Here is a 144,179-nt window from a genome sequence, read left to right as displayed (position 1 = left end):
CGAACCAGCTGAAACCAGGGACTCAATGCCATGAAGATGTCATCTCTGCATCACTTATCTTTGCTTTCCTTTGCACACTGGCTTCATTCTTTTTTCTCTGTAGAAGGGCTTTCTCCACATGGCAAAAGAAGCTCCTGAACTTTACATCCTACAAGCACAGCCACATGCATAGAGACTGACCCAAATCTCTGCATCCCAAGTACAAAAAGTGCTGAGAAGAGATTCATTGGCCCAATTGGACTCAGGTCCACACCCTGGACTGCTCGACTGTGGCAGCAGGGCGAGGTCATATGATCGGCCCACTTGACTTACGAGGAACCCCCTCACCCAGACCCATGGCCAGGTGCTAGGTCATGATCTATTAACATGGCTATCTCCAAAAGTGACCACACAGATGGGGATATGGAGCACTCCTCAGAAAAAGAGTACCAAAGTAAGCAACCCCACAGATGTCCACTATAGATGCTATTTAAAGAGGAGAAACAATGATCTCATCACTTAACCCACTTACCTTAGTTCTAACCTCAGGGAACCCCTGCTAAACCCAGCCAGCCCAGCATTCATCCACATGTCTATGATTATCTCAATTGGCAGCATGCATAAAATTCTTAAAACAGCTTAGCAACCCTGATTTCTGTGTGTTTTGTTATTGTTGTTCTAAAGCATATATGCCATACCAATTTTGGGTAGCAGAGAGAGAAGGCAGTGGTCACAAAATCAGACCAGAAAACATGCCACAGTTGTACAGCGGTGAGAATCACTGTCCTTGAGTAACAGATTCTCCACCCCACCTTTTTGTTTCCTGTTATGTCCCATTAGTTCTATTTTGATTTAGTCTCAGGGTAACAGAGATGGTACCAAATGTGTCATTAAAATAAAAGGGACCTAGGGGCCGGCCCAGTGGCATAGTGGTTAAGTTTGTGTGGGCTGCTTCAGCAGCCTGGGGTTCGCAGTTTCAAATCCTGGGTGTGGACCTATGCACTGCTCATCAAGCCATGCTGAGGCAGCCTCCCACATACAAAATAGAGGAAGATGGGCACAGAAGTTAGCTCAGAGCCAATCTTCCTCAGCAAAAACGAAGGAGATTGGCAACAGATGTTAGCTCAGGGCCAATCTTCCTCACAAAAAATAAATAAATAAATAAATAAATAAATAAATAAATAAATAAAATAAGGCACCTAACGATGCATTGACAGATATATAAGATGTTATCAATGTCATCAATACAAGTAGAAGAATAAAATCAAATAACAAAACTGAAGAATACGTTGCCAGTTCAATCTCGTATTATGAGTGAAAAGGATCTAGTAACCATCTTTCCTTGGGCTGCTGAACTATATACACTTTTAGATATATAATTTAGATAGAAAATGTTCTTGGAAAACTATGTCATCAACTTTCAAACCAATTGATTCATGCTATGATTTCATTAGGATAGAGAAACTACTTCTTAAAAATTAGCTTATTTCCTGGATTAGAGAGATTATACAAAAGGATCCAGAATAAAGTTGGGAGGGGGAGGATGAAACAATGGAAAAGTGTTTTTTTCCCTAAACATTAAAGAAAACATTGGAGGGCCGGCCCTGTGGCTTGGTGGTTAAGTGCGCGCGCTGCGATGCTGGCGGCCCGGGTTTGGATCCCGGGTGCGCATCGAGGCACCACTTCTCCGTTCATCCTGAGGCCGAGTCCCACATGCAGCAACTAGAAGGATGTGCAGCTACGACACACAACTATCCACTGGGGCTTTGGGGGGAAAAAATAAAATAAATAAAATCTTTAAAAAAAAAAAAAAAAAAAAAGAAAACATTGGAAAGACTAGTGAGCTGTTACCTGAAAGTGCTTAGTATTATACCCACTTGCTCCAACAGAAGGAAAACCCAGGCTAGGTGATTTCAAAACAGTGGTGAATCTTATCACTGTCCCTGCCTTTCCTCAGCTCCACTTTTGAGTGCTCATCAAATCCAAGTGTTGAAAGGCTCATGTCTTTAGCAATGCTCTTTTTTCCCTAACAATTCCCTCTTGCTTAAAAATAGCAAACATTTAAAACATGTCATACTATTACTGACATGGGACCAGAGGGCCTCTTTAGGATAGGACATCTTCTTTTCAGGGTGTCATCTTCAATAAAGATGTCTCTTTCAATAAAATAGGGCTTAAACGGTAAAATTTTAATGGGCGTCTCCCCTACCCATGCCTAACCTTCCCATCGTTCTTCGCCCTGTCATGTCCACCCTCCCTCCCACTTAATCCACTTTCTCTCACAAATTCAGTTCTCCTTCCTCCATTCATTCATAACTCTGCATCCTATTTCTCTCCATTCTCTTGCCCACCCACTTTCCATCATTTTTTTTACACAACCCCAACTGCTACCATCCCACATGGGAAACAGAGCCTCCCTTCAGACCCCAGGGCAGCCTGTTCAGCTAGGCCAGTGTACGAGCCAACCCTGCTGTTCCTCAGCCCAAGGAAAACCAAGAAGTACCGACCGATACAATTACAGCTGCACCAGGATGCATAACCAGGGAGGGAATAGAGCTGTAGACATACTTCACCATCTCTGCAAAAGTTCCTGCTTCAGAGTGCACGCAAGCTTTTGAAACCTACTTTACACTGAGGATTTGTGTATTTCATAGACGCCAAAATAAGGCTGGTTGTTTGAATTTATATAACACGCTTTCGGGTTTAAATTTGTTTTTTGTGCTATTTGGAGATGGGGCCACACAAAAACAGGGTGGTGCCATTAGTATTCGTTAACTTTATCCTCAGAAACACTGACGTTATTCTAGCTGGTTCATCTTTAGGTGTGATACTCATGGGATTGTTGACTGCTTCCTTTGGTTTATAGTACAGACAACTCATCAGCACATTGTGCAGGACACCGCATATGGCTTCTGTTTGGCCTTATCTGTGGAGATGCAGAAACCAAACCTGGAGGGAGGAAAGATCTTTGTTTTACTCCTAAAAAGTCTCTTCAAAGTGGCCGTTTCTTCCTTGACTCCAGTTCCTACTATTACTCACAATTCCTCACTCCCTGTGGCTATAGATAGAGATGCAAACAGACATACTGAGAGCAATCTGCTCTAATGTACTGGAATAAATGTCTCAGACCAAGCCCGCTAGAACTTGGGTTTGCTATTAAATTGCACATTCAGGGTCCTTCAAGGAACTGAGGTCTGGTGTTGGGAATCTAGAGAAACAGCGTCACTCGCGGGAAGCCCAAATGGAATACCTGAGTGATTGGAGCTGCTCCCTTTCTAACTGAAGTCTGTGGCTTCCAGTCTGGGACTATAAGGGTTGAGAAACATTCTGGGTGGCAGGTGAGGGAGAGGGTGGGAGGGAATTCGAGAGGGGTTCACTGGTGGTGGGCATAACCAGGAGGCTCAGAATTCTGTTGAATCCTTCCTGGATCAAGAGCCCCACGGAGAGCAGGCTGCTCGTGGCGCTGCCTCCCCATGCCTGCAGCTGACCTGCAGATTCTCGGCATTCCAAACCCGGCCAGCCCACACCGTAGAGAACTAACCTCAGCCGTCAGCCGTCAGCCAGATTCAGTCCCCACCCGTTCTTGGGCTTCCCCTCCCTAATGCTGACGCCACCACCATTGCGTCTCCTCCCCACGTGCCTCCGCACTTCCTCCTTCATCACCATAGACACGCACAGAGATTCAGTGACATTTGAGAGACTAAGAATACAGAGATGAATAAGGCACAGTCCTGGACCAGGAAAAGCAAACGGCCTGAGAGAGGAACGTGGAAACAAATCACTATAATTTAATGACATTAACTCTAATAGAGGAGTATGCAAATTACCCCTGATACAGCAAGAGTGAATTGTTTCTGGACAATGTGATTTGGACAGTTTTTCCCTCACCCACTATATTAATTTCCTATTGCTGCTGTAAAAAATTACTACAAATTTAGTGGCTTAAAACAACACGAATTTATTATCTTACAGGTCTGGAGGTCAGAAGTCTGACATGGGTCTCACTGGGCTAAAACCAAGGTGTTGGGGGGCTTGTCTTCTTACCTCAAGGCTCTAGGAGAGAATCCATTTCCTTGCTCTTTCCAGCTTCCAGAGGCCACCTGCATCCCTTGGCTCATGGTCCCCTTCCATCATCTTCAAAGCCAGCAACGTCACATCTCTCTGTGCCTTTCTTCCCCAGTCACATCTTCCTCGGACTCTCTGACTCTCTCTCTTCCACTTTTAATGACCCTTGTAATTACATTGGGCCCACCAGGATAATCCAGGATAATCTCTCTATCTTAAAGTCAGCTGATTAGCAATCTTATTTCCATCTGCAACCTGAATTCCTCTTTGCCATGTAACCTAAGATATTGACAGGTTCCTGGGGTTAGAATGGGGATATCTTTGAGAGGACTTTATTCTGCCTATCCCACCCACCAAAAAAATTCTATAAATATATAAATACACACACACGCCTCAACCTGAGTTCCACACTTATTCCTCCCTGCCCCACTGTGTAGCAGCAACCTTACCTCCTCCTGCTGATTGAGGGCAGTTACCCCTGCCAAGATGGTGACTCCTTAGCCACAGGAGTCCAAAGCCCTGGCAGCAGCCATACTTATGGTTCAACGGGATCCCTTCTGTGTCCATTGGCAAGAGTGTGACCCTTTGTGGAAGAGAACCTCAAACTCTGCAGAGCACAGAGTTGCAGATTTGGGAAGCATCAAGTCCCCCAGTGGGTCATTGGGTGGGGGGTCAGTAATTGGGTCTACTCCTGCTTCCACCCTTTGGTTCCCAGACCCATCTGTTTTTCCTGTTGAAGGCACAGTGCCATTTAGAGGTCTCTGATACAGTGCTTGTGGTAGGCAGAAAGCTAAGATGGCTCCCTTGATTCCCACTCTCTGGTATCCATGTCCTGTATCCATATCCCTCTTCTTCAGTGTGGGTAGGACCTGTGAATATGATGGATATCACTCCCATAATTGGGTTATGGTATATGGGAAAATGTGAAGGCATTTTTGTAGAGGTAATTAAGGCCCCTAATCAGTTTGACTTTCAGTTCACCAAAAGAGAGAGTATCCTGCGTGGGCCTGACCTAATCAGGTTAGCCCTTAAAAGAGGGACTGGGCCCTCCTTGCAGATAGTCTCCAGCCAGCCTTGAAGAAGCAAGCCAACAGGAGCTCTACAGCTGCAAGAAAATGAATTCTGCCAACAACCACTTGAGCTTAGAAGAGGACCCAGAGCCTCAGGTGAGGTCCCGGCCCTGGCTGACACCTTGATTGCAGCCCCATGAGACCCTGAACAGAGGCTCCAACTAAGCCATGCCCAGACTCTTGACCATGGAAACTGTGAGGTAATAAATGTGTGTTGTTTAAGCTGCTAAATTTGCGGTAATTTGTTACCCAGCAATAGAATATTGTATCTTGGGTTTTTATACCTAAATTTTCCTCAGGCTTATGATTCTATGCCTGATCTTATTGGAAGTCAGTCAAATTTGTCTTTAATTCTCCACTTTCTCTTTGAATTCGGGCCCTATTCCACAAGGAGTTTGCTTGCTCCCGCATCCCTCTTCTCTCAGCCTCTTTTCAGAATCACCTGCAAACCAGTTCCGGGGATGGCTTTTATTTGGCCAAGAGGCTCTTATAATCTGAGCTAGAGAAAGTAAAGATAATGAATCTGAGGAATTTTTCTGATGAACTCTATCTTTGATTCTTTAAAAATAATCAATAGAAAAAGAAAATAAAAATAATCAATAGAGCCAATATATTAATTTAATTTAATTCATTTATTGAGCACCTACTATATGCCAAGTGCTGTGCTGGGTGCTGAGGCTACAAAGAGCAAACAGGGAAAGTTCCTGACCTCCAGGAATTCACCACCCAGAGAGAAAAAACGGAAATGTGATCAAAGGCACTGTGATAACTGCTCCAATGAATAATGTGCCACAAGGTCTCAGAGGAAGTACTAAATAACGCATTCTGCTGGGATGGAGTGTGCAATCTTGGTGAGCAAAAAGGATAGTGGCTTGGAAAGCCACAGAGAGGAGGTGACATTTGAGAGAGTTCTTCCCTTAGAGGAAAAGAGATCAAATTATCCAAAGTGAGTTTTCCAGTTTCATAACTAAACCCTTTATAAAGGGGCTAAGAAAGTTTTCCAAAAAATTAAGGAGGAACATGTTTAGTTGTCCTTCTGTCTCACATTATCATACATACCTGGCTAATTAAAATATGTCATTTTAATTAAAGGCACCCATGGATGCTGGCCAGGTGCCACTCTATCAATGGCCCAGTAGCTCATTTCCCGGCAGGAGAGTTCCCTGAGTGACCTAGCAGTGTCACCATGACTAGCAACCCAGATGACTCTTGTGTTGGAGGCAACCAGGGCTTTGTGTCCTCAGCAGAAGTGAGTTGCTGAAGCAAGACATCCCTTTTTGCTGCATTCTCAGAGGACTTAGTTCCACCCCCTGGGAGAAGTAACATGCCTTCCTCAGAATAGTTCTGAGAGGAGCCCCAGCTCACTAGGGGAGATTCACTGCTTGCTATCATGAACTTTGTCCCTGGGCAGACAAATCTCCAAACCATCTCCTCCGTATGTCATGTTTGTTCAAGTCAAGACACACATATCCAGTGCCTACTCTGTGAGAGAAACTCTGATGCGGGAGCCACAAACTGAAAACAGTTCCTGCCTCAGAGGGGCTCATGTCTGGCTTCCTGACTCATTTCACAGATGAGGAAACTGAGGCTCTGAACTTTCTGGTTTCTTTCTCTGGTCTGTTCACGCTATACTCCCTTCATTGAGTACCATCCTCCCTTCATGGGTTTGCAGGGCCTAACTGAAGTTCTACTTCTTCTAAGAGGATTTCCTGACTCCTGTAATCATTATTAATTTTTACTTTCTCTAAATTTCTATTTCACTAAGTCTACATCTGACAATTTATCACTTAATTATACTTTGCCTTGTATCAATTCTTTAATTATTTGAAGTGTCCATTGTGGTATTCCAATGATATTGTAAGCTGCTTAAAGGCAGGAGTATCTTTTAAATTTCAAGTCTGGGTACATAGTTCATTCTCAATATCTAGTTAAGATTTAATTGACTGGATAATGGAAACCAGCTCTTGAGCAAGCTAGTAATGGAGGGAAAGGAATGGTAAGCAATGCTCCCACCTTGAAAGGCTAGTTTGGCCCTAACCCAGCCTTCAAAAACCAGCTGGGCTGGGTTTAAAGAACCTTCCATAGGCCTTCCCCATAGCTTAGTGGTTAAGTTCAGCATGCTCCGCTTCAGTGGCCTGGGTTCAGTTCCCAGGTGTGAACCTACACCACTTGTCGGCGACCATGCTGTGGTGGCGACCCACATACAAAATAGAGAAAGATTGGCACAGATGTTAGCTCAGGGCGAATCTTTCTCACCAAATAAATGCACATATTCACAATCCATCCCATTAAAGATTGGGTTCATCTCAGTGAAAAAATGATGATTTATTATATGGGAGAACAACATAATCTGTGATAAATGTCAATCTCAAAAGCTACCCTTCACAGCATCCTAAATTTAATTTAATCTATTATCCATGCATTAATTTAAACCCTTTGAGATGTTTTTAAATTTAAAAAAAACTTTTTGTCATAAAGGGTTTTTTTTCCTTCCCCTCCCACTCTTATTCCTGGGGTCTGGCACCTTCTATGAAAGCCTGATTAACAGAAGAGGGCATTTAGTAGGGAAAGAAGCAGCAACTCTTTGTAGCATTATAATGCATGAGAGCATGTGAATGTTGGCAGCGGGAAAGGCCTGAGTTTTTGTAGCTTATCCTCTCTGAGGGAGGACCATAATAAGGGCCTCTTTCTTTTCCTCCCTCTTCTACTTACTTGCAGTATTCAAGCCCAAAGAAATCCTCAATCCTTTTCTACCCCCTAGCCTGTCTCATCCAGAAGGAACTGGATGACTGACATCCCGCTGAATGCTAAAGAGAGGAAGAAGTCCAAAGGGCTGGGCTTTCCCTGCAGACTGGGAAAAGAGAAGTCCCCTACTTTCTTCTGGTCTCTTGTGGGAAGGCTGGAGTGGACATTTTGGTTTGTGTTGCTTTGTGTTCATATTCTTTTCTCCTGTTACAGCAGAATTTTTTCCCCTAGTACTTCAGCAGAACTCTTTCCCTGGTACACTAGGTTCTTCTGGAAAGGAAAGGAAAAGTGAAGCAAAAGCTCCCATTGTGGGAAGCGTATCTCCTACCTGCCTATATGGGGCAAAGGCTTTTCACATTTTTATGCTCCCCTTCCATCCTATAGTCAGCCAGAACTTGGTACATTGTAGGAAGGCATCTGACAGTGATCTCTTTCCTTGAAGAGATGATATCATGGAAGTCCAAAGAACTCATAAGGGAGAAGAGAGTCCCGTTGGTAGAACCAGAAAAGCTTATCCACAGTCGTGAAAGTTCTGTCTTATTTACCGCTGTGGCTCCTATACCTGGCACAGTGCCTGATACACTGTAATTATATAATAATATGGATTAACCAAATGTCTAAACAGCAGTATGATAGCTACCATGTATCGAGTACTTATCTTCGTGCCCAACATGTTGAAAATACATAATAAATATCTGTTGAACAAACAAGGGAATGGTAGTACGGATAGTATTATTCACTGAGCACTTATTGCTCAATTATCTTATTTAATTCTCACAACAACCATAGGAGATGGGTATTCCCATTATTCCCATTTTATACATAAGGAAATCGGGGATTAGGGACATGAACTTTTCCAAAAATCAAAATGGCTAGCAAGCAACGGCTAGCAAGCATTTCCCAAACAGCTATTACCAGACGTCAGTGAGTGGGTCCTTCTCCACCAGAGGGCATAGTCTTATACCCCAGACTTGCCCTGAAAAACTGATGAGGTGGCGAGATCTGGGGAAGTAGGCTCATGCTCCCAGCCATGTACAACAGCAATCACTGCTGGAATCGGGATTCTGAAGAGTCAGGGGAATCAAACTGGGAAATGAGAAATCATCTGGAAACCCAGATGATCACAGGGCCTCAAATCATAATCCTCAAGTTCCCCTCTCATGTGCGTATTCGGCATTTTCTAGGCCTTCAGCCAATATTCCTCTGTTTCTGGTTTGTTTCCCCATGTGGACAAATGTTTTCTTTTTTTGTGTGTGTGAGGAAGATCAGCCCTGAGCTAACATCCAATGCCAATCCTCCTCTTTTTTGCTGAGGAAGATTGGCCCTGGGCTAACATCCGTGCCCATCTTCCTCTACTTTGTATGGGGCGCTGCCACAGCATGGCTTGACAAGCGGTGCGTCACTGCGCACCCGGGAGCCGAACCTGCGAACCCCGGGGCCTCCGCTGCAGAGCACACGCACTTAACCACTGCACCACCAGGCCGGCCCTGACAAATGTTTTCTATAGTTATTTTTACTTTGGTAAATTACAAAGCAATGACATGGTTCTAGCTTAACTGATGGGTTATCATCAAATGGCTCCCCAACATTTTGCAAACAAAATGTCTTGAAATTTGTTGTTTCAGAATTCTGTCTCTGAATGTTAATTTTCCTAATCTAGGACACTTTTCTATCTCAAACCAGTAAATAAGGAAACTCTATTTCTACTTCTTTCTGTTGTGTTTTGGCAAAAATAGATTCAGAACTTATTACTATTTCATTGGATCCTTTCAGGTGGATCTGACTCTGTCTCATTTACTGGCTAGATCCTTACATACAGATCATCCTTATCCACCCCTTGATCCTGTCCACCATGGAAGCAGTAAGTGATGAGGGGACAGAAGGAAGCATGAAATTCAAAACCAGAATGGTAAGCATGTAAGCTGGTACCAGGGCTACAAGGCCCTTAATTTCTGCAACTGGGGTAGACTACTCCTACTGGTCGGTTCTTGGTATGACACTAACATAATGATACAGTAAGGCTGAAAGTCAAGATTATGAGAAGAGACATATCAGGCAAATACTTACAAAAATAAAGCTGTATTAGCTGTATTTATTTCATTAAAAAATGGACTTTAAAAACCACTATAAAGATAAAGAAGCAGAAACATGAGAATACGAAAAATTCACCATGAAAATATAAAAATTCTGAACTTGCTTCTACCCAATAATATAGTCAGTTCAAAATGGATTGATAAATTTGGCTACTTTAAGTTGAAAAACTTCCATATGATCAAAGACACTATTAACAACAAAAAAAATATCCTAGCCACAGATTTGCTACATGTCTAAAATAAAAATAACAACAAAGAGTGGTGGGGGGGCCAGCCCCATGGCGTAGTGGTTAAGTGCGCGCGCTCCGCTGCTGGCGGCCTGGGTTCGGATCCTGGGCGGGCACAGACGCACCGCTTGTGAGGCCATGTTGTGGCGGCGTCCCATATAAAGTGGAGGAAGATATGCACAGATGTTAGCCCAGGGCCAGTCTTCGTCAGCAAAAAGAGGAGGATTGGCATGGATGTTAGCTCAGGGCTGATCTTCCTCACAAAAAAAAAAAAAAGAGTGGTGGGGAATTAGAATAATAAATTATGTAAAAGGGTTACTACAAACGAATAATAAAATAAAGAAGCCAATCAAAAATGGACAAAAGTCATCAATTGGCAATTCAAGTGGAAGAAAACAATAAATGGCCAATAAACGTATGAAAAGATCAACATCACATTAATCAAATTCAAACCACAATAAGATACCATTTCATACCTATCAGATAAGCAAAAACCAAAAAGTCTGAAAACACCACCTGTTGGTGAGGACAGAGAGTACCGAGAATTCTCGTTCACTGCTAGTGGAAGTTGTGACTTGGCATAATCACTTTGGATAGCAATTTGGCTCTATTTCATAAAGTTGAACACACATATACCTTTTGACCCAAGATTCCAGTCCTAGGCAAATACCCTATAAATTATTCCTCCTTTACTCAAGGACATATACAAGAATATTCATAACAGCATTGTTTGAAATGGCAGGGAAAAAAAAGGAAACAACCTAAATGTCCATCAATAGGAAATTTTTTTTAACCTTGAATCCTCTGAGGATGAATTTTAATCCAATTAGTTCATAATACATTGCACAAATCACAGTTTCAAGGTCCTTTTTTCAGATAGATTTAAATGCTTATAATTTAATATTTCCTTCTTGTATCCCTTTCACAGATATGAATCAGTTTAAACACTCCAAATAGGGGAAACATGCACTATTGGGGTATTAACTAGAGAAAGCTGTGTGGCTCTCTGTCTCCCATGATGGCTCACAGGGTTGAAAGGCCTTGCTGAAATTGACCATGGTTCAGGTACTGACCCTCAGATATGCAGGTCAGAAACTTGATTTGTCACTTCACTAAAGGTGAACCTGTGTCCCTAGGAGGACTCCCATCAACCAAGAGACTGACATATGAAATAAGAATATCCATTTCTTACTTCATAATGAGATGTGGGACTGGTTAGGGGCCAAGAGAAACCCAATTATAATCAGAAAATTTACTGATGAGCATGGAATCAGTTGCATTCAGCTAAGATACATTCACTAGAACGTAAGCTCCATTGGGGCAAAGATTTTTGTCTGATTTTTCCACTGCTACAATTCCAGAGACTATAACAACACACGATACAATAAAAGTCTGTTAAATAAATAAATGAATAAGGAGAGACTGATGTATCTGTCTCCACAATAGCAAACACTCATCTCAAGATTCAACTACTGGAGTTCCTGAATCAGGGTATTGTTGTTCCAGTGCAGTGCCAGATTGAGCAGCGCCAGTTTTGGCCTCTGAATTTCTTCTTTTCCCACGCCTCCAGGGCTGATTCTACTAGACACCTTTAGTTGCCTACCCTATATCCATTCCCTTCTAATTCCTGGCTAACAGAATCCCAGTTTTGTTCTGGGCAGCAATATGCCCAACCTCAAATTAAAAATCACAGTTCGTCTTGGCCAAACATAGCACCTCTGTTCCCCTTTGCCAGACACTCACTGTCCCAGCCACCCTTGCGGCCATGGGTAGCCATATTACCCAGTACTGTCTGATAAGACATGAAGGGAAGACTTCTGGAGTATTCTGGGAAAGATGTTGCTTCCCAGATAAAAAGACAGAGCCTCATTAGGCAAAAGATTTTTGCTCCTGACCTTTCCTCCCCCTTGGGATGCTGATGTAAGGACATGACACTGGGAGCTATTGCAGCCCTGTTATGTTCATGAGATGAGTTGAGGATGACTGGCACAGTAGAAGAATTTTAAAAGCCCAGGTCCTTGATAACATAGTTAATTGCTGAACTAGCCCTGGAAGTGGCTAGTTTAAAAAAAACTCTAATTGAGTTTTTTTCAAGTTTTTATGGCTTAACCTAGTTAAGTAGGTTATTCTGTTAGCTGTAGTCAAAAGCATTTCTAGAGTCAGCCCCAATGGCCCAGTGGTTCAAGTTCGGCACTCGCACTGCTTTGGTGGCCCAGGTTTGCTTCCCGGTCACAGAACCACACCACTTGTCTGTCAGTTGCCATGCTGCAGCAGCGGCTCACATAGAAGAAGTAGAATGAATTACAACTAGCATATACAAGCTTGTACTGGGGCTTTGGGGAGCAAAAAAAAAAGAGGAAGATTGGCAACAGATGTTAGCTCAGGGCGAATCTTTCCCTGCAAAAATAAAGCATTTCTAACTGATACAATGATCAAGTTTGTTGTAAGATATACCTTCTCTCTTTAGGTATGTTAATACATTCCATCAGTTTACAGTCAAATATTAACTGGTCTGGGATACAGTTTGAATATCTCTGCTTGACTGTAAGTTTCACTTTCAGAGACTATACTAATTTCACTGATTTCTAATTCCACTGCCCAAATCTACCATTACCACCCGAACTGAGACAGCACTAAGTACCTCAGGTCTCCTTTCCCAACACTCCTTTGTCTGATCTGCTACTTCATTCAAATCTTCCCAAGTGGTGCCAGGTTTCAGGCATTTCTGAACCAAAATAATCTCTTATCGTGATAAACAAAACTGATTTCTATGCTGAATGAATCAGAATGTAGCTGATGTTATCATCAACAAAAGCTATTGAATTCCATGTGGGAGTCTGGATATCATGTTTATTTCCTTATTCTTTATCTCATTCCAATTTTGAGAGGTAAAGACAAGATGTTTTAGGTTCTTCCTTGGGTGATTTTTTTACCTGATAGGTATAAGATATCAGAAACAACAACAGTTCTACACTTCTGTTTGCCCATCTGTCCTTTGTTCCTTTTTTCTGCTTTTCCTGTCTTCCCTTGGATTATTTTTTATGAATCCATTTTATGGCTTCTATTGACATATTAGCTATATCTTTTTAATATTTTTAGTGATTGCTCTAAGCTTTACAATATGCATCTTTAATTTATCACAGTCTGCCTTTAAATGTTATAGCATTTAACATATAATGTAAGAATCCTATAACAATATACTTCCATCCCTCTCCTCCATTCTTTATGGCTGTTATGCTCATATTCTACTTCTAAAAATGTTATAAATCCCATAACATACTGTTATTATTCTCACTTTAAGCAATTGATTATCTTTTAAAGACATTAAAAAGAAGAAAAACGTCTTTTATACTTACCCACATATTTACCATTTCTGGTACTCTTCATTCCTTTGCATAAATTCCTGTGTCCATCTGGTATAATTTCCCTTTCCTTTAGCATTTCTTGTAGTACAAGCTCACTAGTGATGCATTCTCAGCTTTGGCTTATCTCAAATATCTTTATTTTGCCTTCATCTTTGAAGGACATTTTCACTAGAGATAAAATTCTAGGTTGAGGGGCCAGCCCTATGGCCTAGTGGTTAAGTTTGGTGTACTCCACTTCGGCAGCCCGGGTTTGGTTCCCAGGCGCAGACCTATACCACTCATTGGCAGCCATGCTGTGGCAGTGACCCACATACAAAATAGAGGAAGATTGGCACAGATGTTAGCTCTGGGCAAATCTTCCTCAGAAAAAAAAAGTTCTAGCTTGACAGTGCTTTTCTTTCAATGCTTTAAAGATGTTGCTCCACCACCCTCTGATTTGCATTGTTTTTGATGAGAAACCAGTGATCAGTCTCATCTTTAAGATTTTTCTCTTTATCACTGGTTTTCAGAAATTTCATTCTGCAGTGCCTTGGTGTGGTTTTCTTTGTGTTTATGCTCCTTGGGTTTCCCTGGGATTCTTGGATATGTTGATTTACAGTTTTCAATGAATTTGGAACATTCTGAAAGTTGAGTAAGAGAATTACAAAATTGTAAATTGTGTTTCATCGTTATACATTACTGAAGGTAAATGAAGAGTGCTTAACCACTATTCACAGCTCTTTAGCAGCTTTTTGTTTTTTGTTTGTTTTTTTGTTCTGTTTTGTTTTGTTTTTTGGTGAGGAAGATTGGCCCTGAGCTAACATCTGTGCCAATCTCCCTCTATTTTGTATGTGGGATGCTGCCACAGCATGGCTTGATGAGCAGTGTGTAGGTCCACACCTGGGATCTGAACCCACGAACCCCAGGCTGCCGGAGTGGAGTGTGAGCACTTAACCACTACACCACCGGGCTGGCCCCAGCTTTTTGTTTTTAACCATGGCTTCAGAGACTTGGTACTGAAAGAAAGTTTGGGAAATTGTTCTGTGTGCTATCATGCCCAGATTCTAAGCACTGTAACTGCATAATTTTCCTCTATTTGGTATAACTGTAAAATATCTGTAAAAAGGAGAAGAGAAAAAAGTTGTGTGAATTAATATGTTCTGCATAACAGCCTTTTCAACATTTTCTCCTACTTTCCCTAAGCCTGCTTCTTTAAAAAAAAACAAGTCCCAGGTGTGGTTTATAGTTGAATGTTAATCAGGTCACAGATGAGGTCCACTTCTAAACTGAGACAGGGTTGTAAAGAATTTATCCCAGGTAACATGTTCTGGATTGGAACTTACCCACACGAAGTCTAGATAGGCAGAGAAAATGCTCCAGGCAGAGTGCAATAGGGATTACAAAACTGATTACCCAGCCTCTGTGAGGATTCCTGATTCTATGACCATTGGGGCTGGCCTCATTGGTTGGCAAACGTTAACAGAATCATTGCACATCTATTATTCATCAGGAAGGTCAAAGCTTCATGACAAAGGTCAATGAATAAGAGAATGATCCTGTGTAAGGCAGGATAAAAATAGGTTTAGGGACAAATCCTTCTCTCTCCCCATTGGACCATTCACAATTATTCTTCCTAATCCAAAAATTGTTATAATCCTTACATTACTGGGTAGACAGAAAGGAATAAACATTTAGAGGGTACCTTCTTATATTCTAAGCACTCTACAAAGGGCTTTACAACAGCATTTAATATTCACAGCTCTAGGATGAGGAAACTATTATTATTAACTCCACTTTACAGATAAGCATACTGAGATTCAACAACCTTGTCCAAACCCACACAGCTAGTAACTGAGATTTGCATCTAGGTCTGCTTGGCCTCAAAAATTCCTGCTTTTTCTGCCACACAAGTACACTTAGCTCCACCTTCCAAAAAGTATTTACAGAGTCAACTACCCCCTTTGGCTTCATGCCAACAGGTTGGCATTCTCTAAGTCACATGCTTGGATGGGAAAACCCACTCTTCCTGTCAGATGATGAGTGTGTATTCTATCTATGAGGGAAGAACATAAATGAAGAGCTGTGGATCATTTTCAAAGTATTGGGACAGCACTCATCTCAGAAACAATGATAGTATGGTGATGCCCCAGATTCACTGCCTAGATGTTCAGAGAGGAATCCTCCATGAGCAGAAAGTCCTATGGCCTCTGGAATTCTCCTTCTGTGAAGGAGTCTAGATGGGGGCAGCTTTCTGCAGCCTCTTAGGGTGGTGGGGATCTCCTAGCTGGGTTGACTGTTTACTTGTCTCAGGCTGTAGGCATTCCTGATCCATATTGCAGAGTCCTACTTATCAGTCCCATTCTTGGGACAGGGTCAGGGCTGCAAGGCAGAGAAAAGAAGGAAGGTTTAGGAAGAGGAATAAATTGGGGAGACTGGAACTGTCAAGAGCAAGCATTCTTTGTTGTAATTAAAACAAGGCAAGTGCTGGGCCGGCCCCGTGGCTTGGCGGTTGGGTGCGCACGCTCCGCTGCTGGCGGCCCTGGTTCGGGTCCCGGGCGCGCACCGACGCACTGCTTCTCCGGCCGCGTCCCACATGCAGCAACTGGAAGGATGTGCGGCTATGACATACAACTATCTACTGGGGCTTTGGGGGAAAAATAAATAAATAAAAAATTATAAAAAAAATTATAAAACAAGGCAAGTGCTAGTGAAACTTAATTTGTGAGAAGTGGACCAAATGTGTTGAATCTTTACAGTTTTTTGCCCGAGCTCCAGCCTTAGAACAGTATTTGATAAACGCCTGTTCTTAAATTTTCCATTTTTGCCAGAAGATCTATGAGGGCTATAATTACACAGTGGTGTAGTAAAAGATCTCTTGAGAGTCAGGAGACCTCAGTTGTATTTCTGACTCTGCCACTTTCTAGCTGTGTGACCTTGGACAAGCACTTTACCCTCTCTGGGCTTCAGATTTCTTAGCTATTAGATGAGGAATTTGGACTAAAGAATCACTAATATTCTATGCCCCTATGATGACAGAAATCTCACCAATAGAGGTTGGAGGGCTTTGAAGAAAAAAAAAAAACATTCTTCTAGATTATATTCATCCAGTCCAGCTTTATTTAAATGGCTGATTTCATTCTCACTTTTCCCTGAAGCTCTGGAATGGAAATGTAAAATTAACCCTTTTTTTTAATATAACAACAAATATCTTTTTAGTTTAATAGAATCTAGATGACACAGGACATATATAAAAAATAGGTAATAAAACATGGTAATTAAGACTAAATGAAATCACATCTGTAAAATGCCAAGCAAGGCATGCCACTCATAGTAGGCACTAAGAAATGCTAGTGGCATATCTCGTTTCTTACTCTCCCGTAGCACCCTCCTATAATTAACCTTTTAAGGAGACTTTAAAATGTATTACAATTCTCTTAATCCTATGGGCCTGGGTCCCCTTTTCATCTTCTTGCACCCTTCTCCTACTTCCATCATCCCTCCAAAAGGAATGACTCATCCCCATATCCTCTACTTCCAGGATGAGTTCTCAGTTAAAAACCTCTGTTGTCTCCAGCAGAAAATGCCCAACATCTGCACCCCCCACGGCCAGAACATGGGTCTGTTCCTTGTTCCTCAGGTCAAACAGAGGCTGCTTGGATGGCGTTCACTCCCTTGCATTTCCTTCTTTGAAGTATCCTCTATTTTCCTGGATTCACTGTTAACATTTAATTGCCAGTTTATGAATGGTACAAAGATCAGTAAGCTGGATTCTGAACTTTAAAATCTATTGCATGTACCCAGGGGCCATAGGGAAAAGAGGGAGTGGCTTATACTTTGTGCACTAACAGGCAATTATTTCCTATGATCTTCTTATTGAGTAACCTCCATACCCAGATTCAAAGAGCTAATACTTTAGGAGCCCTAAGGATGGCTGATGGCACTTTTTAGATTTCCTAAGTATTTATGAAGAGTTAGAGCCTTAATCTCTGAGTTGAGTGGTGGGCACTAGTCTTCCCTTTGGACATGACTTCAGAAGGGGAGAGAGGGAGGGCTCCCTGGAAGAGGTAGGCACACTGAATGGGTGACAAACTGTGTATCTGCCTCTCAGTTCTGACTGTCCCTGTCCTTTTTCTCCAGGAGGCTGGATCCCTTCCAACCATATCTAGAACCATAGGATCTGTAATGTTGAACCGTTGTCCTCAGAGGGCAGGGAATACACCATATTTATTTCACCATTCCCCAAGTGCAATGCTTGGCAGGAAACAGACCTTAATAAATGTTAAATGTTGAAGAAGAAGTAGGCTTTTACCTCCCTTTAAATGCAGACAGATCCAAGGTGGCCCCCATGATCCTGCCTCCTGGTGTTTATGCCTTTGCGTGACCCTCTCCACTTGAGTATGGGCAGGACCTGTGACTTGCTTCTAACCAATAGACTATGGTAAGGGTGATAGGGTGCCACTCCCATGATTATGTGGCATTATGTAAAACTCTCTCTTGCCAGGCAACAAAAGCAAAAAATAGACAAATGAGACTATATCAAACTTAAAAACCTCTGCACATCAAAGGAAACAATCAACAGAGTGAAAAGGCAAACTACTGAATGGGAGAAAATATTTGCAAACCATATATCGGATATGAGGTTAATGTCCAGAATATAAAAAGAACTCCTACAGCTCAACAACAAAAAAACAAATAACCTGATTTTAAAATGGGCAAAGGATTTGAATAGACATTTCTCCAAAGAAGACATACAAATGGCCAACAAGCCTATGAAAAGATGCTCAACATCACTAATCAGCAGAGAAGTACAAATCAAAATCACAATGAGATATCACCTCACACCTGTTAGGATGATCACCATCCAAAAAAAAAAAAAACAGAAAATAACAAGTGCTGGTGCAGATGTGGAGAAAAGGGAACCCTTGTACACTGTTGGTGGTGTAGGGGAGGAAGACAATTTCTCTACCCTCTAGGTTCTTCTGGCTGGTCTAAGAATTAAATTGACATGTGACAGACTAACAGGAGAAAACCAAAGTTTAATAATATGTATACATGGGAGAAACCCAGGAAAACTGAGTAACTCACCAAAATGGCTGAAGCCACCATCTTAAATATCATCTTTAGCTAAAGACAAAGGAGGATGTTGGGGGTAGTGGTTTGGGACTTCAGAGGGGAGGAAGGCAATTTACATGGAGATGGGAATGCAAATATTTGTTAAACAAGTGTTTGCTGGGCCACCTATAGACAGTGTGACCCAAAAGACAGAACTTTGATAAAAATGGGCTTGTTGGTGCCTTTCTATCACACCTATTTCACATTATACTATAGTTATCTTATGGTATTAGCTCCTTCCTGGAACAGGCCTTCTATCTTAAATTCTTTCAGGCAGTTAGGAGGCAGGTCAAAGTTTCTTTCACAGTCTTTTGTTCTTAAAAATAATCAAGGCAGGGGCTGGCCCAGTAGCATAGCGGTTACGTTCACACTCTCCACTTCAGCAGTCCCGGGTTTGCAGGTTCGGATCCCAGGCATGGACGTACACACCACTTGTCAAGCCATGCTGTGGAGGCATCCCATATAAAGCAGAGGAAGATGGGCACAGATGTTAGCCTAGGGCCAATATTCCTCAGGAAAAAAGAAGAGGATTGGCAACAGATGTTAGCTCAGGGCTAATCTTCCTAAAAAAATTTAAAAAAAATAATAATCAAGGCAAAGAGGTACATTTCGGGTGGCAAATTCTGATCCCCCACAGTAGGAATGTAAAATGGTGCAGCCACTATGGAAAATATGGAAACACTATAGAAAATAGAGATTCCTCAAAAAATTTAAAATAGAACTACTATATGATCCAGCAATCCTACTTCTGGGTATATATCCAAAAGAACTGAAAACAGAATCTTGAAGAGATATTTGCAGACCTATCTTCATTGTACCATTATTCATAATAGCCAAAAAGTGGAAGCAACCTAAATGTCCATTGATGGATGAATGGATAAAGAAACATGGTATATACATACAATGGAGTATTATTCAGCCTTGAGAAAGAAAGGGAATTTTGTCACAGGCTACAACATGGATAAACCTTGAGGACATTATGCTAAGTGAAATAAACCAGTCACAAAAAGACACTGTATGATTCCACTTATATGAGGTATCTAAAGTAGTCAAATTCATAGAGACAGAAAATAGAATGGTGGTTACCAGGGGCTAGGGGGAGGAGGAAATGGGGAGTTGTTCAATGGGTATAGAGTTTCAGTTCTATGAGATGAAAAAGTTCTAGAGATCTGTTACACAACAATATGCATATACAGACAGTCCCCAACTTACGATGGTTCCACTTACAATTTTTCAACTTTACAATGGTGCAAAAGAAACTGTACATTCACTAGAAACTTCGAATTTTGAATTTTGATCCTTTCCCGGGCTAACAATATGCAGTATGATCCTCTTTCGTGATGCTGGGCAGCCGCAGCTCCTAGCCAGCCCCACGATCACCAGGGTAAACAACCGATACGCTCACAACCATTCTGTACCCACACACCCACTCTGTTTTTCACTTTTGGTACAGTATTCAATAAATAATATGAGATATTCAACACTTTGTTATAAAATAGGATTTGTTTTAGATGATTTTGCCCAACTGTAGGCTAAAAGTGTTCTGAGCACATTTGGTAGGCTAGGCTAAGCTATGATGTTTGGTGCGTTAGGTGTACTAAATGCATTTTCGACATAAAATATTTTTAACTTAAGATGGGTTTATCAGGACGTAACCCCATCGTAAGTTGAGGAAGATCTGTAGTTAACACTACTGTACTATACACTTAAAAATGGTTAAGATGCCAAATTTTATGTTATGTGGGGTTTTTTTCACAGTAAAAAAAAGACTCTGTGGGGCCGGCCCAGTGGTGCAAGCAGTTAAGTGCGCGCGTTCCGCTGCGGCGGCCCGGGGTTCACCGGTTCAGATCCCGGGCCCGTACCGACGCACCGCTTGGCAAGCCATGGTGTGGCGGCGTCCCATATAAAGTGAAGGAAGATGGGCATGGATGTTAGCCCAGGGCCAGTCTTCCTCGGCAAAAAGAGGAGGATTGGCAGATGTTAGCTCAGGGCCGATCTTCCTCACACACACACACACACACACACACACAAAGACTCTATCTTGCTAGCAGACTACTCTAAAGACTCTCCTTGCTGGCTTGATGAAGTAAATGGCCATATTGGGTAAGCCCATGTGACAAGGAACTGCAGGCAGCTTCTAGAAACCACAGGCAGCCTCAACCGACAGCCAGTAAGAAGCCAAGACCTCCAGTCAAGGACATGAATTCTGCCAATGAGAACAACTTGAGCTCGCAAGTGGATTCTTACTTGGCCACACTCCCGCATGAGAATGCAGCCTGGCTGACACCTTGAGCAGAGGGCCTAGCTAAGCCATGCCGAGACTCCTGACCTAGAGAAACCACCATAATAAATGTATATAATTTAAGCCACTAAGTTTGTGGTAATTTATGTGGCAATAGATAACTAATACAAAAGGGATGGTATGAGACAACTTGCTTTCAAGTAACTGCCTTGCTGTTGTGGAACGTTGAAATAAAAAATTAGAAAACCTTGTTCATGGTGGAGAGCAATGGCCAGTCTTGAGTCAAAAACATTCATAGCCTTGGAATATGTCCATGTCTTTGCCTAAAAGTCACTCAGCCTCTACATGTGGTTTCCAGGGGGCAATCTCTGCGGATTTAGTACAATGGCCAATGTGCTGGCCTCCTCACAAAGAACACCAGACAGGAAAAAAAAGAGGCATGATCCCATCTCTTAAACTTTAACCAAAGGGTCTCCATGGTCTCTCTCCGCCATATTTTTTTATGATCCTCAGGAAGAACCCCACGGAATGCAAAAGTAACAGCCTGGGATGGATTCAGGCTAGAAAGGCAAATCCATTCATCTTATAAATAGACAGGGACAGTTTGGGATGACTCCTTACAACAGGGGAATGTCTCTGCCCCAGTCTATCAATACAGCTTTTCATTCTTTGGTTTGCTGTAGGCATTCCTTGTGGTGAGGGTCAGAAATGAGCAGAGATGGGCACGTCCATGGGAATTCAAGTATGATCACTCCCAGGTCTGTATGTTCCCAAACGGTATTTACCACCCCAACATCCCTCTCTGGCCAAGGAGCTTCTTATCTCCACTTCTTTCTGTGGTGAGTGGAATGGAGACTTTCTGACCATTTGGCTCCCTTTTTCCTTATAAGTGTGTGTAGTGGGGTGGGTGGGGGGAGGGATGATGTGAGATGGTCAAAAGCAGGCAACAATGGTAGTTGGGAGGATGCAGGCCATCCCAGCTACGGCTGTGCAGAGCCAGAAACAAATGTGGTCAGCCTTCTCTGGCAGGTCAAAGTCATTGTCTGAGACCTCCACAGCTTCCCAGATGTGCTAGCAGAAAGGAAAGTATTTTCTTGAGTGCCAATAAGAAAAGACTCTGAAGGGCATGGCTTGGGTCACAATATTGACCAAGGGGGTGGTATGCTCTGATTGGCAGCCCTCCCATCAAGGGGAACCATCTAATTGGGTGTAGGGGGAAAATAATTTTTCAAAAGCAGAAAACACTGTTCTAGGAAATGAATAGCTGTCTATCCATTACAAGCCCTGATCTTTTCTCTCGCTCAATAAGTATTTCAGACTATACCATAAGGTCCTGGTTCCTGTCATTCCTGTGCTTCTGACATTGAGCAGTGAATTCCCCTTTTGCCTAAGCTAGTTAGAGTTGGTTACCATCACCTGCAAACGAGAGTCCTGATTAATACCTTATTTATTACTGACTAGCCTCTCTCTCTTTTTTTTTTTTTGTGAGGAAGATCAGCCCTGAGCTAACATCCATGCTAATCCTCCTCTTTTTGCTGAGGAAGACCGGCTCTGAGCTAACATCTATTACCAATCCTCCTCCTTTTTTTCCCCCCAAAGCCCCAGTAGATAGTTGTATGTCATAGTTGCACATCCTTCTAGTTGTTGTATGTGAGACGCGGCCTCAGCATGGCCGGACAAGCGGTGCGTCGGTGCGCAACCGGGGTCCGAACCCAGGCCGCCAGCAGCGGAGCGCATGCACTTAACCGCTAAGCCACGGGGCTGGCCCTGACTAGCCTCTTTTAATTGCAGCCTAAAGTAATGTAACACTTTACATTTACAAAGAGAAGTCTTACACTTTTGATGGTCTACCCCTAAAGATGAAACAGCTTTCCCTGTCCTAAAGTATAATTTCTCAAAAAAGAAAAGAAAAGAAAATCTTGGCCCAAAACAGTGTTTTCTTGGGGTTGGTTCTTTTTTTTTTTTTAATAATTTTATTTATTTTCCCCCCCCAAAGCCCCAGTAGATAGTTGTATGTCATAGCTACACATCCTTCTAGTTGCTGTATGTGGGACGCGGCCTCAGCATGGCCAGAGAAGCAGTGTGTCGGTGCACGCCCGGGATGCGAACACAGGCCGCCAGCAGCGGAGCACGCACACTTAACCGCTAAGCCACGGGGCTGGCCCGGGGTTGGTTCTTTCTATTGATCATTCTCACAGGTTGTCACCCACATGTAGCAAGAAAACCACCCTCTGAGAAACAGCCAACTTCCGGTTCATCCCAAGTATTGCAACCTGTGTGACACAGATGTCATCAGAATTTAGATAATTCAAGCTAGAGTGAGCACATCTGGAGAATCATTCATATCTATATTTTCATGTAATGAGGATCTGAATTTAGAGTGTTTCTCTGGCTCCAGATCAACAAAATTTCACCTCTGCTTACCTAGCAATTTCCCTTCTAGGAATCTACCTAAGGAAACAATCAGAAACCCGGGCCAAAACTTGGGTGGAAAGATGTCCATCAAAGAATTATTTATCATTGGAAAAAACCTAAATCTTCAACAACAGAATGGCAAAATAAATTGCACACAATGGAACTCTAAAGAGCCATTACATTTTTTTAATGTAAATATACGTAATGACACGGGAAACTATACTATAATGTTAATAGTAATAATGCTAACAATTATGTCAGGTGCTGTGCTGAGCACTTTACATATATTACCTCATTTAATCCTCAGAACGACTAACCATGTGAAAGATATCATTATTATTTACTTGTTACAGATGAAGAAATGGTGACTTAACAAGGTTAAGTAACTTGACACAATCACATAGATGGGGTGTGTCTAATTCCAAAGCTGTAGCAGCTAAGAAGCCACTACACTATTCTGCAGGATACAATTTATAGATATATATGATACCAATTTGTTGTTACTACACACACACACACACACACACACACACACACAGGTGACTTTAAAAATATTTTAAAACGAGTACAGCAAAGCACAGACCAGTCAGAAGGGACACTACAACCACTCAGAATGGAAGCCAGGTGTAAATAACCAAAATGGCCATCTAGTTTCAGTTAACCTTTGCTGTGTAACAAACCACCCCAAAATTGAGCAACTTAAAACAACCATTTTATTGGCTCATGATTCTGTGGATTGATAACATGGGCTGGGATCAACAAGGTGGTTCTTCTGTTAGTCTTTCCTAGAGTCACTTGTGTGTCTGCAATCATCTGACAGCTCAACTAGGATTGGATGGTCCAAGATGACCTCACTTACACACGTGGCTTTTGGTGCTGGCTGTCAGCTGGACCTTTCTCTTCATGAGGTTTTTCATCCTCAAGGAGACTAGCTCAAGTATCTTCACACGGCAGCAGCAGTGTTCCAAGAGGGCATGAGCAGAAGCTTTACAATCTCTTGACGTCTTGCTTAGAAGTTGTATACCATCACTTCTACTGCATTCTGTTGGTCAAGGCAAGTCACGAAGCCAGTCCAGATTCAAGGAGTGGGGAAATAGACTCTACCTCTTGATGGGAGGAGCTGCAATGAATCTGTGCCATTTTTAATCCACTACACTGTATATACCAACTGAATATCAGCCCTGCATGTATATGTACATAAAAAAAAGACTGGAAGGAAACCAACCTGTTAACAGGGATTATTTTTATCTTTTTATATTCCCGCACTTCTCCAATTTTCTTAATCAGTAAGCATTACTTTCATAAACATAAAAAAAATTTGACATCTTTCATAATAGTTTAATAGGGCAGGTTGGACAGCTTCACTTTGGCACCGAAATCAGCCAAATTCCTTCTCCCCCAGCTCTACCACTTCCCGGCTTTGGCAATTTTGTAACCCCTCTGAGCCTCTGGTTTTCTCAGTCATAAAGACGGAGCTAACATTACCTATTTCACAAGACAGTTGTAAGGATCAAATGCGACAATGAATATAAAGCACCCACACCCACCACGTGCCTTGGCCGAGACATGCCTTGGCGATTTCCCTTCCTCCTCTCCCCCTACTCAGACCTCCTCAGTTATAGGAATTCTCTTTCTCACAAAGATTAAATTCTGTTTAGTAAACTACACACACTCTCTAAAAGTAAACTGTATGCCCTGAGGGCTGGTTTCAAAACTTAGTCCTCCTTTATAACCCCCAAGTACCCAGCACAAGACTCAATAAATATTTGTTGATTTGTTGACTCATTAACCAAATAAAAGTTTTCCAAATGCAAGGCAGTTAATCCCTTTTTATGCAGTTTTAAATCTAAATTCCAGTATCAAGAGGGGGTAATGTTGCTTATCCATTGCATCTATCTATTCATGACAATGGAAAAGCCTAACTTGATTCACTGCCATGAAGAAAACTCAACTTTCTGAGGGTTCTAAGCTTCTACATGTGCACAAACACAATCACAATGAGCTTTCGTCAGCCATATGTTTTTCAGAATAGGCTCTTCCTTGTCATAATGGCAAAGTTGAACATAAGAGCATGAAACTTAAACTGGAAAAACAGGATAAACAGAAAAAAATTACAATGCATTTTAATGAAACAATCATTATTCTAAAAAACTAAGCAACCCAAATTGAAAATGGTCTTGTTTTTGCTTCAATGAGGCAGCTATCATTAGTCACAGAGGTCTAATTTACTGTTATCAGTAAATTTGTAACAAGCTCTCCTTCGGCCTCCCACAAGTAAGACCAAAGCAGAGGAGGGAAGGGCCTATGAATGGTCATCAGTGTGTCATGGTGTCAGGAAAGACACTACCTGGATTAGGTAGACGAGAATCAATGCTATTTTTAAAGATCTTTAAGAAAGACACTGCTTAAACTCCCACCCGACGGTGACTCACTATGCATGACATCCCCAGAGGGTGGGAAGGGTAAGAGAGAACCCACTTTTGCTTTCTTTTTTACATACAGGATATTGCTAACTAAGGCAGAGAATCACTTGTTGAATGTTGGGGGAGGGGGGTGGGAGTGGTCATTTGGTGATAGTCCAATCTCTCATTCCACAGAAAGAGAACGCTGCAGGCCCCTTTTATGCTTTCTCCTTGACTCATCCTGGAAACCAGGCAGGACCCTCAGGAAGGTCTGTCTGGAAAGGTGGGTTGTAAAAGAAAACTGTATCTGTCAGAGGCTTGAATACTTGTTCCAGTGGGTACAATCCAGGAATAGCTTTACCTAATCCAACTGTTCTCAAACATTTTGCTCCCAGGACATTTAAAAACTATTGAAGAATCCAAAATGCATACCTTCAAAAATTCCAGAAAACATTAGAATACATAAGCACACATTCCTTTAGTCACTAAAGCAATGATGTCATCACACATCCCGTAAATTTATAATTATTTCAAAACAGAAAGTTAAAAAAAGGGAATAAAAAGAAGCACAGAGGATGGAGCAAGTAGGGATTACAACAGCAGCAATGGAAGCCAGAAGATAGTCAGATATCATCAATATGCTGAAAGAAAATAACTTCCAATCTCAAATTCTGTCAGCAGTAAAATAAATCCTTCAAGAATTTTAAGATGAATTAAAGATATATTTAGACAAGCAAAACAGAAAATTTTACAAAAGCAGACCTTCACTAAAGGAAATTATGGAGAGTGTAACTCAGGCAGAAGGAAAGTGTTTCCACAAGGAAGGTCAGAGATTTAAGAAAGAACAAGAAGGGACAAAAGTAAGAAATAAAACCTTGTGTTAATTCTAAAAATTATAAGTACAGGAGTCCCCCCTTATCTGCGGTTTCACTTTCTGCAGTTTCAGTTACTCACGGTCAACAGCAGTCTGAAAATATTAAATGGAAAATTCCAGAAATAAACAATTCATAAGTTTTAAATTGTGCGCTGTTGCGAGTAGCGTGACGAAATCTTGAGCCTTCCCACTCTGTCCTGCCCAGGATGTGAATTATCCCTTTGTCCAGTGTATCCACGCTATTTATGCTACCGGTACCCACCCCTTAGTTACTTAGCAGCCGTCTCAGTTATCACATGACTATCCCGGTATCACAGTGCTCGTGTTCAACTCACCCTTATTTTACTTAATAATGGCCCCAAAGCTCAAGAGAGAGCAGTGATGCTGGCACTTTGGATATGCCCAAGAGAAATTGTTGTTAATTTCTTACTGTGTCTAATTTATAAATTAAACTTTATCATAGTTATGTATGTATAGGAAAAAACATAGTATATACAGGGTTCAGTACTATACCCAGTTCCAGGCATCCACTGTGGGTCTTGGACTGTATCCCTTGCAGATAAAGAGGGACTACTCTACAGGCGGAAAACTTATTGAGGAATCCAAATAACTTACCTTAGGAAATTCTGTAAAACACAAGAGTACACAAGCACACATTCCTTTAGACATCAGAGCAATGACTTCATCACACAACAGGTCGCCTCTGGAAAATTCCAGCGAGAGTGAAAAAGGCAAAGGATATCTTACTATTATTATGGAAGTACTTTTGACACAGACTCCCTGAAATGATCTTGGGACCCACAGGGCCCCCGGATCACAATTTGAGAATCGCCTCTCTAATTCCCTTCATCACCCAAGGCCAGGTCTGAGTTTCCTTTCCTGACGGGTCAAGGAAGAAACAGCAAGGTCACTGGTCGGGGGCCACCAGGGGAATTGCTCTCTCGCTTTCGCAAAGGTTACTGGAGGACACGTAGGCTCCGAGGTCGGGCTTCCGGGAAGGCTCCACGAGGCGCCACTAGAGCGCGCCGCTAGAGAACCCAGCCGCGCACCCCTCCCACCCCACCCGCTGGCCGGGTTCACACGGACGCCCGGAAGAGAGGGCGGCGCCAGGAAGAGGGGGCGGGCGCGGCCTCATTGGACGAGGACCGTCCGCCTCACGGCCGGGGGCGGGGCTTCTCCGCGCTAAAAAGCAGAGCTCAGCGGCGGCTCGAACGCGCAGCTCTGGTCGCAGTCAGCTGGAGGTTTTTCGTCGCTCACCGAGGTTCGCCGGGTCATGGTGCCAGCCTGACTGAGAAGAGGACGCTCCCGGGAGACGAATGAGGAACCACCTCCTCCTGCTGTTCAAGTACAGGGGCTTGGTCCGCAAAGGGAAGAAAAGCAAAAGACGAAAATGGCTAAATTCGTGATCCGCCCGGCCACCGCCGCCGACTGCAGTGACATCCTGCGGCTGATCAAGGTAGCCGAGGCCCGGGCTCCTCCCGGGGCGGGGTGGGAGGTGGGCGGCGGCTCCGTTTCCGGGAAAGTCCGCGTCTTGCGCAGGTTCCCCTTTCTCCCCCGCCTCCCCAGCCCCAGCCGGGCTGGGCAGGGCCGCGCCGCTCGGCTCCGGCCAGACTCAGGGAATGAATCGCCACCCCGCCCCGCCCCCTCCTTCCCTCTGAGTTGTCCGTGCCGGGGCCTCACTTAGTTTTCTGCTTCTCTCCCTGTCTCCTGTGTGCATCGCCCCAGGAACTGGCTAAATATGAATACATGGAAGAGCAAGTAATATTAACTGAAAAAGGTAATGTATCAGTGGGGGGCGAGGGACGAGCGTCCAGTACCTGTCACCTTTACCGAGGCCAACACTGTCTGTCCCTGCTGCCCCTTGCAGATCTGCTAGAGGATGGTTTTGGAGAGCACCCCTTCTACCACTGCCTGGTTGCAGAAGTGCCCAAGGAGCACGGGACTCCGGAAGGTAACCGTCCTCCCGTTTCAGAAGCCAAAGAAACCAAGTGTTGTGTAAATCGTAGTGTCTGCTGTGTAGAGAACCACTTACAACACAGGCCGAAGTTACTGAGAAGTTGGCCAGAAATAATAGCCAACCAGTGTTCAGACTACTGAGGAAAAAAAATAGATGTGCGGCACTTAATAATAGGGCGGGTTAAAAGAGCTGTTTAAGTAAGTATCAGAGTGCTGTGGAGACCCGGAAGAGTTTGAGCTGTTTAAGTAAGTATCAGAGTGCTGTGGAGACCCGGAAGAGTTAGGTATAATGTCATTTGTTGTAGTTCAGTTTCATAAATGGTTCTTGTTTGACCCTAACGTAACCTTTTTTGTAATTGTTAAATCACATTTTTTTCTTTAATTTGTCCCAATCTTCAGGTTACAGTCTCTAGCTTCGCCATGTACATGGCCCTTCCGTGTACATGGATGGGCGGGGAGGTAACTAAAAGATCCTTTACACAATAAAGTAGATGATCATGATAAATGAGGTAAGGTCCTATTATCACACACTTAAAACACGGTAGATCAGAAACTCCATTGTACTCGCTTCCTGTCTGTGTTTGCAAAGGACTATAAAATGGCTAGAAAGTTTAATTTGAAACCTTTGCCTCCAGTTGGAATTACAGACACCCATAAGAGGATGTCACATTTTGTTTTGTTTTGCTGGTCCCTGTTGACTGGTCAGAAGATAGCGCTAAAAGGGGAAGTTGTTGGGGTGGGTGCTTAAGTTTTTTTCTGACATCTGTTCCCCAAGCTAGAAGAAATGAGCAGAAAACGTAAGGGGTGAGGTGCTTTTTAGAGGGATGTGGATGTTACATAATACCTGTTTCTGGGTATCTCTGCTTCTTCTGGCTTAAAAACTGGGGAGAGCAAATTGAAAATGTGTGAATTGGAAGGCAAGTTCTGAAATTAAACGTTGCGTTTTTTGGCCTGATGTCCTGACCTTAAGGAAGCAGAGTTTCTAAACTACAAATATTTACTATTCTGAACTGCCGTGTAAACCTGACTTATTCCCAAGTCAACATACCAGTATATCAATAGGATGTGAATAATGTGTGTGTTTAGTTTAAGACCATAGCAGTTTCGCTCTGGCAAATAATGAAAACATTCTCGCTTCCTGAGTATGAGATCCAGCAGATTGCAGAGTGGCCAGTCCACAATTTAAGCCTGGCTTCAGCTAGCTCTAATGTGTGCTTTTTGCAAATACATGTTTTGAGAACAGTGAGATCATCCAGCAGTGGCCTGGACTGCACTAGCATAAAAGTCAAGAGACAGTCCGGTTCAGTGGCTACTTATTTTTATAATACATGCATGTGTATTTTTTAAGACCTATGATAGGCCTCTGATTTTGCAGCTACAACTTTTATGGATTGCTTTTCATTCACATCTCATGTGATACTCTTATTACAGGACACAGCATTGTCGGTTTCGCCATGTACTATTTTACCTATGACCCATGGATTGGCAAACTATTGTATCTTGAGGACTTCTTCGTGATGAGTGATTATAGAGGTATGGTTGAGTTCAGGGGGAAGCTCTAAAGAGAATCAGGTCTTGAAGTCTTTAAGATGATTTTTTAAATGGTACTTCTCTTTCTTTTAGGCTTTGGCATAGGATCAGAAATTCTGAAGAACCTAAGCCAGGTACATTTTGATTTTTGGTTTCTGAATTTGTAAGAGTTATTGGATTATTTTAATGACTGAATCAAAATTGGGTCTTGGAAATGTCACTGAGTTTGTTTTACTCTCCCATATAATAGGTTGCGATGAAATGTCGCTGCAGCAGCATGCACTTCTTGGTAGCAGAATGGAATGAACCATCTATCAACTTCTACAAAAGAAGAGGTGCTTCTGACCTGTCCAGCGAAGAGGGATGGAGACTCTTCAAGATCGACAAGGAGTACTTGCTAAAAATGGCAGCAGAGGAGTGAGGAGTGCTGGTGTAGACGATGACAGCTTCCATTCTATTTTAGAATAAATTCTCAACTTATCTTGCTTTCTATCCTGTTTGTAGTGAAATAATAGAATGAGCACCCATTCCAAAGCTTTATTACCAGTGGCGTTGTTGCATGTTTGAAATGTGGTCAGTCTGAGATGGCAATCTTGTATGCAGTTCGGAGTCAGATTTCTCCTTGAACATCTTTTTGATAAACAACTAGGTGGTGTGATCTTAATGTATATGAAAAAAACTTCATTCTTGTGAGTCATTTAAATGTGTACAATGTACACACTGGTATTTAGAGTTTCTGTTTTGATTCTTTTTTAATAAACTGCCCTTTGATTTAATTGCTTGGTGTAAGCATTTTTACTAATTCTTTATTTCTTAGACATTTTTCTTGCTATTGAGTGCAAAATAAAAATGGCCAAGAAACATAACTTTATAATGGTTTAAAAACAGTATTTAACCCAATTTAAAGTTTCTTATGGTAACGAGAAGCCAGTTGAATTCCAAGGTGTTATATGTAGCAACATGTAAAATATGACTTTACACTGATGACACAGTACACTTGATCTGACAGAATTTTCAAGAGCTTAGAAACTGAGGCCCACAATGAATAAGCCCCTTTGTCACACAAGTAAAAGAGGCAGAGGTCAGATTTTGAAACGGGGGGGGGGGGGGGGGGAAATCTTGGTCACAACAACCTCATCCCACACAAAATACTGTTCTGAAGGGAAAGTGGATCACTTTGCTAATCAGGCAAGAGCAAAAATCCCACATTTTTACAGGAAATTTACAAACAAAAATATAGGCTGAGTTGGACACACGTACCAATCAGAAATTAGCATCATATTTGGAGGGTGAGTTTGTGGTACTGTGTTAACACAATGGGCTTCTGGGAAATAATAGGAGTGCTTAAACCATGGTGGGGGTCGGGGGGGGTGTGTGTAAGTAACAAAACCTTTCTCCAGGACAAAATGAAACTCAGTAGAGGCATGAGGAAGAGATAGTTTTAGATACATGAACTCGCTTGTTTTTTGCTGGGAAAGAGTCACCCTGAGCTAACATCTGTTGCCCATCTTTCTCTTTTTTTTCTTTTACTTTCCTCCCTGAAACCCCAGTACATACTTGTATATTCTAGTTGTAAGTCCTTCTCATTCTTCTATGGGAGCTGCCGCCACAGCATGGCAACTGACAGACGAGTGATGTGGTTCTGTGCCTGGGAACCGAACCCAGGCCGCCGAAGCAGAGTGCGAAACTTGAACCACTAGGCCATTGAGGCTGGCCTCGTGAACTCCTTTTATTACTCATTAACATTGACCTAAATTCCTAAACCCATTAATTCCCACAATGATGAAAATGGTAGTTGATAAGAACCACTTTACTGATTTCCAGGATTAATGTTTTCCAAAAGCTGTCATCGGATACCTGAAAAACAATACTCTGGATCTTCTTTCTGTGTTCTCCAGTTAATAAATACTGGGTTCCTCAGTTGAAGGGGGATTTTGCCCTGTATCCCTTTGTTTCAGTGTCTTTTATGGCTTCCTAAATTAGAAGGCAGCCATATAAACAAGTGTGATCCTGTATTGTATTTAATACAGGAGAACTTTGGGATTTATTGGTGGCTGAGAGCATGCCGTGAAAACAGGCTTACAGAGTCCATTCTCAACCAGAGTCCCACTCAGATGGCAAGTAACTACAGCATGGGAGAGAAATACTCACCAACATAAAAAGGGTTAACTGAACACCAAGAGCCTTGTGGGGAAAAAAGACATTTTGAAAATTGTGTTTTGGAAAGTGGGCCTCTGAGCAAAACAATTACATGCTGACTGTGGTTAAATGTGTGAATAAATTAGATTTACCAAGCAAGTTACAATATAACTCTTTGTTTTCTCATTCTTCTTAGAGCTTAGCCCTAAAGCCCCAGTGTAGTCATCACAAATGCTTTTATGAAGTTTTTGTGTCCACATTAAAGAAATCCCTTAAGTTGAAAATTTAGAAGCTGAAACACTACAACATCAGCCCACTGAATGTTCAAAACAATTACAAACACACTTCTTTAAAAACTACAGTATAAAACAAATCTGTAAAGCTTGAAATCTCCAGACAAGTAAGAAAACATGTTCTGGGGAAATTATATGAAAGGAAATAATAAACAATGATAAACCTGGAAAAGGTCGGGGGGGAGTAAGTAACACCTCTGTAAAGATAACTTTAAAATCACTATTTTACTAAAGTATTATGCCTGACATAATCATTTAGGAAGAATAGTATTTCAGACCTAAGGACTTGCTAATTGTTATATTAGGATATTTTGGGGTTTTCTCTGTGTGTTTTTTTTTAATAAGTGTTATTTGCTAAGTTTATTATGTCCCTTAAAGGACTTACAAAATCAAAATTTCTGACACTATTAAAACAGGAAGTAGCTGGGTTTGTCTACACATATAGGCTTATGACATCCTGCTACCAATCTGACTGCAGAGTCGATAGTAGAGCCGTGGTCTGTCATTGTCCAAACCAGAGCCCAAGATCATCAACTGCTTAGATCTCATGGGGTAGCCTTTCTAGGGAAAGAAAGTAGAGTCTTTTTCACAGAAATGCAGAAACAACAATTCAGAAGAAGCCTAATGGTTTATGAATGCCTTATACCCACTCTACCCCATCCTGTGAGTCTCCTCTCCACTGGGTGCCCAGCAGGGCCTATAATGGATGGCACTTATCGCTGCTCCTTGAGGCAAGGGGCTGCTCAGCAGCAACTGATGGAGCTGGCCATGCCCTGGGAAACTGGCCACCATCTCCCGCTCTGAGAAGCAGCTTCCTCCCTGACTGTGGCAGGCTTGGCCTCCCGTTCAGGGTCTGCAGGTGGCCATGTCTGCTTCTAGAATTCTGTTTGCTTGACTGGCCACATCTTTGTTTTCTTACTTCATCATCTCTTACCGTGGATTGTCACCTCAGGGTGACCCTGTGCTTCATTCTCACCCCTTTTCTTTGTGCTGCCAGTCTGGGCTTCAAGCCAGTCAGCCGTTACCCACAGCTCAGACTGACACCCTTATTGAACTCAGCCCACCGTCACTGCCTTTGTTGCCCCACCTAGCAAAGGTCACCAAATGCCCTTCCTCATAATGTTCTCCCAGCACCTATTCCTCCATCACCTCCTTCTTTCTTGTGGCTCGCATCTGCCCAGCAAATGTTTTAGTAGCTTCCAGATGGTTATCAACATAATAGTTGAGCTAACATTTAGTAAGTACTCACCAGGAACAAGGCATTACGTTTAGCACTTTGTATATATTATCTCATCTAATTCTCACAAACACCGTATGAAGTAGGTACTATTATTAGTTTCCTTTTATAAGGAGAAACTAAACCTCTGAGGGGTTAAGTTGCCTAAGGCCATACAACTAGGCCTGGGACTCAAACTCCAAAACCAAATTTCTCAAACCCCTGGGGTTCACTGCCATATTCTCAGAGGACCTCATATTCTCTATAAGAATGGTTGAATTTAGTGTTTCTTTTGGTTTATATGGTAAAGAATAATCAGTATAAGCATTTTCTGGATCATCAAAATCAGTAGTTCTCAGTATGGGCTGCACATAAGAATTGCCTAGAAAGCTTTTAAGAAATACTAATGCCTCACCCTGAGAGATTCCTAATTTAGGTGTATTTCAATACACATTCCAAAATGAAGCCATGGCTGAGAGCCACTGATCTAGATAACCACCTCGTAACTGAATCTTAGTCACAATTGTGAGCACAACCATTTCAGTTTGTGCTTACACTGCTCACCCTGGCACCATATTATTAACAGTGAGCTCTTGCCAAGCAAAGACCAAGTGAAGTCACATCACACAGCACGAAGGAGAACCTTGTGGAGAGTTTATTTAGAGAAAAAACGGTGAGCGAGTTATGTCATCCGACTGCATACAGTGCTGAAACCAAAAACATCCACCCCAGCCATCAGTACCATGTTCCTTTGCAAACAGCAACTTCACTGCAGCAAAATATCTTCCCTCACACGAAATCAGTGTTGTTCATTTGAATTTTATTAGTTTGGACATTTTGTGTGTATTTGATTTGTAAATGTATATTTGTTTTACAGTTGTGTAGGAGCTATGACATAAAATGTTCACATCTAGTTATATGTCTATAGTAAGTAATATAATAAAAATAATTTCAGTCACCAGTGGGGGTCTGTGAGAATTCTTTCCTTAAAAGGGGTCCATGTTACTCAAGTTTGAGAAACACTGCCATAATCACAATTCAATACTGCCTGCTTCTGTTTGGTTAAAAAAGAAGGCCAGGGCCGGCCCTGTGGCTTAGCGGTTAAGTGCGCGCGCTCCGCTGCTGGCGGCCCGGGTTCGGATCCCGGGCGCGCACCAACGCACTGCTTCTCCGGCCATGCTGAGGCCGCGTCCCACATACAGCAACTAGAAGGATGTGCAGCTATGACATACAACTATCTACTGGGGCTTTGGGGGAAAAAATAAATAAATGAAAAATTAAAAAAAAAAAAAGAAGGCCAAAGGTGTCAGAGGTAAGACTTTTCCAACTGGGCCCCAACTTGATCAGACTCAGGTTTGAATTTTCAGCAAGAATATTTCATAGATGATGTTTCTTTTTTCCATCAAGAGGCATATATGGGGCCGATCCCGTGGCATAGTGGTTAAGTCTGGCACCCTCCGCTTCAGTGGCCTGGGTTCACGAGTTTGGATCCCAGGTGTGGAACTACACCACTTGTCAAGCCATGTTGTGGCAGCAACTCACATACAAAATAGAGGAAGATTGGCACAGATGTTAGCTCAGAGCTAATCTTCCTCAAGCAAAAAACGATGAAGGTTGGCAACAGATGTTAGCTCAGAGTGAATCTTCCTCACCAGAAAAAAAAAAAGAGGCATATAATGCCTGGTCATCTTTTTGTGATGCTGGCAGCCATTAATATCAATACCTAGGTCTACTGATTCATTAGGAGCTGCAAAACGGTGATACTCTATTTCTGTCATTCCTTCATTTTTTAGCTAAAATACTCCTATAAAGAGAACTTTCCCCCATTGTATATTTCCTTACCATGAAGTACAGTTCACCCAGGAATGACAGGATAAATGCTTGATTCTTTCCTTTTATTTACTAGTTTTCAAAAGAATGAATTAGCTTCCTCAGTGTCAAGGAGAGGGAAATTCCCCCTTCTACCCTTCTTGTGTTCCTATGGCTGGACTAATAATAAAATTGACACGAGACCAGATTAACAGGGTAAAACTCAAATTAATATGTGCACACAAGAGATCATAGAGAAATAATGCTCTCTGAGTGAACAAAGCAGGTGGTTTACATAGTTTTTTATACAAAGAAACAATAAATTTGTGAGAAAGCGACAGGACAAAGAAACTTAGGTTTGGGTACATAATTAGTGAGGAATTTAAACAGAGTTTAAGCTTGAGGTAGTGAACTAGTAAAAATAACAAAGTTTGTTTATGCAGGCTTCTTGGCCCTGAATTCCCTAGCTCTGGTGATAAGGATGCAGGGAGAGCACCTTTCACATGGGAGATTTATTTCCTGCTTTCAGGGGGAACAGAGACAGGAGGGTCAGAATGCTCTCCTTGTACTGGCTGCTTCTCAAGTGACTTTAATTTGAAATAATCATATGCCATTGTGGAATATTTTGAGGCAGCCTGTCCTGGGCCCCAACACTAGCATCTTCCAATTAGGGATTTTTTTCCCCCAAGTATCATTATTAACTCATGGACTTTAAACATTTCCTGTGCCTTAATTCATTGCTGTTATTTTTCTTATTGAAGCTCAGATTGCCCTAACTGTCCAGTGAGAGCTTCTTCAAGTTGGCTTCAGAGTCCTTTGTTAGCTTCCCAGAAGCCTTCATTAGCTATCTCACTTTTAAGATGTCCCAGGCTCATCTTGTACATTTCCTACCCCAGTCTTGACATCAATGGCTAGGTAATTCTGAGCTTCAAAGGTTCCCAGGGAAGTAACATTTATAGGGAGCAATAAATGTTCACAGCTCTCTGTTTTGATAAGGATATAGGGAGAGCAGTGGCATTCACTTCTGGTTTAGCTCAAGGAGGCTGCCACCAACTATGGGCCAGGGCTGTCTTCTTCCACCTTGTTGCTTATATTGCCTTCTTTCAGCCAGTGAATCAGTAACAACAAAAGTGGTTTCAAAACAGCTAAATCCACAATGACAACAATCCTTGTTTGCAGAGAGACATGGTCCAGAGGCAGTTTGGGTCTGATGGAAAGAACACTCCACTTGGAGTCAAAGAAAACTAAATTAGATCCTGGCTCTTCTTCATTTATGGGAATAAAAATAAACTTCATTTATGGGATTAAAAATAAACTACCTCAGAGCCAGCCCTGATGGCCTAGTAGTGGTTCAAGTTCGGTACGCTCCGCTTCAGCAGCCCGGTTTGTTTCCCAGTCGAGGAACCACACCACCCATCGGTCAGTTGCCATGCTGTGGCGGCAGCTCACATAGAAGAACTAGAACGACTTACAACTAGGATATACAGCCATGCACTGGGGCTTTGGGGAGGGGAAAAAAAAAGAGGAAGATGGGCAACAGATGTTAGCTCAGGGCAAATCTTTCCCTGCAAAAAAATAAATAAATAAACAAAATACCTCAGAGTTGCTGTGAGGACTAAATGAGATTATGAATATGGACACAGAGGATGTACATTATTAATGTATTCTATGTGATCTACTTATAGTAAACCTATGTTGACTATCTACTATGTGCCAGATGCTGTGATTTTGTTATTTCATTAATCTTCATCACAACAGTGTAGGGTATTTGAGAGGTCACAGAATAGGCCACCCCAAAATATGCCACTTTGGCATAAGGACTATTTTGAGCTAAAGGCACTTGAAAAACAGCAGATGGAAGAAGGGCATTGTAATCTCCCCTTTTCTTCCTAAAAACAGGAGATAAAACTCCAATGTGAAAAGATACCCTCCCTGTACCAGGAGAAATTCTTCATAGACAGTCAAAGCCAAGAGAATTCTGTACAAATACAGCTTGTTAAAATAATCCTCTCTTCTTTCAGCCTCCCAGTATATTTCAGTTACTTTTACACAATTGTCTCTCTTTATTCAATCTAGTATAAAAGCATTCAGGTTTTGCCACTTCTTTGGGTTTCCATTTCCTTATGAGGACTTCCATGTCACTTAAAACTTATATTAAATACTTTTGTATGCTTGTCCCCTGTTAATCTGTTTTATGTTAATTAAATTCTCAGGCCCAGCCAAAGACTCCTTTCTTGTGTTCTTATGGCTGGACTAATAATAAAATTGAGGGTAGGGGGTCAAGTTTTGCATCCCCCACATATTCCAATGGTGCGCTGGTAAACCAGCTGGGGATGTGGAGGAGCCTTGATTTTGTAGAATTTGCTGATTAATATGGTGTACATTTGTCCCTCCATATCTGAGGGGGATTGGTTCCATGACCCCCTAGAATGTCAAAATCCATGGATGCTCAAGTCCCTTATAAAAATGGTGTAGTATTTGCATATAACCTACACACATCCTCCTCTATACTTTAAATCATCTCTAGGTTACTTATAATACCTAATACAATGTAAATAGTTGTTAGACTGTATTGTTTATGGAACAATGACAAGAAAAAAAAAGTCTGTACATGTTCAGTCCAGATGCAAACATCATAGGCCTTTTGGTCCATGGTTGGTTGAATCAACGGATGCCCAACCTGCGGATATGGAGGGCCAACTGTAAATACTTCCACCAACGCTGATTTCAAGCTACCAATGGTTTTAACAACTGGCTTGCAAAATTCCTAAATATTTAACAATAGGCTCTCCCAAGCCAGTAGAAGCTTCAGCACACCGCTGAATCAGGCCCATTTTAAAGATGAGGAAACAGAGGCTTAGAGAGGTTGAGCGACTTGGATTCACTGCAGCGGGTGCAGATCTGGGCTGTCAACCGGGTCTGTGCCTCCACAAACGTGTTCTTTCTTTACCACACACCTGCCCTTTCTCTAAGCAGTTGATCCACACTATTTGACCACGGATTTACTTATTTATTTATGCTTTTGGCATAACAATGTGAACAAAAATGTTTACCTCCTTGACTGTCAACATCCTGGGAGCAGGGACCGTGTCCTATAACCTTTGTATTCTCAGGGCCTCATTCCATGCATGGCACACAGTGGGCAATGAATAAACAGTCATAAAATAAATGGAATAAACCCGCCCCAGTTTTAGGGGGAAACTGATAGAATTAACTCTAATGTCATTCTTATAACAGGCACCCATTTTGAGAGTCACAATTTAATTGGAAAAAAAAGAAAGCTAATAATTATAGAGCACTTTCTACATCCCACATGTTATACATGGATGATGTCATTTAATCCTTAAAACAAAGCCATCCTGTTGTGTATGAGGAAGGTAGGATGTAGGGGGTGAAGCAACTTATTCTATGTTATACAACCAGAAGGCAATGGGGTTGAATTTGAACTGGACAGCTGAGCCCCAGATACACTTCACAAACCACAACTCATTGTCTAGTTTCACCATACATGGTGGCTTTTAGTTATTGATTCTGGTGGTGCTTTGGGGCTGACAATTTTTATGTCACCTGCAAAAGGTCTTGCCTATGCTTAGATTAGGTGTGGAGGAACCAGGGGGAATGTCAGCTTCCTATCAACTGCTCCTTGCCTCAACACTTTGCAGCCAGTCCTGCAAGAAAATTCGACTTCTCCACAGACGACCAGCTTCAAGGCAAGGAAAGTGGTTCAGGAACCATCCCACTTCACTTTCTCTTCCTCAAATTATATATGAGTTCTGTTACTAGAAACAAAAATTCGCTCTCCTAAACTTTCCACACGGGCCTCCAAGGAGTTGAAAAACAAAAATCATTTTCCAGTTTCTCTGGCTTCAAGCCTGATTCCAGGACGTGATCCAACACTAATCACCATCCAAATGCCTGTCAGCAAGACGGTCGCTATGTACTCTGGCATATAGTACTGAGGCAGTCTTATGCAATGTTTTTAAGGCATTATGTTATAATTATACCTGGCCTTGTTTCCTGCACATCTCGCAGATGCTTATCCACCAACGGGGTGTTAGCTGACAATCACTCGAAACAAGCCTGAACAAAAGAAATAATAGCGGTAACCCTGAGGAACTTCTGAAAGAATATACAGCTAATGTTCCAGAATGTTGGGCCAGTAAAATATTCTCTTACTGGCAAGTCAAATGTCAAGCAGCACATCTACCTTTTCCTGTTCAGCCTTTGACCTCTCTTTGTGCTCTCTTCTTGTGTCCAGAACAATGTTACTTAACACCTCTGTATCTTAAAACATGAAACACCAAGGGGAATTCTTACAAACCCTCATCCCCACACCTCACCACCACCCCACCTCCCAGAAGAGCTAAAATGCTTAAAGAATGGTATATGCATGCTGTTTGTTAGAACTGCTAAGGAGGGGCTACCTACCCACTGTCCCTATTGCCCCTCCCCTGGGATGGGAGGGAAAGGGTTGTGGCATGGTCAAGCACACCATGGTCTCAGGCCAGACCGGACCAGACGGAACTCTGGGGAAATGTTCCCACGGAAATCCAGGGAAGTGGTGAGGAGAAAGCTCCAGAGGGAAGAATCTAGGTGGTGGTGTGTGTGGTTACATTCCAGTCTGTGTTTGAAGAGGTTTCCAAGCAGGTTTTAATTAACCTCCAGCTGAAACTTGCTAAACAAGTTTTACAACCCAGGTTATTGTGTTAGTATTTTTCTGGGTGTATTGTCCTGGGTTTGAATTTCTTGAAGTTTATTATTCTTTCTAACTACAACTCAGTGGGAAAAAGCAAAGTGTACATTTAACAACCTAGGTATTTCCTGGTAATGACTTGTAGGAAAGTATGATATCTGTGTGAGATTTAGACCGAGAAAAGAAGCAAAAATTTAAAGTTGATATTTGCAAGTGATGAGACAAAACCAAAAGTTTTTTTTTAAAGAATATGCCTTTTTTCCAGTGAAATATACACAACCTTTTGGTTCAAATGCTAATTATTTGAGACTTAGCTTTTACAACAAAACTTCAGGTCTCATATGCTCCAAATCCTAGGGGACAAATTCAGAATAGTTTTTCTTTCTAGTCTACTTCATCAAGGCGTGCATTTCAGAGACTAAAGCACCACATTATCTTTCTGCAACAATAACCACTGAATAATAATCACTCTGTCCTCAAAGGAGCTACTGAGAAGAGTGGGCTTTGAGGAAACTCAAAAAGATGTAGGATGCTGCCCCAGAGGCCTCCGTCCCTGGGTGTTTAGAATAATCCCTGACATGATCTCTGATAGGTCACTCTCTACAGGCATTTATATAAGCCTCTGCCCCAAGTGTGGAGGAGTCATCTAGTTCAAGGCCTTCAAACTGGGAAACATTTGCCACTTGAGGTATATGAGAACTTTCCAGGGGACTGAGTTTTAGGAATGTGGGGGATCAGAATTGGCCACCTCAAAATATGTCTCTTTACCTTATTATTTTCTGAAAGACACTTTGACCTCCCCCCTCACTAACTGCCTAAAAGAATTTAAGATAAGATAGATAACTCTGGGTATCGATAGACTGGGACGGTCCTTGCTGAGCCCATTCTTATCAAAGTTCTGTTTACCAAACATTTACATTTGTAAGGTAAATCTCCATTTGTAAAGGTATCTCCTTCTCTGTACTGGGAAGAAGGGTAGATGACCTCATCTCTAGAAACTTATCAATGTGGAAGGTGAGGCCTTAAATCTGCATACTCTTGTTTACTGTGCTTTTCTGGTAATCTCCCATAACTGACTCCCTCACCGCCAACATCCTCCTTTATCTTTAGCTGAAGAGGGTATTTAAGATGAGAACCTCCGCCATTTTGTCGAGTTACCTAGTTTTTCCAGGTCTCTCTCATGTATACATGTTATAAAGCTTTGTTTGATTTTCTCCTGTTATTTGGTCTTGTCAATTTAATTTGTAGCCCAGCCAGAAAGGATCCAGAGTGGGTAGAGGATAGTCTGCTTTCCCTTCGGGAACTTAGTGTTCAAACCTCACATTCCATATATACTCTTTCTAGAAATAATCTGCCTGACAATGCCTCTGAGGCAAAGAGATGAGACTCAGTTCCCTTTGTCCATCTCCCCTTTCATAATTGCCCTTCTCTCACTTGACTAAAACAAGGTATATCCCTCACCCACCCTGAGTCTTATCAGAGTGTGCTGCCTCAAAGTGTAAAAACCTCTGAGCATCAAACCAAACCTCTGGGCACCATCAGGAATGATAGCTCCTAAAGGAAGAGTTCTCTGCAAGTTAAGCCAGTGTTGGGAAGGAGAAATCATTTTCTCCCTACCCTTCTAGATTCTTGGCTGATGTCCCCCTGTAATAAAAGACAGATTAACGGGAGAAAGCAAACAAAAATTTAATAACATGTGTACCTCCTGTATACATGGGAGACCCAGGAAAACTGAGTAACTCCCTGAAATGGCCCAAGCCACCACCTTAAATACCATCTCCAGCTAAACACAAAAGATGTTGGGGGAGGGGCCAGTTATGGGAGGTGACCAGGAAAAGCACAGTAAACAAGGGTAAGGTTGTCATGCAGATTTAAGCCCTGCCTTCTCCATTGATAAGAGTTTCTAGAGATTTAGAGTCATCCTCCTCTTCCTGGTACAGCGAAGGAGACACCCTTACAAACAGAAATTTCTGTTACAAATGTAAATGTCTCTTACAAAAGGGTAATTTCCACTCGGTTTTGAGAGCTTCTCCTGTGTCTGCTATTTCTTAAAAATAATCAGCTCAAGATAATCCTCTTGCCAAAAACGCATATTTGGGGGTGACACATTCTGCTCCCCTTCACCAGCTTCTCAGATTGCTTAGGAGCACAAACCAAGGTTTTATTTCAAACTCCACAAAGAAAGATGCTCCTGAACAAGCCAATTCAAAGATCCTCTCTTGGTAGAGATGTAAGTGGTACAATAAAGGAACTGCTGGTTCAAGAGTGTCAGCAGTCAGTCAGCTGTGGGGTAACCATAACTTTCCACAGAGAGATGGCGCAAGCATTTTATCAGGGTTGTTGATTACCTCCCAGAAGAGACTGAAAATTACATCAGACATAAAAGTTCTATCCCAGACTGGATTTGGGATAATTTTCTCTCACGAGAGAAAAAAAGACAGCTTTGGTAAGAAAAAATACGGATAGGAATGGCAACTCATTTTATCCAGGTGACAAACTGCTTTATCTAAGCATTAGAAGTAGAAGTGAGATAATATTTCATGTTTATTTGAATTGAAAAATGAAATCAGGGGCTGGCCCAGTGGCATAGCAGTTCAGTTCGCATGTGTTCTGCTTCGGAGGCCCGGGGTTCATGGGTTCAGATCCTGGATGCCGTCCTACGCACCACTCACCAAGCCATGCTAAGGCAGTGTCCCACATACAAAATAGAGGAAGATTGGCACAGGTGTTAGCTCAGGGCCAATCTTCCTCACCAAAAAAAAAGAAAAATGAAATCAGATTTTCTTTGAAGATGTCCATTCCCCTTCATTCAGCTGTGGGCTTAAACATCACTTCCTCAGGGAAGCCCTCCCAGACCACCTATCTACCTCTTATTATACATTCCACTAACATCTCCTTCATTGCACTCTTCCCAATTGTGATTTTCTGTTTATTTGTGAAATTCTTTAAGATCTGTCTCTCCTCTTAGGGCCCAAGCTCCACGAGAGCAAGAATCATGTTAGTTTTAGGCCCATCATTGTTTGGTGAGCAGGCAGAGGGCTAACATTTTGCACAATTCTTTAAAAGTTAGCTTGATTTGGCTGATTGGCTTGACAGTGAAGACTGGCTCTGCCATTAGGTTATAGGGTAGGCACTTCCCACTAATTGAATAAGCTAAATGAGCTGTGCCAAGATTTTGAAGCAAGAAAAACAGATTTAAAGTATGTGCATAATGTACAGTACACTAGAAATCACAGTCTTTATAGCTATTTAACCTCTGATTTTACAAATAAGACATCAATTTGAAATCAAGGGAAAATTTTAAAAGGCAAAATAAAATGTGTGAGGGGGTGCATAGTTGTTCGAAATTCTTTTAGGGCATATTCGACCAAAAATGTTTGAATGAAACTGAAATAGTACAATCCCTGCATTAACGCAGGGCTCCACTTCTACTGCTCCTGGGTGGGCGTCAGTCAGCATCTGCTGGAGTACATTCAGTGATGGGGAAATTACTACCTACAGGGTAGCTCAAAGTATTGCTGGAAAGTTCCATTTGTGAAAAAGTTCCACTAGCTTGGAGTTGAAAGTTATCTCCTTGTTGTTTCCATTCACCCAACAGTGTGGCCTTAAATCTGCCACTGGGGCTGGAATAGCCAGGCCCTCATCCACGGAGCAGGCTTTTGATGATTCCAAGATAGACACGTCAGATATCCAGTCCTTCAATTACTCTTCATTGAATATACTTTTGTGGCACGGTAACATCCTTTTTTGAAGATCTCCATTCCCCTTCACCTAATGAACTCTTATTTTCCTCAGTAATCAGCTTAAATGTCACTTCTGGCACCTCCAAGCAATGTGTCCATTTTCAGGGAAAGGGGGAAAACAAAGGGAAAAATACACAGCCTGTCCTCATATAGCTTAGCCTTGTTTTTAACTCTGAAGAAAGCCATCTCCAAAAACTTCCACTTACACTTCATTGGCCAGGATGTGTCACATGGCAATCCTTAGTGGTAGGGGAGACTGAGAATTCTAGTATTTTGCTTTCCAGTAACTCTCATAGAGAAAGTCATGGGTGTAATGGGTGCAAAGTGACAAAGATTTATTGCAAGAACTACAAGCTATAATTTTAAAAGTAATTTGGAAGACTATGAGGTAAACCAACCAAATAATCAGCTAACAAAGTAGTTATTGAAACAAAACAAAACAAACTTTGACACTGTGTTAAAGCTATGCAACTTTCTAATTGAGTTAAAGCAAAAATATAAATAGTTCACCAAAAAATGCAGACTCTCAAAAAGGAAAATGTAGTATCTATGGCTGGACGTTGCTTTGTTCTTAAAATTTTCCAATGACTTCTCTTTCCACTTCCAACTCCAATCACCCTATCCAAAAATGTTAAATGGCTGTGACTTTTGGGTTTTCTAACCAGCATGTAAGTCAGAAATTCTTAAAATACATTTTAAATTGTGGATCACACCATTACATGACTTTGTCTATAAAGCAATTTGATTTTTTAAGGCAACTTAATTTTAAAAACACTTACACAAATGTTTAGTTGATTGCACTTAAGACCATTCTCTTCTGGTGAATCAGCATGATTTCTTCATCAAATTAGGTACTTTGCTTTGTGGAACATTGGCAGTTTCATTTCCTATTAAGGAAACAGTATCTTCAGAATTCATATAAACCTTTGCCTTTACTATTTGAGTACTGAAAATAAACAAAGAAAAATATAAAACACATTTATGCATATTTGGGGAATAGTATATCATTTTCAGGATTATTTAAAGGTTTAGAAGAGGAATATTTGTTCTGATTGAAAAAAATCAGTGTTTAATCTGAGTATTTATATGAAAGATCTGTTTTTGAAGCTGTTCTGGCAGATGCTGTTGGATTCGTGCCTAACTTTTCTTTCGTAAAATTGTTAGAATCACATCATCACCACCATTTACACAGCCCCACCTGGACTCTCAGAGTAGTCTCGGGTGGCCCCAGGGGTAACAGCCCCAGTTCTACCACTATACATTGCATACAACATCCTAACAACTTTTGGAAAGTTTTTCATTAGTAGTATTTTGTTTTAGAAAAAGTCCAAAACAGGACATGCTGAAAAGTCTAAAGGATAAGGAAGATGAGGAGAAAGAGAAAGCATTTAAAAATAGAGTCACATGATTTGCAAGCAGGAAAGAGCAAAGAAAAAAAAGGGGTTGTGAGAAATCACGGAGAAAACGTGCTGAGTGGCAGGGAAGAGAGGAGAGCAACATGTTGAACATTTTTTGAAGCGTCTGTATAGGGTTGGTACGACAACGACCTTAATGTAGCATCCTGTAGACGGTGCAGGGGGACTACCTAAAAGGTTGTTTGGGAACCATGTAGGGATTTTTTTATGGAACAGTCTAGATTTTTAGTTTTCCGTCTGTAAAGCAAAAAATCAGAATTCCAAATATCGTGGCCTGTAGCGGCTACAGTCTTGGCCCAGCCCACTCCCCATTTCCCTTCTTTTGTTTGTTTGCAGAACTCCCCTTCCACTTACATGGTCCTCGTGTCCTGGTAAGATTATCCGTCAATGTGCCCTGCTCCTCTCTAACCTGGCCCCCCAACCCCGAGTTGGCTCAGGACTGGGTGTACCCTGGTTTCACAGCTCCCACTGTTTCCAGATAGTTCACAAGCTGGAGGCTGTAGCCCAGGGCTGCTGGCTGCCATCTTCCTTGCTGTGAGGGAGCACCTGATGCAAAATGCAGCTGAGGCCTGCGGGAATCAGAGCCAAGCACTGAGCACGGGGATCAGGCTCTGCTGGAACCACAGCCCCCGCTTAGAGACGGCCTCATATTATTGAAAATATCACACGGGGCTAGCTCTTCTTCCCATCTAGGTCCTAAATGGCTCGGTAGTGGGTCATGTTGGGTTTTTTTCTGCCTCCCATTGTGTACAGCACGAGCCTGGCATGTAATAGGGTAACAGTAGGACTTATTAAATTCAATTCTTCTCTTGTGACACAAAGCATACTAAAACCAGAATGTTTTTCTAATAAGTGATCACACTAGGTGGCCACTTAAGAAACCACACTTACTGTGCATAACTTACATTAACTCGTTTAATCTGCACAACCAATTTGTGATGTGGATGTTCTAGTTTATGACCTTGGAATTTTGAACTGAGTTATAAATTGCAATGAATGCAAATAACTCTGACTCCAAATTCTGCATAAGAAAACGAACTGCCCATAACGCCGCCTCTTCACCCCCTCCCGCCAACCAACAAGCAAACTTGCACCATATTATTATTCTTGGTATCTTAGGGGTAAAAGATGTTCAAGGACAAGGCCTTACATGCTGAATAAACTGGGACAAATTATCCACTTGAGTTTCGTCAAATACATTTCTCAAGCAACAAAATATGTGATCAGCATAGAAAAAACTAACCACTCATGCAGATAACACATTTTCTGAGAGAGACTTTGGCCAACCTTAATAACACTGCCTCCGCAGGAGAGGCCTCCATTAGGGCAATGGAGGGAGGGAGGACAAGCCAGTTGTTGGACTGGGACCTTCGAGAACCACAGCTGTGACCCTTAACAAGGTACCTGACCTGGGCCTTTCATTTGCTTTGACTTCATTTATGTGTTCAATTCCAAAGTTGCAAATAACAGGAAATGAACCACAGCATTAGCCAGTTAACATCAAAGGTAGAAAGAGACCAGGAGGTCGACTGTGGAACAGAATTAAAAGGGTAAACATTCCAGTGAGTCACAAGCATTCAATACCCACTAGAACCACAAGAAGCAAACTGTGTGGGAACACACAAGTGGACACTCCAAGTAAAAGCAGACCTGGAACCCTTTGAAAAGTGTAAAGTTCCACAGAAATGTGAAAAACAATACATAAGCCATAGGGCAAACATTCATAAGATGGAGAAATCATTTTTTAATGGAAATTAATTTGGGGACATACCAATTTGCAGTACCTACATTTTATCCATTTTTTCTTTCTTGTAGAGAGAATAATCCTTGAGGGAGACTTGCTCTTATATTTATCAGACCATAAGTGTCACACATTATGTGGTACTTCAACTTTGAAATGAAGGTTTGTGTGTTGTTTTTTTAGTAAAAATGGTCAATTTACAAATCATGCTGCTGGGGGGACAGCAGTAGCAATCTGCTCTTTCTCTTCAGCACAGTGGTTCCCAGCCTCAGGCAGCTTTACAAAAATACTGATGCCTTACCCCTACCCTATCCCAGATTCTGATGTCATTGGTCTGACAGTAGCCTGCACATCGGAACTTTTGAATTGCTCCAGGTGACTCAAATGTGTGGTTAAGGGCAAGAACCACTGTCTTCAGGATTGCTTAGAAAACAAGGCAGCTGCTCAGAGAAGGAAGGCAATTTCTTGAGGTGGGTGGAATCCATAGTCCTGATTCCATCCCCTTTAGTTTAGCACCCTCCACCCCACGATGTGTCCTCAGAGAGTTTCTACTCCAAGAAATCTGGGCATCGAAGAACACCTTTTAATTTGCCCATTCTTTCAGATGTTTGGGAGAAAACGGTATAAAGGAAAACTTCCATGGCTGGCATCTGTCATGCTGGTTTTGCTTACTTCCACCTCTTAGGCTAAGAGTCTGGACAAAAAAAAGATGTTCAATTTGTTTCTGTATGCCTGGGGCTTTGGGCCACACTGTGATCTTTGACCTCTGGGGTGGGGGTGGGGCCACTGGAGACTGAGTACCTAAGTTCAGTCACGTGGGTGCTCCGTGTCTATGTAACTGATCTCAATAAAAACCGTGGACACCAAGGCTTGGGTGAGCTCCCTGGGTGGCAGTACTGTGTACATGTTCTCACACCTCGTGGCTGGGAGAATTAAGGGCTGTCTATGTGGCTCCACTGGGAGAACACGACTGCAAGCTCATGCCTAGTTGCCGCTGGGCTCTGTCCTATGTACCTTTTTCCTTTGTTGATTCTAATCTTATCCTTTCACTGTAATAAACAGTAACTGGGAGTATAACAGCCAAAAAAAATGTTCCAAATTACAGTTTAAGAGATGGGACCCTCTGGGGGTGTGTGTGTGTGTGTGTGTGTGTGTGTCTGTGTGTGTTTTAACAACAATCAGAGTCATCTGGTGTAAAGGGGCAGCACAGCAGTGCTTGACATCAAAATTATTGCTAGCACCGTCTGACCAAAAACACATGTAACTTTAGCCATAAAAATATTTATGTAATGGTGCACACACAGGGGCTTTGGTTTCTGTCTAGTTTTATTCACCCGTCTAACAATTAAAGAGAACTAGAAGAGAAAAAAAAGTGATCTTTAACTCATTTTTATCTGTGAGAACTCATTCTAGTAAAGGAAAATGAGGTTTAATGGGAAGAGGCCAAAAATATTATATAAAGAAGTGAAAATCAGATAGAAAATGAAGATAAATTTTCAAGAGTCTGGTCTCGAAAGGTTCACTGCTGTGACTTTGCTATAACTTCATTTTGATAATTTCAATTTTATATAAATTCTGTTCCACCCTTTTTTTCTCAGTGTCTGCCAAAAACATTGGTTTCCTTGAGGTACACTTCTGAATCTGCAGAGAGATTCAGATTTACATCTCTCTGAGTTAAAACTGAAAGAGGAAAACAGTATAGAGGTTCCTCAAAAAGTTAAAAACAGAATTACCACATTATCCAGCAATCTCATTTCTGGGTATTTATCCAAAAGAATTGAAAGCAGGATCTCGAAGAGATATCTGCATCCTGTGTTCATAGCAGCATCATTCACAATAGCCAAGAGGTGGAAGCAACCCAAATGTCCATCAATGGATGAATGGATAAACAAAATGTGGTATATGTGTAAAATGAAATATTATTCAGCCTTAAAAAGGAAGGAAATCCTGTCACATGCTACAATGTAGATGAACCTTGAGGATATTATGCTAAGTGAAATAGGCCAGTAACAAAAGACAAATACTGTATGATTTCATTTATATGAGATATCTAAAGTAGTCAAATTCATAGAAACAGAAAGTAGAATGGTGGTTACCAGGGGCTGGGAAATAGGGAGTTGTTTAATGGTATAGAGTTTTAGTTTTGCAAGATGAAAAAGCTCTGGATATCTTTTTCACGTCAATGTGAATATATTTAATACTACTGAACTTGAACTGTACACTTAAAAATGATTAAGATGGTAAATTTTATGGTATGCATTTTTTTACCACATTTTTTAAAAATCTTGGTTTCAAACATCAGAAACAGAAGAACTTAAGGAAGACCTTAAAGGAAGGGAACTTAAAGGAGGAAAATTTTGGAAGACTATTTGATCGCTCATGGAATCTCTGGGAAGGCTGAAGATCCAAACTTCACCCATAAGAACAAGACAGACTGGGAATCAGGAAATTGGTGTTCCTTGAAGTTTTGAGAGTTTTGCGTATTCCTTTGGGAAGCATCCAGTAATAAATGTCAGGTTTGTAAATATCATGAAAAAAAAGAAAAAGAACTAAAAGAGGAAGGCTGAGCTAAAGGAAGTCAAAGGGTTTAGGCAGCAGGTGCACTCGGTTCTAAATTAGGACAGGAACAGTCATGCAACTGCAGACTCGGAAACAATGAAAGGCAGAGGACTCAACAGTATGCTGAAAAGATATTCCATTGTGATGTAAGTATTCTGATCTACGTCTGAGTCTGTTCTCACTGTATTAAAAAAAAGTCTCTCTTTGGTGGGAACTAAAAACAAAATCTGATTCATACTGAATTTTTTTCCCAAAAGTTACACAAAGGAAAGTAATGATGCCGACTGTGAGAATTGAAGTGGAAATCAGATCTCAGCCCATCCAGAACAACCAATGGGGACAATAGACAATAACTGTGACTCTAACGAAATTCATTTCTCAGCTGAAGGCACTGGGCCCATGTTTCTCTTGCTCTATTTTTAGTACTAAGTCTAACTTTTTCCCTTTCAGGGAAATAGCTCCCTTCAGTTTGAAACAATAGATATTCACACTGCATTCCATAATTCTGCTTTCCATATTTTCTAATTGCCTAATATGTTGCCTAATATGTCATGACCTCCTCTCTTCCCCCACAAACATGACCGAGATTTCCCCTTCTGCAGGGGGTCACAGCTGTTTTCAGAACATGAGTGTGTAGAGTCGCCGTGAGTGGCACAAATCTATGCGGCAGGAGCAGTAGTGATAAAGTGAGGGAAGGCTCAAAAGCTGTGTCTTACTCATCTTTTCATCTCCTGTGCTATGCTTGCCATTTACTGGCATTTAGTAAATGTTTGTTGAATGAACAAAACAAACAAATTCAGTATCTTTATACACATCAAAAGGAGCTAAAAGTTTTAAAGTAAAAGCAGTTGTTCCATTAGGACTGCTCAGTAAATGCTAAGGGAATGCGTGGTTGAATGAACTAGATTTCCTAATGACCATGCCTGCTATTGTCTTTTACGCTGTTGTGGTGCAAGGTCTAGCTGCCTAGCAAATATCGACTCTCCAATTCTCTCTCAAATGAAAGAATTCCACTTTTTCACTTGGCATATTGCTTCCCAGCTAAAAGACTACATTTGTCAGACTCCACTGCAGCTAGATTAAGTTATAGTCAACACATAAGCCAAAGTAATGGGTGGAAGTCTTGGGAAGTCTAAGAAGGGAGATGGCATGTGCTGCTTCCTCTCTTCTTCCATTCTGCTGCTTGGAACTATGATGTGATGGCTGAAGCTCAAGCAGCCATCTCAGACCACAAGGATGGGGACCAGATCCTAGGGATGGCAGAGAGGAAAGCTGGAGAGAGCCTGGGTCCCTTATGACCATGGAGCTGTCATACCAGCCCTGGACTGCTTACTTCTAAGCTTCTTTTATTTGATAAATAAACTCCTTTATCCACTAGTTTTAGGGTCTCTATTACTCACAGCTGAACCCAATCCTGATACAGCTGTGGTCTCAGAAAATACAGAACTAGGGGAGAGGTCTCAGATTCTATGCCCCATCTCCCACTCCTCTCAAGACATCAAACTCAGTCTAGTGACTGAGTCCTCTACCTCACAAAGGCATTCCAGCTTAGAGTGTTTTCAGGATATATTCCTGTATAACTGCAAAGGTAGTTTAACTTGACTGGAAGTCTCCAGCTCCTGACTCCTCTCCCCTGCTCCTAGAAGCCAGTGCAGTGCCATGGTGCTTACCAAAGACTCCCTTTTACCTATCTGCCTCCCTCACTCCTGACCTCTTCTAGGCTTGCCTTCTTCTTAAGGCAAAATTGTCCAACATCCCCTCGCAATCTGATTAAACTGATTCACAATAAGAGAATGAACGACTAATAGTCTTAATCTGGGGAGAAGGGTAGGAGAGCACACCTTTTACATGTATAATTGAGAATGCATTTGTAACAGGTAGGGGAAAGTGAGAGTGGAACATGGCTGTAAAACGACTTGCCCAGGCCACACAGGTGGGGAGGTGCAGACCTGAGACAGGAATCCAGGCTTTCTAGCTCCTGGTTCAGCATTCTTTCCTTGAAGCCAAGGGGTTAGGCACCTTGGGCACCCCACTTCAGAACAGGTGTTACCAAGTCCAGGGTCACCACAAAGACCACGTGGAGGGTGAGACGTGCGCCTTATGAGCTCTGCCAAGTTGGAATCTGTTGGCAGAGCCGAAGCCACAGGAAGCCATCGGAGCGGGAAGTACGTGCAGAGGATCGCTGGCTGCATGTCAAACCAAAGGCTCTGAGCAACAAATGATGGGAAAGGGAAGTGGCTCACGCTGTGTGCATGTGACTTCTCTCATGTGGCTCCTTCACAGAAGTCTTCCAAGGAAGACATGAAACTGTCCAGAAGGCATCTCTATCGCTTCTTCCAGGGCTGAGTTTCTGGTATGGGTCCTATATCTTCTTGGTGAGATTCAGAAATAACAGGTTATATAGAAATATTTTTTTTAATGTGGTAAAATTTACATAAAACTTACCATTTTAACTATTTTTAAGTGTTGTGTCATTAAGTACATTCACACTGTTGTGCAACCATCACCACCATCCATCCACAGAACTCTTTTCATCTTCCAAAACTGAAACTCTCTTCCCATTAAATAGGAACTCCCCACTCCCCTCCCCTCAGCCCCTGGCAACCACCCTTCTACATTCTGTCTCTATGAGTCTGACTACTCTAGGTGCCTCATATAAGTGGAATCACAGTATTTGTCCTTTTGTGACTGGCTTCTTTCACTTAGCATAATGTCTTCAAGATTCATCCATGTTGTAGCATGTGTCAGAACTTCACTCCTTTTTAAGGCTGAATAGTGTTTCATTGTATGGATAGATACAGGAATTGTTTTTAAAGAAAAAATACATACATACACACCCATGTACGTATACATATAAACAAAGCTACTGAAGATATCTGATACTGTACAGGGGATTTGAGTTTTGAGTCTATGGTTCATGCAGTGAGTACATAAGGAGCTGTTAGCCTTGCCACATATCAGGTGCCTGTGAAGAGAGAGAATACAACATGCACCTATCCTCCAAGACAGCTCACAGTCGACCTGGAAGGCAAACATAAGTAGCTTTAATACAATATGACAAACATTATTGTCAAAACAAAGGTGAAACAGATGAACTCTCCCTAGGAGGTGTCAGAATGATTACACAAAGGTTGACCTTTGACTAGGCCTTTAAAAACAATGAAGAGAGGGGTATCTGGACTAGCGAACTCAACGGCAGGGCTGAAACTCTCACAGGTGGGGGTGGGTGTTCCAGTTGTGATGGCTGCAAAGCAAATTATCCAAAACTTGGAGGCGTAAAAACAACCATTTCTTATGCTCCTGGATTCTGAGTCACCAATTCCATCATGGCACAGAAGGGACAGGCAGCCGCTGCTCTGCTACATCACAGCTGGAAGACTTGCAGGCTGCCTCAGTCACATGTCTGACAGTTGATGCTGGCTGTTGGCCAAGAGCTTAGCTGGAACTGTCAGTTGAATACTCACTGTGGCCTCTTCCTGTGAACTGGGCTTCCTCACAGCACCATGACTGGGTTCTAAGGGCGAGCATAGCGAGGCAACCAGGTGGAAGCCACATTGCATTTTATGACCTAACCTCAGAAGTCATGCAGTGTCGCTTCTGCTGCATCCAATTCGATAGGAGGAAGTCACTAAGGTCGGCCCATATTCAAAGGGAGGAGAATTAGACTCCACCTTTTGGTGGGAGGGATGGCCAGATTCTTCAAGAACATGTGGAACCAGAAATATTGCTGTGGCCATATTTGATCATAATAGGTTTGGCGGTACATGACTGAGGCTGGAACCACTTTGGCGTGGGGACTCCCTTTGGGACAATGGCTGAGTCCATGAGTGTAAATCAGCTAAAGGAGTATTAAGAATGGTAACCTTGAGCCACCACTCCAGCCCCAGCAATGACTAACTTCAGTAGTGACCAGGTCACGTCTGTCTTTAATTTAGGACTGACCAATTCAGACCTAGTAAACCCCTGAGGTCCTTGAATACAACTTGGTGAGGGGCTGAGAACGAGCGAGAGCAAGCGTGAGAGGGCAAGAGCAAGCAATACTGGATTGCCTATTAATTTGGGTATGTGGGTGTTTGAGCAATTAATTTTTTTTTAATTTTATTTATTTTTTCCCCCAAAGCCCCAGTAGATAGTTGTATGTCATAGTTGCACATCCTTCTAGTTGCTGTATGTGGGACGCGGCCTCAGCATGGCCAGAGAAGCGGTGCCTCGGTGCACGCCCGGGATCTGAACCCCGGGCCGCCAGCAGCGGAGCGCTCGCACTTAACCGCTAAGCCACGGGGCCGGCCCTGAGCAATTAATTTGATTACAGGGAAGTGACACTTGTACCTCCAAGCTGGTGAAGAGGTCATACCTGTACAACTTTCATATGCTAATTTGTGGGCCTACCTGCCCCCCCACCATATTAGAAGCTCTTTTATCTCATCTGGTCTCCCCAAAGGATTTAACAACAAGCTTGGCCTTTGGAATCACACAACCCTTGATTTAAATCTCAACTCTGTCACTTCCTAGTTGTGTGGCCTTAGATATGTTATTTGATTGTGCTGGACTTGAGTGTCCTCATCTCAGAATTATTAAAAGAATTAAATGAGATTATTTTGCCCTGCACCTAAAAGGCACTCAATAAATGTTAGTTCCTTTCCCACTCAGAAATGTGGAACAGCCAGGCACACTCGGACTCCCCCATCCCACCCTTCCTCATTTAGCTTTTTTATTTCCCACAAGTTCTTCCTCTCCCCCACTCCTCTGATAGTGAATGCTCCAGAGACTTCCCTTGAGCCCTCCAGGTCTGCTTCTCCAGAATTTCATTCCTCCTCCATTCCCACCATGGTAGAAGGAGGAGTTGGAGAGGCAGGATGGGGCCAGGGGCTTCAGGACTAAGAGAGAAACAGGAGCTGGCATGCCCTGGGGGGAGGGGGGAGGCCGAGTTACTAGAACATGTTAAATCCTTTTCATTCATTGATGAAACAAATATTGATTGTATCTCACTAAGTCCCAAACACTATGCAAAAAGCTGAGGACACAGCAGTGAGGAGAAACAAGGTCTCTCATCTTTGCAGACTTTTGGAATTTACGTTAGTCACTAGTATATTGTACGTGGGAGAAAGATGGGGAGAAGATGGTGTAGATAAAAGATAGATAAACAAAATATAATATAGTGATTGTGCAACAAGGAAAATAAAACTACCTTACACTGGCTGATCAGAACCGACCCAACCAAGGATTGCTTTGGGTCAAGACCTGGATGATAAGGAGCTAGCCTTGCAAAGGTCTATGGCAGGGTTGGACCACCCCTAGCACTACTGACATTTGGGGCCAGATCATTCTTTGTTGTGAGGATGTCCCGTGCACTAGAGGATGTTTAGCAGCACCCCCGGCCTCTGCCCACAAGATGCCAGTAGCACCCATCCTCCCAAGTTGAAACAACCAAAAATGTCTCCAGACATTGTCAAGTGTTGCCTTGGGGGCAGAATCGCCTGATTGAGAACCACTGGGCTAAGGCAAGGGCATTCCCAGCAGAAGGAACAAGGCCACCAGCCTGCTTGGCCTCACCAGTTCCAGCGGCCCCTCCCTCTGGGTGAATCTGTCAACGGTGACAACTGGCAATAGATCTTAGAGAGGAAAGCGGTACACTAGGAAGTGGGAATACTTCTCGGTTCAATGCTTCAGCCATGGGCCGCTCTTCTTTTCCACTTGCAGCCTGAAACTGAGGCCAGGCAGTCTCAGAATACAGCAGGGCACACAAGTGGATACCACAGGTCTGGGCTCTGTGTCACTTCCCTGATGAGGACCCCTCTGCTGTCCACCAAACTCAGAGAGGGGCCAGACAGCAACATGCCTATCATTCAAGACCAGATTTTAGTTGCTTTTAGCAGTTGTCTTAGTTAATTGGAAAAAATAAATGTAAACAACTCTACCTCAAATTTTTATCCTGTAAACTTACCATCTCTAAATATCATCAGCATCCTAGGAATAGGTTAATGAAATTAAAAGAGGCACAAGGAGAAACAACTGAGCCAATATCACTTGAACTCCCTAAGTATATTTTGATTACATGTTGAGAAATTCCCTCATTCTCATTTCAGAGACGATATACAACACTGTATGAGACAGAACAGGGGGTTGGGGCAGAGTTCAGATAACAGGGGTGCTGCTCGGGCAATGCAGGACACAAGTCTTTTTTTTTCCATTTTTTTTTAATTGTGATAAAAAACACATATAAAATTTACCATCTTAACCATTTCTGAGTGTACAGTTCAGTAGTGTTAAGTATATTTACATTGTTACGCAACAGAATCCCAAAACTTTTTCATTTTGCAAATCTGAAACAGTACCCATTAAACAAGAATTCCCCATTTCCGCCTCCTCCCAGCTCCTGGCAACCACCTTTCTTTCTGTTTCTATGAATTTGACTACTTTAGATACCTCATTATCAGTGGAATCACATAGTATTTGTCCTTGTGTGACTGGCTTATTTCACTTAGCATAATGTCCTCAAGGTTCATCCACGTTGTAGCACGTGGCAGAATTTTCTTCCTTTTTAAAAAAAAATTTTGTTCCAGATTTCCTTCCTTTTTAAGGCGGTAATATTCCATTGTATGGATATATCACATTTTGTTTATCTCCTCATCTGTCAACGGACATTTGGGTTGCTTCCACCTCCTGGCTATTGTGAATAGTACTGCTATGAACACGGGTGTGCAAATACACACACAGTCTTTTTTAAAACATTTTAGTGAGATACAATTCACAAACCATATAATTCACCCATTGAAAGTGTACAATTCAATAATTTTCCATGTGTTCAGAGAGTTGTGCAACCATCACAACAATTTGAAAACATTTTCACCACCCCAAAAAAAAACCCATTAGCAGTTACTCCTCCTCGACGCTCTGCCCCGTGATGCTCAGTTTTATGTGTCAACTTGGCTCGACTACAGTCCCCAGGTGTTTGATCAAACACCAGTCTAGGTGCTGCTGTGAAAGGTATTTTGCAGATGTGATTCAAACCCACAATCAGTTGACTTTAATCTAAGTGGGCCTGATCCAATCAGTAGAAAGGCCTAAGAGCAGAACTGCAGTTTCCCCAAAGAAGAAATTCCACCTGTGGACTGTGGCTTCAGCTCAAGCCTGAAAGTTCCAGCCTGCCCTTTCTGACGGCCTGGCCTATGGATTTTGGACTTGTCTAGCTAACCCCCACAATCACCTCAGCCAATTCCCTACAATAAACCTCTCAATATATATCTCCTCATTGTTCTGTTTCTCTAGTTGAACCCTGATTGATAGATTCCACTCCCACCCTCTAGAGTCCTAAACAACCAGTAATCGACTTTCTCTATGAAATTGCCTATTCTGGACATTTCAAATAAATGAAATCATACAATATGTGGTCTTACAATACGTGACTGGCTTCTTTCACTTAGCATAATGTTTTCAAGTGTCATCGATGTAGCATGTATCAGTACTTCATTCCTTTTTATGGCTGAATAATATTCCATTGTATGAAAATACATTTTGTTTATCCATTCATCTACTGATAGACATTTAGTTGTTTCTACTGTTTACCTGTTATGAATAAATGATGCTATGGACATTTGCATATAGCTTTTATGTGGCCCATGTTTTCATTTCTCTTGGGTATACACCTAGGAGTGGAATTTCTGGGTCATTATACTTAACATTTTGAGGAACTGCTGGACTGTCTTCTCCACATCCTCAACAACACTCATTATTATCTCTCTTTTTTATTACAGCCATCCTAGGAGATATGAAGTGGCATCTCATTGTGGTTTTCATTTGCATTGCCCTAATGACTAATATGTTGAACATCTTTTGATGAGTTTATTGGCCATGTGTATCTCTTCTTTGGAAAAATGTCTGTTCAAATCTTTTACCCAGTTTTCATTATTTGTCTTTTTATTGTTGAGCTGTAGAAGTTCTTTATATATCTGGATACAGTCTCTTATCAGATATATGACTTACAAATATTTCCTGCACTCAATGGGTTGTCTTTTAATTTTCTTGATAGTATTGTTTATAGCACAAAAGTTTTTAAATTTTGACATAGTCCAATTTATATATTCTGTCACTGGTGCTTTTGGTGTTTTATCTAAGAAACCATTGCCCAACCCAAGGTCACAATTTATTCCTTTACCAAGACTTAGTCCTATGTTGTCTTCTGAGAGTTCTAGTTTTAGCTCTTACAATTAGGTCTTCTAAAAGTCTTACCCATTCGGTAGTGCTTTCCCAGGGAAATATTTATGGCACCATCAAAAAACAAACAATTAAACTATTGTGTTTGAAACAAAATGTGCAATGTGTGCTCTTTAGCATTCTGATCTAGGCTGAGAACAATATTTGAAATGAGCCAGTGCTCTCTCTGTAGGACAAATAAATGCTTTCATAAGTACGTCACTTTTGAATGGAGTGCAGTTTATGACCTATTTACTTATGAACCAGCCCAAACAGCTTGCCTCCATAGCGTTAGGGAAGGAAGAAAGACTCTATTGTGAGAATCAGAAAAAAACCCAATCACTAATTTGGTCTAAACAAGGGAGCTTAGAGTTTTCTGTGGCTTTCAAAAACTACTTTCTCTTTGCTTGAGGAAGATGAATAAAAACTGTTTTTTAATGTCTTGTGACCTGGAAATATTTAATGTAAATATAATAGTCCTTTTATTTATGTTTTTCTTCTAAAGCTGAGCAGAAGATGGCGTAACATAAATAAAACAAATACCATCTCAACAATCAGGGGGTCCCCAAGATTACCCACACATTTGGCGAGTCACTAAAATGACTTACAAGACTCAGCATATAGTTGTACTCATGGCTTAGATTTATTACAGCAAAGGGAACACAGTAAGACCAGCAAGGGAAAAAGACACAGGCAGAGTCTGGAGAAATTCACGCACAGGCTTCAAAGGCTTTCTCCCTCGCAGCCTGGGAGGGGGCACATGGAGTGTGTTCCTTTCCCCAGCAGAAAAAATGCAGCCACATGCGTGCAATGCTTCTGCCTAAAGAAGCCCATTAGAGACTCAGCACCCAAGGTTTTTATTGGGGGCTGGTCACATAGGCAGCCTCTGCCTCACAACTACCAAAATTCCCAATTCCCAGGAGGAAATGAGGTGTTTGCCGTAAATCACATCGTTTGTACAATCTATGTGACCTGATAGAGCAAGGTCTAGTGCCCCAGCCTTTATCAGCTTGGGGAACTTTTGAGAGGCTGAGTTTCCTAAGGGCCAACCTTGCAAAAAGGCCTTTCTATAGACGGCAATCTTGGGCCTGCTGTGTAAATTCTCTTCTGCAGAGAGACCATAGCACTCACTCATGCTCTAATTTGAAGTTTACATAGGAAACATTCAAATTTGGTGTCTAGTAATATTCTGCATTTGTCACCACTTCAGTGAGTTGAAATTTATCCTATCTATGAATAAAAATTAAGTATATTACAACCGTAAATATTGTATGGTGGCATGTTTAAGCTCCTAAGAGATTTTTAAAGGACCTTATTATGCAAATGGATATTAATTTTAAATTAAACATATCTGTTCATTAAAGCAGGACCTGCAGAATCTCAACCGGTACTACTCTTAGCCAGACATTTAAATTTCTATTCATACTTAAAAGCAGTAAGACATTAAATCTTGTCTATATGGAGTAACATTAAGGAATAAGCTAGAGGAATACACTGAGGCTGCCCAAAACCCTGGGCTAACTCTTGCTGGATTTGCTGGGGACAGAATGTGTTCCAAGGGGAAAACAGTGATTACACAGAGAGAGCATGAGTTCGGTCCCAACACAGTAAAAGTAAAATTATCCACCCAAAGCCAATGTCTTCTGTTTTACCAGGCTTGTTTTCTCTGATTACTCTCTCTCCTTCTCTAAAAAAGATAGTGTACACAAAAAATGTAAAACCACTACCGAGGTACATTATGTTCGTGTTTTAGGTAAATATCCTTGGGTGATTCTTTGCATGAGACCAATGTATGGAATCACTATCTATCAGATAATTAATTTGTACGTTATGATGAGGCTACCCTGTAATTATTCTGATTGTTTTGTGTACTTGCTTTGTTTTCACATCTGAATTGTAAACGTATTTTTCCACCCTGCCCACCATGACAGAATATCTAAACCATGCACTCAATGGGTGCTTAATAAATCTAAGGGGGAAAAGTCACAGAGATTGAAGGCCTTTAGAGAGTACCTAGCCCAAGCTCCTCTATTTTTAGATTTGGAAGTCAGAAACACGAGAACACATGTTGTAAGGTTGGTGGCAATCAAACAAATCCAATGCCTATGGGCACCCTCAAAGGCTCAATTGAAACCAAAGCGTAATGTAATTTTGAACTTTAAAGAATTCACTCAGCACACACTTTGTAATGTATATGTCAGTGCATTAGGTCAGCATTGTGGGAATACTAAGAAGAAAGATACTTGTCCTGGCCTCAGTGAGATTATAGTCTACTAGAGATCAGCTGTGAACTAACAAGGGTAGAACGTGCATGAGGCCATAAGAAATCTAGAAAGTGATCTAGCAGTTCAGAGAGAAAAGGTTTTCATATCCGGAAATTCAGTTCTTCAGAAATGTAAAAGTAACGGTGAATTCAATAGGAGTACAAACAAGTTAAAAAGGTTTTGCAAGAGTGCAAATTTCACATCCTGCCTAGAAATGAGCAACAAGAACAGAAGGTGTCCCAAGGGGAAAACAGCAATCACATAAAGAAATCTTTTAGTAATAAGTTAAGCATATTTAGGTCAGCAGGACCACAAAGAGCCAGTAACACAAAGTGAGGAGTCTGCTTGATAGGATAGAGAGGAGGTGTGGAAAGGAGACACATTCTCCTCTCCACCCTCCCCAACAGGAGGCAAGTGGGGTGCATGAAGCAGGGAAGGCCCTGGGAGCACTACGGCCACTTCCCGTTCTGAAGAGCCTTGGCAAGGCTAACAATACACTAAGTAGTCTCTGCTTTTCTAAATGGAAACAACACAACTTCCAATCCTGGGGAACATGCCCCCAAAGGGATCGCAACCTCCCTCTTGAGCAATTCAATCCCATATTGGCATTCCTGATGAAGGATTCAGAAAATGAAATCAGAGATGACCCACAAAATGCCATAGATACAAAGACACACCATAATCTTCTAAAACTTTAAAAAATGGGGAGAAATGTATCATATTGCATTCATTACAGGAAGGGTCCCATTGGACACACGGAACCAACGTTTACAAAGTAAATATGGGACTTTTCGATACTCACTTGGCCTTGCTTTTCTTAGAATTCCTTTTTAAATGTTTCTGTTATTTTTATTTGTGTCAATGTTATAGGGCACAGGGTTTCAAGAGTCAAACAGTTCCACTAAGTCTGTTGCAAAAACAGGAGTCCCATTGTCTCCCTCTCCCCATCCTTTCCCTGTGTGCTAAAGCCAACTTAAAAATCCCTTTCCTCTTGTCTTCCTGGGGTTTCAGGAAAAAGTAATGTATGTATTCAGACACTATCATTACCTGAAGGCCATTTTCTTATAATTTAGAAGAGACATGGAAGATAAACTAGATGGCTGATATTTAAAAGCTGATATTTTCCTTATAGTGAACGAAGCATTTAAAATCATTCCTCCAACTACACTTAAATTTGGGGTCACTAACAAAATCCAAGTATTGCATCATGTAAGCATTTGAAGGACTCTCTATGACTTCACTTTTGAGCGAGGGGAGCAGTCTTGGAATCCTATATTTTTCTCATCTTTGCCTTTGACTCTTTCTTCCACCTGTCCTCTACATGCTCAAGACAGGCCAGCGCTGAAGGGAGAGGCTTCCAAGGTGTACCCGAGAGGACAGAGTTTATGGACTCATTGTGTGAATACTGAGTCTGAAGATATTTCACAAGGTGGAGGTGGGCAGGGAGAAGAGTCACTTCCTTTTCTATTCTTTTGCCTTCCAGAGTCACAGCTCAAGTCCAACAACAAAGCTCTAGAGTTGATTAAGAAGATAAAGGCCCTTAAATGTGAAATACAGGTGACTCATTCAGCACTAAGTGAACAAGATGTAGAATTGTGAAATGCTTGCTTATGAAAATAAACTTTTTCTCCATCCAGAAATTTCTTTGGCTATCATTTCATAAACATAAATAAGGCTGAACTTCGGTCATGTCTGGAGTTTGACCTAATTGTACCTTCAGAACTATGTGCTGGCTAATTATTGACTTGAAATTTGAACCTACCAGAAGGGAAACAAAACATCAGACGGGGGGTGTACAGGGTGGAAACCAAAACCTCAAGCAAGCTTCTTTCAACCAGTGGTAAACGAAACCATTATTTCAAATATTTACCTTTAATTGAAATTAAGCCTTGGATGAGAGTTTAGTCCCCCAAATACATTGCTGGTCCCTCTGACAGTGGTTTTTGCATTAGACTGGGTGGATGCGTTGAATTAAAAAGTGAAAATTTTTACACTCACAGTAAATCATTCAGCTTATATAATAAGAATGAAAACTGCTGGTCACAAAGAAAAGTGTTTCTCTAAATATCAAGTCTTTCTCAAAGGATAAGTGCAAAGTGTATTCATTAAGACAGAACAATGAGGAGAACATAACCTCTGTCTTTTTGCTGAATTCAAGGATTCTGAATTTTATCTTTAAACTAATAAAAATCAGTAATACTCACTACATGGCCTAATTTTAATGGTCATTGTTTTGCTATTTAACCATAAGCAAGCCATATTTTTCCATCTGTATATGTGAACACAGGTATTTTACCTATATTTGAATTTTCTTTAGGTCATTTGGGTATAATGCCATTGATGCATCAGGGAAGTGCTCTGCATTACACAGGCCACTCCTGGGCCAAGATCCAGCACTGCACGTAGGACAAAAGCTGCTAACCCAGTGGCCCAGGTACCTGGTACTCTACTGCCCAGGTGGGTGGTCCATCAGCTGGCCCCAGTTCTTCTATCTACTACCATTGTTTTGATTTTGGCCCAAGGAGGGACACAGGTGATAAGATTGACGAAGGCATTCTTTAGTGCCCCCAGTCCCTTTCTTTTCCACTGAAGCAAAATTGCTTTTAAATCTTGGTTTTTGACAAAGCAATCTTTGTTAGGACTCCAACTACATTATCACAGAACAGACCACACCACATTTGTCTCTTCTGAGGAGCTTAAATCACTCTGTATGGTAGAGAACATTGCCTCCAAAATCCCTAAAGTTATTAAATAGAACTATGCTAATTACGTTACAGATAAACTGGATTGAGATTCATAGCTTTACTATAAGGAGAAATGGTCGTAAAAAACAGAATAAAAAGTGTAAAAGTGAGTAGAGAGTATTACCTCGGGACAGAGAAAAACTGAGTACAAACGTACTGAGGTCAGGAATAAGCCAAGGAAGGAAAAATATAAAATAGCACTTTGAAAAGTATGAAGAGTTAGGGAAATGCAGGATATTATAATATGCAAATTTTATATTCCCTACAGTTCAGGTTTCACAGGAGGCATACAAAGCGTTAAATATAAAAAAGAACGCAGCAAGGGATACGAAATGAAAAGATCATAGTACAGTCATGCGCCACATAATGATGTTTCAGTCAACGAGAGACCACATATACGACAGTGCTCCCATAAGATTAGTACCATATAGCCTCGGTGTATAGTAGGCTATACCATCTAGGTTTGCGTAAGTATACTCCATGATGTTCACACAATGACAAAATCGCTGAAGATTTCGCCACATTTCTCAGATCATATCCCTGTTGTTAAGCCACGCATGACTGTGTATAAAGGGCAACTGAGTTACCCTGGTTGGGAGGTGATTCCCCTGCAGTCCTGAATATGGGCCAGATACTACTAGGAACCGGCTCTGTGACCCCCACCTCCACGTCCCCCTTGGAGGAGTTAAGAGGTTTTAAGACAATATTTCAATATTGACTAAAGGGTTAAAAATGAGACTACCTGGGGCCAGCCCGGCGGCACAGTGGTTAAGTTCGCGCGTGCTCCACTTCAGCGGCCCAGGGTTTGCAGGTTTGGATCCCAGGCACGGACCCACACACCACTTATCAAGCCGTGCTGTGGCAGGCGTCCCACATATAAAGTAGAGGAACATGGGCATGGATGTTAGCCCAGGGCCAATCTTCCTCAGCAAAAAGAGAAGGATTGGCAACAAATGTCAGCTCAGGGCTAATCTTCCTCACCAAAAAAAAAAAAAAAACACAGAATACCTTACAGTTAGGAGGCACTCAAATACCTTTTGATGAATGATCTCCAGAGCATGCTGTGGTGTGGGCCGTTTCTTCATCTTCTCTAGATTAAGCAATCTCAAGAATAAGGAAACTTGTGGAATCTCTACTTTCTGGAGGTGATACAGGAAGCCAAGCCAATGGGAAAAGCTGAAACAATAATAGAATATTTATAATGAGATTATTATAATGTAGGCACAGCTTTAATATATTTGGATGGTTGATACAGTAACACAAAAGTATTTCAGCATAAAAGGAAATAAAAGGCTTCTGGGTCACTAGGGGGATTATTCTAGGGATAAATTTGCTTCAGCTCATTAATCCAGTAACAATGCTGGCACCATTCCTGCCATTTTGGCTCTATCAAGTGTATTTAACATGTGCATGTTCCATGTGTATACTGCTATCTCACCAACTGCTATCAATTCTGGAAGGTCGACAATGAGGAATTGACACTCCAAGAATACCGACAACTTTTAATTTCCAAATCTGATCGAAATTTGGAAATTCTTAATTCTCTTTCACACACTGCTCCCCTGCCATCCTTCCTGGCTGGCAGACAAGTCAAAAGAGGCTCCTACTGGTCCCACCAGCACTGGGAATACGGAGTTCAATGAGCTATGCGTTCAGGGGCCACAAAGGCAAATATAAGGCATATATACAGAGAACCAACACACACAACCACATGCCATTCTTCCACTGGCAGAGGACAGAGACTTCTTCATTATGCATCTCCCAGAGGCATTCAAGAAGCAGATCTATACAAGCTGGGAGGCAACGGCACACAACAAGGGGTCACGGTCACTGTTTTCTTTTGTATGTCTTCTAATCAGTGTCAGGCAAACTGTTACTTACAAGTTTCGTTCCTTGTGCTAGCTAACGAAGCATGATCTCTCAGCTCCAGAGCCACTCTTTTCAACTCGACTCTGTTGTGGGGCTTGGACTTCTTTCACACACACACACACACACACACACACACACACACACACACACACACATACTCAGAGACACACACCACACATACACATCACACATACATGCACACAGGCACTAGATACACTTAAACTGTCACTCAATAATATCAGAAAAACAAGGACAACTTTTTTTTAACTTGGAATTTTAATTATGTACATAAATAGCAACATGAGAACGAGGAGTTCTAAGGCTTGTACATGATCTCTAGGTGAAAGCATTTCAGATTAGTCCACTTGTGGTATGGCATCACCCAAGATAACAAAGAGGCCTAGTGTAGTTTTTCCCGGAGAAGAAAGCCAATTGACTACATTCAGTACTGACTTCTCTGCCATTTTTCTGTAGAAATACTGGTTTACTGTATGGAGTTTCCAATGTTTACCTATAACTGAAAGAAAAAGAAAAACATAAGTAAACTGTGCCAGAAAAAAATAAAAACAACTCTAAATTTTGGCATTTTGAAAAGTCTTTAGGTTTAAATAGAGAAACCATATCAAACATTATCATTATATGACCATGAGAATCATAATGAGACAGAGAAAACTGTAATTATTACCATTTTATAGAAGGGTAAACTGAAAACCAGAAAAGTTTTGTGTTTCATCAATACTACATTCCTATTTTCAACTGGCTGTGTATCTGAGCATAATTAAACAGATGGATGGATGAATACACAAAAAATAAATGCCTAAATGGCACAGCACACACCACATCTCTCCCCTTCTGCAAACCAAACAACTACATTTCCAACCATCTGCTGGAGGAGAGCGTGACTATATCATTGTCAGTCTGACATATACCTTTCCTCACATCATCCCCTCATTCTTTTCTGGAATGAAACACACGTCAATCCAAAAATACTTCAAAGACACACCAAAGACAAACTGACTCTTCTCCAGATTGTTTTTTTCCTAATATGTAATGACTCTACCTGGCAATTAGAGGTTTATAAATATTTTAAAGGCCAGTGACTACTCACTTGATCTTTTAATATAAAAACGAAAATTCTTAAATTAAACAAGTAAACCACCAGCTCACCTTTTCTGTCTCAGTTTATTAATCTGTTTTGGACTTCTCTAAGAAGTCAACAGATTTACTGCATTGTTAAAAACTACAAACTGAAAACAACCCATATTAATAAGGATTCCATAGATCATGGTAGTCCATACTAGGAAATTATTAAGCAGCTAGAGAAGGAATGAGACAGATCTTTAAGCATCGACAGGGAAAGATGTACACAATATATTAAGTGAAAAAAGGCAAGTTCATTCATTCATTCAACACAGGTAAACCTAGCACTGTCTATGAAGTATTCTTACCAAAAAAATTGAACTTAAATCTAACTAAGACTTCAGATCCAACTATCAGTTTATGGGAAAAGCAGAGACGAGAGGAACCAAGACATAAACAGAATGACACTAAATGTGGCACTCAGCCACAGCCAGAACATGGGAGATTCTAAAGGACAAATAAGCCTGGTTTTTCAACAAATAAATGGGAAGGGAAAAATGAGGGAGAAGGAAGTATTACAGTTTAAAAGGGACTTAAGAGACCTATCATTCAAATGCAATGGGCACATCTTGTTTGGATCCTGATTCAAACAAACCAACTCTAAAAAGTTATTCATGAGACAATCAGGGAAATCTGCACATTGTCTGGATATTAGATGATATGAAGGAATTAGTGTTAATTTCTTTAGGTGTGACAATAAAATCACAAGATGTGCCCTCATGGAGCTTTCAGTGTACTTGCAAAACAATATATGAAATATGATCTCATTCTTGTAAAAAAACCAAAAGCATGTATAGATGCATGTGTGTCGGGGGGGTGGGTGTACCCCTCCCCAGGCCACCCCTACATTTACACACAGAGAAAAAAGTCTGGAATGATATACCAAACTATTAACAGAAATTAACTCTGGGAAAGTAGTAGAGGACAAAACAAGCTTTAAAAATATTTATCTAAAAAAATTTCTTCACAACAAATATGCGTCACTTTTATAATTAAAAACTACATCTCCAATAGAGATCTAAAAAAAATAAAAGATGAACCTAAGGTTGTGTATACAGTAAGACGAACTCTGGCCCAGAATATTTTTGAAAAATCAAATGGATATTTATATAGTTTCCCTTTATTCCATGTCTCATTGTCCCTGTAGAGGAATATAACCATATTAAATGTAAAGTCTCTGGAAAACACATGTGGCTTCCTGGCTGCTCACCCTATAGACTCTCCTCCAATAGTACATCCATTGCACATCTGGCCCTACTCTCCAGAGATGCCAATTCTGGGTGGGGCCTAGGCCTCTGCCTTTTAACAAGCTTCCCAGGTAATTTGTTTGTATAATAAAATTTGAGAACTACTGACTTGGGGTTTCCACATGAAGGGCTGCAATGTGCAAGAGGATCTGGATTTGTTTTCTGTGACCCTTAAGGCAGGATCAGGACCATTGATTGTGTAGGAGTTACAAGGAAACATATTTTTGCTTAGTATAAGAAACAGCTTCCTAAAAATCAGAACTGCCCAAAGATGGCTGCCCTGTGGGGTGCATTTCCCATCAGCGGAGGTGAAAAGTGGGAACACACAGGGCTACAGGGGATTTATGTTTGAGGCTGGGGGTTGGGCCAGATGAACCCTCTCAAATTCTAAGACTTGCTGGGTCTCCAAAAATATGGAGACAGCTTGAGAAAGAAAATCCCAAACCCAGGGCTTTCATGAATTTTAAATAGCAGCGATGATTTACAATGAATGTACCAATGATTTTTTTAAAAAAATTTTATTATAGGGGCTGGCTCCATGGCGTAGCAGATAAGTGTATGCGCTCTGATGCTGACGGCCCGGGTTCGGATCCCGGGGGGCGCATCGAGGCACCGCTTGTCAGGCCATGCTGTGGCGGTGTCCCACATAAAGTGGAGGAAGATGGGCACAGATGTTAGCCCAGGGCCAGTCTTCCTCAGCAAAAAGAGGAGGATTGGCATGGATGTTAGCTCAGGGCTGATCTTCCTCACACACACAAAAAAAATTTTATTAAAAGAAAATTCACGTTCATTGCAGAAAAAATTTAAATATAGAAAGTTATACATAAGAAAAAATATAAAAATCATCCCAAATCCTACTATCCCAAGATATATACTTAAATTTTTTGTTTTATTTCCTGGTCAGTATCCTCTCCAAAACTCTATCATACTACCCTTTTTTTCCCATTTAACAATAATCGTGGGGCTGGCCCCGTGGCTTAGCGGTTAAGTGTGCGCGCTCCGCTGCTGGTGGCCCGGGTTTGGATCCCGGGCGCGCACCAACGCACCATGCTGAGGCTGTGTCCCACATACAGCAAATAGAAGGATGTGCAACTATGACATACAACTATCTACTGGGGCTTTGGGGGAAAAATAAATAAATAAAATTAAAAAAAACCCAATAATTGTGCACATGTTCCCAAGCAATTTAAATATTATTGAAAGATAATACCGTTCCTCTTTAAGGATATACCATAATTAAGCTATGTTCCTGTAGCTGAATATTTAGATTGTTTCCAAATTCAATATAATCTAATTACCAGGAAATCACAAGTGCTATTATACAATTTTTAATATACACACAAAATAATATTAATATAACTAGTGTTTTGTACTAAGCAGGTACTCAATGAGTAAATATTGAACAAATGAATGAAAATAAACGGTGAACTGCGTATAAGACCAGAAGAAATCACACTGATTTTCTTTTTTTTTTTTTTTTTTTAAAGATTTTATTTATTTATTTTTTCCCCCCAAAGCCCCAGTAGATAGCTGTGTGTCATAGCTGCACATCCTTCTAGTTGCTGTATGTGGGACACGGCCTCAGCATGGCCAGAGAAGCAGCGCGTCGGTGCGAGCCCGGGATCCAAACCCGGGTCGCCAGTAGTGGAGCGCGCTCACTTAACCACTAAGCCACGGGGCCGGCCCCACACTGATTTTCTGACTTCATCTGATATCATCCTAAATTTCTCTAGCCTCAGGTTACTCAATCTTTTTTTTTTTTTTTTTTTTGGTGAGGAAGATGAGCCCTGAGTTAACATCTGGGCCAATCCTCCTCTTTTTGCTGAGGAAGACTGGCCCTGAGCTAACATCTGTGCCCATCTTCCTCTACTTTATATGTGGGATGCCGCCACAGCATGGCTTGATAAGCAGTGCGTAGGTCCGCACCTGGGATCCAAACCTGTGAACCCCAGGCCTATGAAGCAGAGGTGTGAACTTAACCACTATGCCATCAGGCTGGCCTCAGGTTACTCAATCTTTAAAGAAAGAATAATTACATCTATGAATCCTCTATGACACTTATGATAATATCTCTATATAATCTTGAGCTTCTCTACAACGGTCATTCAACAAATGTTTATTGAATGACTATTAGATGAATACAAGTGTGCTTACTATAGTGAAGTGTTGTTTGAAAAAAAAAAACCTAAGGAATAATGGCATTTTTCAACTGTTTGAAATAGTTTTGTAGACAAATACCAAGTGTTGAGTTCTAGCTTACGTAAAAAACTCAGGTACTGCTCAGGAACAAACACAATTAAATAAGTCATGGCACTTAAGCCCAGAAATTAAAGATGGAATGAAATATCATCCACATAGAGTTGAAACTACAGTAATTAATTAAATTAAATTAATTAAAGACAAGTCATTTCAGCTGGTGTTAACAATGTTAAAAATAACCACAGAGTTTTCTTGTTCTTTACCTGATTAAAATGGGCAGAGCATGGAGTATTCTACTTATTTCCAGGGGAATTCTTCACATTTCCTGGCTTATAAAACAAAAAGTAAGAATATTAATGCAGTTTGAAAAGAAATAGTGGAACAACTCAAAGTGCTCATCTTTAGTATTTGGCTGAATACAAACATTAAATATTATTATAATGCAAAGTGACCCATTTCTCAGTAAACTGAAGGAATTACTAGGCTCCTTGAGGGCTCTGCTGTACAGAGTGATTTAGGCACAGAGGAGAGCAGGAAATAAGGCCCCATTAATCTTCACTACACAGATTTGGCCAAACAGTTGATCCTATAAAAAATCAAATCAATAGTGAAAAGATTTCATTACTACTTCATGCCACTGTCATTGTTAAGGAGGGTTTTACACCTACGAGAATGCTTTGTGTAGGTAACTCCACCCTGTGCATCATCTACCATAGGGGCCAAATCACAAAACATGCTTACTCTGAAAGAGGTTATAATCAAACCACACTCATTCTGCCTGGCTCCATCTGGAAACATATAATTAGGTCATGCCATCCATGAGAAGTGATGTAGGCAAGTTTCTAGTGGGAAAAGTTCACGTGCTAAAATGTTTAAGGCCTTACTTTCTTTCCTATATCTTTTTAAGACTTTAATTCTGAAAACACGTTAATAAGACCTGATGTACATCAAGGATCTGAGCTTTCATGAGATGGTGATCTGCAAAACGCTAGGCTGCAGTTGAGTGGGCAATGGGGCTGTGATTCTGTGGTCTAGGCTTGGTGCGGGTTCTCCTGGTAGCCTTCTCTCAGAGTTATCCATGGGTGAAGGAGGGGAAAGCGAGAAAGCAGAACACGTGACTAACCCTGTAATTTCAGAGCATGGTTTCTAGGCAACTTCAGGCTTACTGGAGTGGTTGAGAACTGGTCTCTAAGCACGGTGATCTCACATCCTGGCTTGTCTGAGATATGCTGGTTTATACCCATTGTCCCAGCATAAATACTAGTGCCTCCTTTCACTCTCAAAAATATCCTGGTTTGGATGATAAATCATATGGTCACCCTATCTACAGACCACATCCACTTGATGATGGAGTTCTGGGGAACAAGGCCATATATATTGCTTGGTGGATCATCAAACAACACTGCTCTGAACAGAGCTCTGCAGAGATCAGTGCCTGTGTGCCTTACTCTCTTCTTCCAGAGCCACTTTCACACACACATATACACACACATAAACACAGCTCCAGAGGGCTTCTTGCTGCTGCTCTTCCAACTCGCCAAGTTCTTTCCTGGGATGAGACCCTTGCAAAACGTATCTCTTGACCTAGACTGGTCAATCCCAATTTTTGCCTGGCTAAAGGCTATTCACCCTGTAGATCAAGGCTTTCCCCTGTCCCCTGTCTGCTGCCCTTCGGTTTAGATGAGAACCTTTTATTCACATTCATAGCACCCACGTGCTTTCTGATTTGTGTAATTCTTTCATTCATGTTTGAATCCTTCACTAATATATAAGCTTCAGGAGGGCACAATATCCCCAGGACCTTCTAGCACACAGTATTCAAACACTTGTTGAATAGAGAAATAGAATGGGGTAGAATCCAGAGATCTGATAAGCGTAAAAACAAAAAAGTTTGGGTATGTAATTAATGAAGAACAAGAAGAGATAAAAAGAGGCTTATGAAGGTAAGTGAGATAACCATGTCCAACAACTGGGTCTGTCATAAAAACCATGTGGTTCTCTACCTAGTTAAATATATTTTAGGTCTGAATTACCTTAACATAATGCTTGTCATGTACTTCTAGTGATATGCTTATATATTCTGCTATCTATACTCACCAGCATCTCAATATCAAAAATTTAGCATCTTATATGCTAAATTCATAAGTTTTTTTATCTTTTGGACATTAAGAAAATGAGCACATAAAAACATTCTTCTGGTTGAGGAAAACAACTCTGTTGCTAGGAAATTTTTCTTGTTTGGTTACATATTACTTATAGTATAACAAAACACGACAGTCAAATATCTCACTAAAGAAATATTGAGCCCATCCACCCTGTTACATATCAGATCTCTCTTGGCAGAGATCACCATGATCTCAGAAAAAACAACATTCTGACTTCAAAAGGCAGTTCGTGATTTAGCACATGCCAGAAATTAATTTTTTTTGCATTTTCAGACAAATAGTTTTATTTAAAATATTTTCTAACTCAACCATTCTCCTTATAATCTAATTTTAATACATATTCGTTTTTGTTAGTTTTTTTAGTAATTAATAAATTTTATTTAACCCAACATATCTAAGATACTATTATTTCAACATACAATTAATATAAAAATCAATCAATATAAAAATAATGACATAGTTTAGATTCTTTTTATTTGTAATCATGTCTTCTAAATTTGGCATGAGTTTATGCTTACAGCACACCTCAATTCAGATTAACTACATTTCAAGTACTCAATAGCTAGTGGTTGCCATATTGGACTGCACAGGGCTAGAGAAATAAGCTAAACAGCACTATAATGGTTAGTTTTATGTGTCAACTTGGCTAGGCTATAGTAGAAAATTTATTTTCTCACCATGTCCACAAACATGAATGATAATTTCTATTGGCAAAATTGAAACATTTGTTTTAATCAAAATATTTATGTCTAATAAGAATGCACTGCCATGTGAAGGGGGATTTCCAGGCAAACCTTTGAGGTATAGCAGTCCACTGAAACATCTGAGCCCCTCACCAGTGGAATTATTTTGATCGATTACTTAACTTCTTCAAAATGCAGTTTCCTCACTTGTAAAATGGAGCTAATAATAGAACCTGCCTAACAGACTCTTCGTGAGCAGAGTTTAGTGCCCAGGGCCAAGCTCACAGCAAGCACTCAATAAACATTACCTACCCATCCTATATGGTAGATCACTTAACTTTTTTTGTGTGTGTGAGGAAGATTAGCCCTGAGCTAACATCCATGCTAATGCTCCTCTTTTTGCTGAGGAAGACCGGCTCTGAGCTAACATCTATTGCCAATCCTCCTCCTTTTTCTCCCCAAAGCCCCAGTAGATAGTTGTATGTTGCACATCCTTCTAGTTGCTGTATGTGGGACGCGGCCTCAGCATGGCCGGAGGAGCGGTGCCTCGGTGCGCGCCCGGGATCCGAACCCCAGTTGCCAGTAGCGGAGCGCGTGCACTTACCCGCTAAGCCACGGGGCCGGCCCTCACTTAACTTTTTTGATGAGGAAATAAAAGGTAAGGATAAATGACCTGTTAAAGACACCAATGAAATACCAGTTCACTGGATGTGGTAAGCAGAATAACGGCCCCCTAAAGGTGCCTGCATCCTAATCCTGGAACCTGTGACTGTGTTATCTTACATGGCAAAGGAGAATTAAGGTGACATTGGAATTAAGATTGTTATTCAGCTGATCTTACAATAGGGAGATTATTTTGGATTATCTGAGTGAGCCCAATAGAATCACATGGGTTCCTACAGTCTAAGAGGGAGGCAGAAGATGGCGTCAGAGAAATGGAATATGAAAAGGACTTGACTTGCAGTGCCTGGCTTTGAAGATGGAGGAAGAAGGCTGTGAGCCAAGGAATGCTGCAGCCTCTAGAAGCTGGGAACAGCCCTCAGCTAACAGCCAGCAAAACAGACTTTGGTCCTACAATCGTAAGGAACTGAATTCTGTCAACAACCTGAATGAGCAGGGAACCGATTCTCCAGGAGCCTCCAGAAAGGAATGCTGCCCTGCTGACACTTTGATTTAGTAGCCGACTTCTGACCTACAGAGTCTAAGCTAATAAATCTGTATGACTTTCAGCCAGTAAATGTATGGCCGTTTGTTATGGTAGCAATAGGAAACTAAAACACTGACAGGAGGGCTCTTAACTACTGGTTATAAGCCTTATGGCTCCATTTTCCATCCGAAAATGTTATCTTCTCAGGCAGAAACGAAAATGTGCAGTGTCACATGACATCTATCATGACTATCACCTGCTGGGGTCTGTCCATTTTATGCGTTTCTCACACATATAAACTCATTTAATCCTCAAAACACCCCCATTTCCCAGGGCACTGGAGCAATTTCCCAAGGTTTCAAGGCTTACAAGGGGGTGGGGGAGAGTCTGGCACGCCCACCGTGGAGTCCACTCTCTTGGCCACCAGGCCATGCTGCATCCTGCCTGGTCCACCTTTTCTCATACCAGAAGTGTATGCCTCTCGAAAAAGGAGATGATCTTTTGTTTTTGGTTTTTTTTTCCAGGATTTCTAAGTTTTTATTTTGCTAAGTAACGATGCTTAAAAAAAAGAAAAATCATTGCCTAGTACCTTTATTTCTTAAAATTTTAAATAGCAAGAACTAGAAAGGGCACAAATTCAGAACAAATTTAGCTTTACCGAAAACCCACCACATTGTCCTTATTTTTATTTTATTATGGTAAGAACACTTAACATGAGATCTACCTTCCTGACAAATTTTTAAGTGTATGATATAGTAATGTTGACTATAGGAACGATGTTGCACAGCACATCTCTAGAACTTACTCATCTTGTCTAACTGGCACATTACACTCATTGAATAACAACTCCCCATTTCCCCCTCCCCCCAGCCCCTGGCAACCACCATTCTACTCTCTGCTTTGGTGAGTTTGACTATTTTAGATACTTCATATAAGTGGACTCATGCAGTATTTCTCCTTCTGTGACTGGCTTATTTCAAAGACGATCATTTTTAAATCAAATAACTTATGGCTAAACTTGAGTGTGTTTAGAAAGCTGAGGAATTTTGAATGGAGGAAGAGAAAGCAGGGCATATTTACTCAGGGTGGTGGCTGCTGCTTCCCTTTCATTTTCCTGCTGAGCCAGCAAGGGCCTGAACACAACTATTAAAAGCTCAGCTTCAGAAGTTCTGCTCAGTTTTCATGTTAGTAACAGGTTTATATTTCTTTATGTATTTTATTGCCCTTTAAAGAATTATTAAGATTTTCTTTTTAGTTATTGTTGGCCTTTAGCAGTCATTCTACAGTTCTTTGATAGTAACTTGCTACATTTTTTAAAAACCTAGTGAAAACTAAACATGACGTTTATTGAGACACATTGCTATGTTTGGCTAATTACAGGACAACTCCAAATGAGCCATCTGTGACTCTGGGGCCTGACACCCACAACTGGTCTCCATCTCTGATACTCAGACCTTGGGCTGGGACTATTCTGAAAGGGCTTCAGACTAGCAGTGGATAATCAATAAATAGTTTCATGCTTTTATTAAGGTCCTAGAGTCAAAAAGTGAAAACCATAATGGAAAAGATCAATAAATCTACTACATTAAGAACTTCTGATCATCAAAAGACACCAAAACTGAAAAGATAAGCCTCAAACTGGGAGAAGACACCTGCAAACATGCGACCAAAAATATTAGTATCTAGAAAAAAAATAAAGAACCCTTATAAATCATTAAGAAAGGGACAAATGATCCATACACAAAATGGCCAAAAGACATGAGTAGGCATTTCAAGAAGAAGAAACCAACAGACATGTGAAAAGATGCTCAACCTCATTAGTTATCAAGGAAATGTACATTAAAAAACAATGAGAAAAATCTTTAAAAAAAAAAAAAAAAAAGGGCCGGCCCTGTGGCTTGGTGGTTAAGTGCGCGCGCTGCTATGCTGGCGGCCCGGGTTCGGATCCCGGGTGCGCATCGAGGCACCACTTCTCCGTTCATCCTGAGGCCGAGTCCCACATACAGCAACTAGAAGGATGTGCAGCTACGACACACAACTATCCACTGGGGCTTTGGGGGGAAAAAATAAAATCTTTAAAAAAAAAAAAAAAAAAAAGAAAAAAAAAAAAACAATGAGAAATTCTGGGACCATTTTGACATGCCAGACAGTGAAGAAACTATCACAGACTACTTGGGTCATGTCAAAAGGACTCAGAGCCAACTTCTACTAGCCAAAATGGGATAATTTGAACTTTAATAAAGATAAGAATTACAAAGCATTCAAATCCAAATATGTTTAAATCTACAAATTCATAACGATATTTTAAAAATTGGTGACCTTCTGAGGATGAGAGAGAACCAATTCACTATTTTGAAAACCAGAAAAATAAGAGAAAAAAATCAAGCATTTATCCTGTCTTTCCTATAACTGGGTAACTAAATAGCAGATATGGGGAAATGGTTCTTTATTAAAGTATTCCAGCTAACATGTGAAAATGAAATGACAGAAGTAGAATATCACCATTTTCCAACCCCCAGTGAATCAATGGGTCTGGACATTGAGCATCAACAGCCACAAACACCAAAATAGCAAAGCAAAAATCCAGACTTATGAGCCTACAAAGACCTACAGCCTTGCCAATGAGATCAAACATGAACCCGACTAAGCAGCTTCTGGATCTAGCTACCAATCTGCAGGAAATGCAAAGAGAGGAACATGTTCAACCACACAGTAAGTGAGCAATCAGCAAAACTCAAACTGTTGGAAACGCAAGAGGTCCAACATGGCAGGTTCTTTTAACAGATACATTGTAAGGAAAATAAAAGCATGGAAGGGGAACCTGTGACTTAAAAGGCAAAAAAAAAAAAAAAAAAAAAAAGACTTAAAAGGCATATGAAGTCAGAAATAATAATGGGCAAGACTAGTGACAGGGATAAACACTTAGGTGATAAAGCCATAAAAAAAGCAAGGAAGTTATTACTATAAAAGTCAGGATGGCAGGCATTTTGGGACAGAGGGAGAGGACTGTGATTGGGCTAGGCTACATGGAGGGGCTTCTGGAGTTACTGGCAAAGTTCTAGTTTTTTGTCCTAGCTGATGGTTACAAGAGTGTTGCCTTATAATAATTCACTCAGCTACAAAAAAAAAATAAAATAAATTAAAAAGTTGTCAAAGGAAAGCACATTATTGGGGCAACTGGAGAAATCTAAATATGGACTGTATATTAGGTAATGTTTATGTAAATAATGAAATGTTAATATTCCTGAGCATGATAAGGGTCTTGTGATCATATTAGTGAATGTCCATGTTCTTTGGAAATACATGAAGAATTACATACGGGTAGAAAGTGCAATGATGTCTACAACTAACTCTCAAATGGTTCAGAAAAATAAAATACACGTGTGTGAGCACCCACGCGTGTGTAAAAAGATAGACAAGGCAAATGTAGCAAAATGTTAATTGGTGAATCTAAGTGAAGGGTATATTCATTGTACTATTCCTGCAACTGTTCTGTAGTTTTGAAATTTTTTCAAAATAAAAATTGGGGAATAAAGTAAAACCACATACACATATACACACACACACACTACAATGAAAGACTATTTTAAAGCCAAAAGACTGGCCAAAATGGAAACAACCACTTTGGAAAACTACTTGGCGTCCTCTAGTAAAACTGATACTGCAGACCCTATGAACCAGGAATCTCGGCCTAAAAAAACTCTTAATTAACCAAGACACATGTACAAAAATGCTCACAGCTTTGTGTGCAACAACAATATACTGAAAATCACCCAACTAGCCATCAACACAAGTATTTTCCCACAAAGAAATATTCTACAGCAGTGAAAATGACTTAAACTACAGCCATACATAGCCCATAAATATAATGTTAAGGGAACAAAACAATAAATATAGTAAGACTCCATCTAGATAAACTCTATATATTTATTTATATATATTTGATATATTTATACTATAAAGGCAAAAAACAGGCAAGCTCAACTACAATGGTCTAGAATACATATGTATGTGGTTAAACTACAAGAAAAGTTAGGGAATGAAAAACACAAAATTCTGGATAGTGGTTCTCTCTGGGTCTCAAGATGGAGGGGCCCATGGAGACCTTGGAAGGCATTGGTAATTTCCTATTTTTAAAGGTGAATGGTTGGTTGGTCCTTATATTGTTGGATTTTTTTTTGTGTGTGAGGAAGATCAGCCCTGAGCTAACATCCATGCTAATCCTCCTCTTTCTTTGCTGAGGAAGATCGGCTCTAAGCTAACATCTATTGCCAATCCTCCTCCTTTTTTTCCCCAAAGTCCCAGTAGATAGTTGTATGCCATAGTTGCACATCCTTCTAGTTGCTGTATGTTGGACACAGCCTCAGCATGGCCGGAGAAGCTGTGCGTCGGTGCGCGCCCGGGATCCGAACCTGGGCCGCCAGTAGCAGAGCGCATGCACTTAACCGCTAAGCCACGGGGCCGGCCCATATTGTTGGATTTTAAACTGTGTGTGTATAATCTGTTCTTTTATCTCAAAAAAACCCAAACCCTAGACCATACTATGATGACAATATTTCTGGACACATCTATCTTTGCTTCACAGTTCTGACAAAGAGTTCATTTTAGCTGAAGCAGATAACTTCCTCTTAACTGACCAATGACAATGACAGACTGAAAGATCACTTCATCCAAATTTTATTGGTAGAAGACTCAGTGCAAACATGTAGAATTAATTCCGAAAAGGGATGTAGCAGAGCAGAAAAATGCCCCAGGCTTATTTAGGGTCTTTGAGAGTAATACAGCTCCATAGGACATAATATAATTGAGAACTGAGCCATCATTCACACCACTTAAAATTTCAGGGCCCAGTTTTAAACACAAAGTCCACAAATTTCTTTGACTATTTACAACCAACCAAAACCATGTACATCTGTTACATCATTATCATACAAACAATCATGAACTAGATTGCACTTAATTGAGACTGGTAATTGAAGCTTGACTTGAAAACCAATTTCCAAACAAGCTAAGAAACAAACAAAAATCTCCTCCATGAAGTGGCCTCCAATTCCCTTTAAACAGACAGCTCTTGGGCTGCAAAAGATTCCTGTTCCAGGGCAGCTTAAATCTTTGTTCTCATTAACAAAACAAAAGCAAAAAAACCTGCTGAAACTCAAAAAATCCAACAAGAAGGGGGTAGGGGAATCAACAAAAAATGATGGCATTTCACTATCAAATAATTCCTGAAATCTAAGTATATCATATCTTGAATTAATAGGGCCTTCTGCTATTTTTCATTTAAAACTTGTGCTAAATGTTTATGTAGTCAACATCAATTTTATTACCTTCTATTGAGAACAGACAGCTGTCAGGAAAATTATGCCTTGAGAGTAAACAAATGGAAGAACACTAAGTTCTCAATGACTCTGAAGAGAGCAAGGACATAGAAGACTGGAGAAAGAAATGCAGACCAACCATGAGCTAGACATCTTTACTATCTCACTCCCTAAAGACTCGCATATAAATTTGAGCAGATTTAATATCTAATGTTCTCAAATTACCATAAAACGCTGGCCTGTTTAACTTGCATTCTAACCACAGCCCCGTTGCTTCTGTACTGGGCTGAATTCTCAGAGCAGAGAAAGCTATTTCCAAGTGAGAGGCTCCGGGGGACCCCCTTGGCTTTGGTGTGCAGGCGTCTGCCCAACACCACAGTGAGCACTCAGAGGCTCCCAGGGGACCCCCCATGGCTTTCGTGTGCATTGGTCTGCACTGACACCACAGTGAGCACTCAGAACTGAGGCTGAGTTTCACTTTCCACATTTCTTTCTAGAGCTGTGTATAGCTTTCCTGACATTCTATTTCCTTTCCCATATAAAATTCAGTGTGGACTTAAGGGATTTTTTAAAACAGGAAAGAAAGCTTCCAAAGAAAATGTCAGAGAAATGAAAATAAAACTATGAGTGTTTATTCTTTAAAAGGGATTGCCAAAGGGCACTTGATATTAATACAGAACTTCCTACTCAAGAGCTAGTTTAAGCAGGCTCGATAGAAACTAATTGCTTTAGAAACCACCAGTACAAAAATTAGTCGAGATTTCACTGAAAGATTATTTATGTAAATAATGAGGAGGGCTTATAATTTATTCTACAATGTTACTTCCAAATTATAGTTCAAAATTCTTGATTTTAATTTTGAGATATTTATATTTTTTAAGAGTATTTTGATTTGAGACGACAGGAGTCAAAACGAACTTCCTTCAATCTATGATGTAGAAGGTGTTAATATAAGAACCCTAATTCTTCCTTAGCAAGCTGTGCCTGTGAGTGCTTGGAGGAGACCTGATGCCTTGTTCTGTACTCATTCTTCCTTATCAGAGGAAAGAGAGAATGTTCCAGCAAACATGGGCAACATCCAGTCAGCTATGTGGCTATGAGAAGATATGAAAGATGACATCTCCTTACAATTACACAATCTCCTCTCTCTGTCGCTTGTCCACTAGTCAGCACAGAGAATGTGGCCTATAGCTGGTGGCTGCTCCCTAACATGCCATGGTTCACGTCTTTAACTGGGCCAAGAAGGCTAGGGGATGAACAGATGCAGTACTGATAAAGGAAAGAATGGAGCTTATGATAAGTGTACTAGCAAGAGGAGTCTTGGTTGTCTTTTGCCTGGGAGCATTGTATGTTCCCTTTGAATCCAGTTTTGATAAAACTTTCAGATTATATGCTATACTTTGAGCAAATTATAATACAGTGGAAATTATGGTCTAAGACTGCAGTGGAATGCATTTTATGGTCACCACATATTCAGCCCTCCTGATAACAACCAAATGCACAGAAGTTCTATTCCTCCTCCAGTAAAGGCCACCAGAGAATCTGAGCTAGAGGTGAAACAAAAAACAAACAGAAAAAGCAAGATCAAGCAACAGGGTTATCAACAATTTTATAAAACCCTAGAGAAACTACATATTTAAAGCAAAAGGAAAATAATGAAAAAGATTTTTCTTACCTTTTGAAAGTTCTCCTTCCACAAATCTTCTACGACTATGTATCCTCGTAAACCCCAGTCATATAATTTCTCCCCACTGACCTTGAAACAAAATATAAAAGATCCATTGCTATTCTATACATGACTGGTAAGGAGGAGAATTTTCCATTTTCCTTTTTCCTGTTTCCAAAAGAACTGAATTAAAGCATATGACAACTACTATAGCAGAACATACACATTAAAACCATAAAACGTAAGCAAATAAAAATATAGTAAGAATTATAAGAAGAAAAAATAGTTTGATTGTGTATAGTTATTGTTTAAAATAATTTGCCATAAATTACAGGTGTATATTTCAAACTTTCATAATTTCAAGGGAAAAAAAGGTAGGAGATTATTGCTGATATGGGAAATTCCTGAAAATCATATACAGAAAGAAGGCTTCCACCTATCACATTTAGCACATAACAGCCAATCAAGTCACATCTGCCAAGCTGAAAATCAGTCATTCATTTTAGGGGCCTAGGTAAAATATAGGTGAACCAATGAAAATGTTCTCATTTTTCCCAGGTCCCCCAAAACATAAAGTCTTTGAGCGTCTATAGGGATTTTGCCTCCTGATCCAAAATCCTTCCTACAACATCCTGAGAGGGAGGCCACAGGGTGAGAGAATATTTTGGGGTCAGGGAGCTCACTATCTTAAAATGCACTTGTCCACCTTTAGCTAGCTGGCTTTAATTGTTGGAAACATTTTTTTTAAGTATTGAGCTTTCTTTAAAAAAATGCTTCCAGTAATTTGCATTCATTGGTTCTACTTATGACAAAGAATGTTAATTACTCTTCCACATGACAGTACTTCAGAATTTCTGAAAGCAGTTATTATTCTCTTCTTAATTTTTATAATAATTTATCTACTATAGCATTTTAGTTTACAAAGTACTTTCATATGAATCACCTCTATTTTATATAACAACCCTGTGCGGTAAGTAGGCAAAGATTATAAGGGAATAGTCAGAAGCCAAGTGACTTGTCTAAGGTCACAGTGCTAGTAAATCCAGTGGTCACTGCAACATGTTGGTTTCTTACAAGTTATATTCTTCCGGTTGCTCCAACTGTTCTTAAAATATGATATGATTCCTTGGACCCATCAGTAGACATATCGAGTATTTACCATATGGCACTGTTCTCGGTGTTTTAAATTTCTGAGAGGAAAATAACATTCACCATCACTTTAAGGGTTTTCTTACAGTGCTTTTATCCAAACACTACTGAACAGAAAACAGAACGTAAGTGGTTAAGTGGCTTGTCCAAGGTCAGGGTATTCATTAAAAAAAAAAACTGAAACTGGGAAATAGGAACTAAACGACACAAACAATATCAGAAAATCTCTTTCACTCACTAATGTTTGCTTTGTTTTATTGTGGGAAAATATAATTTACCATTTTAACCAGTTTTAGGTATATAATTCAGTGGCATTAAGTACATTCACAATCTTATGCAAGCATCACCACCATCCATCCATTTCCAGAACTTTTTCATCACCCCAAACAGATCACTAATGTTTTATATTTAGTGAAAATAAAGTTAATTGTTTTTCTCTGGCTTACTCTAAGTACAAAACAAAAGACAAAACTCCTCCCTCCTGACTTTAAACATAAATTAGAATACAACTCAGATTTGCATCCTATTATCTTGGTTGTGAAAACAAAAGATCTTTTGCAACATATGCTGTGGCATATAAGATAAAAAAGACCTCTACTCAGGGGGCAGCCACATATGCTTCTCAACCAGCAGCCAAGCCCACCCTCCCCACACTATCCATTTACTATCTAAACCATAACAGACTGAGATGATGTTTATTTTTATGATCTCAGGGCAGGCAGACGTGATTCACAGTTCCTGAGCTGGGGTTGAAGCAGGCAAAGGAATGTTAACTGTATGCCTCCAGGACTGCTATAAACAATGTCAGGCCCATGCTAGAAAGATCTTACTGGCTTTTGCCACCAAATCCATTAATTTTCCACAGCTGGAGCCACTGGACTCCCACCTACCACTGCAGCGCAATCCAGGAGTCTAGACTCAATCCTGTCACGAAGACTCCAGAGAGCAGAGCCCAACTGGTGACAGCACTACTGCTCCTTCTACGACTGAGTTTCTGGGTGATATGGCAGTTCTGGCAACTGGGTTCCTGTCTTCATAAGCTTTCCAGGACCTCAAAACCTAGAGTCTGCCTTGCTCTTGACAGTTTTCCAAGGGACTCTATGTCTAGTGTCCCACTAAGTCCAGACACCACTACCCTGAGGGAGTCTAGTCTTCATCAGTGGGTCTCAAACACCATGGGCATTAAAATCCCCTGGACGGCTTGCTAAAACACAGATTGCTGGCCCTTAACCCTCAGAGTGTCTGAGTCAGAGGACTCAGGTCTGGGTCTGGGTTGGGGCCTGTGATTTGCATTTCTAACAAGCTCCCAGGTGATCCTGATGCTGCTGGTCCAAGGACCACACTGTGAGAACTGCTGGTCCAGCTGTTATGGACTGAACTGGGTCCTCCAAAATTCATATGTTGAAGCCCTAACCCACAATGTCACTGTATTTGGAGACAAGGCCTTTAAAGAGGTAATTAAGATTAAATGAGGTCATAAGGGTGGGGCTCTAATCCAATATGACTGGTGTCATTAGGAGGATGTGCTCGCACAGTGAAAAGGCCATGTGAGGACACAGTGAGAAGGTGGCCATCTGCAAGCCAAGGAGAGAGGCCTCAGGAGAAACCAAACCTGGCACCTTGATCTTGGATTTCCAGCCTCCAGAACTGTCAGAAAATAAATTTCTGTTGTTTAACAGAAACACTCCGTGTACATAGTCTGTGGTACTTTGTTACAGCAGCTGGAGCAGACTAATACAAAAGCTTTACCCATGTTGTCTGCAAGTGTGTTCTCCTACTTGCCAGGATGCCATCAAGCTGAGGCCTGAAGAGTAATAAAGGGGCAGCCAACTGAGAGCCCCGAGAAGGGTGTTCCCAGCAGAGGGGACTGCACTTCTCGAAGTCCCAGCAAGGAAAGCAAGGCTGACACCAGGATGAGGGAGAAGGCACAGAGGGCAAGAGCACAGCCTATGCCTGCAACTCCAGGGAGGGGAGATTGTGAGCAGATACGCCCAAACTGAGAATGATCCATAACTATCAGCTTTGGAATCTGAGTCTCTAGATTTTCATGTAAATATGCAAAAAAAAAAGGTATTTTAAATTTTCTTTGACTAACATTCAAATTAGAGTGAATCCTCTGAATACTGACATGATTGGAAGGAGGGCCAGAACTGAAGTCCATGGCGGAGAAAAATATTTAAATTTACTGTAGTTCATCTATACACGCAAACAAATTTTAGTCTGGTGTTATAAAAGCTGCAAAATAAAATTAAGCAGTAAACTCATACATACATAAGCAAGAATGAGGGACATCCTAGCTTATCGGGTCTAACTTACCTGGACAAATACGATAGCTTGTTGTGGATAATAAAGAGAGGCAGCTAATCCCATGAAACCAGGTGGATATACCAGCTTCTTTATTTTTGAACCTATTAAATAAAAGGTTGTGGACACTATCAGATGATTCATTATCTTCACCATCACAACTTCCCTTGTATATCTAACACTGAATAAGACTTCTTTGGTCCTACATTGACAGAGAATGTGCCTAATAATATCACATGCACCAAAAAGGACCACCACATTTTCATAGCTTTAGTGAGATACAATTCACACAAATCACCCATTTAAAGTATACAATTCAATGACTTTTAGTGTATTCACAGAGGTGCGGGAACACCACCACAATCAATTTTAGAATATTTTCATCACCCCAAAAAGAAACCCCACATCCATTAGCAGTTGCCTCTCAATTCCCTCATCACCCCCAGCCCTAGGGAACCAACCACAGATCTACCTTCTATCTCTATGGATTTGCCTACTCGGGACATTCCATATAAATGGAATTATATAATATGTGGTCCTTTGTGACTGGCTTCTTTCATCAGCACAATGTTTTCAAGAGAACCACCATTTCTAAGGGAGCAGAAAAAAAGATTGTTTTGAAAATAAAACCACACATTATTTTGGCTTCTAAGGTTGTTGTTGTTTTTTTTTGTGTGTGAGGAAGATCAGCCCTGAGCTAACATCCATGCCAATCCTCCTCTTTTTGCTGAGGAAGATTGGCCTTGGGCTAACATCCGTGCCCATCTTCCTCCACTTTATATGGGTTGCCACCACAGCATGGCCTGACAAGCAGTGCGTCAGTGGGCGCTCGGGATCCGAACCCTGGGCCGCCAGCAGCGGAGCACGCGCACTTAACCGCTACGCCACGCGGCTGGCCCCAGGTTTCTAAGGTTTATGTAAGGTTATGTTAAGTAAACCAGTTTCCTATTTAAATACTAAACACAAGCATTCTTCTCTTCTCCTTTCTAATACCCCATAAAAATAACAGTAAAAGAATAAAATACAGAAAATAAACCTACAATGAAGAGAAAATGTGTAGAGGTGCTATTAGCAAATAAGAAGTGTCAATCAATTTTCAGAAAATGGAGAGTGGATGGAAGCAAGAGGACACACAGCCTTTAAGTCCTGGGGAGGGGCTGCAGCAGAGGAGGGAGCAGAACGGGCCCAGCAGCCCAGAGACGGCAGGGACTGTGGAGGAGGATTAGGCAACCAGGGATTAAGACAGGGGGACAAATGCAAGTCCTATGCACGGACCAGGTGATCCTCTCTTTCCTCCATGCCATCTCAGGGCAAAACTGCTTGTGGCCAGGCAGTCTCTCCAGGCCAAATTTTAAAAAGGGGGCAGGGTATCTCTAAAGAAATGCCATGGTTTTCTGCTGAGAATCAAGATAGCTTGTGTGTGTATGTGTGTGTGTGCACACGTGTATTAGTGCCCAAGAGTACAGCCTTCCTCACACGGGCACCAGGTGTAGGCACCTCCTATATAAGGTCAATTCCTGTCCAGCTCACTGAGGTAGAACCTGCCTGCCAGCAAGCCTCATCTATGCACAAAATGTTCTTATTAGTATTTTAATCGCTTTGTTCTTAAACATGACTGGACAGCCAAGGATCACTAGTCCTTTGAAGAACACCTGTAACATAAAAGAGAAAGATCAAGACAAGTAAGAAGGGAAAAAATGACCCCATAATAAACAGAAGAACTTAAAAAGAAAACTAAACCTGTTATTAAGTATCACTGAATAAATTCAAGAAGCTACTACAGTAAAAGAAAAAAGCGTTCTATGAAAAAGGAACATTCAGAGAACAAAAAAACGAGTTCTTGGAAAGGACCAAAGTCAAAAAAATCAAGAAGGATAAAATAATCAAGAAAATACAAGAGACATATAGGGTCAGTTTAAATGACTCAATCGCTAATTAATATGAGTTCAGGAAGGAAAAAGTATTGAGAGTAAATTTTCAAAGAAATACAAGATAGATTATCTTCCTACAGCTGAAGGTTGCAAGCCACCAAAATGCCCAACCAAGGAATGAAAACATCTATATGTAGTCACAGCACCATGGAAGTTCAGAACACTGAAGATTAAGAGACAATCCTCCAAGCTTCCAGGAAAAAAAACATGATTCACTTCAGAAGGAACGAGCATTCAGACTGGCTACTGACTCTCATATCTTTAATGCCAGATGCTAGAAGACATGACCTTCAAAGTTTTGATGGAAAACAAATTCTACACCCAACCAAACTATCACTTGGTATGACGGCAGAAAGCAATTTTCCGATTTGCAAGGACTTGGAAAGTCCTGTGGAACTGTGGAAAGGTCAACACAGACCTTTTTGAAAGTGACTTAAGCATGTGGTTCAACAACATGGCAGAGCAAAGCTAGAAGACGACATGGAACCCAGGAAAAGGGGGTCAAGCCCAGGAGAGCATGGAGCCACATCCCAAGACAACAGCAGTGCTAAGTTCAGTTCAGACTGTGAGAGGATGTGGAGCCCTGGGAAAAGGGGAATCAATAGAAAAGAGAGCAGGATGGAGAACTGGGAGAAACCCGAGAATGAGGTTGCGAGAATTGGTAGAGGGTAAAATAGGAGAATACACATGGACTTGACACTAGAAACAGTCTCCCCTGAGAGGCAGGGGGTTTTTGACAGGGGATGTGTATAGATGCTAGTGCAACGTATGTTACTAACACTTACACAGAACAACGTAAGTGCTGTTTATTGGCTTTAAACTTTAAACAGATAAATCCCCAAAGATGGAACTGGGGTTACAGAAGAGAATACAAATGTTATTAACCTAGACTATTAATAAATTAGTGTTTCTCTCCCTGTCCTATTGCCTTGATTGAAAGGATATAATTACTCTAGAAGAGAAAAGCCTGTTACACCCCTGGAATTCCACCTGCACACTTGAAGGTCTAAGCAACGGAGCAGCTGACACAGGTGAGGACCAGGTGAAGGGCAGCAAACCTGCCAACTAGCCATTTTTCACTCCTCTAGGGAAAGCTGATAAACAGCATCTCTCGGGCCTCCAGCTCCTACTGGTTCACACAATGAGCTAGGGGCCCCAGAACTTCAGGAAGGAAGTGCAATCCCCTGCCTCCTCCCCCATCTTCATGCCCACAACTCCTAAGAAGCCAGTGGTGTGGGCTGTAAGTTATCAGCATTGCCAGAGGGAAACCACTGCCTGCCAGTGCTGGGGGAGCCACCAGAAGGCAATAATAGTGGGCAACAACCACCTGCCACTTTTGAGTGGCCAGGCCGGGCCCACTTCCTCTGAATGATCATCCACTCATTTCTCTTCTCAGAGAGGAGCCTCTTGTCACTACCACAGTCGTGGCCATCCTCATCAACTCAGGTGGCCTACCTTAGCAGATAGGCTGAAGAAACCCTACCATATGATTCGTCAATCCCTCTTATGCGTATACACCCAAAGGAAATGAAATCAGTATCTCAAAGAGATACCCACACTCCCATGTTCATTGCAGCATTCATCACAATAGCCAAAACACAGAAACAATCTATGTGTCTGTCAACGGATGAATGGATAAAGAAACTGTGGTATCTATATACAATGGAATATTATTCAGCCTTAAAAAAGGAGACCCTGCCATTTGCAACAATATGGATGAACCTGGAAGATATTTTACTAAGTGAAATAAGCCAAACACAGAAAGAAAAAAAAACTGCATGATCTCACCGACATTGACTAAAAAAGTCAAATACATAGAAGCAGAAAGTAGAATGGTGATTACCAGGGGTGGGAGAAATGAGGAGATGTCGGTCAAAGGGTACAAACTTGCAGTTATGTAGGATAAATAAGTCTAGAGATCTAATGTACAGCATGATGACTATAGTTAATACCACTGTATTGAATACTGTAAATTTACTAAGAGAGTAGATTTCAGGTACTCTCATCACACACAAAAAAAGCTAACTATGTGAGAAGATATGTTAATTAGCTTGACTGTCGTAATCATCAATTAGCTTGACTGTAGTAATCACTTCACTATATGTATATCAAAACATCATGTACACTTTAAATACATACAATTTTTATTAAAATAATTTTTTTAAATGTTAGACTGAAAAGAAAAACAAAAAAAGAAATCCTACTAGAAGGGACCTTCAGAGCCCATCCTGCTGCTGCCAGCATAGGGGACCATCTATCTGAAGGGGCCCGCAAACCATTCCAGCCACCCATAAACATACCTACTATCCCACTCATCTTGTTTAGTGACCTGACATTGTTCACCTCAGGCCCTTCTACCCCATTACCCATGGGAAAAGACCTGTTGTTATGTGTGCATGTGTATACTTTTTGAAAAAGAATTAAGGTTTTAAATTATTTTAATATTACCAAGTCCTCCCAGAAAAAGGAAAAAGAGAGAGGAATAAACAAGCAAACAAAAACAAAGGAATAGGACCCGCAGTAGTGGGTGTCCTCATGCTGCTGTTCTGCCCAGGAGAGCACAGTCCCCAATCTTCCTCAGGATGGTCACCCCAGTGGATACCCGGGGGATAAACACTCAACAGTGTAGGAATATACACAGACACACACAGGGAGTTTTCTGTAGGGCTGTAAGACTCCCCCACGTGCTCCAACCATGGTGGCGGGGGGAGCTCATCTCACTCGATTCTACATTCCCAGCTCCCTAAGAGTAGCCAAGATTCCAACCCCCAGGCCTTGGGATCTTCATAAATTCCAAACACTATCTCAGTAAGACAGGAATGCTCTTCTGGACAGCTTTGCAGAAAGGAGGGGAAAGAAGTTTAGAAAAAAAAGTTGGTTCGACTATTTTGCAAGTTGATTAGTAAAAATGAACTCTAAATTTAATTCTCATATATTCTGCACAAGACAGGAGGAGGGCACAGGAACTATGACAGGAGTTCATTCCACAGGTTAGGGGGTGGCACCAGTGCTGGGTTTTGCCAGATTCCAAAATAATGGTTAAGGCATGTATAGAAAAAAATTTTCAAATTGGAGGAACAGGACCAAATTAGTCTCTATAGCTACCCTTTACGGGGGTCTCATTACAGGGTTCAGGAACTTTCTATTTTAGGAATTTTTGTAAAGTCTGAATTTTACAACATAAACATTTATTTTACAATCAGTGAAACTTCAAGTAGTTCATAACAAATTAATCTTATTATAGTGACGTATTTTATTCTTTATTTCCTATAAATGTTTTGTAATCCAGCAGTGTAATGTAGTAATATTTTTAAGGTGACATTCGTTAGCTTTTAAGTATTTTAAAAGTTTTTATATCATCACTGACTGAAGCTATGACACATCAAGAAATTAATAAAATCTCTATGAAGTCACTGTTCTATTTAGTGTGATTAATATCCTGATCTTAATAATTAAACATCTAGACACAGTTTCTCAGGTGTGACAGACTTTGGTTAACAAAAGTTCACTCTGTACCAAAGAGCAACAGTAATTTGATCAAGTAAATGTGCCTATGAGAGATAACTAATTTCTTTTTTTAACCGAGTATACAATTTCTTTCATTTTACTTTTTAAAAATTTCTATATATGCTTAAAATCAAATCTACTGGAGAAAACAAGCATATCAATTATATATTAAGAAGGCAATATTCAGGAACCAACTCATTATTTGGAAAATGTAAACGAAAGGCAAGAACCAAATATATATCTTACCTCTCCCTTATGAGCTGTTTAAAAAAAAAAAACCCACAAAATTACACCTACCTCTAGCCAAAAGGAGGCCAACAACACCAGCAAAACCAATAACACCAAGTCTTGGAAAAAATCCAGGAGGTGCATTTTGGAGATACTCATAGCTGTCTACAATAGAATCAGACCAGGAAACAGTTCCATAAATTGCTCATTAAAAAACAGAACAAAAAAATCTCATATATAACATGGATATATAGTATCAAATGCTTTTCAAATAATGTATTCTTTGCTTTCTGCTAATACCCTTCTTTTCAACACATTCTTCTTATCTGACGTATAAACATGATTTACTATTCACATAGCAAGAATCCAATTTTCAAACACTTTTGGTCTGACGACCTACTGGCAATAATGTTAGATTACTTTCATATTCCTGAAGGCAACAGATCTAAATCAACTATTTGCAAGGGGAGAAAAACAAATACAGGGATCCTTTTCTATCCAAATTTGTTATCCAAACATAGAAAGAGAACAGATTTGGATAAATCTTTGGATAGATCTGTTGCTATCCGAAGCTTTGCTGCTTGCTCTGTGAAACTCAGGAACCAGACACATTAGACTCAGGGAAAAAAGTATCCTTTGCCATTCAAATTCATTATTCGAGCTCAAGAACAATAATTTTGGATAATAAAGGAAACTTGTAGTGCAAGTATATGTGGGAAATAGTCACTGTTGATAGTGATAAAATAAATAAAAATAAATGCAACATGTGAGCCTATTTACCATGCCTGAACATGCCTTATGACCTCATTCACATGATGTCTCCTCTCCACTGAGCCAATCCCACCAAACAAGAGCCAGCTTAAGTCCTATCTCCTCAGAGGAGCCTTTCCTATACTCATCAGCCCACACCCCTCTTCTTTCTCTAAAGTACTTATTCTCTGTACCATCATTTGGCACCTAATCCTATAGCATCTTGTGTTTAATTATTCAGGGGTGTATTTTATGTCTCCTCAAGGACAACATACACTCCTTAATGGTGGATTGCTTAGACTTCTATGTTATTTTCCCTCAGGGGTAATAGTGGATGCTCATTCAATAGGTAATTTATTAAAAACACTGTTAGGACTTGACTGATACTGAATGAATTAACACATGGATTTCAGCTAGGTCATGACTTAAAAAGCCTTCATGTCTCTCTCTCAACCTCACCTTCGGCAGTCCCTATCTGCTTCCTGTTCCTGGCACACGCAACACTGAATCACCCCCCCAAGGCTTGATCAGGCTGCGCCCTCTGTGTGGAATGTCAGCCAAGTCCCACTCCCACATTTTGGTGTGGCTAACTCTGTTCCTTCAAGATTCATCTCAGAATTCCTTCCCCAACTGCTCCCATCTCCCCAGTCTCTACTAAACTAGTCTCCTTCCTCTATACCTTTGATAGCGGTCTGTGACTGTCTCCGTATTTGTGCTACTATTGAGCAATTTATTATACGCACTTCAGTGGTTGTGACCACTGTCTTAATCAGCCTTGACCATCAATGCCTGTCACAATGGTGACTTAACAAATGTACGCTGAACTGAACTAATTGGAATACTCAGTAATTCTCTCCCCCAGATAATACCAGACACTTGCCAGTTTTCCTTTTCCTGGGCAATTTGGGAAATGTGGTGATCATTTTAAATACTACTATAGGGCTTGTGTTGTTGGCACTAGTTCCTGTCTGGTCTTTTACTTATTTTACCTTTAACCTAGTTTATACTTTCCATCTTCTTGTCTGAGTCATTTGAGGCAATTTTCTACTTCCCTTTATTTTTGCCTACAGCACAGTGTTCTCAATTCTAGACACGCACACAGAGCAGTTGATAGAAGGACACTCAAATGGCCTTGGTGAGCTGAGTCAAAGTGAGTAAATCACAAAGAAATGGGAAAGAAATTATGCTATAAGACTGCACTGAAGCCAAAGCCCAGCTTCTGGTAACACGTCTTGGCTGTGACTACTGGGAAATGGGACTGACTGCCTTGGCAGACAACACCACAACTCATAATGGAATGTATCTTCTTAAGAGTGTTTGCAGTAACTACAAGTCCAAGAGAAGAAAAAACCTTATATTGTAAATAATGCCTACTGCTATGAATCAATGGGAAATGAGAGGTGAGAATGAAGACCCCTTCAGTCACACATGTACAGATAAAAGACATGTACAGATAAAAGATCAGGAGTTCTTTAGTTTCCTCAGGTGAAAAATGAAGGTAATAAAGTATCCGTCAGAGTTGTTAAGAGGAAAATATAAATTAATATTTCTAAAGCACTTAGACTAATACCTGGCACATAATAAGCACTAAATAAGTGTTTATGAAATTAATAAAATTAAGATGTTACTTATTAACATACATGAATAATTTAAAGAACTTATAGGTTATTAATATGTCTGTCTTCAAATGAAAAATTTATTTATTTATCTGCTAGTCTCAAGGGTATCAGCACATCAACATACTATGATGATCTTCACAAAGAAATAAATTGTACTCACTTTTATTTTACTGCATCATAGAAACAAACACTTGTAAAACCAAGAGTTTGATTTGCCGAGATGCCCAACAAGGGGAATGAAATATGACCAATGTTTATTAATTTACTAGTTCCTGACTGAGGTTAGTCAGAACATAGACTGTGAACCCAGTTTATGAGTGCAGGTGATAAGAGGATGAGAAAAAACACACCAAGGACAATAAAAACCAAATGAAAAAAATGTAAGAACACTACTAATTATGTAATAAGGTCTTTCATAGTTATACCAGCCCAGTTCCCTCCTGCTTCTAAACTTCTATAACATGTATTAATAGCCGTGCAAATGAGCTATCCTGATTATTAAAACCTACTGATGAGTTAGTGTGGGTTAGTGTGAGTTAGGGATGGACATTGCACCTGGAAATAGATTTAAAGAAAAAAAATCCCATGTATCTACACTTGCTATCCCAACAATCCTAATAATCTTGAAGAGACTCACCTGAGCGTTTGGGGACACTAGTCCTCTGAAATCTGATGAAAACAACAGATTCTCTTTCCAGAAAAATCCACATAGCTCTAAAATTCTGCATACAATTTTAAGGAATTCACAGATCTCCTGGAGCCCATCCATGGAATCCCGGTTAAAGAGTCCAATGTTAATGAAGAAACTGATTATGCCTAATTAAAAATCAACTTACCTAACCCCCACTGAACCAAACTTTGCATCTTGGGCTTAGTTTGGGAGTACATTTCCTAAAAAAGTGAAAAGAAAATGAATAAGTAGGATTTGCTGATTAGAAAGTTAACAATAAATATATTTGTTGTTACTGAATAATTACCTGTCGTTACTGAATAACTATCATGTTATTAACACCTTTTGAACAAAGGGATATAGTGTCTATCTGGGTTTTTTTGTGTTCTTTTTTTCTTTTGTAATTTCCCCTTCGCCACAAATTGCTCAGCAGAATGGCTTATTATTGCTGCAGGAAGCAAAGATTTCAAGTAGAGTGGTTTCAACAACCCAGCCTTTTCATTCTATTAAAATTGAAGGGAACGGACAAAAATCAATCCCCTTGATAATTAAAGTGGCCATCCTTTCCCTGTGAGATTAAATCTGTCTTTCATAGTAAGTCTACTTCCTGATTTGCCATGATTTTAGAGCCTACATCTGAAAACTGCCCATTTAAAGCAGGAACGACCAGCTTTAATGGGACAAAGGAGTCTATATCCACTTATCCAATCCTGAAGCAAATAAAGTGTTAACATTCTCTTAACAACAACAATGATAAAAAGGTTTTGTACATGAATATCAGATGATCCTAAAGAAAACAAGGGACCAGCTAGAAGGTACCCACCTTCAAAAAGTCTACAGTGAAGATGCCAAAGGAGATATGTGGGAATCAGAAGGTATCAGAACCAGCTGCCACTTGGAAAAGGATTTGTTTTATTTAATTCAGTTCAAGTCAGAACAAGTTATCCTAATACTGTTAAACGGCCTTAAATAATAAATGCTGAATTTGGGGGAGGACATAAAGAACACAAAAAAACTGAATATCACTTCATTAAAATCCATTATTGGCTTTTTCTGCCCATAAAAAAAAAGACAAACTACAGATCAACATCTAGAGTGATGCCCCACTTCTTTTGCTAGCATAATCTTTTTACTATGAAGAAAAATTAAATTAGTTCTTGAAGAAAGGGGCTAGAATTGTTGGCCTGAGAAAGGAGCCAGGAATTAGAAACATTTCTATTCATGAAGACTTCATTCTATAGGAAAATAAAACCATTATAATCACAAAAAAGCTTTTTTATTTACAAGTAGTGCAAATAAACATGTTGATAACTATTTTATCATCTAGAGAGGTATTTTGCTGCACTAAGTATCATGCACAAACGAAAAAGTAAAAAACAAAAAGCAACCTTAGGTTAAAAGGTAAAGAGACAAAGCACTTTTATGATCAAAAAAAAAGAGCCAGTCCTGATGGCCTAGTGGTTAAAGTTCAGCGCACTCCGCTTCAGCAGCCCAGGTTTGGTTCCTGGGCACGGAACCACACCACCCTTCTGTCAGGAGGTGCGCTGTGGCGGCGGCTCACATAGAAGAACTGGAAGGACTTACAACTAGAATATATAACTATGCACTGGGGCTTTGGAGAGGGGGAAATAAAGGAGGCAAGATTGGCAACAGATGCTGGCTCAGGGTGAATCTTTCCCAGCAAAAAAAAAAAAAAGAGAACTAACAGTAGTCATGCCTACGTGATACAAAAACATTTGCACAAATTTGCTGCCCTTATCTTCACCATCAGCAGATGGTCTGAAAATCTTCTAAAAGAAGAGAATAAAGTCTAAGCATTTTACAACATATTATGCATAAAGTCTTTACGTATGTCATAACCCAATAATATGGTTATGATACTTAAGTATAATGGCCTAATTTATATTGTTGATAGAGTCTATGCTTACTATTTTCTTTCTAAATTGGTGAACAAAAGTTCAGCACTGGCATAGACAGTGGAAATTAAAAATTTTAAAACGAGTTCTAGATGAAAATTGAGCTTGTAAATCTCAAGTAAATCTAGATCATATCACACATATCTACATACTTTTTACTAATTTGTCATCAATTTACAAAATCAAGTACAGCAAATATATGTATACATATGAAAGCATTCTGTAGATTGTAAACTTCAGTTTCAGATGTTAAAAATCACAGAAATGTTTTCATAAACATAATGACAAATGCCTGATCTAAAACCTGAGCAGTGCCAGAAGCCAATCTGTATACATAGTTCTCTGATCACTGGGGCAAATAGTTCAGTACTCAAATATGTAATTCCACCCTTTTCTAGATATCTATCCTCCTATTATAGCATTCAAAATGCTCTGTAGCCATTCCTGTTTAAAGTGATACTGATTTGTAGATTCTCTGGGGGGAGAAAAACTTCCCAATTTTGATATAAATGTTTACATTGTAACCTTTTTCTTCTACTAGAGTTCCAGCCCCATATCCTCCCCTCTTAGACGATAATGTTTTCATAGCTGTGACCAACAAGATAGGGACCACCAGCCCTCCGCTCTCCAGTCAAGGTGCCACACGCTGCCCAGTGGGAGGGAAATTCTCTCTGCAGGTTTGGCAACAGCTGCCACCAGGAAGCTAAGGCTCTCTGCTCCCCCTCAGAGATGGCACTGATGCACATTTGTAAGTGGGGCACTCTTAAGTTGGGGCCCTTTTATCGTGCCTTTTTCTGAAAACATGCAGCCAATACAAACTTTTTACTATTGACTCTAAACAGAAACGTGTTTACTCCATTTCCAGAACAGCTGTACCTGACACCAACTTGTATATGGCTTGCAATAATGTCGGAGATGTGAGATGCTTTCTTCAAGTTGGGTCCTTGGCTCTTCCACATATTTAGATTGACCCTCAGGAACAGAGTAGAGTGAAAGCTGCATACATTAACAACAAAACAAAAAGAAATTAAAAAGTGTATACAGTAATGAGATAACCTAATCAATTATTAAATTTGTAAGCATATTTCTAAATAATTCATGAGCTGCAGTGACTCGAAGAGTTATGTGCACCCTGAATCTTGCTTCAGAGGATCTTTGCACCTTACTTGAATAAGGACAAGGCAAAGAGGGCGGGGCTAAGGTGTCTAATCCTCCTCCCCTACTGATAGCAGACAAAGCAGCACCCTTTATCCATTTTATACACTGTTATTTGGTATTCTACCTTAGATTGACTTCGGAAAAAGGTTCTATTACTCTAAAGAGTGGGTGGGAGTGGGGGTAAAAAAAAAAAAAAAAGCTTGAGAGTAACTGAAGAACACGTTACTTAGTTCAAACGATCAGTCTGGTGCTAATCAAAGCAAGATAGCAAGTTTGTTCCCCACCCAGAGAAGCAACTTTTCACAGCCACTACTGGCTCCCTCTTCACACTCAAAAATGCCACTGTCTCAAGGCCTGAGAAGAAGAGAGTAAAGGGCAAAAGATAAGCTAATTAGCTTTTATGTAAACACCATTCAGGTAATCCCACTCATGACTGAAGGTAGATCTTTATGTCACTTTACTCAAAGTCAACAGAAACCAAATATCCAAAATAACCAGTGGGCAGTCCGGACAAAAAAGAATGTTAACAATGGAGAGATTTCTTGTTTTATTTATTTAGTATTTATTAGGCATCTACTTATGAGCCTCTAATCTAGCCAAGAAGCCGAATGAGCTCAGGTCTTTAATTTCTTAGACAAGGAAAAATATGAATGTTTTCCTGGCTTGCTAAGCAGTCTAGAATCAGGCAGATCACTTAGAAGCGAGTTGTGCTTACAATCTACTGGGACATAGCAGATTCCTCACTAAAAACGTAGAAAATATTCCTTAATTATGCCCTTAGCTAAGGACCATTAATTAAAGTTTATATGTTGAAAAAGCCATCATTTAGTAGCTTCCTACAAAGAAAAACAAACCATAAGGAAATATATTTCCTTCTTTTCAATATCTTCTAAACTGTCATATCTTCCTAATATACGATTTGTATACTTCCTATAGTAACTAAATCAGAAGTTCAAAATATATCACAACATGAACAGCATGTTACCTCATTAACCTTCACGGAAGTTTCGTGAGGTGAGTCTTTTTTTGGTGATGCATAGACTTTGAAGGTGAGCAGACTCAGGCTGGCCGGCCCCACAGACCTCTGAATTACCTGAAACACAGAGGCAATCTTAAGCCTTCTCCCAATGCCACAAACTGAATGTGCATAACATGAGCACATTCATCACCTCAGCCGCTCCTGCCCTGAAAGGCTTATTGTGCTTTACGAGAAATAAATGTATTCCTCAAGTTTTATGGAAGTCAGAACCTAAAAGACATGTTCTCACAGATTTACAATTTCAGGTCACCTTTATCTTAATTTCCAAGACAGTAGTTCCTAAGTTTTCCTACTTAGCTTTTCACGTAAGTAAAAGATAATGCAAAAACACACGTATATACGTGCTTTTAGAAAGAATAGAGAAAATGTTATGAAATGAATTTAAAACTATAAAAGTCTCAATCTCTCTCTCTCTCACACACCCACATACAAACACGTACACACACACCAACAACAAGGGAAGGAGTTTTTAATGCTCTCACCTAGTGATTCACCAAACAGAGTGAAGATTATTTCTGTTATTCTAATAATCAAAACTTTCAGAACCTCTCCCTTTCCATTCCCATCCAGAGTTGGTCTCCCCCGATCTCAGATCCCAAACTCAATCTCTTTCTGAGCCTTGCTCTCCTTGACTGGGTCTCTCAGGCCCATGGCTTCAACACGAAGCCAGTGACTCTCAGATATGCAGCTCCAGCACAGAGCTCTCTCCTGAGCTCCACTCACTTATCTTGTAGCTTCTGGACATTTCCACTTAGATGGGACACAAGCTCCCCAGACCAAGCACATCCAAAACCAACTCATCAGGATCTTGTCTGTGCCTCCAAGTCCACACTAAGCCTGATGGGTGGATACGTGCTGTGGAATCAAGTCAGAAAGCTTTTTTTCAGTAATAATCCCCTACATTTACACAGCACTTGACCATCTAGCATCTCTCCCCCAGACCTGCCCCTCTTCCTCTACTTCCTCTCTCTGGAACGCTGCCACCACCCAATTAGACAACCCGATCAGAAACTGAGGTCATCTTCACCAACCCCTCCCATTCTATTGCTCATTTAGTCCTGTTAATTCTGCCTAGGGAATGATCTCAATTCACTTTCTCCTCTTCATCCCCTCCTGTACAATCTTCCCCTGGGCCCTCATTTCTTCCCTGGATTGTTTTAGCAGCATTCTAACTGCTCACTTGGCCCTCTGATGACTCAACCACACTGCGAAAGAATGATCTTTCTAAACTGCAAACCTGATTATCTTCTATCCTTGTTTGAGATCTTTTGTATTTATTACCTAGGATTTTTATGTGGGCCAAAACAAGGCCCATTATGATCTGACCGCATAACCTTCTCTAACCTCATTTCTCTGTCACTCTGCCTTCTCCCACAAAACTTGAACTCCATATATTTCTCCCATGCTGTTTCCCAGCTTCGTGGGTTCACACATGCTGATTCCTCTGCCCAGAATGTCCTATACTGGTTTTGTCCTTTTTTTTTCCCCCCCCAAAGCCCCAGTAGATAGTTGTATGTCATAGCTGCACATCCTTGCTGTATATGGGATGCGGCCTCAGCATGGCCAGAGAAGCGGTGCGTCGGTGTGCGCCCGGGATCCGAACCACGGCCGCCAGCAGTAGAGCGCGCACACTTAACCACTAAGCCACAGCGCCTGGCTTTGTCTTTCTGTACAACTAACAGCAGGGAGATTCGTTACGTTTCTTCTTTTTTTCTTATTTATCCATTTATTTATGTCTATCAAGTTCTCCCTAACAGACTGGAAGCCCTTTCAGCATGGGGCTGTGTCTTACTCTGTATTCCTTCCTAGTGCCCTTCTTATGTGCCTAGCACATAAGAAATGCTCAATAACTATTTACTACCTGCATGAATGGAAGGAAGAGAGGGGAAAAATAAATGAGAGGTTGACTTGCTCTAACTACTTAGGATGATTTAGCATCACGGAAATCATATTACTGAGATTTGCAGTGCCTGTAATGTGAAACAATAGCCTATTCTGTAATACTCACAAAACAGATAATGCTAGATAAAACATAACAAAAATGTCTGTTGGAACGGATGCCTGGAGTCATACAAAAAAAAGAAATTCTCATATTTCAGAAGCAAAATAAGAGCTAGAAGCTATATAAAAAAAAGTGGTTATTACTTTAACTGGTTTAAAAATAATTAACAAGGGCCAGCCCCGTGGTGCAGTGGTTAAGGTTTGGCATGCTCCACTTCGGTGGCCCAGGTTCGCGGGTTCGGATCCCAGGCCTGGACATACACCACTCATCAGCCATGCTGCGGCAGTGACCCACATACAAAATAGGGGAAGATTGGCACAGATGTTAGCTCAGGGATAATCTTCCTCAAGCAAAAAAAGAGGAAGACTGGCAACAGATATTAGCTCAGAGCGAATCTTCCTCAGCAAAAACAAAAATTAACACACCCTGAAGTATTAAGTGTTCATCCTGAAAGGGCTTAATTTCAATTCAAATTTGTAGCAATGTTGCTACAAATTTCTTTTGCTTCCAGGGTAAAAGTTAGCCAGCTACTGCTGACATCAGTTAATGTGGTTTCTGCCTCCCACAACCATTACGCAGGCCCAGCAGCACTCTGATACAACCTACAGAGATCAACATTCCCTCCCAGAAAACTGCTACAACCTACGCAGAAGGGCTTTTAATTTTTAAAAATTCACTGTTTAAATTAATAAATCCATAGCTCTTTTTTCCCCCCATAGCTCTTTGAAAGAGGCCAGGGTGGCTGAGGCTTGTACCACCCAAGAGTTCTGACAGTTCTCAGGAGGAAGTCCCCTCCCGGAACCTGAGGAGGGCCTATTGGGCTGCTGGTATCCGGAGGTGTGAACTCAGTGCTCTCTGTCCGTCCACGACCTACAGACAACACTGCTTGAACTGGGGACTTTCCACTGACCCAGCTGGCCCACCAGACTTTGTTCAACTCCCTTCCTTATCGGCAACAGCTGATGCCCCACCTCTTTCTCACACCCCCATCCAGCACTGGAGACTCCAGGCATTTGGGGTTCATATTGTCCCCTATCTTCACCCTCGTTTGAAATACTGCCTTATGTTGACCTTTTTAATTCTTGATTCCTGCTTTCAACCCTTAATCCTATCTGCTTTTCACATATTTCATTTTTCGTCTTATGGCCTTCTATCGTTTTAATTCAGATTTCCACTTTTATGTTCTTAATGATCATTCTCACTTTCATCTTTTATTTTCAATCTCAACTCATTCACTTTTTAAATTTAATATTTTATTGGATTCTTGATTATTAATTTCTACTTTATTTTTCCCTCTTATCTTATCCATTTTTCCAGTTTTAATATTAGCTTCAGCCTGCCCCTTTATTGCCCAAGTTGTTTTCTTCTTCTTACTCTTCTGTTAATTTTCCCCCCAAGCCCACCCTCACTCCCATTCCACAGCAAGACCTGCAGCCACAAGGGCGGCAGCACCCAGGAAAGCCTGCTCCTGCAGTTGCCCTTTCAGCTTCCTGCAGGCTCTCAACAAACTAAACAAAGAAAAAACAAACCTCCTCCCAGGAGACTTGGGAAATCCACAGATTAACACCCCCCAGAGCCACAATTCTTTCTGCAGAGAGCATGTGATTTACTTCAGGGTTTCTCAGTCTCCACACTATTGACATTTGGGCTGGATCATTCTTTGTTGTGAGGCTGTCCTGTGCACTGCAGGAGGCTTAGCAGCATCCCTGGCCTCTACCCACTAGATGCCAGTAGCACCCCCTCCCAGTTATGAGTCAAAAATGTCTCTAGACACTGCCAAAAGTCTCCTGGTGGGCATTCCCTCCCATTGAGAGGCAGTGATTTACTTGAATAAATATTATTTTCTGACATCTCTCACATCAAGACTTTAAGAAAATCTGTATGTTTTAAAATCCATGGCCTCAAACCTAATACACAGTGTTAGAAATCAGAACAGTTGATGCCTGGGGGTCAAGTGTGTGTGGGGGGGTGGACTTCCTGAGAAGGGGCACAAGGGAACTTTCTTGAGTGACAGAAATGATCTATATTTCACGGGGGTGTGGGTTACAGAAGGTGTATACATTTGTCAAAATTCAAATTGTTGTAAGATCTGTGCAACTTAAAATCTGTACATCTCACTGTATGTAAACTATATCTCAAAAAAAATTCATGCACACCTAAACCGTGCCAAGTTCATGCCAAAATATGGGTGGGAACTACAGATCAAGGGTCATTCCTAGGAAAGAGTCAGTCACACACTGACCATGGTAAAGAACTAGGTGGTATGGACCTGCGCGATGGAAACCTTTGCAAAGAGCCTAGTAAAAACGGTTCACAGGCAGACAAGCCTAATGCTGATGCACTGCCCAACATCTTGGGGGGGGGTCACCTTCCTTTCCAGCATCAAAGGTGGCTCCTCTTGGAATTATGCTAAGTAAAATAAGTCAGACAGATGGGGCCAGCCCCGTGGCTTGGCGGTTAAGTGCGCGCACTCTGCTACTGGCGGCCTGGGTTCGGGTCCCAGGTCCCAGGCGTGCACCGATGCACCACTTGTCCGGCCATGCTGAGGCGGCATCCCACGTACAGCAACTAGAAGCATGTGCAACTATGACATACAACTATCTACTGGGGCTTTGGGGAGAAAAAGGGAAAAAAAGGAGGAGGATTGGCAATAGATGTTAGCTCAGGGCTGGTCTTCCTCAGCAAAAAGAGGAGGATTGGCATGGATGTTAGCTCAGGGCTGATCTTCCTCACAAAAAAAAAAGTCAGACAGAGAAAGACAAATACCATACGATCTCACTTATATGTGGAATCTGAAGGAAAAAAAAAACCGAGCTCATAGATACAGAGAACAGGTTGCCAGAGGCAGGGGGTGAGTGAAATGGGTGAAGGGGGTCAAAAGGTACAAACTTTTATTGTATTGCTCATATTGAGTATTCAGGCCAACCCATTCAGTATCAGAATTTCAGAAGGGAAAGGCTATTAAAATGGGCAGAGATCACCCCAGGAAAGTGTGAGGGGAAAAGAAGGAGCAAAGAACCTTCTTTAATCCTTTGTCTCCCTGAGGAAGAAAATGAACACTAAAATGCAAGTTAGATGCCTTGAAGAAAGATTTAACCAACTTCCAGGGTCTGAGTCATTATCTCTAAAGCTCTGGCTTTGTCACCTTTTCTCCCATGGGCACTCCTGTTGGGTGGCCTTGTGACACACAAACACAAAGGCGTTCTCTCTCCATGAGGGATCCTGACCCATTATGGTACAACCAGACTGAAAATACCTCCTGGGAAATGAGATGTCCTCTGGACCTTTTCTGATGAGGGGCAGCAACCTCTAGACTGCGCATACCCGTGGCCTGAGCATTCACTGTCCCAGGTGACAGTCCTTGAGAATCCTTGTTTGCCAGGCTCACTTCCCACCCAGGGCAGATGGCTTGGCTCAGAAAGTAGGTACATATGCACCTTCCAAGAGCAGGTTAGACATGAGTTTGGCTTGCTAGATCAAAGTCAAGCCCACTGTGTTAAGAGCTGCATCTTCAATGAGGGCTAAGCTACAGCTACTGACTAAGTAGATCCAAAGGCTGTGTTGCTTTAGATCCAGTCTATCCTCTGGAGAGGACCCTTCAGTTACTAGATGCCTCTCCTGGAATTCAGCTAGTTGGAGGTCTCAAAGTAAGAACCCCAACGCACTGGCTTGTCTGAGGTTTTGAAAACAGCTGTAAGAGACCCATAGTCATAGGGAAAACTAAAATTTGGCTCAGACAAAGGAGAATTGGTGACCCTTAGCTTTGCAAACCTCAGGGAGAGTATCATTGAGTTCTCTGGCTCATGTGGCTAATCCTTCTTTCTTTCTTTCTGATTCTATTCCCCAGCAAGATATCTTATACTCTCCCTACCAAGGTATATTTTCCATCTTAGACCTTTGGACTCTCTTTGTCTTTCAACTTTTTTTGTTTTACACAGTCCACAGGGGGCTTAATCATCAATGGAAACTGAGCACCAGGATTGGCGTTTGGTTGGATGGGGCCCTAACAAGAAGTGTTGTAAAGGGGTAGCCACCATTGTCTTGAAGACTTTCTCGCTTCCTACTCCCTCCACTGAAGCTCACCAAGGACTGATGAGAGCAAAACAAATCTGGCTAGGTAAGCAGGATTGTAGATGATATAACAATTAGAAAAGGTCAACTAGAATTTTATTTCAAAAACAAGTATTTATTGCATACCCGCTCTGTGTCAGGCACAGTGCTAAACAGGACACAGCACTTAAGCAGACATGGTGCCTGCCCTTACAGAGTTTCCAGGAAGCTTATGAGTTTACTCAAAGACTCAGGTCACAACTTAAAAAATAAATTTTTTTAAAAAGACTCAGGCATAAGATTGAGTTTAGCCTTCAGTCCCAGCAGCAAGGGCAGATTCTTGCACACAGTTAAGCAAGATATGAATCTGGTGAGGTCACAAACACTTACACCATAATGGGTACCCAGAAGGCTAAACTGTCCTTGTTTTGTAAATAAAAGTACTGTCCAGAACTCTGTAGCTCCAGGACCACTTTCTGATGTGCCCCAGTAAAACTGCTTTAAAGACAAATAAAAATCTCAAGCTAAATAAGCCACCCTTAGAATCAGTTAAGGACTCGCATGAATGATGGGGCTCAAAACCCTGGCTACTTGCTTTCTTTTTCAATGCAATGGAGAATCCAGTATACAGTCTCTCCCACTTTTAAAAGGCTGACCCTTTATTCTCCCACAATTACAAACCTATTATCTTATTAGACCTTCCATTTAAAATATACACCAGTTTCCTTTTCGATAAAATGTAAGCCTTGCTTTGCATGCCTGTGTACACAAAAGGTTTCAGAATCACCTGGGGAGTTTTTTAGCAGGGTAGATTCCAATGCCTTCCCCCAGAATGTCTGATTCAGTAAACATAAGAGAGGCCCAAGAATCTATTCCCACAATCAGCCAAGTTTAGAAAATCACTATTCCACAAGCAAATGCGTGGGGAACAGTTATTCAACTTAAGTTTGTGTAAACACTCAAACATACTGTCAACTTAGAAAAAGCAGGCAACTGCAAAACAAATGGAGAACGATAATTTGGGATCTTAGAAATGCAATTCAGGGGCCGGCTTGGTGGCATGGTGGTTAGGTTCGGTGCCCCAAGGTTCGCAGGTTTGGATCCTGGGCGCGGACCTACACCACTCATCAAGCCATGCTGCAGCGGCGTCCTACATATAAAATCAAGGAAGATGGGCACAGATGTTAGCCCAGGGCTAATCTTCCTCAAGCAAAAAGAGGAAGATCGGCAACAGGTGTTAGCTCAGGGCCAATCTGCCTCACCAAAAAAAAAAAAGAAAAGAAAAAAAAGAAATGCAATTCGGGGAACACAGGTTCCAGCAGCAGCCAGAAAGGTGTCCCTCTGAGGAGTAAAAGTCAGGAGTTTTTCTTAGCAACAAGGAGAGCCCAGAACAATCACCTCGGTTGTTTGTTAGGGAGGGTCAATTTATGTTACAGTTCATTAGCTCACTCAAGGACATCTTGTTGTTACCAGAAAAAGTATATTTTTGCACAGTCTTTCAGAAAGTCCTTTCTCAGCAAATAACTCCCTTTTGGTAAGTCAGCAAGGTCAGCATAGTTTCATATTTTTAACAAGATGGAGTCCAGGGGACAAAATGGAGTCACTGTTGTCAACTCATTTCACAGTACTTAGTTTTAAAAACATGAAAGAATGAAATGAAAATCATCCTAAACATAAAAAGAAACAGTGACAGGCCACCCACAAGAGAAGTTATGAGATTTATTTACATTCAAGAAAATCTTCCCCATCTTAAACAAAACACAACCAATACCCTCTACCCCTAATTCCCTTTCTACCACCCTATCCTTTCTATCTCCCTCCAGTGACAAATTTATTTTAAAATAGACCATGGTTAGCAGGCAGAATAGTGGATACCCTTAGCAAGCTGGGGAGTGACCAGAAAGGCCATGAGGGGTTCTAGAGTGCTAAATATACTAGTATGCTCAGTTTATAAAAATTCACTTATGATCCATGTACTTTTCTGTATGTATATTTCAACACAAAGTTACAAAGACAGACTCTGTGTGCTTTCTCTACTTTATTCCCTCCTTCCTTCACTACTCAAAGGTACCTAAAACCGTTTTTCCCAAGGCCATCAATGGCCTCCCAGTTACTAAACTTCAATGGACACCTGGCATCTCGGTTACATCCTGAAAATGCTGACCACTCCACCATCTTCAAACTCTCTCTTCCTTTGGTTTCCAAGATTCCACTCTAGTTCCATTCTACAAGCTTTGAAGGGCGCTTCTGCTCTCCTTTTGGGCCTCTCTTCCTCTACCCATCTCTTCAAGGTTGATGAGTCAGAGTAGTCCTTAACGCTCTCCTCTTCTCACTCCAGAGCAATTTCATTTAAATCTAAGTCCTTAACTCCCACCCTATGCTATTGATTCCCCAATCAGTATTCTCTGCCCTGGCCTTCCCAAGCCTCAAGCTTGTATGTCTAACTCCCCACGGACATCTTCACCAGATTTTTCAAATGCTACCTCTTAATGAATTATCTTTCTCCAAAAATCTGTTTTTCTGAGTTTCCCTACCTCAATTAATGGCCCCATAAGCCACACAGTTAAAGGACAACATCAAAGCAACTCTTTAATGAAAATAGACTTCAAAGACAATAAGATGTGGTCACTGCCTCCACAATCTAATAACGTGGATAAACAAATAATTATACCACCTGTGATAAGGGCACTAACAGACAAGGGACAGGAGTAACACAGAAAAAGGAATAATGTACCAGAACTGGGAAATTCTGGGAAACTGCAGAGAGAAGGCAGAATTAACGACCAGAAAGTTTATGTGTTTTTTTTTTTTTTGGTAAGGAATACCAGCCCTGAGCCAACATCCGATGCCAATCCTCCTGTCTCTGCTGAGGAAGATTGGCCCTGGGCCAACATCCATACCCATCTTCCTCTACTTTATACGTGGGACACCTGCCACAGCATGGCTTGATGAGTGGTGTGTAGATCTTCACCTGGAATCTGAACCTGCTAACCCCGGCCGCTAAAGCGGAGCGCAGGAACCCAAACACCATGACGCTGGGACGGCCCTTGCTTTTTTTTTTTTTTTTTTTTTTAGCAGTCATCCAACAGATTGATGTTATTAAGATTCAGTGTCACTAGGAACAGCCTCTGTAAAGAGCAGTAACAAAAGAAAACAAAAGTTTGGGACGTGAGGATGATTTCTGACACAATACAATCTTTTCAGCTATACCCATGAGTAGATGCAATCTCAATAGAGAGCAAATACAGGCAACCATAAACCATGGCGGCTACTTTAATACTATTAAAAACGTTTTCAGTCAAGAAGTTCCCTTGTAAGGTCAGATGGGGATTTGATGATAATCTACTCAAAATAATTTGGTATCAAAAACTGCATAAATAAATCTAATGCCTTAATTATTGCATTTTAGCTATTATATAACTTAGCTGCCATATAATCTGTACATTAAAATGTACAGCTGTTTCCAAAGTTATTGCATAAGATCCCTTTATATCACTATGGAAAATAAATGCATTTGGGGACATTTTAAAAGTAAATGTCATTTAAAATTAGATATTCCTCTATTTACAGGAAATGAGGCACAATGATGTATTTTTTCCCCCAAATGTTACACTGGTTCTTTGATCTTTTTTTTTTTTTTTTTTCTAGTGTTTTTTTTTTTTGCCCCCAAAGCCCCAGTAGATAGTTGTATGTCATAGCTGCACACCCCTCTAGTTGCTGTATGTGGGACTCGGCCTCAGGATGGACAGAGAAGCGGTGTCTCAATGCGCACCCGGGATCCGAACCCAGGCCGCCAGCATCGCAGCGCACGCACTCAACCACCAAGCCACAGGGCCGGCCCTGGTTCTTTGATCTTCAATCAACCTTTTCTGGAATAATTTCCATCTGAAAAAATTTTTCATTTAAAAACAAGATGTTTTTAATCAGTTTTTTTTCAATTGTTTAAGAGGTAAAAATCTGAAATGGATTTTTTTTTTAAAAAAAGGTCTACGAAAACTGACAACGCTTTTGAGGTTATTCTTATTCTAAGAAACTAACATAAAACAAAAAATAAACTACGTGAAAGAATTTAGGATAAAACAAACTGATGAAAACAATCAACAATTTTGCCCGTATCAGGCTACATTGCGGTCCTTCATAACGTGTCGTAAATTGAATTAAAAATAAAGAGAAACTAGGAAATGCAAATCAAACCTACACTAAGATAGGAGCCGGCCCCGTGGCATAGTGGTTAAGTTCGCATGCTCCACTTCAGCGGCCAAGCGTTCGCAGGTTCGGATCCCAGGTGCAGACCTATGCATCGCTTATCAAGCCATGCTGTGGAGGTATCCCACTTATAAAATAGAGGAAGATGAGTACAGATGTTAGCTCAGAGCTAATCTTCCTCAGCAAAAAGAGGAGGATTGACAATGGATATTAGCTCAGGGCCAATCTTCCTCACACACACACACACACACACACACACACACACACACAAAAACCTACACTAAGATATCACTTTACACCCATTAGAATGGCTATAATCACCAAGACAAAAAATAACAAATGTTGGAGAGGATGTGGAGAAAAGGGAACCCTCATACACTGCTGGTGGAAATGAAAACTGGTGCAGCCACTATGGAAAAACAGTATGGATATTTCTCAAAAAATTAAAAATAGAAATACCATATGACCCAGCTATCCCACTACTGCGTATTTATCCAAAGAACTTGAAATCAACAATTCAAAGAGACCTATGCACCCCTATGTTCATCACAGCATTATTCACTATAGCCAAGAAGTGGAAGCAACCCAAGGGCCCACTGAGTGATGACTGGATAAAGAAGATGTGGTATATATAGATATATATACAATAGAATACTACTCAGCCATAAAAGAAGACAAAATCGTCCCATTCGCAACAAAATGGATGGACTCTGAGGGTACTATGTTAAGCAAAATAAGCCAGACAGAGAAAGACAAACATCATATGATTTCACTCATATGTGGAAGATAAACTAACACAAGGACAGAGAATAGTTTAGTGGTTACCAGGGGGAAGGGGGTTGGCGGATGGGCACAAGGAGTGAAAGGGAGCATTTATATGGTGACTGACAATAATGTACAAGTGAAATTTCACAATGTTATAAACTATTACGACCTCAATTAAAAATAAATAAATAAAGAGAAACTAAATGAGTCCATATTCTTAAAACATCAAAAGAATATGCCCTCCCCCCATAATAAGCATTCAGTACAGTACCTCTATTTTATACAGTAATCCTTTCTAATCTGGAGGGCAATATACCAAACTGGTAACAGAGGTTTTCTCTGAGAAAGCGATTAGAGGGAGGCAGACAACAGGAACCTGATAATTACCTTAACTGTACTGTTTTGACCTTTTACAAGGAAAAGGTATTTCAGTATTATCTATACATTTTTTTAAATAGGTATTTTCTTACCTCACACCCCTTAGGATGGCCACTATCAAAAAAACAGAAAATAACAAGTGTTGGCGAGGATATAAAGAAACTGTGTAAGGAACTCTTACACACTGCTAATGGGATTGTAAAATGGTGCAACTACTAAGGAAAACAGTATAGAGGTTCCTCAAAAAATTAAACTAGAACTACCATATGATCCAGCAATTCCACTCCTGGGTATATATCCAAAAGAATTGAAAGCAGGGTCTCGAGGATATATTTGCACACCCACGTTCATAGCAGCACTATTCACAACAGCTAAAACGTGGAAGCAACCCAAGTCTCCATGGACAGATGAATGGATAAACAAAATGTGGCATATATACACAATGTTATATTAGCACCTCGAGGACATTAGGCTAAGTGAAATAAGCCAATCACAAAAGAGAAATACTGTATGATTTCATAGATATGAGGTATCTAAAGCAGTCAAATTCATAGAAACAGGAAGTAGAATGGTGGTTACCAGGGGCTGGGGGAGGAGGAAATGGAGAGTTGTTATTTAATGGGTATAGAGTTTTAGTCTTGCAAGACGAAAAAGTTCTGGAGATCTTTTCCTCATCAACGTGAACATATTTAACACTTCTGAACTGTACACTTAAAAATGGGTTAAGAAGGTAAATTTTATGTTATGTGTTTTGTTACCACAATAAAAAAATATGGAACTAAAACAAATGGTTAAGATGGTGGGGAAAAAAAAAATCAATGCCTCCACAAAAAAAGTATTTTCTCTTCAAAGTAGTAACATTGATAGATTATGCAGTCAGAATTTACTGCAACTATTTATATAACAAATTAATAAAGGAAATTTACTTTTAATATATAATCATATGGCTTCCATTTCTAAATGCCTTCAGATCAAATTGTAAGCCTATAAGAAAATCAGTCTCAATATATTTGAAATAAAAGTGAGAAAAGCAGATTAGAAAATGGTGTTTGTTTAAAAAAAGGGGGGAAGGGATTTGTCAGTTTCCGGAAAATATCAAACTGAAGGTATATAAAAGTATGCCCAGAAACGAGTCTGAAAAGACATTAACAGTGTTTATCTATTGGTGGTGGGATTAAGGGTGATTCCTTAGTATTATCTGTATTTCCTGAAGATTTTACAACGAATATTATTTGTTTTGTAATATGCAAAGAACAAAAATGGCTGGCTCCTGAGGATATGCTAAAGAATTTGCCACAAAGTATGACGATAACTCCAAATGAAGAGGGGCAAAAACATTTTGATCAGTGACAATATTTTTGGAATAAATATATTGATCAGTGACAGCGTGTCTGGAAGAAATATACTGAGAGGATAATTAAATCTATCCTCTCAAAATGACTGTTTTACAGGCACTCATTTGGATGTAGAAATTTTGGAGCACTTACACTTGAACAACAACAATACAAACCACAATCATATCAATCTGTTTCATAGTGAAGGGATTATAAAGCCAATATTTTAAGAGTTTAGACTTTAACCAACAAAAAGAAAAACTGTCTTCCAACTGTGACAAATACCGAACTATTTTATGAGAAACTTTCAGTTCTGTAATTCTGTAATTCAATTACTGAAGTAATTGATATTTCCTAGTTCTTCCTCATGCACTATAAACAGACCGTGATCTAAAGAGATAAGCAAAGAAAAAAAATGAGGCTGTTTTCAAGATTAACATTATCTTTTTCTCACAGAAAACCAAGTTCTATTTTATCTTTGGAGGGCAGAATTCACCACAAAATTAGGTCAGCAAAGCAAAGAAAATGTTTCATCTGCAATTGTTTCATTTCCTACTCTTTAAAAAATAGTTACTGGATTTTGTTAAATTCATGCAAAAAATTAATAAAGTTGTCTGATAAACAGGAAGGAAACCTCAGAGCCAACAAGTGAGAAATTGTCCCTTCAGGCAGGTTTTGAGTCATCTGGTTGGGCTGTACTGGTTTCACAGACTTAGAACACAGATGACATATAATTTAACATGTTTCAAATTTATTTTCAACTTCCTCATTCAGACAGAAATTTACCGCTGCTTGCCTTAAACTCCAAAATCTATACATATTTTTCTCTCTTGGAACGGCATCCTAAGAGCAAATTCACTCTTTTCTGAGTTAAGGGAATGTAAGTAGGAAAAAATCACAGGGGAACATTTACTTCAAGACTTGCTTTTCAGATGCTTCTATATTTTCAAGCCACTAAAAAAAATCTGCATTTTCTAAAGCCACTAAAAAAAATCTACATTTTCTAAGAGGAAGAACTATTCTGTCAAAGTACCCTCTATCTAGAGCCAGTTTCGTTTCCTGATAGACCAGTGTGCGCACAGAGAATGCTGAACTCACTGACGACAACGGCCTGCAACGTCATCTCAGTTATTCACATGCTTGGTCTTCTTTAAGGAAAAGAAAACTGAAAAACTCTTTTGGAAAAAAAAAATCATGTGCAAAGCTTAAGTCAGCTGATGATAATCTGGATTCATAATGAAAATCTCTGTGAAAATAAGAAACAAAAACAAGAAAAGTCAATATTTGGAGGATGCACAGCAACTTTTAACAGCGATCCCAAACGATGTGACTCCATAAACAGGCTCAGAGTCAGTATTTGCCTAGTGAGGTAAGCCGTCAACAGATGATTTCGGAAACTTGTTGGAGTCCTCGTATCACTTTCTGCTTATTTACTCAGTCACCAGTGTAACCCATGTCACAACAGGGCACGTGAATCAGCACCTCTAATGGGAGGGGAGATTCGTTTCAGCAAGCACAAAGCAAAACAGGCTATTTCACAAGGACTGATGTTTGTGGCATGAGCAACAAAAGAAAAATGAGTCTTTATTATTTTCATATATCCTATCTAAAAAGGACGTTCAAAGGAATGAATAGACGTATCTGAAAAAAGAAACCACTGGGTAGCCCTCCCAACTAAGCAACGAACCTACGTTCTCGATCCATCTCTAGCTCCCACAGAGGGCTCCTCATCCTCACCCAACCAACCAAAGACGGACTTAAGCTGGAGCCAGTGTGGGCTTTGAATAAAACACACTGCATTACTTCCAAGAGTCAGAATGAAGCAGGAAGATAAAGGGTGACTGTATTTAAAGTGCCTCTAGAACAATATTCATTCAAAATACAACTGTACTATCTACCATCCATACAGCTATTATCATGAAAATGCAGCTTAATCTTCAAAGTTATAAGCTCTCAGCATATTGAAAACTCTACAACCCTCGCTCTAAATTCTTGCTTCTACAAGTTTTAGAGTACAATGAACACAAGTTTAAAAACCCATTACATTAAGGAACTGGCACTGTTGAAGTTTTCTAATAAAACTGGCATGAGGCCATGCAAAAATGAGGAAAAACTCAGCAAAAGTAAAAACTAAGTAAGTGCCAAATTCTAAAATATATCTTTAGACTGAGATTTTTTTTCCCTGAAAATATCTACATAAAGTTTCACGTTGTATGAACTAACTGCAAAATTCCACTTTAGCATTATTGGGGAAAATCAACTGATACAAACTTTTAATTCCTTTATTTTAAAATTTTTTTGGAACTTTCTTGTCATATTATAAGTCAACTCTCAAGTTTTTGAAACAGCTATTTTTGCTATAGAGATTTCTTATGCATCTAATTACTTTCAGTCATTTTAAACGTATCATACAAACAAATATCGAAGTTCATTTCTTATTCTCTAAGAAGTTCCAGTCTAGCCTAGAAAGAACATGGGTGTGGGGCACATATACATACTGATTATAAATTAAACCTTTATATCATAAAATTCTATAAATATGCACAGGCCTCATGGGGTAATAAATTCACTTATCATAAACGTCTAGTGCATTATCTACTTTTCTCTTCCATTTTGTCTCTGCTCCCCATTCTTTTAAGATGTAATTCATCTACTTCCTTCTCTTCCAGTGTTAGCTGCACAGGAGAAGCTATTTGCAAGTTAGAAGTAGATGGAAGAGTGTTACAGGGCGCTAAGCAGAATTCAGTTTCAAATGAGAAGTGAATTTCTGCAAGTCTGATCTACTTTTTACAGTCCTAAGTCCACAGTGCTAACCTGCAACTTGAGATCACTTCGGTGGACAGACTGGTGAACAGAGGGCTTGAAAATACCTGATACTGATAGGGTGCTTTGTAGTTTACTGTTCTTTTCACATTTGTTATCACATTTGAACCTCCCAACAATCCCGTGCAATACGGAGGGGCATTTTAGTGTCCCCTCAGTACGGTGATGACGGGACTCCAAGAGACAGGAAACTTCCTTAAGGTCGCTCAGCCAGACACCAGAAACACTACAATGAGAACCCGAGCTTGTGCTTTCTGACTACGTCCAGCAGTGCAGGGCAGGTTTTTCTTCTTCTTTGTGATCTACTCCTCAACCTCTTTGAAGGGTAAAAAAGGAAAAAAATCCAAATAATTCTGCACATAAATATGTATTTATGCAAGCAAAAATGTATTCACTATAATTCCTCAAAGAGAAGTCCCTCAGAGATGTTTCAATTCTAAGAGGAAAAATCTTCATCTTTCAAAATATGTGGCATTTAGGGCCGGCCCAGTGGGGTAGTGGTTAAGTTCGCACGCTCTGCTTCGGCGGTCTGGGGTTCACGGGTTCAGATCCCGGGCGCAGACCTACACACCACTTATTGGGCCATGCTGTCTGTGGCAGGCGGCCCATGTGTAAAGTGGAGGAAAATGGGCACAGATGTTAGCCCAGGGCCAGTCTTCCTCAGCAAAAAGAGGAGAATTGGCAACAGATGTTAGCTCAGGGCTAATCTTCCTCACCAAAAAATTAAAAAGTGGCATTTAAAATAATATTCAAGTAAAATAAAGTTACAGTATTTCTTTGCCAATTTACAGATGATTTTCCTTTTCCATTTAGCATTGTAATTCCCCCTTCAGTTTGTACTAGTAACATACTATTCATGGTAAGAAAATGAATTTCAGAAAGTAGAGGCGGGCCGGCTCCGCGGCTTAGCGGTTGAGTGCGCGCGCTCTGCTGCTGGCGGCCCGGGTTCGGATCCCGGGCGTGCACCGACGCACCGCTTCTCTGGCCATGCTGAGGCTGCGTCCCACACACAACAACTAGAAGGATGTGCAGCTATAACATACAACTATCTACTGGGGCTTTGGGGGGAAAATAAATAAATAAATAAATAATTTTAAAAAAAGAAAGTAGAGGCAATGAAGGTATTACATCAAGACCAAACAGCCACCAAAATATGTGAGGTAATAACATAATAATAATAATATAGCCAAGGATACGGTCACCTTAGGCTCCTCTGACTGGTGAGTACAGGTCACATCTCTGCCCTTCAGGAAGGAACTGACGCAGACCAGCCTTCACTAGGCCACCTTCTCGCCCTTGAGGCGTCTGACGATTCCCCCATCTCCAGCCCACAACTCTCTCATGAAAACTCCATACTCTTGGGTTCCACATCAACTGATTACCACCACTTAATGCCCACAGATATTTCAACAAGCCCAACTTGTTCAAAATCAAATTACCACCTCCCCCCAAACTAAACTCAGCCTTCTTCCACTTTTCCATCTCAATGAATAGTTCTAAGAGCCACTCAATTTTCCAAGCCAAAAGCCTGGGCATTATCCTTCAATTCTCCTTCTCCCTCCTCTGCCAAATCCAATCAACTACCAAGTTTTGAATGTAAAAATACTTTTGGAAAGCCCCCAGAGTGTGCACCACTACAACACTACCATAGCAGCCTCCTACAGGATGCGAGGTAAAAGTTGTGATAACAGCTCATATTTACTGAACACTTACTTTGCACCAAGCACCGTGCTAAGCTATGGGTCTGAGTTAATTTAATCCACACAACAATTTGAGGCTGGTGCTAGTCTTATCCTTGTTTATAGATAACGAGACAGCAACAGAGAACTTTAGTATGTATCTTGCCCACAGTAACACAGTGAAGCCCAAGGTCATAACACCGTGCTGAACTCGCTTACTCCTGTGTCCTTGCATTCACTTTTCTTCTCTGCTTGGAAGGTCCTTTCAACCTTGTCGCCCAGCTTCAAAGGTCAGCGCAAGCATGTTCTCCTCTACAAAGTCTTCTGATGCCCCCTGCTGGTGCTCATTCCTCTAGGAATTCCTCTCGAGGTTGGCTACATGCTCTACAAACCAGAGGCCTAGATTCCAACCCTAGAGATTCTGATGGCATTGGTCTGGGTGCAGCCTGGGCATCAGGACTTATAAAAGCTCCTCAGGTGATTCTAATGTGCAGTTAAGGCTGAGACCCACTGCTCTGTATTTCCCCAATCCTTTTACATCAGAGCACTTATCCCACTGCAGTGGAATGGACTGCATGTCTGTGCCGATAACTGCACTGTGAGCTCCTGAAACAGAAGTTTCACGGTCACCTGGGGGGCTTTTTCAAGACTAGAGGTTCCGGGACCTCACTTAAAAACTAAATCATGGGGCCGGCCCGGTGGCGCAGGCGGTTAAGCGCGCACGCTCCGCTGCGGCGGCCTGGGGTTCGCCAGTTCAGATCCCGGGCGCACACCGACGCACCACTTGTCCAGCCATGCTGTGGCAGCGTCCCATATAAAGTGGAGGAAGATGCGCATGGATGTTAGCCCAGGGCCAGTCTTCCTCAGCAAAAAGAGGAGGATTGGCAGATGTTAGCTCCGGGCCGATCTTCCTCACAAAAAAAAAAAAAACTAAATCAGAACCGTGGGCAGGGCCCTGGAAATTGTTTCTCAAATAATTCTGATGTGCAGCCAAATTTAGGGACTCTCTCCTAGGTAAGAACTGGGTCTTTTCATTTGTACCCATGAGGGTCCAGCAGGGTGCCCAGCCCATAGATGGACTGTGATAAACATTTGTGTAACGAATGAAATCTAGTAACATGAATCTGGGGACTGGCTGTACATATTCAATATTCAAGCTTCCTGCAGCTGCACTGGGAGAAGCTGCTTCAAGCTACAACAGAATGCAAACACTGGGCAGCTTTTCAAATGTTTTTTAATTCACCAGTGCCCCCTACTGACCTGAAGATAGATAGCTAAATTAAAACAATGGTTACAGTTTAAATATTTTAATGGTATATGCACGTAACTGGTCACACACACTGTACTTTTCCCATCAACATCTATACTCATCAACAACTTTGCCCTCCAGTCCAAGCTGACAACTCTCAAACCCAGATCAGTCCTACCATTTGCTCTTCCCCACTCCCAGACTGCAATCATGACGGACCTCCCATAGCTGCTCTCAGCAGAGCCCTCAAAGCCTCTCACTTATCTTTTTTGTTCCTTGCTCAGTGCCTCTTCCAAATCCCACCATGCTCATAAAATCACTCATCTCGAAAACACCATTCACCTCTCAATTTGCCTCAGTTCTTGCTATTCAACGTATGATGGGGGACTAGCAGCATCTCTATCACCCAGGAGCTTGTTAAAAAATGGAGAATCTGAGGCCCCACCCCAGACTTACTGAATCAGAACCTGCATTTTAACAAGTCACAAGCACATTAAAGTTGGAGAAGCACTGGTTCTCAGCTACTAGACCTAACACCGCCATTTTATGACAAATATTTTTCTAAGTAACTCTTTTGCTATCTTGAAATAAAATTCATCACCCACCTACACACATAAGTCCAAAAGAAAGAGACGAGCATGCTGACTTGATGGTAACATAATGGAAAACAAAAAGGAAAGATTTATAATAAGAATTATATTTCAGTATATAAATGTTCAACACAACTAAAGACATGAAGAACCACTGGAGTTTCCAAAACGCACCACAAATGGGTAGTACCATCCAGTTGAGAACCACTGGTCTACAATCACTCCCACCCTTCTTTTCCTTCCATCTCACAGGAGGAAGGGAATATCTCGCTCCTTTTCAAAGCTGAGAGAGTCTCTCTTATAAAAGCTCCCTCTCTGGCCATACACATTGCCAAATCTTGAATACTGGAACAACCACAAAACAACTCCAGAATCTTGACTCAACATGTCCCTCTAGTTACCATATTCTCTCTCCTTCCCTTGACAGTCAAGTTTATCAACCCCACCACTGTGTTCACTTACTCATCTCTCAGTCACCAACCTGTATTAATCTAGCTTTCACTTCCACCAGTAAACCTACATGTATAAAGATCATGAAAGCTTTCCAAATTGCCCAAATAAACAAACACTTCTCCAAATTCATCTGATAACTCATCTTTCTGTCATGGACATTGTTGGTTGCACATCCAGTCTCCATTCCCCCATCGTGTTCATGCATTCATTTCTCTCCCATGTGATTAAGATAAAGTGACTCCATCCTGAGCTGATCCTGTTTAGTCTAAGCCAATCAGAGCATGGCATTCCCCTGGCACTGGCTATCGGATCAGGGGCAGACACCTGACCGAAGATGGTCCATTCAGACTGAAGGAAGAGCGTAATCCAAGTGTGGGAGTTTTGTCCTCTTTCTCTTGCTCTAGTGAATGGGAAAGCATGTGTACTGGCAGTCATCTTGCAACCATAAGGGGAACCAATCTTACTATGAAAAGCCAAGAAAAGAGACCAGGTCCTTGATGACATCGTTGACCCACTGGAGTCTACACTTCCCCTGGACTTGGTGAGATAACTTTCCTTACTATTTAAGCAACTGTTTTCCCAGTTGAAAGCGTCTTAACATAGGCTGTCCTCCGTGCAACTTTCCTCTCTTGATTTTCTCAACATCACTCTTTTGTGCTCCTACTGCTACTTATCAAAATTTGCTTCTCAAACATCTCTGGCCTTCCCTCTTCCTCTGCCTACTCCTTACATTTTGTTGTCCACCAAGGTTTGTTGTGATTTTTTTCTACTCAAACTACGTTTGGATAATTTCAGTTCACCGTATCTTCCCGTGACACAGGAGAACTGAGCTACTGGCACTTCCTCCAATGGAGTACCACTGCTAATGTTTCCCAACTCCTCCACCTGAGGAACTCCAACTTATCTTTCAAAACTAAATTTAAATGTCTCCTCTGTGAAGCCTCCCGTGAAGTCCCCAGGGGTTCCTTGCCTTTCTTGTGCCATAGACCTCTTTGGTAGCCTGGTGAGCCCTATGGACCCCTTCTCAAAATAATGCTTCTAATTCCATAAAACACCTATTGCAATAGTTATAAAGATATTTTTTAAACCCCAAATCTGATATAGTAATATGTGCTTATTAGCTCATTAAATAAAAAGATCTAAGAGTGAGTCTTATAACTACTGTAATTTTGAAGTAGTGATGAGCATAAATGATATTCTGAGATCTGCAACACCTGTAATGCAATATGAAAATGTCTGTGACATGCATTGGTCCTGTGACTTCTACTGGTGACAGGTACTGCTACTACTACTGTGGTTTGTTGCTGTAGTAGCTTATTAAATTAATCACTCCCAGTGAACCACACCGCCTCATATCCATGCTCTGATGTGGTCCTCCACCATACTGACTCTACAGTCAGTAGAGTCTGCGACTTGTTTTCACATCAGCAAATGTGATGCAGGCAGGTGTTTAGGCATTGGGACTAGCCCTCTTGGAACCCAGTAATCATGTAAGGAAGCCCAAGTTAGGCACAGTGAGGGGCACCAAGCTCCCAGACATGGGAGTTAGGCCACCTTGTAGCCTAGCCACCACCTAAATGCAGCCACGGGGGGATGGCAGCAGAACTGCCCAGACAATCTACAGATGGTGAGAAATAATAAATCATTGTTGTTTCAAGGCACTGAGTTGCAGTGGTTCACTATGCAGCAAGATAACTGAAACAGTTACCTACATTTATAACTGAAAAAAATGCTAAATTTCAGTTGGAGATTGGTGAAAATAAAGATTTTTTCCCATCAGAGTTCAGGAACCCCCCGAATTCTATTCAGACTCTCTGAAGGGCTGAGGACCACAGGATAAGAACCCCTAGTTAGGCAGAGGAGATCCTGCTCTCCCTTTTACCAACATGGTATATTGTTGATACCCATGTCAACTGATCACAGCATATTCTTTGTTGTTGCAACCCTAAAACTGAGCTGAGCTCCTAGCACATTATAGGCGTTCAACACAAATTTATCAAATGAACATAAATTGCTTTTGGGTTCTGTCATCCTGACTAAACTGGGACCTTCCTGAGAACAAAACAAAAGCAAATATGTAGATGGCACTTCTATGTGCCAGGGCTTCTTCCAAGTGCCTTACACATACTAACTTTTTTATTCCTTATAACAACCCTATGAGGAAGATGCTAGTCCCCCCAATTTCACCTATTTGAAAACAGGCAAAGAGAGGTTAAGTGACTTGCCCAAGGTCACACAGCTAGAAAGCTGTGATGCCAAGATTGGAAGACAATCCATGTTCCGATTTTACAACCTGTACTAATGTGCCCAAAGTACACTACAGGAGCTCAATAAAACTTTTAAATGAGTAGTACAATTTTGAAATTCCATTAGCATTATTTTATGGTTTCTATGCTTCTTGAAGACTCAATTTTGTAGACTAATTTCTGGTAGCTTGTGATTTGTTCTTCGTGATAGAAAATATCATTTTTTTTAAAGTGGTATGATAATGGCTTCACGTTAAAATGCAGATTTTCGAACAAAGTCTTCACTGTAAAAATCAATTTCTTTCAAAGACGACGAGTTCATAAAATTAAAGAGGGTCGACTTGTCCATACTAAATAATGCTTCCTGGGGAGGGGAGCAAAGCTCCAGCTTCTCCCCTCACCCAGCCATTCCCATGCCAGCCTCCCCTACACCCTGCAGCAGCTTCTCCAAAGTTGACCCTCCCCCATTCACACACCAGGTTCTGAAACCTGACTCTGCCAGGCAACCAAAGCCGAACCCTGCAGTGCCTTGAGCTGGCCTCACCCTACCCACGAACCCAAGAGAGCACAAGCCGGTGGGGGGCAGGGTGGAGACTCTGGGGGGCACTTTAACTTTTTAAAGTATTTTATTAAGGAGAGCACGACCAAAAGAGCTCCCCCACCCACCCCGGGGTCTCACGCCTCCGCCCGGCAGCTGCTCGCTCCAAGCGGACAGGTGAATGAACCGGGGGCTGGGACGCAGCCGGTCCGGAGGCGGGAAAAGCCTCGGGACGAGCCGGGCCTGGTCCCCGGAGAGGCCCACAAGAGCTCGAGGAGGGCTCCGGGAAGCCGAGAGGGGGCGGTGACAGCTGCGACCCGGTTCCACGCTCTCACCTTGAACATGCTGCTGGCAGCGGCGGTTCCGGCGGGGTCACCCCGGCCCCGGCCCCGCCCACTACAGAGAGGCGGATACGGCGGCCGGGTAGGGCCCTGATTCCTCCCACTGCAGGCGGGCCGCGGTGCGGATGACGGCCGGCCGTACGGCCAATTCGATCCTGCGAAAGCTTAGTTCAGAAGCCTGGGCTGGAAGCGGCGTCGCGGAGCTGCAGAGCGTCGCGCCCCGGCCCAAAAAAACACAAGCCCCGCCCTCCAGGAAGCTCCGCCCCTGAGCCGGCGGTTGCTAGGCGGCAGGAAAGCGCCAGCTCAGTGTGGGCGGCACGCGGGGGCGCGAGGAGCGAGGCGCCGGGCGCGGCACAGCACTGGGAATCGGCCTTCGCCGCCGCTATTGGGCGCCCAGAGGCGTGGGCTGGGAATCCTGTGCGCCGAGGCCGCCGGGCGAGGGCGCTCGGAGGGCCTCGGGCGGCTGCGAAAGCCTCGCAGCCGGAAGCCGCTGACCTCGGGGCCTGGATTCACCTCGCAAAAGGTTTTCCGATTTTTTTTTTTTTTTACTGTGGGCTGGACGTTTCTGAGGTTTTAAATTTAAACTAATTTGTCACGTCCTTTAGTCTCGAAGGGCCCTGATCTCTTTTTTTCTCTTTAAAATACTTAAGCGTATGCCCCTCACTGAGAATGAAATGTCGGTCCCTTAAAACTAGTAGAAATAAGTAATAATGACAGTAATCAGCTTATGAACAAGAATAGCGAGCACTAACCCGGCAGTTTACTATGTGCCCAGCTCTTATCTAAGCTCTTTGCACGTATTCATCTAATCTTTCCGACAACCCAAGTAGATGGGCACGATTATTATTCCCAATCTAATAGATGAGGAAACTGAGGCACAGAGAAGTAATTTACAGGGACACACAGAAGGAAAATGGGAAGCCAAGATCCAAACTAGGTAGTCTACCTTTAAAGCCTGTGATCTTGCCTAAATAATTATTATAGTGTCTCATAATGGGGGTGTGTTTCATATTTCATTCTTGTTTCACATCCTAACCCCATAAAAAGTGTAAATCCATCCAGGGGGGCATCCAGAAGAATTTGGGGATTTGTGTGATGGCGTGTCACTGCCATCCAGCCAAAGACCACTGGGAACACATCTGTAGTTGAACAAGTTGGGTTTATTTCTCATTGCTGCGAGGAAAACCCACACCTTGGAAAACAGTGGGGCATCTCAGTAATTGGGTGTTACAAAGATTTATTACAGGATTTGGGCTTTGGTTGGGTGATTTTGGGGTGAGTTCAAGGAAGAGGGGCTTTGCTCTGGATTGGGTGTTGTTAGGAAGCCAGGGTAACACTGAAGCCCAGCTGTGAGTGCCAGGCCAGCTCCCGGGTGTTAAGGGCTGCTTTTCTCTTTCTCGAGAGAATTGTATGTTCCAAGCCATCCCCATACCTATCCCCAAGGAGAAATATTGAGTAGACTCTGAAGGCTCTGCATAAGTAAGGGAATGTCCTATTTATATAAAAGTGTGAAGTATAGCGATAAATTAAGGCAAGAGTTCTTAATTCAAGGGGTACGTGAACTTGGATGGGGAAAAATTGACAACTTTATTTTCACTAACCTCTAACTGAACTTTAGCATATCTTTCAACTATAGTGTAGGCAAAAACCACAGTAGTATCAGCAGTCTCTGTGGCTTTGTCATCAATAGAAAGCACAGATATTTTCATATCACATTACAGTCATGGCAGATTTCTTGAAATATTTCTGCTCATTACCACTTCGCAAGTACAGTAGTTATTAGAGCTCTCATTTTACTTAGTGCATAAAGAAGACACATTTCTATGATTTTATTTTTGAAAATATTTTGAGAATGATTTCAATATAATTGGAGTCCTTTGTAATCCTATGTATTTTATGTTATGCATTTAAAAATATATAGTTCTTGGGCCAGCCCCGTGGCTTAGTGGTTAAGTGCACGGCTCCGCTGCTGGTGGCCCGGGTTCGGATCCCGGGCGCTCACTGACGCACCACTTCTCCGACCATGCTGAGGCCGTGTCCCACATATAGCAACTAGAAGGATGTGCAGCTATGACATATAACTATCTACTGGGGCTTTGGGGGAAAAATAAATAAAATAAAATTATAAAAAAAAAATATGTATATAGTTCTTAGAGTCTGTCTGTAGGGTCCATGGCACCAAAAGAAAAGATCAAGAGCCCCTGGTTTAGTAGAAGAGACTAAGCAGAGACTAAGAATTTGGGAGCTGCATCCAAATTGGAGTAATGTGTCAAAGGATAGAAAGAGGTAGAATCAGATCATTAAGTACACACCCTCTCATTTTGCCAAGGAGAGAACTAAGCTATTGAGAGGTTAAGGGACTTGCCCAAACTCACACAGCTATTGCATGATAAAACCAGATGGAGGGCCGGCCCTGTGGCTTGGTGGTTAAGTGCGCGTGCTGCGATGCTGGTGGCCCGGGTTCGGATCCCGGGTGCGCATCGAGGCACCACTTCTCTGTTCATCCTGAGGCCGAGTCCCACATACAGCAACTAGAAGGATGTGCAGCTACGACACACAACTATCCACTGGGGCTTTGGGGGGAAAAAATAAAATAAACAAAATCTTTAAAAAAAAAAAAAACCGGATGGAAAGTTTTTAGACAAGCTTGTAAAAACCCTCCACTCTGCTAGGCATTGGGGATTCCATAGTTAGCAAGATGTCTCCTGATGTCTCAGCGAGCTTGTTGGGGTGACAGCCAAGAAAACAAATATGACGCGATATGAGAAGTACTGTAAAGAAAAACATATACAGTATTATGGGACCTTGGAGACAGGAGTGAGCAGTTCTGTAAAAAAGAGAAGGTGAAAAACTTCAGAGAAGAGGCATCAATTAACTGGGGTCTTGAAGGATGAATTGATGTTTGCTGGTGGTAGAGAAGTCATTGCAGGTAGAGGAAGTGGCATGATCAGCGGCAGAGTTGTAAAACATTGAATGATTTTGGCAAGAAGTTCTTGTTCTCACAGAGCATGGAGAGGAATGCTGATGAAAGTCGGTATTTTGAGATTTGAAAGAGAATGGAACTAGATTGTGAAAAGACTTGAATGCCTTTCTGAGGAGTCTGGGGCTTTAGTTTGGAAGAAATGAGGTGTCCCTGAAAGATTTTAAGTTGGGGAGTGATAAGGTTGGATTATTGCTCTAAAAAGTTCATTCCAGCTGCAGTGCAGACAATGTAAACTGTAAGCAACATTAAGAGATCCACGATGCCTTCCTTTCTAAGGGGTTCCGGAATTAGTGCAACAATCATATGGCACTTGAGTCTTGTCCAGTGTAATAATATAGATTATGACCTCAAATGCTTAATTTATGTACTTTCAGAGTACTCCATTGTAAGGAAAATGAGTCGTTCCTCAAAGGCATTGGTTACTGGTGTTTCAAAATCAGATAATCCACCTTCAGGAAAAGGCCGCAAAGTACATTCGTCAAATATTTTAAAGACAAAGACAATACAAGAGTAAGTAGCCATGTATCGCCTGTATCATTTTCCACAACTGGACAGTTTCCATACGGTATTTACCTAGCTAACATCCAACATTTCTTGTTTTGTAAGTTACAGATTTTGTGTTTTAAAATTACTTTTGAATTGAATAATAAGTATTATAATTATAGTATTTCATAATTTACAAAGTATATTAACACACATCTCTTTGATCCTGACACAACCCGGTGAAGCAATCTTATTATTACATTTTGTAGATGAGGAAGCAGCAAGTGGGAGAAGGTAAGTGATTTGCAGAAGGTTAAACAGCTAATAAATGGCATCAGCTGGGATTCAAAGATTTGTTTCCATATTTCAGGCCTTTTTTACTCTAACATCTTGTAGTCTGCATTTTGCCAGCTAACGGTGACGTTATACAGGAGTACCTACCTCTCTTTGCATGTAGCCCTATGAGGGGTAGTGACAGGGTGGGCCAATCTCAGAGAGGGGGATCCCTACAATCTGCCAGTGCTGGGATATGATCAAAAGTAGAATAATTCTCTGGCCTGACTGGAATAAGCCTGGTTCAAGCAAAGATAGAGAAGGGAGTTTCTTTTTCTAGAGCATGGTCATCTGCTCCCAGAAGAGAATGGGGCCTGCTGTAACTTTGACTATTCCTCATTCTATTTTCATAGCACTTGAACTAGTTGGACAGTGTTTTTAAGAACTAACCATAATGGAATCATTTTAGGTCGTGGATGTTTTTAGAAAACAAGTTTGTTCCCTCACACTTTTTATTTATAATATATATGCCTTTTGATGATAAAGTTTAAGCCAGGACTGTTTTTTGATCTCAAGGGAAATATCAAGTATTTCATATCCTCATTCTGACTAGATTCTGCAAATGACCAGTTCCAATTACCACATCCAAATGTTCCTCATTAGGTCAGCTTTAGGGTGGGGGATGGGGAGGTACAGGAGGAGGAAGCATAAATTCAGAGCTCCCCAAGATTTTAGGAAAATGAAAAATATTTCACAAATCTCAGCCTCTTTTTTTCTCTCAGAGTTAATAAAGATATTTCAGCTCAAACGATACAGAGAGCTTGGTTAGCTCATATGGACAAAACAATATTTCAGCTCCTAAAGCACACAATTTGTGCAGCGGTATGTATTTTGCTTTTTGTTTTCTCTGACAGATTTAATTACTTATTAAGCTAAAAGGTCTGTTAAGTAAAAGTAGAATATATAACCTTTTTTATCTCTTCTATTTGAATCTAATAATATTGCATGGGGTTCTGGGATTGCTTCTTCGGTTAGCCCTAAATGAATATTTCTGGATTTATTTTTAACATGGGTGACTATTATTTCTTTTTCTGAAACCAGTATGATGTTTTTAAAAATTTGATTTTTTTATTTGAAGATGTGAGACAGTGATCTTCCAACAATAAAAATCTCTGAATTAAAAGTACCCTTACCTTCCACCCAGCAATTTCACTTCTAGGAATTCATTCTATAATATATGTACAATTTCATTGCAGTATTGTTTGTAACAGCAAAGAGAGTAAACTACATAATGTCCATTGATAGGATGCTGGTTAAATAAGTGTTGGTGCTTTCGTAGTGTTAAACCTTGCAGCCTTGCATATGATTCTGTGATAGAAAGATAGCTAAGATATCTCGTTAGTGAAAAAGGCAAGTGCAAAACACCATGAATAATATGGTCCTATTTGAGTAAAAAAACACACACAAAAAAAACAAAACAAGATGCATATTGCCCGACTCCCCAAAAAAACAATTCTGGCAACCTTGGCAGAGTATTAAGCCTTCCTGCATATAGTACCAAATATTCTTCTAATAAAATCACCCATGATTACAGTAGTCTATAATTAGTAATAGTCACATTAAGGGAATTTTAGCAGCTCTGAAAAAAATCATAAAGTCTGAGCAATATGTACACTTCTTCACCATCTGATCCACAGAACCATTTCTTATGTCAGTAAAAGCTAAATGCGTCAGAGAAAACCCACCCCGGTAAACTCGTGACATTTCAGGTCCATTGTCCATTATCTTCACATATGGAACTTGTAATTAATTATCATAATACTAGTTTTGTCATAATTTTAGACTCGTTTAGTAACAGAAAAACGTTATCCTAATGTTTCAAGTTACTACCTTACATTAATAATGCTTTGTCATTTTAAAAGCCCTTTGGTGTACATTTTTATGTGATTATCATAGGCATTAAGATTGGGCAGGGTCATCCTATGGGGATGGGGCGTCAGGGCTTTAGAGTCAAACAGATCTAAGTTTAAATCGTGGCTTCCCTGTTTACTACCTGTATGCCTTTGGATGAGTTTCAGACACTCCCAGAGCCTCAGCCTGCTCAGTAAAATGGGAAGGGTAATATTCGAGTAATATTGCTGAGTCATAAGGATTAAATGAGGTTGTGTGTATAAGGCAGCTAATGTAGTATGTGGTATAAAAAAGGTGCTTAAAAGCTAGTAACATTACTGTTATCATCCTCATTTTAAAGTGATTCATTCAACATCAAATAACTTGTCAAGCACCTGCTATGTTCCAGGCACTATACTCATGCTAGGAATACAGTGGTAAAGAAGAAAGACACTGCCCCTACCTTCATGAAGCTTATAGTCTACTAGGAGACACAGATGAGTTTATAGTTAATTACAATATATTGTGCAAAGTGTTGTCATAGAGAAAGAACAGCGCTTGGGATCTCAAGGAGGGACACATGCCCAAATTTGGAGGCTAAAAGGAGTAACTGACTCAAGGCTACACAGATGATATGTGGAGAAGCCAAGACTAGAACCCAGGTCTTCAGAACTTTAAGTCTGGTGTACTTTTCACTTCATTATGCCACCTCTGTTATTTTCAGTAAATTGTGTCTGAGCAGGGTACCACTTTCCATTTATAGTATCATCATCTATTTCAGGAGCATTTTGTGTCGCATGAAATACTGAAGAAAGTGAGCCCCTTAGAGGCTGAGCTTGTTAAAGATCCTAGCATGAAGTGTAAAGTTAGATTCAGGTAATGTTTCTATGCTGATTTATTTCAAGAAGTACTTAGTTAATATGAAGAAATCTTAGAAATTTATTTTCTTAAGTCCTCGTAACTTCTCAGGATATAATTACAAAGTAAATGTGTTATTCTTATTCACATTTATTATGTGAAGAAACTGAGGCATGACTCTTGGGCCTAAAGTTGCCTTGAGTGGCTCTCATCTCCCATGATGTGTCCAGTCTGACACACACATGAGAATAGTTATGAGCACACACACCAAAATGTGGCTCTTTCATCCTCTGTAATGCATTTCATTACCAGTTCTTTCTATGCTCTGGCATAGCCTTTACCCTGCATGCAAGAAACTATGTGAACCACCTTAAGTACAAGGGGAAGAAGTAACTGACTCCAAAACCTGAAGCCAAATGACTAATTTTTGGTCTTTATTTCAGATTTAGTGGCGAAACATTTCCACCTTTCATCGTGTTTAAAATTTTTCTTCATACCGAAGGCCAGGGTTACAAGTATTTCAATGGAAAAAATTTATTAAAGCCGTCAAGTGAGGTGATATTTCATGATGTACATTTTGTTAATTTTGCTTCTTAACATCTATGTAGTATCTGAATTGCATTCAAAGTATATGGTCTAAGTTATTTCACCATTAAACAGCCCAGCAGGCAGGTAGTACTTGTTTTAAGCATCATGTTTTAAAGTGTCTCCATTTATTAGCTAAAAAATATTTGGAATGAATTACTTATATAACGCCCTAGAAAATACCCATCAGTTTTCTTTGTATTAAAATTTGGGTTTGTTAATAATGGACTGAAGTGGCTGATGGGTCAGGGCTTTTAAATTATGCAGAACGTTTGATGCAATCTTATTTGTTTTAATGGCATTTTATCATTGTTTCTTTGATTCTGGTAGCATATTTAGAGAAAGTGTGCTGGACTATTGGAAATGAACTTTTAAAATATTAATCCTTTTTTTACATGAGTTCTCATACTTTTAAGTTTCATGAATATTTACCATAATTGTGTCTACAGCATAGGAATCACCTGAGGATCTTGTGAAAATGCATTTCTGATTCAGTAGATCTGGGATGAGGCCTGAGATTCTGCAGTTCTAACCAGCTCCCGGGTGCTGCCGCTGCTGCTGGTTCATGGGCCACACTTTTAATAGCAAGGATGTACAGCATAGATTTTACTCTTTTGACCCTTATACAAATGACTGTAATTGAGTAAAAAAAAAGTGTACATTCTCATATTTAGCTTTTTATAAACCATACATCAAAGATTATTTTCCTGTAGCCTTCTGGAAGTATTTTACATGAAAAGTACGGCCCATCTGAAATGAAAAGTAATGGCACATATTCAGGGTAGAAGACCACACAGTTTCCCATCAGATGCGGCATGTGCAGCATTTATTCTCTGAAGAATATTAGAAAAGGAAAAGAGACTGCTTTTCTCTGTGTTCTCAGGCAATATCAGAGAAAATTTAACTCAGTTTCAGAAATGTATCAAATGAATTAGGTGTTTTAGTGTTTCAGAAACATTAATATTCATCTATATAGAATGACTTCATATGGGAAAGTAGATATTTATCCTACATTCAAGGAATAAATTCATGCCACGTTTATGTACAGAATAGGCTTATAGTTGTCTCTGTAAAGTATCATCAATTGTTGCTTTTCTGAGGTTATGTAATGGGGCTTTTCCAGGAACTGAAATTCTCCCGGGCTCACTCCTGGAGGCCCCTGCTGTCCCCAGGCTGGAGCAAATGAGAACCTTAGAGGCTGTGACTGGAAAGCACTGTGTGTATATTAAAACTCATTAGAATGCTGTATAATAACTTAAATTTTTACTTTAAATTACAAAGTAACTGTTAGAAAAAAAGGAAATAGCACAGATTTTTTAAAAAAGGAAAATATGCCTTTATGCCTTTCTTCTCTGTGCTACAGCTTTCACTCGCATAGAGTGATCGCTGTGAATAGTTTGCTGTGTATCCTTCATTTTTTCCCCATGAAATACACACACAAATATGTTTTTAAATTTTTTTGTTCTTCTTATAAAAATGCGATCATACTATTCAGCTTGAGTTTTTTCACTAAACATTATAAAGGGTTTTAAATGATCAGCACATACCCAACTTGAAGAGAAAAGCTTAGGGTTCTTTTTTCCCTTTAGTTCAGCTTCAGAACAAACTCGGGTAACACTTGGATTCATGGTTGATGGAAATCTGTAGAAGTGGAATTTTTCTCACTATAAGTTTACCCAACTCCTTCACTCTTTAAATGTAGAAATTGTGTCTTTAGCAAACTGATACAACTTTTCTACCTTTACTTATTTCTTAATATGACAGAAATAAGTCGGTTTCAGTCCATTCAGATGTTTAATCTAAGTTCACCTATGAAGGAGGGGAGTTTCGCTGATTTTGTTATTGTTGTTCCTTCTTTTCCCTCATTCTTATTTCCATTTCTAGTTTTGTTTCCTTATCATTTTCCAATGGCATTTCTCATATATTCACAAAAAAACAAAAAGCAAAAACAAGTGAAAGAATGCAGTATAGCCTAAACAACTTTGGAGGAGAAGAACAAAGTTAGAAGATTTATACTACCTGATTTCAAGACTTAAAAAGTTACAGTAATCCCGACAATGTAGTGATGGCATAAAGATAGACGTGTAGATCAATAGGATAGAGTAGAGAATTCAGATATAGACCTACACATGGGTGATCAATTGATTTTCATCAAAGGTGCCAAGGCAGTTCAAATGGTGCTAGAACAATTGGATAGCCATGTGTACAAAAAAGAGATGTTGTTCAGTTACCTACTTCGATGATCTATTTTCAGAGCAATGCTTATTTACAGAGGGTTGTCACTATAGTTAGTCTACCAACTATATTTAGAATGGTCTAAAGCCTTGCTACTCAAAGTATGGTCTGCAGACTTGCAGCACTGGCATCCCCTGGGGCTTATGAGAAATGCAGACTCTCAGATCCCGCCCCAGACCCACCAAATCAGCATCTGCATTTTGTGTGTGTGTGTGTGTGAGGAAGATCAGCCCTGAGCTAACATCCATGCCAGTCCTCCTCTTTTTGCTGAGGAAGACCGGCCCTGAGCTAACATCTATTGCCAGTCCTCCTCCTTTTTTTCCCCAAAGCCCCAGTAGATAGTTGTATGTTATAGCTGCACATCCTTCTAGTTGCCGTTTGTGGGACGCGGCCTCAGCATGGCCGGACACACGGTGCGTCGGTGCGCGCCCGGATCCAAACCCAGGCCGCCAGTAGCGGAGCACGCGCACTTAACCGCTAAGCCACCGGCCAGCCCAGCATCTGCTTTTTAACAAGATCCCCAGGCAATCCTAGGCACAATATAATTTGACAAGGACTGTCCTAAGGGTGCCCCCCATAATGGCCTAGAATACCTCTGGGTAATTGCCAATTCTTAAACGTTAACTTCCAGCAACTGTTATTTTAAATTGAAGATCCCTGTTCTTTTTGAGGATTGGGCATTTATGTAAAAAGGAAAAGCATTATTATTAATAATAGCTGCCCTTATTGAGCACTATCAAGTACAGTGTTAAACATTCTTTGTGCATTATCATTTGATTCTCATAAACTCTAGAATGTAAATTCTGTTATTATCTTCATTTTAAAAAGACTAAGTAATTTGCCTAAGGTCTCACAACTGGAAAGTGAAGGAACTGACATCGAGACCCAGTGAGCCTGCCTCCAGCGCGCATGCTCTTAACCAGGTTACTCCTGAGTCAAGAACCCCGCTAAATACGTTCTCTTATATGGCCCCCTGATAACTCCGGTGAGGTACATGTTATTCCCATTCTGCCTATGAGGAAGCTGGGACTTGGAGAGGCTTGTCAGGGGCGGAACTGAGACTTGAACACTTCTCCGTGTTTCCGCCGTACTGTGCACATTACGAGGTTGAAACAACACCAGCAGTTATGGTTGTTTTATTAATTCTGAGCCTGTATATAATTGAACTGTTCCAAACTAAGAAACTCTGTTCCATGCAGAGATACCAGTTATTACTACCTTCATGAGTGAGAACTTCCAGCTGAGCAGGAAAGTGACTTGAGATATTAGAGTAACTTGACAAGCCCAAGTATGGATGTAGCCCAGCAAGTAGCCGCAGGGCTGTGGGGGCTTCTGGGCCACAGTGATGCTGGGTATCAGGGGAAGTGTCAAATTTAGAGATGCCCCCCTCTGACCCTTTGAGTCACCCACTAAGAATGGAACCTGCCTCTTGAATCCTAGTCTGATTGGCTGCTATCCTGGAATCTTTGCCTAGTTTTCGCCCTTCCCTTCCTCCTGGGGCTGGGCTCTTCTTTCCCATCCCTTCCTATCCAGAAGAACATTCCTGAATCTGGCCATACACAGCAGATGTCTGAGAAAGAACATCTTGGACATTGTAGGGCAAACTTTTTTCAAACCCCTGTCACAAGTGGACAGCGAGCCTGCCCTGTGCTGCTAGGCGTGGGGTTTTTTTTGGCTGAGAGACTGGGAGGGGCCTGACACAGCTGAGCCACACAGCTGAGGCACCGTACAAATAAGGAAACTGGGTCTTGGAGAGATTGTTGGTGGTGGCTGAATGGAGTAGAAGAGGCAGGAACTGACAAGAAATACCTTTTCTAAGTAACTTGAGCTAAAGTAAAATATAGTTCTATCTAAAGAAATTCTCAAAGCAGAACTTCCATGGTTTCAGACCTCTTCAGTGTACAACTATTTGCTTTTACCTTTGGTGTCACTGTGGGGATGGTTAATTAGAACCCACAGGAAATTAATTGCAGGAAAGCATAATGGACATACATGCCAATACTGCCTTTTCTTTAGATGCATAGTGTATAAAGAAACGTAAAATAAAAATGATCTGCCTAAAGGAAGGTTCCATCACATTTTTAGTGAACTGTTTCTGTCCCTTCAATTTAGTGCGTTAGAAATAAAACTACAACCATCTGAATATTTTCTTTCATTTTCCCATATCTATCTGTGTTCTAAGCTTTGGAATTCAAAATAAATAAAAAAGGAATACTCTGGATAACAAAAGTGAGAATTAGAATAGAAAATACATTAAGGCTCACTGTTGTATTTTGTGTTACGTAAAAAGAACAGAGATTCCAAGTTTCAATCCTATCTCAACCACTCTTCTATGGCCTTATATCAGCATTGTAACAGAGTTCCCAAACTTTCACAAATATCACATTCTGAGATACAAAGGAAAAGAAAAACTGATATGGAATCAAAAGATATTTGAATTTTCATCTACGCCAGTCTCCCTTCACATAAGCATACCCTTTGTGGCCAGAAGCACAGATAGGTAATATAAATGTGTGTTAGAAGAAGAGTCAGCACATACTTAAGGGGGGTGGGTAGGAGGGTGGGGAGTACTTACGTCTCTACTCACAGTCTATGTATAGCTCTTAGCACAAGGATAGGTATACGTGGAAGGGTATGATGCAAATAGGGCCAGACAGAATTTGAGCCTCCTTATTTTCTGGATTCTTCTATCTCGGCCCTCTCAAGTGCTTTCCTTGAGTACAAAATATTGACATTTGGGAGAGGAAAAGAAAACCCTTTGCTACTCTTTGGCTACTTAGAATGAAGTGTGAAGGAGAGAGAGGTCTAAGCAATCTGAAACATACATGTTTCCATTTGGGGGTGATACGTTAACTAACACATAAAAGCGAGCTGGCCCCGGGAGCTGGCCCCAGGGACACTTTTCATTGCAGTTCCTAGGGCAACCTATTTAATAACCAGGTGAGTTTTTTCTGCATTGACAGCATGAATGACGTTATAGGTTTGTTTTGTTTTTTAAGGGAAAATAATGTTTTTTAAGGGGGAAAAACAAATTTTTTTAAAAGAACTGTGGTCCTCTGAGGATTGTAGACTCAGCTTACTCCTCTAGCTACATTTCAAGACTATGTAGATACGGTTATGGAAACAAATTTTAAGTGGTTTAAACATCCCTATATAATCTTTTCTTTGTAAATATAGTCTTTTTATTGAATTGCAAGCTGCTGGAAGAAAGGAACAATATTTGATGTATTTGTCAGAAAACATGTAAAGTGTGTGCTGATAATTATTGCTATTCTACAACTATTTTAAACGTCTATTTTCTGTTCTCTTTATAGGCAGTGGTTGATGCTTGTGAAATAATGGGGAAAAAGAAATTTTACCATCAAATTATGGAAGATGAATATCTTTTCCAGAAGTTCAAAATAAGTGATAAAATAGATATTGTCACCCTGAAAGATTACATGCAAGTAAGGAACTTAGATTTAGATACTGAAAACAAACAACAACAATAAAAGCCTTCTGACCCTATCCTCCAAGAAGAAAGAATCGTACATTTTTTTTATGGTAAAATACGCACAGTATACAATTTACCGTTTTAAAGTGTACAATTCAGTGGCATTAAGAACATGCACAGTGTTGTGCAAACATCACCACCATCTAGTTCCAGAACCTTTTTGTCACCTTTAAAAGGAAACCTCATATCAATTAAGCAGTCACTCCCATTCCTTCATCACTTCAGCTACTATCAACCACTAATCTGCTTTCTGTGTCTCTAAATTTGCCTATTCTAAATTCACTTAAAATGGTTAAAATAGTGAATTTTATATTATGTGAATTTTATCTCAATAAAAAATAAATACATGGTGCTAAGAGAGTGCATGATGGGGGTTTGATCTAATAAGGAAGAGTTCTATTGTTGGTTGGATACTTTCTGCTACAAGTAAGAGAATATCCCCAACCACAAGAGGCTTAAATAATAAAGGACATTTATTGTCCCAGGTAAGAAGTCCCCAGATAGGTGGGTCCTGGGTTAGCTAATGCAGCAGCTCAAGGACATCAGAAGTCTGGGTGGGCTACTCTACAGTTCTCTTGGCTTCCTTTACATGGTAACAGGATGACTGTCGCATTCTCAACTACTTTCAAAGGCAGGAAGAAGGGGACTCCTAGCATCTTTCTCTATTTCAGGAAGAAAAATCTTTCCCAGAAGCCCCAACAGACTTCCCCTCAGATCCCGTTGGTCAGGCCTGGATCACATGCTCCCCCTAAACCAATCACTGATAAAGGGAAATGGGATCATTTCCCACAATTGACTTAGAACAATTATGGTTCATGTGCTGGGGCCCTCCTTCCTGGAGCATATTGCCAGTTCATACCCAACAAAAAAATTCAGGGCTCCATGAGCAAGGAGAAGTGGGAAATGGTTGATGGGCAGGCAATCAACAATGTGTCACAGCCTCAGTCTAGGGCTGAGCAGCTGGCACACCCCAGGCAAAGGCTCTGTGGCAGGAGGAGCTGCAGGGCCTGAAAGCAGGTCTGTGGGGCTAGAGAAGAGAGAGCACAGAGGGTGTGGTATACGGTCAGGCTGGAGGGCCGGTAAGAGATCATCATGCAGGCCTTCGACCATAGTAAGGTGTCTTTTTTTTCTTCATTCTGTGTGCAATGAGAAGTTGGTGCAGTGTTTCGAGAAATGAGGTGATCCAATCTAGAGTGAAAAGAAACGTCTGGCTGCAATGCAGGGAATGAATTAGAGGACAGTAAGAGCCTTCTCCCAGTTTGGAGGTCCCTGCAGTATTTTAGGAGAGATGGTGGTATCTTGGTTTAGGGCTGTGAGGCTGGAGATGCAAGGGGTAATTCGAGAATAAAAACAGTGGGCCTTGGTGACAGACAGGGAGGTAAGCTAAGGGAAGGTGTCCAGTATGGCTCCTGGGTTTCTGGTTTGCATATCTGGTCAGACAGCAGTGCTGAATCAAGGAACTTAAAATAGATACCTGAATAATAATAATAGCAAATGCTGATATAATACCAACTCCTTTTATTTTCATAACAACCCTAAGAAGTAGGTACTATTATTACCCCCATTTTACAAGTTCTAAAGAAACAACGAATCTCAAAGTTCTAGCTCATAATAATAATATATGGCCTTAACTACTCGTTCAGTTTCTTCAATGTGAAACATGAAATTAATGCAGTGCCTTAGAGACTTCCAATTGTGTTTTCTTTCTTTTAGCCTTAACCTAGAAGATTAGGGAATTGAACTAGGAAATAAGTAGAGCTTGGGGATGCCAGCTATCTTTGCTAAGGACATGGGTTACATACTTGCAGATTGTGACTATGCCAAGGATTGATGTCATAGAAAGAAGTCCCCAGATAGACATATTGGAAGAGAGAGATATGATGATTGCTGACATTTATTGAGCCCTTTATGGACACAGCACTGTTTTTAGCTCTTTTATATGCATATTATCTTCTATTTTTGTGTGTGTGTGTGTGAGGAAGATCGGCCCTGAGCTAACATCCGATGCCAATCCTCCTCTTTTTGCCAAGGAAGATTGGCCCCGGGCTAACATCCGTACCCATCTTCCTCTACTTTATATGGGACACCGCCACAACATGGCTTGACAAGGGGTGCGTGCCCGGGATCTGAACCTGCGAACCCTTGGGCCGCTGAAGCGGAGCTCGTGTACTTAACTGCTGCGCCACCGGGCTGGCCCGCATATTATCTTCTTTAATCTTCAAGTTTGTAAATTATGTGACTGTTTTAACAGATGAGAAAAATGGAGTTTAATGAGAGTTTTTAAAACTTGCCCAAGGTCACATAGCTATAAGTGCAGAGCAGATCATTGAAAGTTCTGACATGTTTACCCATTTTACTACTCTACTCTCGGGAAATAAAATATGCAGGCAGTCCTTACTTTGCACAGTAGTACAGGGCCATAAAAAATGACCATGTGGGCTGAAACCATGCAAAGCAAACTTAATAATCGATGGGAAAAATTGTAATTGCTCCATGACCTTTAAAAAATCTTGTCAAAATGTTAAAAACTCTGGTACTGCCTGTTATAAATATATAAGAAAATGAAAAAAAGCAAAACACTTATTTAGTACACTATAATTTAAAGCATTAGAAACAATGAGAATTGAAGTATTTTATTTCTTTGTAAAAACCTTATCAACTGTGAATATACTAAAAACCATTGGATTGTACACTTTTTTGTGTGTTTGTGTGTGTGTGAGGAAGATCAGCCCTGAGCTAACATCCATGCTAATCCTCCTCTTTTTTGCTGAGGAAGGCCGGCTCTGAGCTAACATCTATTGCCAATCCTCCTCCTTTTTTTTTTTTCCCCAAAGCCTGGATTGTACACTTTAAATGGGTGAATTATATGGAATGTGAATCTCAATAAAGCTGTAAAAAAACCAGTTTATCAAGAATAGCTTAAATAGTACTTGGCTTCTTGTTCTCATATAATTTATAATATGGAGTGAGCATCTGCTCTAGGCCTTGGCAAATTGTCATACTCCTTTCTAAGTTTGGATCACCCACCAGCATTTTATCTTTTGCGTTTTAAATGTTGTGAAATATCTCAGAGTTCCTTTAATGTGAAGTGGGTTTTTTTTGCCAGCGTCACTTCCTCTGGGACAGCTTCATCCTTTTCGTCACAGCCACTTTCCTCATTTATGTTGATAAATTCACCTTCACCAAGTTCCTCTGACTGCCTATCTGCAGTCTCTTGAATGAGGGCAGTGTCAACATCCCCACGGTCACCTGTTTCTTCTAAAACTCCATTTACACTCTATTTGAATTTCACTTCCACAATTACCACTTTTTGTTTCTTTGTTGGCCTATTCCCTCTTTTGATTATTCATTTTTGTAAAATGTCACCTGGGTTTATCACTGGGAGACAAAGAGGCAACACAACTACATACTTTGCTGTCTGTGTGTGAACTAACAGATCTGCAGTGACCAATCACTGACACACTTTGAAAGAAGTGACAAGATTTGTCACTAATCACCATGCATATCTGTTATTTATGTAGTGATCCACGGACTGAAGAGCTAGCAGCAGAGTTTGTACCTAATGCAATTACTCAGTTATACTGTGATAACTGAAATTTGAACCATGTTGTTGAAGGACTGGCTTATTTGATTAAATGGTGGTAATTGAAATTTGTGCATGCCTAAATGATACAAAGGGAGGACTGCCTGTATGAGTGTGAGTGTGTGTGTGTGTGTGTGGTATACCCTAAATGCCTAGCTATTATTCCGTTTCCTAGCATTGTAGCTCCTCCTGCCCTATTCCTATCATAAATGAACATTTATAAGGTTGAATTGAATATATATTTCATTTTTAAATTCCTAATTTGATATTTTAAGTTTAAAAAAAGAAAAGTGGGATTTCTACAAATTTTCCAAATAAAAATAGTGAAATTCATCATTTAGCACCAGAGATGAACTCATTATTTCTAAAAAGATTTGTGCAAATGTCCTCTCAACCCAAGCATGTCATGAGTGAGCACTACCAGGTATGCAGATCACATAGCTATTTTCAATTTTTAGGCTCATCCTGAGTTTAATTTATCTGAGTTATATTTGCCATTAAAATGTTTATGCAGTAAATAAATATTTAGTGACTGTGGTACTATGTGCATGATACTGTGTGACGAGGATTTTGCCTTCCAGATAGCTAAAACATTGATTGTCAGTAATAAGAGTCATAGTAGAGAGATGCCAGTAAAGTTCAGAGATGGAATCAAGGGATGCTTTTTGGATGAAGTGATGTTTGAGTGGAACCTTGGGAAATGTGTCTAAAAACATTCTAGAGTACCCACAATCAATCATTCTTAATTGTGTTTTCCATATAGTATTCCAGTCTTCTGGATGAGACCCCTGCGTCTTCTGGTGGCAGAAATAACTACTGGCGAAGATTAAACCTCAAAAACATTCCCAAGACAATGATAATATATGACATAGTTGATTATGCAGAATCTGGAATAATCTCAAACCGTCTACGAAAAGAAATGAAGCATCTGTTACAGAGACCACAGACAGAAGAGATGCGTCAGCGCCAGCTCCGGATTGTTTCTGAAATTAGGTAAAAGTGATCTTTCACCAGGTTTAAAATACTGGGGGCATTTCTGAAAATATTCACATTCTGCCAAATAGTTCACTAAAGATAATAATGGGGCATATGGGAAAAATAGAGTTGGGGCAGATTGCTCAAAACTTATGCAACTTTGTAAACAGAGCACTAACAAAAAGGACAGTTGGTGGGGCCGGCCCGGTGGCGCAAGCGGTTAAGTGCGCGTGCTCCGCTACTGGCGGCCTGGGTTCGGATCCCGGGCGCACACGGACGCACCGCTTCTCCGGCCATGCTGAGGCCGCGTCCCACATACAGCAACTAGAAGGATGTGCAGCTATGACATACAACAGTCTGCTGGGGCTTTGGGGGGAAAAATAAATAAATAAATAAAATCTTTAAAAAAAATGTACAATAGAGTGGAAATGCTGGTGACTCTTTAATTAGAGCAGGTAGTGGGCACTGAGACAGTGCAGGTGGAAGTGGAGCCCTGGGCCAGTGTGGTTGCCTTTTAAGTGGACATGAGAGGCAGTGCAACCTGTCAAGAACCAAGAACCACCCAAGGCGGGGAGTAGGGTGGAGGGCAGTAAGGGTGGACTGTTGGAGGACGGGGTGCCTCTCTGGGGAGAGAGCCCTAGGTGCGGGTGCTAATTTTTGTTTTCATAAATACAGCCAAAGGGGCTCCTGTTGCCCATGCCACACAGAGCTGAGGACTTTTTCCTGCTGAAGGTTATAATTCTACTCTTGCTATTCTGGCTCCCTTTGCCAAGGATAAATTGTGTGTAAATTACAGTGACATTATTCCCTCCTTTACCAATATCATGCGAGCCAATTCACATTATAGAAACACATGTTGTAGCAAAATAGACTGTATTATGATCTGAAACAACATGGACAGAATATGACTGCTTCAATTATATTCCTTTTTTCTTTCTATTACCAAGTCTCAGCTAGCCCATCTTATTTATAAATTAAGCTTATTTTCTTAAGAAAAAGAAAGAGATAATAAGACTGAAGAGGACCTATTGGTAGTCTATTTTCACAAAGTTATATTTGAAATGAAAAATACTCCTTTAGTACATGAAGAAGACACTGGTGACCCACTGTCAAGCAAACATACTGGTTTTTTTTCAGGAGTAGAGATGAGTGGTGCTGACTCAATAATGTAATTAACCCCTTTTATTTTTTGATCAAGGCTATACATTTGCCAGACAGATGGCCTGGTGTAGGGTGCAGTCTGTCATCATGAAATAGATTTTCTCTAACTCATCCATATAAGCACTGAATATAGAACTTAACCCTATTACCGCCAAGGTCAAATAAATGATGTAATTTTCTCTGCCACCATATATAACCCTAGGGCTCCCTGCTATTTGGACTCATGCTACTGAATATCCAAGAATGAGTCACTTAAAGAGCCAAATAAGTAGCCAAATTCTAAATCAATTGAAGAGGAAAAAGTACTTTCTTAAAGGCTTCTTTGATTGCAGTCTTAGTTTGGGATCTCCCAGAAGCAAACTCTGAGGCAAGGATTTGAGTACGAGTAGTTGATTTGGGAGGTGATTCCAGGAACCACTGATGAAAGGGAGTAGGGAAGTGAAACAGGGAAAGATAGGCAGCCAAAACAGTGTGTATTAGCGAGCAAGTTACTACTGTGGGTAACTGAAACTTATTTCCTCCTGGGAGTGTCTGAACCAGTGTAGAACATGCAACTCAAGTTATCCCTCAGGGGGCAAGGGAGTTGGGATATTTATACACCAATGCCCATCAGTCACTGGTTAAGGATTGCTTAGGAGGGGAGGTACTAATTCTCAGGACCTTCCTCACACATGGGCTCTTGTTTTCACAAGAAAGCTCTCAGGCTGAGTGAAGCCAATGCTGGCAGTTGAAAGTTGAGCCTATGTGCCCTGCAAAGGTAAGGCCAAGGGAACTATGGGCATGGCACCCACTGTGTCTGATCCCAGCAAGGATAAAAACAGCTTGTTTTTTCAGCCATTATGAAATTTAATACTTTTTTGTGTTAGTAGATAGTATTAAAAAAAAATATTCAAATGACTACTACAAGTATTTTCTAGGAAAGCTGATTTTAAATTGATGCCACATTTTATAATTTTTATCATCATTGTCTCAATGTCATCATCTATACACCTTCTTAAGTGGCAGATAAAGAACTATGCTGTGTAACTCAAGCAGAAATGATAACTTTGGCCTAAAAACTTACATGCAATATTGCTCCAAGTACTGAGGTCAGTGATATATTTTCTAGAGGATGCTTTAATAAAATTTGGAACTTGCTTTACATTTAAATTTTATTTTGTGCAATATTTCTGTCTGTAATACAAATATTTTCTAGGTGCCCTTCATCCTTCTCAAATATTCAACCTTTATATCGGCCCTACCAACAGCAAAGTCAAATTAAACATCTGGGTCGTCGATCGAAGCAAGCTCAAATGAAAGTTGAGAAAATGAAAAAAGCTTTTAAGATGGCTAAAGAAAAAAATGCTTCTGTGGGGACTGTAAGTTAACTTGTACTAAATTCATTGTTTTGGACAATATTCAAACTGTAAGTAATTCTACTTCCATAAGTGGAATTTTCCTAACCTACAATAGTTCAATCAAGGCTGAAACACCTTTGGTATATACCTTGGGTAGTATAAAGCTACATTCCTCTTAGTAACACATATTTTAAAAATTCTTAAACAATATGAGTGGCTATTCTGATAAATACCAGCTGTTTTGGCTTCACATTAGCATGAGTTGGCAAAAAAAAAAAAAACCTATTGTCTCTGTATGTTAACACTGTTGATTCAGCACATCTCTAATGGTGCTTTTCTCAAAATGGGAGTCATTTCTATCTAAGCATATTAAAAGCTATATACTGTGTAAAGTCTGCCTCAGTATACTCCTACATTGTAGGAATGTTTACAATGAACACGTATTACTTTGTAATTTTCTAAAAATCTGCTATAAATTTTTTTGAGATGAGGCTAACAGTCAAATATAAATACATAAAGTAGTAAAAACTAAATATAAAACACTTTCTGCTTTTATTTATAATTCTACCTAGGAACCGCAAATGGACACACCAGGTACAAAGCAACAAAAGACGATGGTTTTCTCCACTCCATCTTTTGACATTGTGAAAGTCAATGAACTCATGTCGGATGACAAATTGGAAAAAGAAGAAAAGGAATTATTTGCTTGGTGTCAAGACTTGTGTATTAATAATTCTCTATCATGTTAATGCACAGCTAATTGACAGAAAACCAAGTTATTTAACAATCTGCTTGTCTGTCTATAAATGATGAGTATGAGTATTAAAGGAAAACAAAATATAAACAAGCCCTCAGTATGCTCTCTTAACTAAATGCATGACAGATTTTTAAGCTCTTTTTGTATTACCATAGCTACCAATATTTTTTACTGACAGAATTTTAATCTCAATAAATTATTTTGACTAGATGCCCTCAAACTAACCATATACAGTTTTGTTCAAGAAATGATGAGTAAATTAGTCCCTGGAACTTTTATTCAATTGTGATTTTCTTTCATTTAAAAAATATATGTCAGGGCCAGCCCCGTGGCGTAGCGGTTAAGTGTGCGAGCTCTGCTGCTGGCGGCCCGGGTTCGGATCCCGGGCGCTCACTGATGCACTGTTTGTCAGGCCATGCTGTGGTGGCGTTCCATATAAAGTGGAGGAAGATGGGCACAGATGTTAGCCCAGGGCCACTCTTCCTCAGCAAAAAGAGGAGGATTGGCATGGATGTTAGCTCAGGGCTGATCTTCCTCACAAAATAAAATAAAATAAAATGAATTAAAAAAAAAACATATCTGAACAGGCCATGCTTAGCATAAATATTAGAATTCACAGAATAAAAAGCTGCTCTTGAGTCAGCCTCCAGTGTCTTTCTTTTTTAGTAGCATGTTGTTTGTACAGAACAGCTTGTGATTGACCTATTCTGAATTATAATAAAAATAATAATGAATTTGTTGCTGCAGGAGGCATGACATATCATACCTAATCATTGTGGAGCATTGTAAGCACCTGGGCAGAATGTTGCATCTGCTTTAATATTGCACTTGGGATATTTTTCAAGTATAAAGACGATTTTGAGTAATATTTATCAATTTCCTTTTCAATTGATGAATTCCCATTCCTGATATGGTACAAATTATTGATATTTTTTGTGATCCAGGCTATTGGAGTGTATCAAACCTTACCAGAGACTGTGATAATTAAACAAAGTGCATTATTTATTGAACTTTAAAAATATAGTTCTTGATTTTGTTTAACATTTAAAATGTGGAGGTTGATTGCTGATTTAACTCAAGCAAAGCAGCCCATAAATGGATCTCATCCTCTGCTAAAACACTCTCTTAAATGATAAAGAATATTGGAGTAAATGTGTATGATTCCCACTAGAATATATTTAACATAAATGTGTACTCTTCAATATCCTCATTTGCTATCCAAAAATAGGATGGATAATCCCCTTGTTTTCAGAGCTTGTTCTGGACACTGGTTGAATAGAAAATACGTATTTGTCCTCATGAATCATGCATATTCTCATCCATTAAATTGGAAAGCAGTCCTTCATCCAATCAAATGCATATCAGATTCAGTCCATCCATAGTATGTGCAATAATAAAGCTAAGGAAGATTTCAGGTAACAAGATGAAGGAAAAGGACAAAGGTAGGACAGATTCTTTACGTTTAAGGGCACCCACCCACGTCTCATATTTCATTAGCTATGACTTTGTCCCATTGTAATGTCTAGCTACAAGGGAGGCTGCGAACTGTGCTCTTGTTTTGGGCAGTTTTGTACCCAAGTAAAATTCTATTGTTATAAGAGAAAGAGATAATGGATATTAAGGCATAACTAGCATCAGCTGCCAGACAGAGATCATGTCTTCCATTGGTTCTTTTAACTTACATTAAACAATGTAACCACATCACAGAAAATCCTTTTAAAAGTAGAATTACACATAATCTCACCAGTATAATATAACAACTCTTCATTTTCTTATATCTTTCTAACCTATCTAAATATACACGTATTTACACGTGGTTGTAATTATAAGTGACATATAGATTTAAAAATTTCACTTAATTATATCTTAAACACAGTCCATTTAAAAAAAATAATTTTTAATGGCCACATGATAGCCCATTATGAGGCATAATTTACTTAACCATTCCCATATCATTGGATATTTCAGTCATTCTAATTTTTCACTATTGTAGGTAATTAACACTAGAGTGAACATCTTCATGCATGGTCTTCTTTCTTTTGGTTTTCTTTCTGTTATTTATTTTTAACCTAATTGCACTGTAATCAGAGAACATGATTTGTATGATAACTGATTCTGAGAAACTTGTTGGGACTGGCTTTATATAGCCAAATGTATGCTCAGTTTTCATAAATGTTTCTTGTACTCTTAAGAAAAAGATGCATTCTCTATAGTTGGATACAAGATTCTATACGTGTCCTTTTGATCAAGCTTGTTAATTGTATTATTTGTATTTTCTATATGCTACTAATTTTTGATCTGTATGACGTCAATTACTGAGAAAGCTATATGTTATATCCTACTATGGTGGTGGACTTCTCAGTTTCTCCTCATAATTCTGTCAATTTTTGCTGTATGTTGTTTGAAGATATCATTAAATGCATATATAATTTCAGAATTAGTGTCTCTTCCTGGTGAATTGAATTTGTTATCATTATGCAGTTACTATATTTATTCCTAATAATGCATTTTTGCCTTGAAGGCTATTTTGTCCAATATGAACAGAGCTACTCTAGCTTTCTTCTGGTTAGTATCTGCCTGGCATATCCTTTTCCATCTTTTCTTATTTTCAACATTTTTATGTGTCACAGATTGGCTAAATGGTCACTAATTCCATTTCCTCTTCCTTGGCACACAGGACTACATTTCCCAACTCTTTTTGCAGTTATGTTGGGACCACCAGAAGAATGTGGGCAGAAGTGATGTATGCCACTTCTAGGTTTGGCCCCTAAAATGTGATACATGGTCTTTGATATGCTCTCTCCCTCCCCTGTTCACATGGCTCGAGGCAAACAACTCCAAGATGGTAGGACTAGGATTGAAGGATCCCAGATTCCTATGTCACTGATTGAAGAAGCAACAGCCAGAGCAGCAGCCTGACCTGATGAAATGTAATGTGAGCAAGAAATAGTTTGTTGTGTTAAGCCCCAGCAATCATAGGGGTTGTTTGTTACAGCAGCTAACATTAATTATTCTGATATACCATGTCTTTGTGTTTTAGGTTTTCTCTAGGATACAGCAAATATCTGGAATGTTTTGTTTTGTTTTCTTTTAATCCAATCTGAGGATATCTTTCTTTTAGCTGGTGAGTTTAGACCATTTATACTTTATTGTGATTTTAATTAATTGTTGATATATGGAATTATGTTTACCATTTTATTTTGTGCTATCTGTCCTGCTTTTTCTATGTCTTTTTCCCATTTTCCTGTTTTCTTTCAGATTGTTCTGATTCCACATTTTCCCCTCTATTGCTTTGGAAGTTATACACTCTATTTCTATTCTTAGTGATTACTCTTAAATTTTAGCATGTGGACTTAAAGTCTAAATCAATAGCTCCACCCCCTGCCAAACTATCCAAGGGCCTTAGAATGCTAATCACCATCCTTTGTCTTAAAAGTTACTGTTATGCAGTATTTTAGCACCATCTTGTTTTTAACCTCCAAATTAGACATTATCATTGTTTTATAAATCTCAGACTTTCCTTCTGGGATTGTTTATCTTGATGTATACTCCTAAAAGCTCCTTTAATGAACATCTTTTGGTGATAACTCTTTCAGTTTTTGGTTTTCTGAAAATGTCCTCATTTCACCCATATTCTTTTTTTTTTTTTTTTTGTGAGGAAGATCAGCCCTGAGCTAACATCCATGCCTATCCTCCTCTTTTTTTGCTGAGGAAGACTGGCCCTAGGGCTAACATCCGTGCCCATCTTCCTCCACTTTATATGGGACGCCGCCACAGCGTGGCCTGACAAGCGGTGCATCAGTGCACACCCGGGATCCAAACCCGGGGCCGCCAGCAGTGGAGCGTGCGCACTGCTATGCCACGGGGCCGGCCCCTCACCCATATTCTTAAATACGTAATTTAAGTAGGTATCAAATTCTACATTGACGGTGGCTTTCTCTCAGCAATCTGAAGTTATTGTTTCACTGTTGCTGCCAGTCTAGTTGTTGTTCCTTTTAGATTATCTCTCTTTTCTCTCTGGCAGCTTTTAAGATTTTCTCTTTGTATTTTTTGCTCTTCAGTTATACTGAAGAAGATTGACCTTTCCACATGCTCTCTCTTCTGTCTCCATTTTGTTTCACCTTACTGTCCTTTGATAGTCTGCCTTTATGCAGAGGTCTCAGTTCCAATTCCCTACCTTCCCTGAGCCCAAGATCTTGTCTCCCACGCATAGGAGGTCATTAAAACACAAGCCTTTAGGTTCCTGGGAGTGATGAATGTGCTCAAGGTCATCAGCCACTTACCATGCTAGTTTGTAGCTCCCTCTTTATTTTCACTCCTGAGGATTTTCCTTCTTACGAACTC

The 144,179-nt window shown here is 40.7% G+C and overlaps 3 protein-coding genes across 4 annotated transcripts; 2 read left to right on the top strand and 1 right to left on the bottom strand.

Moving 5' to 3' along the window:
- Positions 1-27,767: 27,767 nt before the first annotated feature.
- Positions 27,768-30,830, top strand: SAT1 (spermidine/spermine N1-acetyltransferase 1). The gene is made up of 6 exons (XM_004435202.2): positions 27,768-28,024; positions 28,294-28,345; positions 28,436-28,519; positions 29,956-30,057; positions 30,148-30,188; positions 30,305-30,830. Exons 1-6 carry the CDS (start codon positions 27,959-27,961, stop codon positions 30,473-30,475), a joined length of 516 nt encoding a protein of 171 aa, XP_004435259.1. The 5' UTR covers positions 27,768-27,958; the 3' UTR covers positions 30,476-30,830.
- Positions 30,831-64,987: 34,157 nt separating this feature from the next.
- On the bottom strand, positions 64,988-119,404 carry APOO (apolipoprotein O). Of its 2 annotated transcripts, XM_004435203.3 has the most exons (9): positions 119,217-119,404; positions 96,515-96,622; positions 95,248-95,367; positions 92,622-92,676; positions 89,486-89,581; positions 83,763-83,854; positions 80,307-80,387; positions 69,582-69,647; positions 64,988-65,249 (listed from the first exon to the last, which is right to left on the bottom strand). In XM_004435203.3, the coding sequence occupies exons 1-8, from the start codon at positions 119,223-119,225 to the stop codon at positions 69,612-69,614; spliced, it is 597 nt and encodes a 198-aa protein (XP_004435260.1). In that variant the 5' UTR covers positions 119,226-119,404; the 3' UTR covers positions 64,988-65,249; positions 69,582-69,611. The 2 variants fall into 2 exon arrangements, with proteins under 2 accessions (XP_004435260.1, XP_087283379.1); XM_087427253.1 differs by lacking the exon at positions 119,217-119,404 and having other exon boundaries at positions 95,259-95,367.
- Positions 119,397-142,250, top strand: CXHXorf58 (chromosome X CXorf58 homolog). Its single transcript, XM_014791169.2, has 9 exons — positions 119,397-119,745; positions 122,580-122,715; positions 123,744-123,843; positions 125,633-125,727; positions 126,153-126,264; positions 131,844-131,975; positions 136,369-136,598; positions 138,937-139,099; positions 139,651-142,250. Exons 2-9 carry the CDS (start codon positions 122,600-122,602, stop codon positions 139,825-139,827), a joined length of 1,125 nt encoding a protein of 374 aa, XP_014646655.1. The 5' UTR covers positions 119,397-119,745; positions 122,580-122,599; the 3' UTR covers positions 139,828-142,250.
- The last annotated feature ends 1,929 nt before the right edge of the window (positions 142,251-144,179 follow it).

The sequence above is a fragment of the Ceratotherium simum genome, chromosome X (assembly GCF_057802395.1).
Source record: "Ceratotherium simum simum isolate JZ-2026a chromosome X, ASM5780239v1, whole genome shotgun sequence".
NCBI lineage: Eukaryota > Metazoa > Chordata > Mammalia > Perissodactyla > Rhinocerotidae > Ceratotherium > Ceratotherium simum.
The sequence above is the reverse complement of the archived record's forward strand: the minus strand, read 5'-3'. Positions and strand labels throughout refer to the sequence as shown.

Coding starts and splice junctions, on each gene's coding strand:
- SAT1 (XM_004435202.2), top strand. CDS start 27,959: ATGGCTAAATTCGTGATCCGCCCGGCCACCGCCGCCGACTGCAGTGAC. Junction 28,025..28,293: donor ACATCCTGCGGCTGATCAAG/GTAGCCGAGGCC, acceptor GCATCGCCCCAG/GAACTGGCTAAATATGAATA. Junction 30,058..30,147: donor CGTGATGAGTGATTATAGAG/GTATGGTTGAGT, acceptor TCTTTCTTTTAG/GCTTTGGCATAGGATCAGAA.
- APOO (XM_004435203.3), bottom strand. Junction 83,855..89,485: donor TGGCCTCCTTTTGGCTAGAG/GTAGGTGTAATT, acceptor TTTATTTAATAG/GTTCAAAAATAAAGAAGCTG. Junction 69,648..80,306: donor GGAAGGAGAACTTTCAAAAG/GTAAGAAAAATC, acceptor TTGTTTTATAAG/CCAGGAAATGTGAAGAATTC.
- CXHXorf58 (XM_014791169.2), top strand. CDS start 122,600: ATGAGTCGTTCCTCAAAGGCATTGGTTACTGGTGTTTCAAAATCAGAT. Junction 125,728..126,152: donor AAGTGTAAAGTTAGATTCAG/GTAATGTTTCTA, acceptor TCTTTATTTCAG/ATTTAGTGGCGAAACATTTC. Junction 126,265..131,843: donor TATTAAAGCCGTCAAGTGAG/GTGATATTTCAT, acceptor TTCTCTTTATAG/GCAGTGGTTGATGCTTGTGA.